Source organism: Lathyrus oleraceus, chromosome 5 (assembly GCF_024323335.1).
Source record: "Lathyrus oleraceus cultivar Zhongwan6 chromosome 5, CAAS_Psat_ZW6_1.0, whole genome shotgun sequence".
Taxonomy (NCBI): domain Eukaryota; kingdom Viridiplantae; phylum Streptophyta; class Magnoliopsida; order Fabales; family Fabaceae; genus Lathyrus; species Lathyrus oleraceus.
The window spans coordinates 3227137-3371315 of NC_066583.1; the positions used below are offsets into that span (position 1 = coordinate 3227137).

Here is a 144179-nt window from a genome sequence, read left to right on the forward strand (position 1 = left end):
TCTACCACACTTTTTTCATCTACCACACTCAAGCTTTGCAAAATCAAATCATGTATTTGTTGACTATGGGCGATGAACACAGAAGCACACTCGAGAATATCTCGGCATTTGTATGTTATCTCTCTCTTTTTACTTTTTATGTTTTTAGTCTTATACCTTTGTTATCTCTCTCTTTTTACTTTCTATGTTTTTCTTATTTCTTATAGATGTGTGTTTGTTGAGTATGTATTTCTTCTTCTAATTGTATTTTCTTACTTTTTTGTTATTAGGATCCGAAGCGGTTTAGATGCCGTGTACATGAATATGTATCCCACGATCCTTTAATAGAACCATATATTAGAGGATGTGGATTTGGAAATCTACTAAACATTATTTCATACTCGGTGGATTACAAGTTCATTCTGGCTTTGTTGGAGAGGTGGAGACCCAAGACCCACACATTTCACCTTCCGATTGGTGAGTGTACTGTCACACTTGAGGACGTGTACATGTTGTTGGGTCTCCGTATAGACGGAAAGGTAGTGAATGATCGAGTTAACCAAGACAACAATATCTGCAATGAATTATTGGGTGCCCCTTTGTTAGACGACGAAACTGAGGGAGACACATCCGGTCAAGCAAGGGGGCAAGGTATAAATTTAAAATACCTAAAACAATATTATATCAGTATAGTATTGTCCGACGATTCAACCGAGTATGAGAAAATAATAAAAGTTCGGTGTTATATTATGATTTTATTTGGTAATTTTTTGTTTCTAGAAAGTACAGGTAATTCTGTAAATATAATGTATTTACCTTTATTACGCAACATTAATAAGGTAAACACTTATAGTTGGGGTCCAGCTGTGTTGGCGCATCTATATAGTGCAATGTGTCGAACTGCAAAAAAGAATACCTGTACTTTTTTTCATGTGCGTATTTGCTTCAAGCTTGGGGTTGGTCAAGAATGTCGTTGCTCGCCCAGGTAAATGAGCGCTCATTCGTGTTCCCGTTTGCAACCAAGCAAGTCTAACACTTTACCATTCACCATTTAGTTAATTATATTTTATATTATAATTAACAGTAAATATTATTTTTCACTTCTTTTTTATCTTAGGTGGTTAGTAAGGGGAATGAACTATAACAGGTGTCTGAAACATGCTATTGTAGTCTATCAAAATCTATTGGATAACATTGGACATGACGATGTAATGATCCTACCCAACTATATTTTAATTTAAAAATACTTCTCAAATTATTTTACATCTAATCGTTTCGTATTGTTTTACAGTTTGTCTGGAGGCCATATTTGGGTCTGGATCATGATGTGAACCATGACGATGCTGCAGTTTGGACAACGAAAACACCGATTATCCGATTCACTACGGTGGAAATGCACCAGAGTGGCCGGATCAAACTGCAGTTCGGAATGCTACAACAGATTCCAGAATCTCCCACGTGTTTGGGAAATTGGCATCAAAAAAGGGTTGATACAGTGGGATTATTATGACTGGAGAGACTTTGCAAAAGACATGTGTCATCAATGGAGGAATCGACGATAATACATCTTGAACGAACCAGTCATCCATGGTGCAAGACCGACTCAACAATATATGGCATGGTTTAGGTTGGTAACAACTCAGCAATTTGTATCTGAGTCGCGATATTTGATGGATCTACGCCAACATGCTTTGTCATCGTACACCCCACAAATTCACCACCCAACACCAATGTGAACCCACCCAAACCCAACAACCAACCACACAACATCAACCAACCACATACACACAACAACCAAACACCCAACATCGCAACCCGTTCATGCCAACCACCCAATAACCAACCATCCAACGTCGCAATCCATTCATACCATCCACCCAAACACAAAACCAAGAATCAAACCCCGCAACCACAACCGTTTATAGCCCAGATGATTCATATGGGTCACTTCACCGTAGCCCCCCACCAATGAACACCCAACCATTGTTTAACTATAGTACGCCCCAGGAACCATTGCTCCGTTTCCAAAACGACTCAATGGCCCAATTTGGGCAACTATATCGTCCTCAATTCACCCAATCCCAACGTCCTAACTACGATGACATGGGCCCCGAACTCCATTACGGAAGCGCCGCTGGCCAGAGCCCCTCTGGATATTGGGAGCAAATGATGACACATTTGTCAAATACCGCTGGAACTTTCGCGGACCTTCCAACCAGCCATCGCTAGATCAGGTCAGCACCCAAAAACCACAAACACCTCAAGAAAATCGTGGGAGACCTCGGAGACAAACTAACGCACTGGGTTGTGGAACCGGGGGACGTTATAATCGGGTCGGTCATTAGTTTATTATCAGTCCAATGTAACCAATTATTACATATTCAATTAATTAATTTTTTTTCATTACTATTTCTTATTTATTAAATAATAAAACTTAAATATTAAAAATTAAAAAAATTAAATAAAAAAAATAGGAGGGGGTGTATGCGCCAGATGAATTGGCGCATACACCAACCAAATGAACCTAGGCGCCACTAGCATTGGCGCCTCCTCATGAGGCCCAATGTAGGCGCCACTAGCATTGGCGCCTCCTCATGAGGAGCCCAATGCATGCGTCAATGCTATTAGCGCCTCCACTTTAAGCTTAGGGGATGCGCCAATTCATCTGACGCATCCTCTACCAAACTTGGTTATTTTGGTTTTTTTTTTCTTCTGAATAATTGGTTATTTTTGAATTTTTTTTAAAAATGGTTATTTTGTAAAAAAAATCAAAATGTGAAGTGTAACATCTATTTTAAGTAATTAACTAGACTCATCTAGTTATTTAGTTATTTATTTTATTTAAATGGTTAATTATAATATCCTATTTAATTAATTAAATAATTAGAACCATATATTTTTTTAAGTGATTGATTTAGTGGTTTATTGCACTCTCTGTTTTAACTAAATTTTCCATTAATGAAATCAAATATTTTAATCACTTAAGGTAGTTAATTTAGCAAGGATTGTAATCCTCTATTCTATTTAAATAAGTAAAATCTTATGTTTTATCCATTTATTTAAATTATCCAATTTAGTGTGACTATAATAAACGAATAAATAATTTATTAGTTTAAGAAAAAATAAACAATCTAAAATTTAAAAATATATGTGTTATTGTTAGTAGCATTTCATGAATTAAGTTTGAATTAATATACTCAATAGGTCTAAAATAAAAGAATATGTATCTTATTATTTTCTAATTTAAGTTTTAAGGAATTAAGTAGTGCATATGCTATTATATGAATTATGATCATTATGAGTGGGGAAAATAAAAGGATACATAACATGTGTATAGAAAAGTAATGTGAACTATCATTTGAGTGAGAATGATCAATTCTAGATAAGTGTGTTATGGGCACTAGGAATTGAATAGTTAGAATAAAGTAATATTTAATTAATTTAATAAAATGATACTATACACATTCCACTATCCTAAAACTTATAATTAATTGATTAGTTTTCTCTAATGCTTCTTTTATTAGGAGCCACTCATATTCCTTTTATTTCCCAAATTCCACTCCTATAAATACTCACAAACTCATCTCATCTCACATGTGAAAAGAAAAAAATATACAAACAAAAGCATCACTCTCTTTTTACTACCACTTATCTTGGGCATTTCTACGAAAATTCTTAATAAAAGGGAGCACTAAGCACTTGATCGTTCAAAGTTAGAAAGCGCACAAGGTAAGGGTTTTTTCCTCATACACTCATGTTACATAGGACAATGTTGTAAAATGATAATGAAATATTTATCTAATAAAAAAAATCAAAATAAACAAAAAGAGGTATTATTATCTAACTATATATATTCATTTGATTCATGTATTAGTTGTATGTTGTTGATCTTGTTTTAAATTTAATTGATTATATTTTCAATATATTTTTATGTTGCATTTGATTAGCTATGTAACTTATTTATGAGATACCATATGTTAATGGCTATATGTATATTTTCATATACTGATAAACAATTAAAATTTAGTATGCATATAAAATTTTCCAGTATGGTAATGTAAGAGCTATTCATTTTTCTCATGATCTAGTTAGATTTCTTCATTTGTTTTTAATAAAAATGGAACTCATTCTAAGACATCATATCTTAATCCATGATAATATTAACCTTCTCAAAATGAAATAGACAGGGAGAAATGATTGAGCATAGAGGTACCGTAGATGTAGTAAAACAATTTGTACCAAAAACAAATGTGTGAGAAAATATGGCTTAATTATTACTATTAATTTGGTTATAGAAATTTTACAGTTTCTACTAAAACGAACCAATAAAAAAATCATATTATATGTCCTGTGATGATAGTTTTATTAATTATTTATCTATAATAATGAAGTATATTATTTAAGTGCGAAGTTTCATTTCGATCTTGGTAGTATTGGTTTGGATTGCTGCATGTTTATTTATTCTTTATTTTGTCCACCACATATTTTGAAAAAAAAATGATATGTAGTATATTATTAAGTTGATACCTATATAATAATGTTATCACAAAATTTATAGATATTATAAATATAACTATACTGTCACAAAATATATAGATATTATGCATATAATTATATTGTCCTACAACTTGTGAAGATTATATCTCTCTATGGATGACTAGTTTATAAAAATCAAAGGAAAATAAAAATAGATAATGATAAGGACTAGTTTTTGGTAGTCTCTGGTCACCTATATTTTTGGAGAATGGTTTCTTATATTATTGAGACATGCATCATATAGGATGTATAGAGGTATCATTGTGTTAAGCCTTTGTGACAAGTTGACGTTTTCAGCCTTTGTGGCAGTAGCCTTTGTGGCAAGATTGACGCTCTCGGCCTTTGTGGCAGATTGACGCCTTCGGCCTTTGTGGCAAGTTTGACGCTTTTCGGCCTTTGTGGCAGGAGCATGTGTGGCAGTTTCCCATTTGAATGTGTTTTATTTATCCAGATCGTTTGTGTGTGTCATGTAGTCACCAAGGTCATATTGCATTTTATATGATATATAAAAAAAAATCTTTTAGATGAAAGGACTAATAATTATATTTTGAATTGGTGAAGTTTTGTTATTATTTTGTGATATTTGCTTATGGTGAGTATGAATCAATATGGATAAGGAAATTGACCCTTTACATTTTGATTTTAGGTACTGAAGGAAAAAGGAACTATTGAATACATTTCTTGAAGCGTGCACGGGGGCAAACAGGGTTTTTCGAAATATTAGTATTTTATGTAATAAATTAAATGTGACGGTACACTATTTCTATTTCAATAAGTCTTGGCACTTTTAAACTCGTTTAGAAATGCGGACATGGATCTTTCCGCTAGGAATATTCGAACGACTACTTAATTTTAATTAGGTTCATTTTCTCTAGTTATTTTATAAATATTCAAAGAAAATATATATATCCGTAAAATTTTAAATAATCTGAATATTACTAATATCTCGGATAAAATTTTGGGATGTTACAATTGGTATCAGAGCAATAATCCATGGACAAACGTTTTGGGTGGGACGATCTTGTATGTCGCATGATTATGATGCATGAATTACTTATTTTAATTTTAATATGTTAAATTAATGTTGTGAATCTTTATTTTTGGAAGACGTTGTAAAATAAACTTTTACACCTAGAAGGTTATTTAAGACACCCCGATATTTCTAACCCAAGCGTTGGAATGAGATCTTGAAAATCCTTCTAATGCAAGTGCAATTGTAGGAAGCTACGATGCCTCCACGAAGAGCTCCTACCAATCAACAAAATCCTCAGCCAATTGTTGACATGGAAAGCGCCATTCAGGCAATACACACGATGGTCACGGCTATGGCCCAACAGTCTGCAACTAGTGTTCAACAAGCAGCAACTTCTGCTTAACAAGCTGCAATTCGAGCTCAATGTGAGGCACTAAGGGATCAGAGAGAGGAAGTTGTTGCTGCTGCGAGAGGACTGACTGATTTTAATCGACAACATCCATCAAAATTCAATGGAGAACATGAACCAGATAAGGTTGATTTATGGATACAGGAAATGGAGAAGATTTTCGAAATACTCCATTCTGAGGATGCTAAGAAGGTGGAATATGCAACCTTTTTGCTTAGGGCAGAGGTTGGATCTTGATGGTGAGGTGTGAAACAGCTAATGGAGTGTAATAATGAAGTATTGAACTTGGATGCTTTCAAACAGAAATATTTGGACAAGTATTTCCCATCAAGTGCTAGATCGGAGAAAGGGGCCCAACTCCTTAAGCTTTACCAAGGCAGCATGACTATAGCCGAGTATGCTGACAAATTTGACTCCCTAGCCAAATTTTCGCTATTTCCGTGACAATGTGGATGAGAATTATAAGTGTGAGAGATTCGAACAGTGTAGGTGTTTAATTGGCTGCATTATATGGTAAAACACTAGATGGCTACTAATGTCCTGACTAATGTCATGACATGTATGTGTGACCACATTGTAGTTACTGCAGGACTAGCTAACACAGGATTTATTGAATGTCAAACTGGATGTTGTGACATTCATACCTGTCAACAGGTACTAAGGAATAGAACAGCAGGTGTTCTGTCAGAACTTAGTATTTATTTCCAGTCTGGTTATCAAGGAAAAACCAGACCTGGCATAAGGCCTACTGACTGAATGTCAGACTAGATGTTATGACATTCATCATTGACAGCAGCTGCTGAAGATTAGACAGAGTGGTGTTCTGCTATACTTCAGCATGTAACTTAGTTTGTTCTTCAAGAGAATAACAGAACTAACTTAAGGCCAATTATGTAAATGTTAAGTTGGACACTTTGACATTTATTAATGTAAGCTGTCACTGTAGTATGGTCATTTTGATCATGTACAGGTCAGCAAAATTGTACAGTCTGTTTTCTGGAAAAACAGACTCAGCATATGGACCTTGATGTCAAGCTGAATGTCGTGACATTCATGCCTGACAGCATATGCTATATTGTAGGTTGTTCAGTTTTCTGTTTCAGCTTTTTCTCAGGCTATTCTTCAGGAAGTCAACAGCTTAGAGAAAAACCAGGAAATCAACAACCAAGCTACATTCAATGAACCTAACAAATAGCCTATTTGTTAGTAACCTAAATGTTGAATTTATGGGAACTCGCGTGACCTTAAATTCAGGAGAATACAGGTGCAAAAGCCCAGGGTACTGCAATATAAAAAGGAAGGCGTTCCTTCATTCAGTTTCAGGGATTTTGAGGCGTGAAGATTTTGTGTGTCCATCATACTTCACTGCTGTATTTTTGTGAGTCTTGTATTAGACGTATCTTGTAAGCCAAGTCATTATCAAGTAGATGATAGCTTTGGCATAGGGTGTTCATTGAGTTGTAAGTGTTGTGTCACTCAAAGCTTTTAAGCGTGAGTGCTGTGTATCTTGATTAAAGCTGTGAAACACAATCAAGAGTTGTTTGAAGTGTGACTTCAACTTGTCTTTAATATTGTTTAAAGATAGTAATCACTGAGGTGATTGAGGGGGAGTGAGTAGGAACTATGATCTTAGGTTAAGATTGAAATTGCATTGGGTAAGGATTAAGTGATAAGTTGTAAACGGGTGAGTTTAGCTTTGAATTGATACTATTAATAGTGGATTTCCTCCCTGGCTTGGTAGCCCCCAGATGTAGGTCATGTTGGACTGAACTGGGTGAACAATTACTTGTGTTATTTACTGCACTTACTGTTAAGTTCTGCATAATCCCTGTCTGTGCAGAATTGGATGTCATAACAACCAGTGTGACATCCAACGTCTGATAACTAGAATTTCAATTGGCATCAGAGCAGGCACCCTGCCTGTGAATTTCTGGGTGAGATCTAGGGAAGTTACTTTCTAGTACCATGGACAAGGATTTAGGACACTCAAACAGACCACCCATGTTGGATGGCTCTAATTATGATGACTGGAAGCCTCGTATGATAGCCTTCTTAAGGTCTCTAGACAGCAAAGTCTGGAGAGCTGTCAACAAAGGATGGGAACATCCAATGAGGACAGGTGAAGATGGAGTCAGTGTGCAGATTCCTGAAGAAGAGTGGGACAAGGAGCAAGAGGCATTAGCTCTTGGAAATTCCAAGGCCTTGAATGCATTGTTCAATGGAATCAGCAAGAACATCTTCAGGCTGGTACACCACTGTGAACTAGCTAAGGAAGTTTGGGATACCCTCAAGGTAACTCATGAAGGTACTTCCAAGGTGAAGATGTCCAAACTTCAGATGCTGACCACCAAGTTTGAAAATCTGAGGATGAAAGAGGATGGGACTATTCATGACTTTCACATGAATATTCTTGAAATTGCAAACACCTCAGGTGGACTAGGTGAGAAAATGGCTGAAGAGAAACTTGTAAGAAAGATTCTCAGGTCCTTGCCTAAGAGATTTGCTATGAAGGTCACAGCCATAGAGGAGGCGCAGGACATCTGCAACATGAAGGTGGATGAACTCATTGGTTCCCTCCAAACCTTTGAAATGGGCTTGGGTGAGTATGCTGAGAAGAAGAACAAAAGCATAGCTTTTGTATCTAATGTTGAAGAGGAGTCAGAAGCAGGATATACTGGAGGTGATGAAAGTATATCAGAAGCCTTAGCCATGCTTGGGAGACAGTTCAACAAGCTCATAAAGAAATTTGATCAACAGGGTAGACCTAATGTCAAGAACATCCCGTCTGACATAAATAAAAGATCAACTTCTGAAGAAAAGGTCAACCAAGGCAAGGGAATCCAGTGCCATGGATGTGAAGGATATGGTCATATTAAGGCTGACTGCCCTACCTTTCTCATGAGGCAAAGGAAAGGGCTATCTGTCACCTGGTCAGAAGAAGACACTGAGAGTGAATCTGAAGGAGAATCGGCCAAACATGTCACTGCTCTGACCAGTGTTTGTGCCTCTGAGGATAACTCAAGTGGAGATGAGCTCACCTTGGATGAGCTTGCTGTCTCATATAAAGAATTATGTGTTAAAAGTGCAGAAGTTTGCATCCAAGGAGAAAAGCATAAGAAACTCATCAAAGAGCTAGAAGCTGAGAAACTAGAGCAGCTGAAAGTCATAGAGGGTCTGAAGGGTGAGATTTCTTCACTGATCTCTAAGCTAGACCAAATGACCAAATCCATCAAAATGTTGAATAAGGGATCTGACACCTTGGAAGAGATCCTGAAGACAGGACAGAAGTCTGGAACCACATCTGGTTTAGGCTTTGGGAAAAGAGCCTCAGTTGAACGCAAACGCCCAAAGGCTAAAGTTCAGAAATCCAAAGGGAAGTCACATCCAAAGTCACAACATCGAGGAACCAGAATGAACAATCATCAGAAGAAGAAATTCAAGAGATGGAAATGTCATTACTGTGGTAGATTCGGTCACATAAAACCATTCTGCTATAGGCTGCATGGTTACCCAAACCAGACCCCTCAAGGTAGGCCTAAGAAAAAGGTGTGTACGCATAATGTCCCCATTAAGAAACAAACATGGGCGGCTAAGCAGACACCTCAGGTCAATCCTAAGCAGCTGGCATCTAAGATTCACTTCTCGCCTGAGAATCAACAGTGTGTTGCTAACCTTGCTCACACTTCTTCAAGGGGACATATCAGACAAGATTGGTACCTTGATAGTGGTTGCTCAAGGCATATGACTGGGATGAACAACCTAGTGGTGAATCTACATTCTGCTAACACCAAGTTTGTGACATTAGGTGATGGAACTAAAAGAGAAGTCATGGATGTTGGGAAGCTGGACTGTCCAGAAACTCCAAAATTGAGTGATGTATTGTTAGTAAAAGGACTAACTGTGAACCTCATAAGCATAAGCCAGCTGTGTGACCAAGGATACAAGGTGGAATTTACCAAGGGAGGATGTGTGGTGTTGAATGGGTGCAATCAAGAAGTGATGAGAGGAGATAGATCCAAAGATAATTGTTATTTATGGAAATCGAAAGACTCTCTCAACCTTCCCAAATGTCCTTTGGCCAAGGGAGATCAGGAAGGGAAGCTGGGACATGGAAGACTTGATCCCCTTCAAGTAAAAGGAGTGAAGAAGAGCAGTTCCAAGGGAGCTATGAGAAGAGTCTCATATCTATCGTTAGGTAAAAGGACAGACTGTGGAAAGTGTCTGATCAAAAGTAATGAGCCCTTGGTTCCCATTGGTCATCATGCAACTGATATGACAGCAAGGGACAGACAGAGGTGTGTATTATTGACGTCTGCAGAAACTCAGTACCTAGCTTGTGGTAGCAAGTGGTCATCTCTAGTATGGAGGAACCTGATGCAGACGGAGTACAATGTCACCCGGAATGTCATGACATTGTACATTACTGAGTGTGAAACTAGTAAGGGCAAAAAGGGAATGCGTGCGTCTGAAAAGTTATAGCAACTAATGAAGTTAGTTAGCTACTGTTTAATAAGTCAAATTATTAAACAACAAATAGTGAGCTCTGAGTGGTCAAAATATAATAGACCTTACTCTTGCATAAAGCGTTTCATATTCAGTCGCTTCATTCTCCACTCGTGCAAACCCTCGTCCAAAGAAACGGTTCATCTTCCCTCTAAGATTTTCAGCATGGCTCGTCAATCCGATACCTCCTCCTACACCACCATGTCTGACTCTCTCAGCACCGAGTCCTACCACCCTACCCGGGAGGATCCAGTTGTTGACGCAGCAACTTCGTCCCATGCAAGAAGACCTAAGGAAACGGTCACCGGGTTTTCATCAGAAATCGCTCTTGATGAACACACAAGGGAAGGGTCAAGGTATGTACATAACTCCATTGCTACTATCGTCACTCAGATACTATCTGGTAATCGAAATGTTCCTGGGGTTTCTGTTCCCTTGAACACAATCATTCCTGATATTACTGCATGTCAAGATAAAGCTGTAGTGTTGAGGAAAAATGTCACTGACAATGTTGAGCAACCAGATGCTCATGAGGGGTCAAAGATTGAAAAACCCTCAGGCAAAGTGAGAGGTGAGAAGGCCAATGTTACTCAAAGTGTTGAGGACAACCCTAGAGCTAAAACGATTAACGTGGAAGAGCTCTCGGACAATGAACTTCTGGCTTCAGTTGTCCCTAGGATAGCCAAGAGAGTTAGGTCTAGAAGGGAGAAAAAGACTGTGGAGCAGAAGTCCCCCTCCAAGGAAGTTGGTGAAACAAATCCTCACAAGCAACCAGAGTCAGAGAGTGCACACAAGAGGAAAGGTTATGGACCTACAAAAGCTTGGAGCAAAGAGGTGCCCAAGAAATTGAAGACCAAGGCTGTGGTGGTTGAGTCTGAATCTGATGTCCCATGTGATGTCACAACATCCATGTCCAGGAAGAAGCCTTCTTCCAGCAGGCTGGCAACCAGTGTCCCAGAAGTTCCCATTGACAATGTGTCCTTCCACTTTGCCTCCAGTGTTAACAGGTGGAAGTATGTATACCACAAGAGGCTGGCATTGGAGAGAGAACTGGCTCAAAATGCATTGGAGTGTAAGGAAATTGTGGATCTCATCAAAGAAGCAGGACTGATGAGAACTGTGAGTAAACTCCCTAAATGCTATGAGACCTTAGTGAAGGAGTTCATTGTTAATATGTCTGAGGAGTGTGCTGATGGGAAATCCAGAGAATTTAGAAAGGTCTATGTGCGTGGCAAGTGCGTGACCTTCTCCCCTTCATTGATAAATCTGTATTTGGGAAGACCAGATGAAGTGCAGCCAGAACTTGAAGTGACTGACAACACTATCTGTCAAGTCATCACAGCAAAGCAAGTCCAGAAATGGCCTCTCAAAGGGAAGCTGGTAGCCAGCCAACTAAGTGTTAAGTATGCAATACTTCACAAAGTTGGAGCAGCCAACTGGGTACCCACTAATCACAAGTCAACTGTGTCTGTGGCATTAGGGAAGTTCATCTATGCAGTGGGAACCAAGACAAAGGTGGACTATGGCACTTACATCTTTGATCAGACAATGAAGCATGCTGGGAGTTTTAGTGTGAAGGGACCCATTGCCTTTCCATCTCTCATATGTGGAATTGTGCTGAATCAATTTCCACATATCCTGACAGATAATGACTTTGTGAGGAGAAGAGAGAGTCCATTGGCTTTCAGCTACAAACTGTTCCTGGGCAAGCATGTCCCTGACATTGTCTTGACGTCAGGAGAAACATCCAAAGCTGGCAACCAACCAGACAAAGCTGATGTTATTGCAGTTCTCAAAGAGACCTGCAAAGAGCTGGAGGCTAGAAAGCATGCTCTGGAAAAGCTCATCTTGCAATTGGAAACTTCTGCTGAGGACACGGATGGAGCTGATAAGCAAAGTTCTGAGGAGGAGGAGGAGGAGGCCAGCTTTGAAGAGGAAGCTGATGATGAGGCTGAGGATTAAATACTTGTCTTTCTGTGTTTTCTGTCATTTGTATAACTCTAATTACTATTTGTGGATCTGTAATTTAAAGTGTTGCTTTGGCAACATTTTTGACAAAAAGGGGGAGTGACAAGTGATACCCCAAGACAACAGAAGTTTACTTTGTTAAACTTTGTTAAAACAGGTTCTCATTCTGACAGATTGAAGTTTTCACAGATTGAAGTTTTCCTCTACTGCAGCTTATGTGTGATGAAGTGTGTATTTAGCTTCTGTTTGTATGCTGCTATGTGTGTGAAGTTTTTATTTAACTTCCTCCCCTGTGTGTTGAAGTTTAGATTCAACTTCTGTATGTGTGTGCTGCTGTGTGAAGTTTTTATTTAACTTCCATATGTGTGAGTGTGTTGCCACTCTGAGTGTATTAGCTAGTATTATTTCCTGCTAGGTGAGTGTTTCCGCTGCTATGGACTCTGTTATGGGGATCAAAGTGTTTTAGCCAAAAATTTGCCAAAGGGGGAGTTTGTAGGGGTTTAATTGGCTGCATTATATGGTAAAACACTAGATGGCTACTAATGTCCTGACTAATGTCATGACATGTATGTGTGACCACATTGTAGTTACTGCAGGACTAGCTAACACAGGATTTATTGAATGTCAAACTGGATGTTGTGACATTCATACCTGTCAACAGATACTAAGGAATAGAACAGCAGGTGTTCTGTCAGAACTTAGTATTTATTTCCAGTCTGGTTATCAAGGAAAAACCAGACCTGGCATAAGGCCTACTGACTGAATGTCAGACTAGATGTTATGACATTCATCATTGACAGCAGCTGCTGAAGATTAGACAGAGTGGTGTTCTGCTATACTTCAGCATGTAACTTAGTTTGTTCTTCAAGAGAATAACAGAATTAACTTAAGGCCAATTGTGTAAATGTTAAGTTGGACACTTTGACATTTATTAATGTAAGCTGTCACTGTAGTATGGTCATTTTGATCATGTACAGGTCAGCAAAATTGTACAGTCTGTTTTCTGGAAAAACAGACTCAGCATATGGACCTTGATGTCAAGCTGAATGTCGTGACATTCATGCCTGACAGCGTATGCTATATTGTAGGTTGTTCAGTTTTCTGTTTCAGCTTTTTCTCAGGCTATTCTTCAGGAAGTCAACAGCTTAGAGAAAAACCAGGAAATCAACAACCAAGCTACATTCAATGAACCTAACAAATAGCCTATTTGTTAGTAACCTAAATGTTGAATTTATGGGAACTCGCGTGACCTTAAATTCAGGAGAATACAGGTGCAAAAGCCCAGGGTACTGCAATATAAAAAGGAAGGCGTTCCTTCATTCAGTTTCAGGGATTTTGAGGCGTGAAGATTTTGTGTGTCCATCATACTTCACTGTTGTATTTTTGTGAGTCTTGTATTAGACGTATCTTGTAAGCCAAGTCATTATCAAGTAGATGATAGCTTTGGCATAGGGTGTTCATTGAGTTGTAAGTGTTGTGTCACTCAAAGCTTTTAAGCGTGAGTGCTGTGTATCTTGATTAAAGCTGTGAAGCACAATCAAGAGTTGTTTGAAGTGTGACTTCAACTTGTCTTTAATATTGTTTAAAGATAGTAATCACTAAGGTGATTGAGGGGGAGTGAGTAGGAACTCTGATCTTAGGTTAAGATTGAAATTGCATTGGGTAGGGATTAAGTGATAAGTTGTAAACGGGTGAGTTTAGCTTTGAATTGATACTACTAATAGTGGATTTCCTCCCTGGCTTGGTAGCCCCCAGATGTAGGTCATGTTGGACTGAACTGGGTGAACAATTACTTGTGTTATTTACTGCACTTACTGTTAAGTTCTGCATAATCCCTGTCTGTGCAGAATTGGATGTCATAACAACCAGTGTGACATCCAACGTCTGATAACTAGAATTTCAAACAGGGACTCAGATATGAAATTAAGGAGTCTGTGGAGCCCTTGGAGATTCGTCAGTTCCAAGCTCTAATGGAGAAATGTAAAAAGGTGGAACGAACGAAACAATGACGTCTACATAGAGGGGTTGTTAGAGGACCGTCAAGACCCCAGGTAGGAAAAAAAGGTTTTTCTATAAATTTGTTGAGAATTTTCTTTCACTAAGACTTTTTCAAACAGGGACATCAATACCTCAATAATAGAGGAAAGCAGCAACAACCATACACCCGACCCCAAAGGAATGGTAGGGACCAACCTCGAGGACATTTCAAGGGAGGTAAGAAGCTGCAAAATTCAGGTACTATTCGGTGCTAACATTGCAATAAGGAGGGACATGTGAGTACTCAGTGCCCAGAAAGAGCAAGATTTTGTTATCTCTGTCAGCAACCAGGACACTTTGCTAAGGATTGTAGAGCACCAAGAAGAGATCACATACCATCCACCAATAACAATAATGATATCCCCCTCCTTACTGCTAAGGGGCGTGTCTATCACATCGGAGGAGAAGAAGCATCAAATGCCTTAGGATTAATCCAAGGTGAGTGTGAAATCGCAAATAAACAATTTATTATGTTATTTGATTCTGGAGCTACACATTCTTTCATCTCTGTGGATTATGTGAATTCTATAAAATTACATGTTAATATACTACCTTTTGATTTGGTAGTCACCATAGCGTTTGATGAACCTGTAATCTTGAATGAAGCTTGTTTACAATGTCCCTTGAATATCTTAGTTATGAAATTTAAAGTCGACTTGATTTGCATTCCTCTCAAACATCTGGGAGTGATCCTTGGGATGGACTGGTTATCTAGTCATCACGTTCTTTTGGATTGTGCTCGAAAGTCTGTAATCTTTCTAGACCCTGATGTTTCCCGATTCCTCAATATCAACCGATTGAAAATTTCTTTAAAGGGAGGAATCCAGAAGTATGTATTCTTAAATTCTACCAGCATGAGACTAGAAGTAGAAATTTCTGAGGTCCCGGTGGTAGGAGATTTCCCATAAGTTTTCCCATCAGACGTGCTAGGGTTACCTCCAGTACGCGACGTTGAATTTTCTATTGATGTGGTTCCAGGAACCGGACCTATTCATATTGCCCCATACATAATGGCTCCATCTGAGATGTCAGAGCTGAAAAATTAATTAGAGGACCTATTGTCAAATAAGTTTATCCGACCAAGTGTCTCACCATGGGGAGCTCTTGTACTATTGGTGAAGAAGAAGGATGGAAAGTCAAGATTGTGTGTTGACTATCGACAGCTTAATAAAGTAACAATCAAAAATAGATACCATTTCCATGCATTGATGACTTAATGGACCAACTTATAGGTGTTGTAATATTCTCCAAAATTGATCTAAAGTCGGGATATTATCAAATTCGGGTGAAGGAAGAAGATATACCCAAGACAGCATTTAGAACGCGATATGGACATTATGAGTATTTGGTGATGCCCTTCGGTGTTACCAATGCACCAGCAATTTTCATGGATTATATGAATCGTATCTTTCATCCATTCTTAGACAAATTTGTCGTGGTTTTCATCGATGATATCCTTATATACTCCAAGAGCAAGCCAGAACATGAAAACCATTTGGGCCTAGTGTTGCAAGTATTGAAAGAGAAACAATTGTACGCCAATTTGGAAAAGTGTGAGTTCTGGTTGGAGGAGGTGAAGTTCTTAGGCCATGTAATCTCCAAAGAAGGTATTGTAGTCGACCCATCCAAGGTTGAAGTTGTAGTTTCTTGGGAACGACCAAAAACAGCCACTGAAATTAGAAGCTTTGTTGGACTGGCAGGATACTACCGAAGATTCATCGAAGGATTCGCAAAGATTGTAGCACCGCTGACACAACTCACTCGAAAGAACCATATTTTTGCATGGACGGAGCAATGTGAGAAGAGTTTCCAACTAATGAAGGAGAAACTGACCGCATCACCAGTCTTAGTACTTCCATAATCAGGAGAACCTTGTGAAGTTTATTGTGATGCTTCCTACCAAGGATTGGGTTGTGTGCTCATGCAACATAAACAATTTGTGGATTATGCTTCAAGACAGCTGAAAACTCATGAGAAGAATTATCCCACACATGATTTGGAGCTTGCGGACATAGTATTTGCACTAAAGATCTGGATACATTACCTATACAGTTGTAGCTTTAAAGTATTCAGTGATCATAAGAGTTTGAAATATTTGTTTGACCAGAAGGAGCTTAACATCAGACAGAGAAGGTGGATGGAATTCATCAAGGATAATGAGTTCACTTTGCAATATCAACCAGGAAAGGCAAATGTAGTGGTTGATGCTTTGAGCAGAAAGCGAGTTCATCTCTCGAGTATCGCAATGAAAGGATTTAAATTGTTAGAGAAGTTTTGAGATTTAGATTTGAACTTGAATTCCCCAACCAATAAAGTGCATTGCGGAATGATCACTTTTGATAATAAATTGATGAATGAGACCGTGGCCTTCCAAGGAGCTGATGAAGAAATCCAGGAGAAGAGAAAGTTGATTGAGACTGGAAAGGCACCAGAGTTCAAAGTAGGATCGGACAATGTCTTGCATGCAAAGAGCGTGTATGTGTTCCTAATAATACAGAGTTGAGAAAGATTATTTTGGATGAAGTCCAAAAGAGTAGTCTATGCATTCATCCCGGCGTGACCAAAATGTATCAAGACTTGAAACAGAGATTTTGTGGCCAGGAATGAAGAAACATGTGGTTGAGTATGTGGCTTCGTGTTTGACATGCCAGAAAGCTAAAGTAGAACACCAAAAACCAGTTGGACCATTACAATCTCTAGATGTGCCACAATGGAAGTGGGACAAAATTTCTATGGACTTTGTTGGGGCGTTACTAGGGACTCAAAGAATGTTTGACTCTATATGGGTAATTGTTGACAGATTGACAATATCAGCTCATTTTATACCAGTGCGAGCCAATTATAATGTTGCTAAACTCGTTGAGATATATATTGTAGAGATTGTCAAACTACACGGAGTACCTTCTAGTATTGTGTCTGATAGAGATCCGAAATTTACTTCCCACTTTTGGAGAGAATTACAAGAGGCTTTGGGTACAAAACTAAGACTGAGTTTTGCTTATCATCCTCAGACAGATGGACAGACTGAGCGAACTATTCAGACCTTAGAAGACATGTTTAGGGCATGTGTCTTAGATGATCGGGGAAGTTGGGACAGTTTGTTACCACTTATTGAATTCACTTACAATAACAGTTATCATACAAGCATTTGAATGGCACCATATGAGGCGTTATATGGACACAAATGTCAGACTCCATTATATTGGTATAAGGATGGTGAAAACATTTTAGTAGGCCCTGAATTAGTCCAACAAACGACTGAGAAAGTCAGGTTAATTCAAGAAAGAATGAAGACATCCCATAGCAGACATAAGAGTTATGCCGACCAGCGGAGGAGACCTTTGGAATTTCAGGAAGGCGATTATGTGTTCTTAAGGGTAACGCCTACGACTGGTGTAGATAGGGCACTAAAGTCAAAGAAACTTAGCCCTAAGTTTATTGGACCTTTCCAGATCCTTAAGCGTGTAGGCCATGTAGCATACGAGACTGCTTTACCTCCAAATTTGGCCAACCTTCACAGTGTATTTCATGTGTCCCAATTGAGAAAGTATATGGCGGATTCTTCACACGTTATCACACCAGATGACATTTAGTTGAAGGATAATTTATCGTTTGAGGTCCCGCCAGTAAGTATTGGTGACCGTTCAACTAGATTGTTGAGAGGCAAGGAAATTCCATTGGTCAAGATTATTTGGAACCAGAAGACTGGTGAAGCTACATGGGAGCGAGAGGATCAAATGAATAGGTTATATCTAGATCTTTTTGCAACTGTTTAGTTTCGAGGACGAAACTATTTTAAGGGGGTAAGTATTGTAACACCCTCTATTTTAAGTAATTAACTAGACTCGTCTAGTTATTTAGTTATTTATTTTATTTAAATGGTTAATCATAATATCCTATTTAATTAATTAAATAATTAAAACCATATATTTTTTTAAGTGATTGATTTAGTGGTTTATTGCACTCTCTATTTTAACTAAATTATCAGTTAATGAAATCAAATATTTTAATCACTTAAGATAGTTAATTTAGCAAGGATTGTAATCCTCTATTCTATTTAAATAAGTAAAATCTTATGTTTTATCCATTTATTTAAATTATCCAATTTAGTATGACTATAATAAACGAATAAATAATTTATTAGTTTAAGAAAAAATAAACAATCTAAAATTTAAAAATATATGTGTTATTGTTAGTAGCATTTCATAAATTAAGTTTGAATTAATATATTCAATAGGTCTAAAATAAAAGAATATGTGTTTTATTATTTTCTAATTTAAGTTTTAAGGAATTAAGTAGTACATATGCTATTATATGAATTATGATAATTATGAGTGCGGAAAAAAAAAGGATACATAACATGTGTATAGAAAAGTAATGTGAAATATTATTTGAGTGAGAATGATTAATTCTAGATAAGTGTGTTATGAGCACTAGGAGTTGAATAGTTAGAATAAAGTAATATTTAATTAATTTAATATAATGATACTATACACATTCCACTATCCTAAAACTTATAATTAAATGATTAGTTTTATCTAGTGTTTCATTTATTAGGAGCCACTCATATTCCTCTTATTTCCCAACTTCCTCTCCTATAAATACTCACAAATTTATCTCATCTCACATGTGAAAAGAAAAAAATACACAAACAAAATCATCACTCTCTTTTTACTACCACTTATCTTGTGTATTTCTACGGAAATTCTTAATAAAATGGAGCACTAAGCACTTGATCGTTCAAAGTTAGAAAACGCACAAGGTAAGGACTTTTTCCTCATACATTCATGCTACATAGGACAATGTTGTAAAATAATATTATTAAAATAATATTATTAAAAGCTATTAAAATTATAATCAAAATGTTTATTAAATACAAAATATTATTAAAATAAAATTGTAAACTAAATGTAATATATCTATATTCAAGTGTGACAAAATTATTAACCAAGTAACTTGTCTTAGTGGTGGGGCTCTATACACTATTGTTGGAATCTGAGTTGGAGGATGATGGTTTGAATCTTCCCTCTTGCAATTCTGGTCATTATTTTGATATTTTTGGACTACTAATGATTAACACAATTTAAAAAGAAAATTAAAAATCCACGTGGCAATAGAAAAAAGCATCACTAAAAAAATTTAATTCATCATGCCACATCATATAAAAAATTAATAAATAAAGCCAACAATGCATCCATGTACATCATTATTTTGGTGACTGAAGTTCTTGAGGGTTTCAAAATAGGGAAATCTTCGTAAAGCAGGAAGGGAATCTAAACCTTTTTTTATAGAGAGATTTGTCAAAAATCATCCATATGACAGGGGACAAAATAGGTATAACCCCAAAAAACAACTTCAAAAAATTTTGTTAAACATCTTCCAAAAGTCCAAAAAAATATTCTAGCATCTTTCAAAAATCCATAAAATATTATAGCATCTTCATTTGACTCTTTATAAGCATTAGTTATATGATTATGATCACACAGTATCTCTGAATAATTGATACATGTCATGAACCATTGTGAATGTTTGAGATAGCTGCTCACGGTGATCGACATAGTTGTTGAAATGCATATCACCTGCAACCAAGCGGTCAAGATACACTTTGAGCGGCTCTATTGTCTGCTTACCTCTGAGCAGGGCAAATGATGAAGCAAGTGGCATATCCTCGTTGTAATTCGGTACATCCGTCCAGCCGGAGATGCGCGGGAAGTGCTTAAGGATCCAAGTCTGAAAAGTGTTGGAACACACGAATCATCAGGAATGGAATTGCAAAGATGAAATGAAAATGTCACAGAAATATTAAAAGATCAATAAATATTACTGTCAGTAGTGTGATGTTGCATGTGACCTGGTTCGTCTTCCACCTACAACTCTCTTATAACTTCGAGTACAAGTAGACCAAACAAGCGGCCCCCTAGTTATACTAATGGATCCGCTCAAAATCCTTGAAATACCCTAGGTAGACGATAGTTGTATAAGTGGCACTCTTGTCCACAAAAATTACAGTGTCAACAAAATATAACAGGTATGCTCTCATAGCATACGCTTTATGAAGTCTCGCATGCTCGTCATCACCTCTAACATCCTCTACTCTCATGAGCTCTCCTGTATATACCTTTTTTCAGGAATTCAAACTTAGCATGAGCCCCTCGGATTCTCTCCATCTCCGTCAACGCAACTTCTGGTTCAACTCCCAGATAGTCTACCATCAACTCCAGTGTCTCGTCTTTGCTAATCCTCCCATGATTTAGAAGTTTCCCCCTGATCGAAAGATGCAGCAAACATGACACATCGTCAAGTGTGATAGAAATCTCACCCAGCGTGAGATGAAATGACGAGGTCTTGGTGTCATCTCTCCATGAATGCATTAAGCATCTCGTGGTTGATCGTAATATAATCGATCATGCACAAGCCATTCATCCAAGATATGGACAAAATTGTCTGACACCAATCCTCGTCCGACTGAGACAAGTCAGTAATCTTTTGCCCGTGATTGATAACCTTCAGTCGATCACGGTCCTACAGAAAAATAAATAAATGTCAGAAACTTATAATATAATAATAAACGTAAATTTTAAAAAAAAAATCAGCTAATGTTACCTCATCGTCCCATATATGTTTGGCAGCATGGTCTAGGTACAAAGGTAGTAGTGATAACTCTATAGGGCCTCCTCCAAATGCCTGAGGTGGCTCTGGCTCATCATCCGCAGTAGTCTCGCCATCCGGAGGTGGCACTGTCTCGGCAGCATCAATAGTCGGAGGTGGCACTGGCTCAGAAGCATCATACATCGGAGGTGACACTGGTGTCTTCGGTACCACCACTAATTCGGGTACCTCTAGCGCCTGAATAAATGAAACCTGACACTTGCCAGAGGATGGAGGGAGTAATGTGTCGGTAGGTGAAACATGTCTCCTATGGAAAAATGAAGAAGCATGAGGAGAAATATGAATCCCAAAAGTAGATGTCTCTGCATGGTCAAAGTGAACAACAATCTCTGAAACCTGACTCATCTCTTGTTATATTGTTGCATGATGTACAATCCTCTCGTCTATCGTATCTATCAACCATAATATTTTTAAATAAACCGAACAATTAGTGCAAGCAAACAACACTGCAAGCAAGAAAAACAAAAAATAAAACAAACTCTTAATTTTCGAAGATGCATCTTCGATTACTAGGATACTTAAACGGTGAAAAATGTTGGAGATACATCTTGGAAATTTTCTACAACTCTTCAGGTTCGTCAATGATGGCAATGCAGATATACAACCCCCAAAAATAATGGTTTGGTCATCATTTTCAACCAACAAACATGTTTTACAATATGTCTAAACTATCATTCATGAAATTTCTACTCATACCTTAATCGTCATTTTCTACTCATTTATACAAAAATTTAAACTTTTCAAAACATAAAAAACTTACAAATTTAAAGTTTACTTCGCACTTAGATGATGTCTTTGATACACTTGATGTCGATCGAAGAACCTCTAAATTTGATTGTTTGATTTTGGAGTTGGGTGATGAAAAACACTCAAATTTTCAATTTTTTTAAAATGAGGAAGAAGGGTTCAAACACAATTTAAGTTACAATACCTTTCGGATATGCATTTCTGAAATAAATTTGAAGACCCGTCTCCAAAATACTTAACGTTAAGTCAGAATTGAATGCGTTTGAAATGCATTTGCTGTAGACATTTTATTAATATTTTCACGTGATGCATAAATAATATATATATATATATATATATATATATATATATATATATATATATATATATATATATATATATATATATATATATATATGATGCATTAAGAAATTCTCTATTTTTATTATTTTTATTATTAGCTTTGTTAATTTTATCTCTATAACCAAATAGTTTATAGATTTGATTGTAATCACACACTCATAATAACAAGGCTAAGAGTAATTTATCTAGAATCATCTCATTCAACTAGAATTCAACTGGAACGTGTCTCGTATTTGTGTTAAAAAGTCGTGTGAGACCCTCATGTCAGAACTAAGAGGAATATAATAACGAGACCAAGAATAAAATTTGAAATTATTTATCTTCCCTTTGTCATTCTTTCTTACATCATTTCTTACATAGTGATTACAAATTATTTGACTTACGAACAGAATAATAAAGCATTTAAAACAAAAATCAAATTCCTATTTATTTACACGTTCTATCAGTTAACATTGAAAAAATAGCATCTTAAATTCCCTTGCCCCTTGAAAATATGGCAACCCGATTCCCCTGCCTCTGCATTGAAGAAAGAGCCTCCAAATTATCTTGAAGAAAAGACATGAACTGTTCACAAACTGCGACAGAGTCATATTTACATAAATCGGAACCTATGTAACACCGACACCTCTGAAAACAATATATAAATCGGAATCTATGTAGCACCGACACCTCTGAAAACAGTATATAAATCGGAATCTATGTAACACCGACACCTCTGAAAACATGTGTGTCTGTGTCAGATACTTGCACCGACACTTGTGATTACGTTTAATTCATTCATTTTTTCAAATTATTACCGATGTCGTCGTGCCAGTGTCGGGGTCTTGTTCAGAGTGTCCATACTTCATAGATCAGAACAGATAGAGATCATCCATTCCTACTAACATAAGAGATCAACTCAACCAGTAGTCCTACTGACATAAGAGATCAACTCACCTGAACTACGCCACAACTTTGCATTGGGGATGGCGATAAGGAGTCCCATTATTTTAGAAGCGAGGGCAGGACATGCAAAACATAGATAACAGAGCCCCAAGCGCAAACTGTGATTCCTCTATTAACATCCACAGTTAGGTTGGTTAGTTCTAGAAACTCACGATAAATCAAAGGATCCCTGGCCTTCACTGATTGCATAGAGTAGCTTTTTGTACATAATTTCCTGTTTTATATTGGACATCAAAGATTAGTACTAGAGGTCACAATAGCAGAGAAAACGCTTGCAAATGAATCATAATTTAATCAACAATGGTGAGCTGAAACTATGTTATTTGGACTCTGTTTTTTACAAGTTCCTTTCCGAAATTTGTGTCACGCCAAACAAGGAGTAAGGAAATGCGTGAAGATATATTGGCAAAAATCATTTCTTTTCAGGACAATTACAATACCTTGGTAGAATAAGGAGGAAGCTTCAAGTAATTAGCACATGTCATAACACTGGGCAAGTCATCATCTGCTGATTCTGAATGCACAATCCCATTATATGAAGTATTTACTGCAGTCGACGACAGCTGCACCCAGTGTAAAAAAATATCATGAATATAGGTGACAACAAATATTAACGTGGATAATGATATGCAAAAAAAAAAATTGAGAAAATAATTATATAAAGTACAAAATTAAGTCATGCATAAGCTGTAACATAGATATCAGAGTTGTCAGAAACATGTCTATATACCTTCCTCACAATTGTTAGTTTTGGATTTAGAACTGCCAGCCCACCAGGTGGGAGCCTGGGCGCACCAGTAACAAACTGACAGAAGGCCCTCTGTTGTTCCGGAGTGAACTCTCCCATAATTGTAAGTAACTGAAAATAGCACCCAATATGATGTGCATCAAATACAACTGGCAAACATTCCCACTAACATAGAGAAGTCCTTACAATTAGGAAAATAATCATACATTAACAATGGCAGGGCTCTTAGCAGTGTATCCATGGTCGAACTTTATATGATCAGTAAGTGTCTCTGCCTGCAGAAAATTTTCAACAGAAAACTTACAAGCTTGATGGGAAGTTCTAGGATTCTAATTATTGTTAAAAGCCATAATGAAACTTGGAAAAGACTCACCTCCCACAACTCTCGGCGACCGCAAAGCAAATTATCCAGTTCTTGGGGATTAAAAATTTGTAAAGACGAAATGTCAAAAACCTGCATTGAACAGCACACATGTGCAAGTGGAAGACCTTTAGTAATAAACCAAATGTCTCATCCTCAGAGGAAAATTTTAGAACCATAATATTTCACTCATTTCACAAACAATATCTTCAAAATGTCAATATTAGATATCCAATAACTGAAAACTGCAGTTTCATTTTTTGTGGCAGAAAAATAGGGTCCGTATCTTGGTGGTAGGGAGCAAACATAAGTAAGAAAACCCCAATCTTTATTTAATAATCTCCCTATTGAAATATTCAAGTATGAGATATTGGTCAAATAAGTACTCGCCACTTTAAGATATCACCAAAATACCAAATGATCTCTAATGATACAAATTAGTAAAAACACCGCATCCTAAAAATCATAATGACATTATATCAGCTAATCCATGATCCATAAAACTCAGCAGCTATAATTCAAAAGCTTAGCAACTAAAGCAGAAGGATGTGTGCTCCATGTTACCAAATTTAAATTGTTAGGAAAGGAAAAAGGTCAATGGTAGCATATATAAACTATGGCGATGCAAATACGAGATATTTTCCACTAGAAAAGGGAAGAGGGCCTTATTTAAGAAAAACAACACATTCCATGTGCATGCTGTTTAAGCTAAACGTGTGATTGGACCTAACTCAACTCTACAAAACCGGTTAGTAGAGTGAGGAATGCCCCCACTTATAAACACATATTCAGGTCATATATTATCCAATGTGGGACTCTTAACACACACTCTCATGCTCAGGATTAGACAACTGGAGCGTGAAAATAAATGGTGGATGGCCCGATAGCAGAAATCATAGTAGATGGTCCACCGGATCTTAAACGAGGCTCTGATACCATGTTAAGCATGTGTGATTGGGCCTAACTCAACTCTACAAAATCGATTAGTAGAGTGAGGATTACACTTATAAACACATATTCAGGCCATATATTATCTGATGTGAAACTCTTAACAAAGAAAAACAACACATTCCATGTGCATGCTGTTTAAGCTAAACTGATACTAGCATACAACCTGGTTAAACCCTGCTCTGAATGCATCCATTTGTCGTGTGATTCCATTATTGACAGTTGCGTCAACCACCAGGGATACGTACTCCTCCAAATTGTTGATATCAACCTGAGAAATTAACAAGTTAAAAGAGATTTAAATAGCATAAACCAAAATTTATAGACTTTCTGAGGATTTGACTGCATACTATGTCATCTCCTGGTTTCAATATGTATTCTGGATAACCAGGAAGTGTAAAGTCCAAACAGAGATCTTCAATTTGGGTGCCACGAAATACAAAGTCAGTGTTAGCATCAGTAGAGTTAACACAAATAACTTTTATATGTTGCTTGCGCCGAACAATGGCATTCAACTCTTGCAAAGTCTTCCCAAGCTCCGCATCAATGAAAACAATGTCATGCAAATCAAGATCCTAAAACAGAATGAAGGTTAGATATTTACATAGAATAAAAGTCCTTAAAATTTACAATGCCTATGAAATTGGTCAAGACAAAATATTCAACAATAACATACTTGACCAAGAATAAGCTTATAAAATGCCACTGACAATGGAAGATCCAATAGGCGTCCATCTTGAAGAGCTTTAGCCATCACACGACCTAGCATCCGAAAATATTCAACCACTTTTGTAAACTGGCTATCCTCTGATGCATCAGCATTTGTAGGCCATGGCCGAGGAAACAACCCTGTAGGAGCTTGCACTAGTTCACCATCTCCAGGGACATTAAGACCATAGCCTTCGCAGCTTTTCATTTTCTTTTTATCTCCATCAACCTCCATTTGATGTTTCTCTGAAGAATAAGACCTCCACATTTGCAGTCTAACTTTTTGTAATTCGTGACTTAGAATGGTATAAAACTCAAGGGTGGGGCCCAGGCCAGTGCCAACTTCACCAAAATATTCCACTTCAAGCACAGCTTTTTGGCTAGAATACATCTCCATAACTTTTGCAGCAGAGTCCAAAATCCGATTTCGAGATACACGGACCTTTTGGCGTTGCAATCTCCCTACCCTCATCGCTCTTTCAGTTGTTGATCCTAGACCCTCAGCACCTTGTTGCTGCTGAAGTCGATTGAGTGCACGAGATAACCCGAGGGAAGTTGAATAAAAGTACTGTCGTCGAGTCTCAAAAGGAAACAAGAAAGGGCATGCTTTAGTCAACTGGTTACACCACGAGGGAAGACTGCCACTGCACAGTACAAGTGCATCCTGTATTTGCCGAGCCAATTTTGGAGTAATCTTGCTACTTACAAATTCCTCTGGAGACACCCTAGCACCAGCGGTAACACCTAGCTCGTCAAAATCAAAGATTTTTCCCTCAGCAAATCGGTCATTAACCATTTGGGCCCTTAGACGAGGCGCAAGCTGGTTCAAACCTTCCAACACGCGCAGTAGTGCCAGAATGTTGTAGGTTGGATTAGATTTCTCTAGATCACAAGGCAATTCTCCCTGCAATATACTGTCTAGAACTGACGTCTGATGCAACTTACCTTCTGAACTGAAATTAGAGGAAGACCCAGATTTGGCAGCCTTCAAAGTATTTGAACTTGATACTCCAGTAGGATCTCTGTTAGTCTGATTTTCAGCCCTCTGATAAGTGATGGTGCAAGTTTCACCCCACGGTCCACTTCCATCACTGGAAACCAAATCACTTCTAGCAAACCTATCATCGTCGTCTTCATCTATCACAAGCTGTCTTTGAACTGCCTGATATACAGTCAGATTTCTATTGAGCTGTTTCCCACCAGCAGTAAAAATCAATTTCGGAGGCTCATTGGAACTTCCAAACAACAGCCGTCCATGTCTATCTCTGCCACCCCTGAAACCTCTTGTATTAGCATATCCAAGTCCTGACATGGCAGCAGCGGCAAACGACGTTGCACCCCTTGAGCTAGATGAATGGCCACTCTTAAAATCAGCAGAGTCAGACTCCCTGGCTGTACCAGCTTTGCTGCTAGAACCTAAAGCTACATTAGTCAGGCTATCATTTGTTACAGCGGCCAAGGTACTCTCCTCCGCTGGGTCTCCTAATTTCACATCATGTACTTTGTCAGGAGAGCAAACAGGAAGAGAATCATCCCTCAGAACCTGCATTAAAAAAATTAAAAAGCTAAGGTCACTTAATGTGGTGGTTATTGAAATATAAAATAAGAAACAATAGCGGCATTTGTGTTTGATGATTTCCGATTGCTAACATAAATGCAGCTTAACTAAATCATAGTACCCAATTATTAACTATATGGTAATTATTTTCTGTGAAAAGTATAAACAAGAAATAGTAACAGCAATTGAATTTGATAAAAATTAAAAATGGGGAGACTGCAATGACCTTAATGAGATTTCTGAATATTGGTACAAGTATTAATGGTCACGATAACAATGACTATTAAAATCCACATTAGTAGCATTTATGTTGGATAAAGTTTATAAAAAAAATATGAAAAAAATACTCCCTCAGTTCCCAAACTATTGATGATTCAATTTTTGTTTTGTTAGAAGACATCAGAATTCCGTGTATCATATATTATCTTGATATTATCTTAGAGTATCTGAGATAATCCACATGATTAGTTTCCTATCTTAAAATCGTAGAAAATTAGTTTCCATATTATGTCGGTTATTAACTACTATCAAGATTTTATTCCACATTTCATTAATAATTGGAGTTTTGAAATAGTACACAATAGGTCTTTTTGTATCATAACCATCATCAACAATAATCATATTTTGAAGTCCGAATGTCATCTTCTCAGTGCGTCGGCCTCCCTCCTCTGTCATGTTCAAATTCTTTATGTTAAGCATGAATATCTCTTACAGTTTCCTATTCAGCTACTGTATACTTCGGCAGCGATTGTCCTGCATTTTCTGGTACCGGCCGCAGATGGAAAAAATTTCTAACAAGTTTTCTGCAATAACCCGTCGTTTAAAATTCCTAACCCAATCTACTACTTATTGAAAATTTCAGGACAAGCCAATACCAAACACACGCTCACATGTCGGTTGGAGTACCAATTTTTTGGCTCCTTCCTCAAGTGTCGCCTCTTTCTCCTCTACTTGAATATGCTCTCATTTGACTCCATTGTGACTCCGAGATACATCTTCCTCTTTATAAGCAAAAAAACAATCATTTTTCTTTGTTACAAATTTTAAGAAAAAAAAACATCAACTTTTTTTCATTTAAGCATTTTATTCTTAAAAATGCATCTTTTCCAAGGTAAAATTAAATGCAATGGGGTTATCTCGAGACCTGTACATATGATCTCAAATCCTCTGATGAAGGCCCAACTGTTTGGATAAAGTTGGGAAGGGGCGACGTTGATGGTTTGCAGGACCTCAGATTCTAACGTGTTAACGGGGATTCCCACCCCCATGTCATTAATAACACTGATATACATATAGAAAAACTCTCCTCTGGCCCCTGTTGCATAGTCAGATTGACCCTCTTATCCGTGCTGCAAGACACCAACATGACGTTGCATTCGTCTCTAGTGGTATATAATGGCTTCCGACACCATCATTGCTCTAGCCATAGATATTCCAGGTCCTACCATTCAATTGTATGTTTGATATTTTTCTCTTTCTTGAAAAATATATTTACAGCAAACTTAAGGCCTAGTAACCTTTAATTTTGAGGGGAGTAAGAAGATATGTTAGTATCTTAGAATGTCTTAGAATCTCTTAGATTCTCTCATATATGTAGTTTTCTACATTAGAGTTCCTTCAAATATTAGTTTTACATATTCTGAAATTTTTGGGTCTAACAAAAACCTCACAAAACTAGTATGGTGAGGATTGAGTGAACTGTGTATGCACTATTTAAGCCACAAGTTTTTAACCAAGAAGGGGACTTAGGTTTTCCAATATACCCCTACTACATGCCTAAGGATATTGGTTTGGTGCATTAATAATATGAGTAGCCCAATAATAAACCTGGATAGACTCCATCAGATTTAACGTGGCTTTTAATATGTTGAAACCCTTTTTAATGTGGCAAATTATGAATATAAACAGATTGTGAATCAAAAGCCACAGTAAATCCGACAAAAGAAATAGACAAGTCGGAAAAGCATAGATAATGTTAACATAAATCTAATAGTTTAAATGAGATACTATTATAACAAAAACCATGACAGTACGCTAAGATCTTAGCAGATGAAGAAAAAGAAACTTACATCTTCATGGTCATCCTCATCATCCTCTGAAATATCATCATCTGAAATATCATCATCTTCAATCTCAACAGGAGATATATCCAATTCTTCATCCTAGCTCACAAAAGCATCCAAAAATAATGTCAAGGATAGAAAGGACTCAAAACAGTCCAAGCCACTACTAATAATAAGATATAACAGGCGACCCATCAATTCAAAGCATCACTTCAATACATGCATGTAAAAGCTATCAACAATTAAACGCATCAACTAAACTTGAGCACAAATTTTTCAACATAAACAGAATTAAGTAAATTATCAAAATGCAACTTAGCAAAAATTCTCAAAATGTAGTGATTATAATTTATAAGTAAATTATCAGATAAGGGATGCATAAGTTAGGTAATTATAAGTCATCTTGCCGGATCAAACAACAATTTCAGGAAAAAACATAATATTTATGGAAACTCTACTGCAGAAATTCTACTTTATGTGGTCATGCAAGATGAAATATAGCATCTTTATTTTGAAAGTTAAAACAAATAGTTTAGTAACTATTCATTAATAGTGCAAAATTTTCACAACACATCCAATTCTATTTCAGCACGGTGCCAGGTCGAAATATTACTTCCTAAAATATATGCACAAATATATACACAATGAGCTACAAGTAAACGGATGCACAAGATTTATTTATGTCGGTGCATAGTCAATAAATTCAAAAAAACAACTTGTTAATATCTCCAACAAAGATCTTCCATCCAACATAAACAAAAACTAGCTCTCTGAAAAGCTGGCGAATGTTTTTTAAATCTAATGTGCCATCTGACCCAAGAATACTATGGGCTAAAAAAGTAGGTTTTGAACAGGTCTACCGAAACATGTATTGAAATTCAACTTTCATAACATAAAAGGGGGTGACAAGGATCAAACAAATGGCCAGTAGGCTATAGAGGCTCCAAATCCATATCAAGAACAAAAGCTTAAAATAATAGGCGAAGAAGGCTCGTGAATGCTTTCTACATTGAACAAGAGGAGAAAAGGAGCATGAGCTGAGCATAAGCATAGCATAATTCAACAAGAATTAAATAAACTTATTGCCACAAATCAATGCAGACTGGAACTATTTAATTATCATAAATCATTTCAAATATTAGCAGCACACCTCAGACGTTGAGTCACCATTTGTTGGTTTCATGAAAGCGTCTTTGTTGAGATCTGCTCTTCTCCGTGCAGCATTCCTTGTTTGGGGTCCTCTTGCTTCCTCCTGTGCAGGCTTAAATACAGCTTTGCCCTTGACCTTAGATGAGCTCATGCTTTTATTTCGAGATAGTTCTTTTCTAGAAGTATCTCCTATACTAACAGAAGTTCTAGATCTAGTAGAATGACGATGGGCAATGGAGGGAGTACGAGCGGAAGGAGATGAAGCACCTGCTCCTGTAGGAGTTGTTCCAGATGCCAAATTCCCAACAGGTACAGTAGACTTTTGAGCAGATTCACCACGCTGGACACGGGGCCACAGAAACTCCTCGATTGCTGCTAAACTCGCTAAGGGATCAATCAATACAATGGTTGATGAATAATCTTTAAGTGACTTTTCACCCTGGGCTCGACAGAGACGCAACTTGTAGGGCTGAGATGAAGCACTTTGTCCAGAAGAAAGAACAGAAAAATGCTCCAAGGAAGACAAAGCATTTTGAAGCTTCTGAACCAAGATAGTCATAGGAGCAGCAACCCTATTATCAGTGTTAGTAGGTAGTGCAACAGCAACAAATGACTTAAACCTCATAAGTGCTAGTTGCCGAAGCTTGAGAATATTGGTTTTTGAGATTCGATGTTTTGAATAATACCCACAAGAAAAGTAATTAAGCAAAGCTTCAACAACACCACTTCCAATAAATTCAAAAGTAGACACACCATCTCCTTTGCCAAGCTCTTTTAGCATGTCAGAAATCACCCCAATCAAATAATCTTCTAAATTAGCAGACTTTTTGTCCTGACCAAATCCAGAAGCTTTAACTTTCCCCTTTGCCTTAGTTCTTTGGTCATCAACGCCAGTATTCAACTTGATGCAAAGATTTTTCAGGTGCAAAAGATCATCACTAACACCCACTTCAACAGTCCCCGGAACAGAAGGAAAGTACCTGTCTTTAAAAGTTTTAGCAGCTGAGCTAACAGATGAGCGAATGCTTGAGTTAACTGTTGGAGTTTCCACAGAACATGGTGGCCCGCTCGCATTTACTGGAACTGGACTCTTCAAATCGTCCAGGAGACTTTCGTCGGGATTTAAGTTACCACTGCGTAGGTGATAGTGCTTACGGTGAAATGATGCTCCAGATATGGAATCATTATCCTTCTCCCTGGAAGAGGTTTGTGTAGTAGTGATACTGATCGACTCTCCAGCAACAATAAGTTGGTCAACTGCATGGACCACACCTTCTCTGACAAACATCTTAGAGAATGTATCAGGAAGCTTTTCCATAAGAATTTCTGCAATTTGCAAGGCATGAACCAAAATATGTGGATCTTTCCATGCTAGAACACCAGCTAAGAAACTGTATCATCAAAGCGACAGTGCATAAGTTGTCTACAGAGAATACAGAGTGATTGCAACCCAATTAACATTCTAATACCTTGATATATTAGTCACACTTAACAAAGACTGGATCATCTCAGCTGTGCTGAAATACATTAATTTTACAATGACAGAGAGACATTTGTTGCGAACAGAACCATTGACGCTGGAACCATATATCTATTTGAAAATAAAGTCAACATTACTGATGAGTCACCAACAAGAAGAAATGTTAAAGCAAAAGAGAAATATAAAAGATGCACATTTTTCTTGTTTTAAATGACCAATAACCTACAGAGGGAAAGTTGGATATTTTAACAATAAACCAAATTCAAACATTGAACCTGCATCAAAACTGGGAGGAGATCCATCTCAAATTGCTGAAGTAGCTCAGGCTGGTCATTTAGTATTTTCTCTCGAGCTGATATCTCATGAACAATTTCAGTTGGGTCTTCTTGTGTCCCAGAACTGCTAGCAGGAGACCTTTTCACATCAGGCCCTTTCAAAACCACGTTTGATATGACTGGAAGAGACATGGTTCCTTGAGGCAACGGAGGCAAAAGTTCATTTGCCAGGTTCACAATCTCAAATATCTATTTAATAGAGAGACGATTAGAATAACATCATCTCTTTGAAGAAGAGAACTAATCTTTTTCAAGATTGAATAGTGCGTTTAATTTCAGGATCAATCTAATGAGACATAAAGGGGAAAAAAAGTAAATCTAATCGACCAAAAGGAACACCAAAGTACTCTATACCTGATCTGCTGGCCTATTTAATGCAGGTGAAACAGAGGCGTCGGAGGAAACTCCAGAACCAGATAGTATATCTTTAAGAATGCCACTAATTCCAAGGAGAAACAATGTTTTAGCTCCAAGAGAGGACCCACTTGCACATGTGGAAAGAAGTCGGATCAAGCCCTGCACATGCCAATGAAATCAAGGGTACAACCCACCACATGTAAAAACATTGTATTTAATACTTCTTAGCAAATACTGCACTTACAGTATATGTTGACATGCCGAGAGAAGCCTGTCCACCTCCAGAACTACTAGTAGAAATTAGGGAGGCAGCTTGTGCCACCAGTCCATGATTGCACAATTCATCTAATTTGTCTGGGGATGATGCAAATGCCTCAGCTATTCGAGTCAGACATATGGAGGCATGCTCAAGAACCTACAAAATTTAAAATTAAATTCTGAGAACTAATGGAGTGTAGAACTTAGCGCGGTAGAGTAGAATTAGACTATCCAGATTATCCATAACAGACTAGTGGAATCTATAATCCCTAACTTCGCCTCTATATATATGAGGTGTGGTTCTTAATATTGATAGAATATGAGAAATCAGTTAGAATTTTGTTAGAATTTCATATATTGCATTCTGTTCAAATGAGATACAATGACTCTACTTATATAGAAAGAATGTTGTAGCTAACTATTGCAGCTGTAATTAACTATTACAGCTCAGCATGTTGTAACTAACTATTACAGCTCAGCACTGTAATAATACAGAATGCTAACTAATACATTACTCTATCATTCCCCCTTAGAAGTGGAGGTGTGTCAATCAAGCTTTGCTTGTTGAATACCCTGAGCTTTTCACGAAGAGGAAGAAATTTCACTGCAGATAATGGTTTAGTTAAAGCATCTGCCCATTGGTCCTGGTCAGGAACATGAGCCACAACAAGACTCTTGTTGAGCACCTTTTCTCTCACAAAGAAGATATCAAACTCCATATGTTTAGTCTTATTATGCAGAATAGGATTATGAGCAAGTGTGACTGTACTAAGATTGTCACACAGAATCTTTGGAGTTTGAAACTCACAGTGTAGTTCTTTGAGAAGGGGCTGCACCCAAAGTATTTCTGCAACAAGTTGAACCATACTTTTGTATTCTGCCTCTGCACTTGACCTAGCAACCAACTGTTGCTTTTTAGACCACCAAGACACAATATTAGGACCAAGGAACACACAAGCCCCCGAAGTAGACCTTTTGTCATCAGGATCTGATGCCCAATCAGCATCACAGAATCCAAGCAAAGACAGAGGTTACTGAACTGATGCAGGTTGAATGATAAGACCGTGATGAAGAGTGCCACTTAGATACCTCAATATCCTCTTTACAGCCTTCCAGTGATCCTCCAATGGATTTGACAGAAACTGACACACTTTATTCACAAAAAATGAGATTTCGGGCCTTGTCAATGTAGCATATTGCAAAGCACCAACAACAGATCTAAACAGAGTAGGATCAGACACTACATCAGACCCAACTTTGGAGAGTTTGCTACTAGAAACCATTGGAGTAGGCATTCCATTGGCATTAGACATATTTACTTTGGCTAACAAATTACTTACATATTTGGTTTGAGAGAGAAGCAGGGAACCATTTGGTAAGTGAGTGACCTCAATTCCTAAGAAATAGTCTAACTTGCCCAATTGTTTAAGAGAGAAGGCAGCATTAAGTTTCTTGATCAATGAAGTAATGAAAGTTGCAGAATTCCCAGTGATGATTATATCATCAACATAGACCAAGACCATAATATTGAGACTCCTAGTGTGAAGTAGAAACAGACCGGGGTCACATCTGCTGGCCTGAAACCCATGTTGTAGTAAGGCACTTTTAAGTTTATCAAACCAGGCTCTGGGTGTCTGTTTAACCCATAGATAGCCTTGTTTAATTTGCACACAAGTGTCTTATCAAGTGTCTTATCAGAAGCCTCAAACCCAGGAGGTTGCTGCATATAAACTTCCTCCTCAAGAGTACCATTGAGGAAAGCATTGTTCACATCAATCTGTTGAATTCTCCACTTATGTGTAACTGCAAGAGTCAAAACAATTCTGACCTTAACAGGCTTCATAACTGGTGAGAAAGTTTCAGTAAAGTCACTGTCAGCTTGCTAATGAAACCCTTTGGCCACAAGTCTAGCCTTATATTTATTGATGGATCCATCAGGATTTTCCTTCACCCGAAAAACCCATTTACAGCCAATGGGTTTTCTAGAACCAGATGGTTACACCAAAGTCCAGGTCTAATTATTCAAAAGGGCCTGATACTCCTCTTTCATAGCCTTAAACCAATGGGGAGCAGCCAAGGCCTGACCAACTGAAATAGGCTCCACGTGAGTGAGCAAAAGTGTAGGATTAAGTCTAGGTTGAGTGATACCACTCTTGGCTCTTGTTTGCATGGCATGTACATTGAGGGGATTAATTAAAGATTGAGATGGGTTAGGAGGAACTGAAATAGGCCTAGCAGTAGATGTGGTGTTAAGGGAGGATGTAAGTGATATAGTATTGGCTTTAGCTAAATCTGAAAGAATAAGACCAGGGAAAATATTTGAAGTGAAGGAGGGTGTTGTAGAGGAGCTAGATAAGTCAGGAGTCACAAGAGGATTTGGTGGACTGTGAGAAGAACTAGAGTCAGCAGTAGAATTGGCAGGAGGTGTAGAAGGAAGAGACGGAGAAGGAGTAGGGTTGATATGATGAAGAGGAAGAGGAGATGATGAAACTGCTGGCATAAACCAGAAGGGTATGTGGACACATAAACCTATGAATGATTCCTAACTCAGTGAGATATTTCGTGAAAGATCTGAACTTACCCCCTCCATCACTCTGAACACCTTTAATTTTACAATTAAACTGAAGTTCAACCATGGTTTTGAACTGAATAAACTGGGTGAGAGTGTCAGATTTTAGTCTAAGGGGAAAGACTCAAACAAACCTAGAATAGGCATCAACACAGGTCAGAAAATAGGTGTAGCCACCTGAAGATTGAACAGGAGTTGGACCCCATAAGTCACAGACAACCGGTTCAAAAGGATGGTTATACACAGTGGTGGATAATGAGGTAGGAAGCCTGTGAGACTTTCCTAAACGACAGGCAGCGCACAGTTCAGTTGGTGGTTTTGAAGGAATAGGTATGTGACAGAGTTTTAGCACTTCAGCAAGAGCATGATGGTGAGGGTGTCCTAAACGTGTATGCCATAAAACATACTTATTATGGAATATGGAAGCAGGGGTATTAACATGCTGAGATGATTTAGAAATATTATGAGTGGCAACATTAACATTAGGAATATTATGACAGGCTGAACCAATTTCATTCATATAGGAATCATTAGTACAGAGAGAAATACAAGTGCACTTAGCATTAGAATGCAGGACATGATTACAAGAGTTGTTGAGATTACAAGCTTCAGAAGATGAAGATACACATGTACTAAAACTAGGAAAAGACTTGGACGGTTATGAAGAAGGGTTGGGAAATTTGTATAAACCATCAGCTCCAACAACGCCGCGAAGAAGAATTTCAGACGAAGCATGTGATTTAACAAGACAAAATTGAGGGTGAAACTCAAAGAAAACATGATTGTCATGAGCAAATTTACTAACACTAATAAGGTTTTTTGGTGATGAGGCACAAGTAGTAAATTGTGCAGGGTGAGAGATATGTGAGGATAGTTTGGTAATAGAAATTGCATAAAGCCTACAGAGTTGATAGACAAACCTTGACTATTTCCCATAAACACTTGCTTGGATCCAGTCAGACAGATTTGAAGCATCAAGTGTAACATGGTGAGACGCACCTGAATCCGGATACCACCATTGATTGTTGAAATTAGGATCTGAACCAGTGATAAAAGCTTGAGGTAGAGGAGATTGAGGAGGAGTTGGCCTAGAAACAGCATAACCAAATGAAGGTTGATACAAAGGTCGTGCAGTCATCATGAAAGGATTGAAGGAAGCTCTCTGAGGCGAGAACGAAGGAGCATTGGAATTCAAATATCTGCGATAACAGATAGAGGCATCATGTTCAGATTTGTCACAAATGACATTGAGTTTTGCCAAAACGACCTCCTCCACAGCCAAATCTGCCACCGCCACCGCCAAAACGACCACCTCTTAAGTGATAACCATGATTCTCAGCGTTTGCAGTGACATGACTAGTTCCAAGAGGAAACGACTCCATACCAGCACCAGACTGATGAGTTGTGACCTGCGATGATGACGATGACGCCTGCGTCATGTTCACCGACACTAGCTCAGTGAGAACAGCTTTCCGATGCTTCTCAAGTTTGGATTCATGCGCAAGGAGACACGATTCAAGCTCATCAAGAGAACCTAGATCCTCTTTACTGTTCACAACTGCAACAATTGGATTGTACTCCTCAGGAAGCGCATCAAGCACGATTTCGATTAGGTTTCGAAGAGGAACAGGATCTCCAACCGAAATTAGTGAGTCACTGATTTCACGAACACGAACCATAAATTCCTCTATCATAAGCGATCCTTTTGTGAGGCAACGCAATTCGGATCGGAGTTGACGCGCCTTGGTGGTGAGTAAGGTGTTGAAGTAACGATGAACTTCAGTCCATATCTGCCATGAATGCCTGCAATCAACGAGCTTCAGAAGTAGGGAGTCGGAAATGGTTGATAGAAGCCAAGTACAGATAAGCGCATCTTGTTGTTCCCAATCAAGATACGCAGAGTTAGCACCATTTAGAACCGAATCCGAACTGGCCGGAAACTGCTGAGGAATCGTCGGCACGGTGACAAACCGCTGAAGCTTGTGACCGCGAATGACGCCATCAATTTGTTGCTTCCACTACTTGAAGTTCTTATCATCAATCTTAACAGAGACGAGATGTGAAAGCTTAACATGTGAAGATGGAAACACACTGTCACTCTGAAACGGAGAAGCCATGGTAGAGTTCTACTGGATCAAAAAAGAAGAAACTCTGATACCATGATAGAATCTGAGAAATCAGTTAGAATTCTGTTAGAATTTCATATATTGCATTCTGTTCAAATGAGATACAATGACTATACTTATATAGAAAGAATAATGTAACTAACTATTACAGTTGTCACTATTACAGCTGTCACTAACTATTACAGCTCAGCATGTTGTAACTAACTATTACAGTTGTCACTAACTATTACAGCCCAGTACTGTAATAATACAGAATGCTAACTAATACATTACTCTATCAAATATGAATTGGATCATTCCCGATATGAATTGAGATCCCAAATTGGCTAAAGATATGACCAAAGTAGTCATGGCTTGGATAATCCTCACCTTTTGAACTAGCTTCTACGGTTGAGTTAGTGTCATGTCGGGCTTTCCGCCTTAATTGCGGTCTGCCCCTAGTCGCCTTAATTGCGGCACTTTGTCTTGCCTCATTGCAGCCTCTAACACCTTCAGCCCCTAACACCTTCATTGTGCTAGCTTTGAATGGGTGGATTTAGTCTCACATTGCTTAGAGATATGTCATGTGTTGTGTTTATAAATGGGGGCAATCCTCGTCTTACAAGCCGGGAACTCGGCAAAATGACCCCGTAACTTCGGGAGAAGGGGTGCTCTCCTATCTTTTGATTAGGGAAGCGGCACATACCAGGGGGTAGCGACTGTTTATTAAAAACACAGGACTCTGCTAAGTGGTAACACGATGTATAGAGTCTGACACCTGCCCGGTGCTGGAAGGTCGGAAGGAGAAGTGTTATAAGCTTTGAATGGAAGCCCCGGTAAACGGCGGCAGTAACTCTAACTGTCCTAAGGTAGCGATTGTTTATTACAAGCCGGTTTTGTAGGGATAAGTTACGTTCAACCCAAATTCTGAGATGGAATCAGAGTCTATCCTAGATCTAATGTTGGGCTTCCCGCATCGTTCACACTTTGGGTTCATTGAGGCCCAAGCGTGAGGAGGTGTGTCGGACTTTCCGCCTTAATTGCAGTCTGCCCCTAGTCGCCTTAATTGCGGCACTTTGGCTTGCCTCATTGTAACCCCAAACACCTTCATTGGACTAGTTTTGAAGAGGTGAATTTAGTCCCACATTGCTTAGAGATATGGCATGTGTTTGTGTTTATAAATGGGGACAATCCTCACCTTATAAGCCGGTTTTGTAGGGATGAGTTAGGCCAACGCAAATTTTGAGACCAATCAAATCAGAGATAGCATCAAAGCATCTCATAGCTTTGTTATCGGGCCATTCAACTCTTTCTATGCTCAACATGTCCACTACATTGTAGTTAAAATCCGGATTTGAATTGTAAAATCTCCCCCAATTTAATGATTATGCCTTCCCTCAGCAATTAAGAGTATACACATAGCCATGTCTTGATGAAATCAGGTGGAATCTCCCCCAATAATCATTGAATCATATAATCTAAGATCATTGAAACATTTTCGCGATTATACTTATTGTCAAAGATAACTTTCAAATTTATTGAAAGAGAGGAGTCAGTGTTCTTAAATAAAATACAATGTAATTAGAAAAGGAAATTCCTAATAAATACTCGTCATTGCCCACAGTCAAATCTATAAACAATGGTCAATAATTCCTATAAATACGCCCACAGTCAAATCTATAAACAATGGTCAATAATTCCTATAAATACACTTTATTCAACTAATCAAGTCTCCAATTTATGGAATTTTAATCTTATTTAAATACAAAATATACAACTAATTAATATGTACCGTTCTGACACTCTCACTTAAGTTGGAGAGTGGATGTTACCTATTCTTAATCCTTTTGTAAGAACATATGCCAACTAATTTCCCGTGGATACAAATGGTATACATATCGTCTCACTATCCAATTTTTTCTAGATGAAATGTTTGTCTACCTCAACGTGTTTTGTTCTATCATGTTGCTCCGAATTACGTGCAATGTATGGCCGACTTGTAACAGTTTAGGTCCATTCCATTCAATCTTTATGCCAAGTAGAATTACTTTCAGCCATAGAAGTTCACAAATTCCTAAGGCCATAGCCCAAATTCCGCTTCTGCGCTTGACCTCACAACAACATTTTTGTATTTTTCTCCGGGTGGATCTTGTGTCATATAGATCCAGCATAGTCAACAGATTCAAAATAATTCTTTGACCCGTTATAAATAGAAATTCTCTTTTAGGAGTGCCCGGTAAGTATTGTAGAATTCGGTAAACAGTTCTAACTTCTAAGATGATTTTCTTTAGGGTTATGCATGAAATAAATAGATTAACTTTCCAATCAACTTTTTATAGGATTCTCTGTCCACGGTTTCATCTTCAACAAATTCACTAATTATGTGATTTTGTTAAGTTGGAGTTTGTACGGATTTGCATCCCAATTTACTAGTTGCAAATAATAAATTCAGCACATATTTCTATTGAGATGAAAATATCATGACGAGAGTTTACCACATCAAGGCCCAAAAAATATTAGGCTTAAATGCATTTTTGTCTCTCTATTTAGGTGTTTTTAAATTTTTGATCCCCTATTTTAAAACTCAGTTTTTTGGTCCTCAAGTTTACTTTACTTGAGATTTTTTCGGTCTCCCTCCACTTTTGCACATGTGACATCTTCGTTTAATACGTGGCACTGCTACTTTGATGCCAAATAAGCATTTGTGTCTTTTTATTTTAAATAAATTGATTTTTTTTTAAAACTCTTATGATACATTTAAAATACAAAGTTATTAATATTTTAAGATTAAATATGACGATTAATGTCATCTTCATCTTCACAAGCCCAGAAAAATAAAGCATTCTCATTCCGACCAAACCTTATCCCCGCCAATAACACCCATAAGAATAATGTCCCGACTAAACACCCTTCCTAGCAAAATAGCCACACTCATCAAGGTGATATCCATGTTAATTCAAGCAGCAAAGGTAATAAAGGCTTTGAAGGAGAAAACAAAAACAATTGCCTAAGAAATGTTTCAAAACTCTACATCTTTCATATATGTAGGTAGACATTACCAAAAATAAACGATTCTCAACAAATTATGGCACTAGCAATGAGTGCCTAAGAATACACCATGGTAGCGGACAAAATGTACAGCAAATACCAAAAAGGTCACGTGGGCATTCGCTAAAGAACAAACACAGGAACGTCTCCCTAGATTAATTATTTTTAAAATCTAATTGCGACAACAGAGTTCACCACATAATCATCCATCCACCTTGGAGTTCTTCTAATACGCTGGCCTTCTACTGCCGAACTTTCAGTTTTAGCTACTGCATTTTCATCCTCAGTAGCAATCTCAATTCCAGCTGCATTCTCAACCTCCTCATTCTCATCTGTTGAGTGACCTATATCTCCACTGTACTCAATGGTTTCTTCATGCTTTGACTGATCTTGTGGTGTCACTGTATCACTCTCTTGGTCAGCAATAGTAATATCCATATCTCCCCATTCAAGCTGATCATTGCGAAACTCTGAGTGACTTGTGTTCCAATCCCATTTCTTATTTTCTTTAATGGAAATATCATTGTTAGCAGGGATGTCGTGTTCGAAGAAAATAAGAAATGGGATTGGAACACAAGTCACTCAGAGTTTCGCAATGATCAGCTTGAATGGGGAGATATGGATATTACTATTGCTGACCAAGAGAGTGATACAGTGACACCACAAGATCAGTCAAAGCATGAAGAAACCATTGAGTACAGTGGAGATATAGGTCACTCAACAGATGAGAATGAGGAGGTTGAGAATGCAGCTGGAATTGAGATTGCTACTGAGGATGAAAATGCAGTAGCTACAACTGAAAGTTCGGCAGTAGAAGGCCAGCGTATTAGAAGAACTCCAAGGTGGATGGATGATTATGTGGTGAACTCTGTTGTCGCAAACTCTGACGTTGCAGCAAGTTTTGACCCCCAATCCTTTGACGAAGCTGTGCTAAATAACAATTGGAAGAAAGCCATGGATGCTGAAATTCAGTCCATCGAAAAGAATGGAACCTGGACTCTAGTTGAATTACCAAAGGGAGCGGTAAGCATAGGGGTCAAATGGGTGTATAAAACAAAATTGAATCAACATGGTGAGATTGACAAGTATAAGGCTCGCTTAGTAGCGAAGGGATATGCGCAACAACATGGAATTGATTATGAAGAAGTATACGCGTCGGTGGCAAGGCTAGACACCGTACGTATGATCTTGGCTCTTGCTGCGCAAAGAAGTTGGGTTGTGTATCAGCTGGACGTGAAGTTTGCATTCTTACAAGGTGAACTTACAGAGGAGGTGTACGTTGATCAGCCAAAAGGCTATGAAGTGCAGCATGAGAAGACTAAGGTATACAAGCTACAGAAAGCTTTATACGGCCTTAAACAAGCACCGAGAGCTTGGTTTAGCAGGATTGAAGCACACTTCAGAAATATGGGTTTCGATAAAGAAGCAAGCGAACAAACCTTGTTCACCAAGATCAATCAACAAGGGAAGCATTTGATAGTTAGCCTATATGTTGATGATTTGATTTATGCTGGAAACGATGAAGCCATGTTGAAAGAATTCAAACAATCAATGATGGAGGAATTTGAAATGTCTGATTTGGGAAGAATGCACTACTTCCTTGGCTTAGAGGTTATGCAGCTCGACAGTGGAATCTTCATCTCTCAAAAGAGATATGCCGAGGAGGTCTTGAAGAAGTTTAGGATGGAGGAAAGCAACTTGGCCCTAAATCCTACTGTTCCTGGAGTTAAAATTGATAAAGATGATACAGATGTGACAGTAAACAGCTCCATGTTCAAACAACTTGTTGGTAGCTTGTTATATTTGACAACTACCAGGCCGGATCTGATGTATGCAGTTAGTGTAGTCAGTAGATATATGGCAAAACCAACTAAGATGCACCTTTTGGCAGCAAAGAGAATACTTAGGTATCTAAACGGAACTGTGTGTTTTGGGATTTTCTATCAAAAATCAGGAAATCAGGAGCTTGTGGGATACACAGACAGCGACTATGCCGAATGTATCGATGATAGGAAAAGTACCTCAGGCTATGCCTTCATACTTAGCAATGCAGCTGTAGCATGGTCATCAAGGAAGCAACCTATAGTCACACTCAGCACCACAGAAGCGGAATTTGTAGTTGCGTCAGCCTGTGCCTGCCAACTGATTTGGATGAAGAGGGTTCTGTCCAAGTTAGAGTACAATGGAAGCAAAAGTCCGGTGATTTTTTGTGACAACAGTTCTACCATCAAACTCTCAAAGAACCCGGTTATGCATGGCAAGAGCAAACATATTGATGTGCGCTTTCACTTCCTCCGTGATTTAGTAAATGAAGGAAAGGTTCAATTGAAGTATTGCGGCACCAAACAACAGATAGCTGATATCTTTACTAAGCCGCTTAAGCTTGAAGTCTTTCAAGAGCTGAGGAAGAAGCTTGGCGTATGTGACATCTCAGAGATAAACTAGACAGTCTAGTTTAGGGGGAAAATTGTTAGTTATTATTAATTGTTAGGTTATTATTAATATTATTTGTTATTTGACTTAGTCTGCACTGATTGTGAGAGAATCGTGCTTGCAGTTTGTTACCTTTGATTATGTCTAAATTGTAGGGAGTTAGTATTGCTTAGTGGCCCTGCTTTTCAGCCACCACTTAGGAAGTATTCAGTTTCTTTTGTAAGCTATTTATATAGCAGTATTCTTTCTAATAAAACAACTGTTATCAGATTTGTTAACACTTTTAATATGGGCTCCATCTCCAATATTCAACTTTCTTCAAACTCTTCATCTTGTTATGCATCCAATTCTCTGTCTTCCTTAGATTTAGCTTCTATAACTACTCCTTATCTTAATGATGTTTCTCTTGCAATCGCCACCAAATTTGAACCTCTGATACTCGACTCCAGATCTGGACCTACGAAGCAGCAAATCCAGATCTGACTCTTCTTGTTTTGGATTGTGTTTTTTGGGCTTTCTGAGTTTGTGAAGATGATGAAATTATTTATGGGTTAGTGATGATGATAGATTTTATTTTATTTTCTTTAACTATTTTAGGTAGTTTATATCATTGAGACGAAGGCTAAGTTGAAAATTTTGAGGTAGTTTATATCATTGAGACGAAGGCTAAGTCGAAAATTTTGAAGCTCAACAGTACCAGTATTTGGGTCAGGGGTATTAACCGGTTCACACATTCTGAGTATTGTTGGGTGCGAAGCTTTTTAGGGAGGGAACGGCAATATCGTAAAAAAATCGGCAATGCAGGCCGCACAGTGATAAAAATGGCAATGCAGGCCACAATTTTAACAGACTCCTATGGATTTTGGAGCACTGATATCATGGCAAAGATGATTTTTTGATTTATTGATAGAGAAGTTGGTGCTCTTAAATAGAATGCAATGTGATTAGAAAAGGAAACTCCTAATAAATATCCATCATTGCCCACAGTCAATGCTATAATTAAAGGTCGATGATTCCTATAAATACAAAATATTCAGCTAATCAAGTCTCATATTTGTGGAATTTTAATTCTATTTGAATACAAAATATACAGCTAATTAATATGTCCAATTGGTTTTGACACTTAGAATGGATTTAAATTTATATAAGTATTTGTAGTGAGAAATTGAAATCTCAGTTACTAAAGATATGACCAAAGTAGTCTTTATAAGGCTTGAGTAATCCTCACCTCTTGTGCGGCCTTCTACAGTTGAGCTAGTGCCAAATCAATTCAGAGGTAGTATCAAGGCATATCATAGTTATGTTACCAGCCCATTTGATTTTTTTCAATGCTCAAGATATCCAATGCATGGTAGTTAAAATCACAATTTGAATCGTAAAATCCCACGATTTAATGTTTATACTTGCCCTCCGCAACTAAGAGTATAAGCATACTCCTATTTTGATGTAATCAGGTGGAATTTCCCCTATTAACCACTGAATCGTATAATCTACGATCTTTGAAACATTTCCGAAATTATACTTGAGTATTTCAAATGTGATTTAAAGTTTTGATTATCTTCCTTGTGAGTTATACTTACAAATTAAAATTTTCAAGTGATTTAAGGTTTCCTTTCCCTTGCATAATCTTACAATTAGTGAAACGATTCCACAATTTACGATTATACTTCCTCTTTCCAATTTTGCATAAAATATAAATTTTAACTACCTTGGTCCAGTGATGTGCCCGAGGGGGTGTTGAGAAAATGAGATCCTACATCAACTAGAGATATGGTTAAAGAAGTGTCTTTGTAAGCCTTGAGCAATCAAAGACTCTTGAGCTAGTATTTGGATTGAGTTGGATCTATTCCAAATTCTACGAAAAACATTCATCAACTTACACCTTTAGAAGGTCATAGCTAAATCATCCTAGAAAACAAATTCATAGGAAACGGCTAGAGTGAGTCTATTCATTCCTTGATTTCGATGTGTTTTTGTTCTACACTTATCTTCACTTGCCCCTCTTCTTCCACATGGGAATTTGATTGGATGTTAGTGGACCTTTGGAGTTAAGAAAAACACTAGTGGCATAATTAGTAAATACAAAGCTTACCTAGTAGCCAAGGGATTCCACAAGTAATGAGAGGTTTATATAACTCGGCCTCCTAAATCTAAAGACATTGATAATTCACCAGTCTGCAAGCGTAATAAGGACAACAGTTACTGTCTAAATCAGACACTATGGGATTGGTTTGAGCATCTTGGCTCAACTCAACTTTGTTACCATAAGATTTTTGTTAAGAGTCCTACATCGGATAATATATGGTTTAATCATGTGTTTATAAGTGGTGGCAGTCCTCACTCTACCAAATCGCTTTTGTAGGGTTGAGTTAGGCCCAACCACATTTCTTAACATGGTATCAAGAGTCTCGTTTAAGATCCGGTAGGCCACCTACTATGGTTTCCGCTATCGGGTCACCCATCATTTATTTTCACGCTTCAGTTGTCTAATCCTGAACGTGAGGGGGGTGTTAAGAGTCACACATCAGATAATATATGATTTGAACATGTATTTATAAGTGGGGGTAGTCCTCACTCTACCAACCAGTTTTATAGGGTTGAGTTAGGCTCAATCACATTTCTTAACAGTTTTCATAAGCAAATGTGTTCTCTTTCGTTTTACTCAAGCTACTGTTGTTGCCCCTGTCCTAGTTTATGTTGTTCTTATTGTTATCACCAGGATAATCAAAACAGGGTCGAACACTGAACCAGTATAGAAAGGGTATAAGGTTTAAAGGTGTGACCGGGGTCAGACCGTTATTGTATAGATTATATGATTTAGCACTAGTTCTTTATCACACAGATAAGTGGTTTTTATTGCCTCCAATTTCTTTCCGAGAATCAGTTTGAGGAAGAGTTAAAGAATGTTAAAATCTTGTGGTTGATGTAAAAATATATATTAATTAATATGGGGCTTGTTTCAGGCAAAAAAATATATAGATTAGAAGGAAATACCTTTTTGTTTTAGTGTTGTTAACTTTGTGAAAAAAAATGTCTTTTACCGGTTTTATCGGTTTCCATCCAATTTTCCGATTTTTTCCCCGGTTCCTTGGCAGGCCGGTTATAAGTGTTTATTAGACCAGACATAGGCTCGGTTCCCAGTCTAACCCCTTGAGCCAACCGGTTTGGTCCGGTTTTCATAACCTTGATTATCACATGAAATTGAGCTCCTCTCATTCAAAAGCTAAGCACTCCAATTAATTCAATTTTTGATTGGGAAACTCGAGATTCTTGACTACTTTCTAGGATTGAGCTCATGTCTCTCGGGTGGATCACAATCATTTCTAGTCACTCAAAGTAAATACATATGTGCTGTGCTATCTTCGAACTATAACAAATATTATAGGGGAAATGTCCTACATCAACTATCCTTTTCTGTTATAGATTTTCCCTCTACCATCTCATCTTAATATGAACACAAGATTAGATGATTGACAACATCATTTAAATCAATCACGGTTTCACAAACTAAATTTCCTTAGAATCGAAGAAGTATCAAGGATATTTAGTGTCCATTTATGACAAGCATGTTAACAAAATTGACCTTACCTTGGCATCATGATACTGAAGAAGGTTTGTCAAAAGAGGAACAGCTTCCATCACAAAGTCAGCTGCATCAGAAGGAAGCTTCTTGCACATATTAGCAGCAGTCGACAATGCCACCCTCTGAAGCATATAATTATGTCAATATAGGTTTTTAGAATAAGGTTAGTAAGTTCAAAATGGATTGTGGCAGTTGAAAATTATAACCATCCTCTAGATATAGGGATTTCATTGATGAGCTACCTGAACTCCAGTAGAGAAGAAGTCCAAATAAGAAAGAACGGCCATCAGAGCACCAGCTCGAAGACATGCAGTCGGGTGCTCCTGAGAAATCTTCTTTAACGCTTGAAGAGACTGTTAATATCAATAATCACATGGATTAGAGTACAAGACCAAGCAAGCAGAGAAACCGTAAGATCTACCAAGTAATTAACTTTCAAGGAAGATTAATCATCATCAAACTTTTTTACTAGCAAAACAAATGCATACTCTTTGACAATAGAAACCATCGCAAACAACGGTACGTTTATGGAAAATTCCCAATAAAATAAAAAACAATTTAAGAACAAAAGTTGATTGATTGGGAAACAAACAACCTGCTCGGCCAAGTCCATATACTCTATGGTAAGCAATCTGGCACAGAAGATTGGCACTGCACCATAATGCAGAACAGCAGTACAAGATGACGGAAGCACATCGCAGAGATGAGTTAACGCCCTGGCAGCTAGAAGCATGACATCAGGATTGCTCTCGTGGTTAAGCAACCCAACGAGCACAGGAACAAAGGAATCAACAGAGAATGAACTGAGTGAATCTTCAGAAGCAATAGAAAGCATTTCACATAGCTGCGTCAATGCCTCAACTTGAGGACCTTCTTCCCCATCAGCACGCAAAGCAGACAAAATCTTCTTGAACCTTCCATCCTGATACGACGAAGATCCAGAACCACTCATCGGAATCAGATCATCAAATCCAATACCGAGTTTCCTAAGAAGCCCCTGAAGTGCGCTACTAGCAGAGTTCAAATTCTCATGCATGATTCCATCCTCACCATCACCATCACCATCACTCTCATCATCGTCATCATCAGCACCACCTCCGCTAACAATGTTTAAACCGACCAATCTCCGGTCCCGATCCCTAACCCTAACATCATGTTCTTTCTCTTTACCTTTATCAGAATTATCCCTATCGGAATTATTCCTACCGCGGCGATCACGGCGCGAACCGGAGGAGGATTCGTTAACAGGAAGAGGTTCCATTGAAGAACCAGAAGCAGAATTATTGATGGATGAACGAGAGCGAGTGTTAACGGAAAGAGAAGTAGCGTTGGAGATCGAAGAGAGACGAGTGCGTTTGGTTGAAGCTGAACGAGTGATGCGAGCAGTGGTTGTCGATGATGATGATGAAGGGGCAGCTGAGGAACCCTCCGCCCTCTTCCGGCTACGAGTTTCCATACAAAACCCAACACCACCTCAATTTCTCTCACCCTTTTTCATTTTCTGTTATTTCATTCAATTTTATTTTTTTATTTTATTAACTTAGATATATTATTCTTTCAATAAGGTGAGAGTGCGTGAATTGAGAATCTCTATAAGAATGAAATGTATGAACCCTAATGTTTGAGAATCAAATGCACATCACAGAAATGCTACGCGTTACTGTTACTATTACTGCAACGTGACACCATTTTATTTTATTTTATTTATTTATGCGTTACTTTCTTTGCCATATTAGTGAATAAACTCGCTAGCTGGCGCACGCTTTGTTCCGGTTATTCGATGTGGTTTTCAAATGAATGAATGCTATGCCGATTTATTATTTTTTGGTACACTTAAACCCAATCCCTCAACAATTTTGTCAAAGTAATACTCCATAAATAATCAATCATATAATCGATAAATTCAATCAAAAACTTAAAGAGTGTGTTTGGACAAAATGGTTAGAAATTTTAAAAAAAAAATTAAGTAATTTAAATAATTTAATTAAAAAATATATTTTTTTAATTTTTTTCTTTGGATAGAGTATTAAAATAATTCATTATTATATTTTGAGGTTATTTTCATAAATTTTTAAAAAAAGATGACAAATTTAGAATATGAAAAATAGGGATTAATTTAAAAAATTTAAAAATTTGAAAATAATTAAGGATTTATTTATAATTTTTTGAAAATTTTTGGAATAAATTTGAAATTTTAATTAAGTATAACAATCATCTTGCAAAAATTGAAAAATTAATATTAAACAATTTAATATTTGCATTATATTGAACGAGAGAGCAATTTAAAACTCTTTATTTATTGATGTTATTTGAAATTCATTAATTTTAACTTGAATAAAATACTTCATAAGTTTACATCATTTTAATAATTCTCCATATTTTTTATCCAAACAATGAATTTGGTCAAGTCATTTTAAATTTCCTCAAAAGATTATTTTCGCTCATTAAAATGTTTCATCCAAACACATTCTAAATTTTTAAGAGTATGATTGAATGAGGTAATTGAGAATTTTTAAGAAATTCAAAATTCTAAGCAATTTAAATGATTCAATTGAAATATATTCATTTTTAAATTCTTTTGTTTGGATAGAGTATTAAAATAATTGATTGTTAAATTTTTGGAATCATTTTCATAAATTTTAAAAAATTTGGGTCAAATTTAAAATATAAAAAATATGGACCAATTTATAATTTTAAAAAAATTGAAGGGACTAATTTGTAAAATTTGAAAATTATTAAAAACTTATTTGCAATTTTTAAAAAAATTTAGAGATGAATTTGAAAAATTCATAAAACATGATGAGAACTTTTTTTAAATAATCATGTTTTTAAAAAATAATACCAAAATAACACACTTTTAAAAAAATATCAATATAACCACTTTTCAAACAAACAAAAATTATCTCTCTAAAGCATACGTCAGTTGGTATGGTGTATGCATGTAGTACTTTCACCAAGGCATCAATGCATATGGTGTTAGCATGCAGATCAAGTCAATGCAATTGGCGCATGCATTATGACATTAAAAGCATGTGTCATTGCATGTGGCATATGCTTTGATTATATTTTTTATGTTTTATGTTATAATTATATAAAATTGAATAAAAAATTAAATTAATAATAGTATGATATAAAGCTAAAATACACAACAATTGACAAGAAAATCAATGACCCGCACAATCAAAACGCCCTCCTTGTTCCATATTCTAGTGTGTTAGTCTGCCTTCAAGGTCTCCCACAATTTCTCTGAGGTGTTTGGGGTATTTGAGTGTTAACGTGATGCAATGGTGGCTGGTGTGAAAGTCCTACGGAAGGTCCAACGGTATTTGACAAATTTGTCATCATTTTTTCTCAATAGCTAGGGGATTATCGCCAACGGCGCTGCCGTAATTGAGTTCGGTGTCCATGTTATCGCCGTTGTGGTTGGGTTGTTTGTGGACGGTATGGTTGCCCGAATTTGGACATTGAATTGTTTTGGAAATGAAATAATGGTTCATGTGGTGTAAGAAAGTCAAACAATGATTGGGTGCTATGGCGGTAAGATGTTTGGATATTCATTGGTGGGGGCTATGGTGGGATGAGGTGAAATCATATGAATCATCGGGGGCTATAGACAGATGTGATGGTTGTGTATGGTTGTTCGTGGTAAGGGTTTGGTTCCTGGTTTTGAGTTTGAGTGTGTGGCATAAATTGGTTGAAAGGTTGAGTGTTTGGTGGTTGAGTGTATATGGTATGGTGGTGGTGTGAGGTTGGTCGTTGGGTTTGGGTAGGTTGACATTGTTCTTGGGTTTGGTATTGGTGTGGGGTTGGTTATTGTGCGGAGATTTGTTGTTGGACGTATGATAACAAAGCTCATTGGCATGGATCAATCAAATACATTGGCTCAGACACAAACTGTGGCGTTGTAACCGATATAAACCAAGCCATATAATGTTAAGTTGGTCTAGCACCATGTATGAATGGTTCGTTTAAGATGTGTTGATGTTGATTCCTCCAATGACACATCTCTTTAGTGAAGTCTCTCCAATCGGAATAATCTCATTGGTCATCGACTCTTTGTTGATGCCAATCTCCCGAACACGTCGGAGGTTCTGGAATTTGTTGTTGCATGCCGAACTACAGTTTCACGCGGTCACTCTGGTGCATCTCCACAGTAGTGAATCAGGTGATTGGTGTTTTTGTTGTCCAAACTGCAAAGTCATCGTTGTTAACCTGACGATCAAGACTTAGATACGGCCTCCAGATAAACTGTATAAGAAATTGAGATGATTAGAGGATATTTAATTTGATGATTTTTTAAATCAAAAGTAGAGTTGTTTAGTATTAATACATTGTCTGGTCCAATGTGGTCTAAAAGATTGTGATAGACTACTATAATGTGTTTGGGACACCTGTTGTAGTTCGTCCCCAGAACTGACCACCTAGATCGAAAAGATTGAAAATATATTAGTTACTGTCAGTTGTAGTATAAAGTCTAACAAAGTAGAAGATTTAAGATAAACTTACTTTGTTGCGTATGGGAATGTGAATGGCTTCTCGTTGACCGGGGCGGGTGACGACATTCTCGACCAACCACATGCTTGTAGCAAATAGGCTTAAGAATAAAACGAACAAGTATCTTTTTGCATTTTTACACAACGAACTATATAGATGGGACAAAACGGTTGAACCCCAAGTATATGTCCCTACTTTATTTATGTTTCGTGACAACGGCAAATACATAATATTTATCGTATTACTGATAACACTGAAACATATAGTTTATTTTGACTTGATTTGCACATATTTTAGCATCATTTTATCTCATTTTGTAGTGTTATACTGGTATTTTATGCATGTTTCAGGTACTTTACAAGTAGGAATTGATACAGGAAGAAACCGGACGAAAATGGTAAAAAAAACAGAGAAAATGGCAAAAATACACTGATGGGCACCTACATGGCACCTGCCATGACTAGGAAGTCGTGGAGCCCACCAGAGAGGAAAAAGGAATGTAGAAAACATAGTCAAAGAGTCGTGGCGACCGCCACACATGTCATTGTGTCCGTCATGCAGTACAAAACGGCCATAATCCAAACTTTGCACTTGTGGCGACCGCCACAAGCATCATGGCGTCCGCCATGCAGTTTGGCCCCTAAAAAACTGCAACAGAAAGAACCCAGTTGTCACACCTTAATTTTTATCCCTAAGATCTCATCTCATTTTCATCAATTTCATAACATCAAACATCTCATGTGTATATCTTTTATGCATTACCAACCTTATGAAAATACAAAAATATGTTTTATCTTGTTTGATTATTTCACAAGGTAGGTGTGTTGGTTTAAGGAACTCAAGTGATTGACTGGTCAAGATTATGGGCACTCCTCATTAATCCAAGCTTCTCATCCATTCATAATAGTCAAGTGATCTCCACTCATCATAATCAAGTTCAAGATTGCATTCATTCAATATCAACAAGTTCCAAATTCATTTGATGCCTAAATTAGGATTTTGACCAAGATTGCTCTGATGTTGAATTTTTTACCAAGACATGATCTAATGGTTTGAAATATGATTCAAGGTCCTTAATTGATTCATTATGATCCATTCATGTGCTTCAATTGTCTAAAGAAGTTTGATTCATTGATCATTGAAGATTTGGAATTCATCTGATGAAAAGTAAAGTACTCAAGGTCAAAGTTTGACTTTTGAGATTTTTTGGTCAACCATGGGCTTCTCAAGTCAAGAATCATGAAAATATGGTTGATGAATGCATTTGATCAATAAAATCAAGAGAATCAAGAAAAAGTTCAAGAATGTTAAATTTAGGGTTTTCAAAATTTCTCTAAGTTATGAAATTGCATGTTCATGAAACCCACTTTACAAGTTTGTAACTTCTTCCTCAAGCCATCATTTTTCATGCTTAAAGGATGTACTTGTAGATTATTTTCCATACTTAAACTTTTTAGAAATAATGAACCAAAGATCTCATAAGGCTTGAAAGATATGAAGTGATGAAGATGAGATCTCAAAGTTGTAAAATTGTTCAACACTTGGAAAAAATTGCAGGTGTGTTTAATAGTTAAGATTGTAAAAGTTGATGAGCAATTGTCTCCATGGTCCAAGCTTAATTTATTCAAATGTTCAACATTAAAGTTGTAGAGGATGGGAAGATATTCCCAAAGAGCCCGTTTACATGAATTTATCACACTTGAGCTAGGAGTCTCGAAGAAGGAAAGCCACCATGTTAGGCCAAATTGAAAGTCCATTTTCATGTCAAGTTTCATGTTCAAACTAAAACCAAACCTTAAGATCTTGCTTTGCAGTCTATGATGCTTCTAAATATCAGTATAATGAGTGTTTTACACAAACCATTGATTCATTACACAAGGGTTTGAACCGTTATCCAAACAACTTACCATTCATGGATCATTTTGCCACAAAGCTTCATTGTCATTTCCATAAAGATCACTTTTCTCAATCACTTTTGCTTGGAGCTTTATAAATAGATCTTACTCTGATCTTACTCTATCTAAACACCAAAAGCAAAAGCACTTTTGTACTTTTCAACATTTTTTTGGATTTGATTCAAAGTCCATCAAACAATACCAATAATCACTGCACCAAATCTGAATTCATTCACTATAAAAGAAGGCTTCATTGTAATGCTCCAACACACACAAAAATCCATCATCAAGCAAGAAAGAACATTGAATCATTCTTGCACTCTTTCCACATTTTCTCTCAAGGAAATTAGAGGGATCATTATTTCTCATCTAGAAGTGCTTTTCAAGGTGCAACGCACACACACCGTTAGGTAAAAAAAATCATTTTGAACTCCCTCAGAAAAGCATCATTTTCACTAATTATTGTTACCATTGTGTTTGTTTTGAACATGAACTCCCTCATAAAAAGCTCATTTATTTATTTTTTTAGTTTTTAATTTTTATATTAAAAAATCCAAAAAAAAACTTTATTATTTATTCCTTTTTATTTCTCAGTTAAGTATGCTTTGATTCAATTTTCCCATTATTAATTTGATCCCATTTTGATCCATATGTGTTAAATACCTTGATTATACTTGGAATTAGACTTGATGATAACTTGTTTATTTAATTTGTGCTTAAAGTACATGGATGTTTATGGTTGATGACTTGCTATGAAACCCTAATGTATGAACCTTAGAGGCATGAACCCTAATGACTTGAACTCTTGTATGAGGTGAACTTTTGTCATAAAATGATACTTTGATGTGCTTTGAACTTGCTCCTAAACATTGCTTTAGTCTTGATGCATGACATAGTTGTTTAAGGCATGACATGTTTGTATGCTCCTTATATGTCCAGTTTTAAAACACCTCAACCATTGCTTTACATGTCTTGTGATTGATATCATGATATATCTTGTTTGATGTTTTGACTTTATGAACTTTGCAAAATTATTCTCGAGGCATTTTTGTGTGCATGCTTGTATGATCCATGTGTTATGAACTATTCTCTATGACATGCCTTTTGCTTTATTCTTTATTGATGACCTTGATTGATGTCTTAATATGTTTAAGCTTGATACATGGTAGTGATTTTGTTCATATGCTCGCTTAGTGCATATCGTTAACCCATGATATTTCTTGCATGATACTTGTGCTTATGTTTCAATCTAAGGGAAATGGAGTATAGTTGACTTATTGTCATGTGCATATTCATTATGTGTGTTTGTAGCCTCCTTTACCCACCTTGTGCCCTTTAGGCCCTTATAAACTCTAGTCTAATCTTAGGATATTTCAAACTTGAACTTCTTTCATAAAAAAACCTTGACTTTAGGTCATTGAATTTTCAAACTTTCTTTCTTCATAAATGCTTCAAAAACACTTTAAGCATATCAAACTCTTTCTATAAGACTAACACAGATCTCATTCAAAACTTTTGTCGCTTGGCTTTTTTATTTTTAAACCCTTTCTCAAAAGAGACTAGACATGAATCATCATTATAGTTGAGGCATAAATATCCTACCCCATAGTAATGATTGAAATTGATGTTGATTCTTTTCCATATGAAGGAGTTGGTGGCATACTTGTAGATTCTATGTCCAAGTTGGAGCCTTTCCTTCATAATGATGCAAAGATCCATCTTCTCATATTTGTGGTGGTTTAGATGAGTATTATCCTTAATATGATAACTTGTCTCTTATTCTAAAATCAACTAAACAAACCCTTTTGTTATTTGTACCCCAAACTATAGGATTTTGATCCTTCATTAGTATGTAGGCACAAGACTTTATGTCTTTTCAAATCAAAAAGTAATAAAATACACTTTTGTTCTCATCCCCTCAATCTTTAGCAAACAACAATAACCAAACACAAATATCTCAATAGGTTCCTATAGGATACTATAGAAGATTAGGGTGTTAGTACCTTCCATTTTCATAACAAACCCCCAAACCTCCAATCTCTTTATTGCACTGTTTTGCATTGCATATTTATGGGTTATTTGATCTTTTCCCCTTCCCTTGGATAAATTAAAGTCTGGCGGTGACATTTTGTTTTGCGAGTCAAGTTAATCTAATAATATGGTCTCTAATTCTTACCGCGACGAAAATAGTGACTTTACTAGGGACATCCCCAAGAGGGTAAAACCTATCTTATATTTTTTTTTGTTATTATATTATTTTCTATATTGTTTGGGCTTCTTTTGGTGATTCATATATGGTGAGATATGTCTTAACCCGAACTTTAGTACATGAATAAGATAGGTGGGTGGTATAGTCGAGAAAGCTTGGATGGAGTAATCCCGAACAAGCTGACTTAAGAAACCCCCACTCAGTAGAAGCCCCTTTAAGGGTAGTCTTTGTTAAACGAGTAATCATGAAATAATTGCTACTTTCGACCTAGGAACCTGAGAAATTGAGGAATTAGTATCCCTTTACCTCTGCGATTGGTATGAAGGTGTAAACCTAAAATAGTTAATACACAATGCTACACTCAGACGAGGTTCTCTTGAGAATATTATTGATTCCTGAGTAATTTGTGTGCTAGTAATATCCAAAATATGGATCAATGACTTTGGGAACCTTCTTATAACCTTGTTCTACAAGTACAAAAAACCTTAGTACATACCTTTTGGGATGGTGGAACCCATTACTCCATGCTCGTGACGTCGAACCTTTGAACCCCATATGTTTGTGTTCTTGTTTGTGCATCCATACATTGATGCATTCATTCATCATTTTTAACCAAGTTTTCAAAGAACTTAGAAACACTTGTTGCAAACATCACATGAACTTTTTTACCCTGGATTTTCAAAGAAGAAGAACTCAAAAGTACACTTTCAAGAGTCTAAAGTTAGAAGATCTAAGAGAACTAGGGGATTTGGTTGCTAATCCAATAGGTTTCAAGGATAGATATGTGAGACTTATGTCACTATTTAAGACCAACATGACAAATGGAATTCTTGCTACACTAGTCCAGTTCTATGATCTATTGTATCATTGCTTCACTTTTCCAGATTACCAGCTTATGCCAATACTAAAGGAGTATTCCTATTTGCTTGGATCACCTATTTCTGATCAAATCCCATTTTCTGGATTTGAGGAGATTCCTAAGGATAATGTTATTTCTGAAGCTACTCATTTGAAGATGTCTGAGATTAAAGCTCATATGACCACCAAGGGAGGTATTCTTGGGTTTCCAACTAAGTTTCTGATGGATAAAGCTTGTTACTTTGCTAGTATGAAGAGTATGGATGCTTTCAAGGCTATTCTTACCTTGCTCATTTATGGATTGTTCCTCTTTCCTAATGTTGACAACTTTGTTGACATTAATGTTATTAAGATATTCTTGATTGTAAATCCAATTCCCACTCTACTTGCAGATACCTACCATTCCATTCATCTCAAAAACTCTTACAGTGGATGGATGATTATATGTTGTGTGCCTTTACTTTACAAGTGGCTTATTTCTCACTTGTCTCGGTCTACTTCTTTTTGGGATCTTAAGGATGGTATTTTATGGTCACAGAAGATTATGTCTCTTACACATTCTGATATTGAATGGTATAGTCATGCTTACTATGAGGTGAAAATCATTGATAGATGTGGAGAGTTTTCTAATGTGCCTCTTCTTGGTACAAAAGGAGGTATCAGCTACAACCCAATTTTGAATCGTCATTAGCTTGGATATCCTATGAAAGATAAACCAACCAGTATCCTTTTTGAAGGTCTCTTCAATAAAGAAGGTGAAGATAACAAAGCACTTAAGGAGAAGATTGTGGATGAATGACGTCATGTCCATAAAAAGGGAAGAGAAGTTATAGGGAAGCCAAATTGTGTTTCTTTGGAGCCTTATCTTCAATGGGTACAAGGTAGAGCTATCAAGTTGAAGATGCCTTATCCTCGCTATAAGCCTTTGCCTATAGCCGTTATAGAACCTACTCTAATTTTCATGACTGATGCGGAGAAACTTCGGATTGCTTTGACCAATGTGCAACGAGAAAAGGACACTTGGAAGAACAAATACCAGTTTGTCAACAATGAGAATGAAGGACTCCAAAAGCATTTGAAGAAGAAGAATGAAGAAGAGCTTGTCAGCAAGAAGAGAAAGGTGCAAGAGGATTTATTTTCCTCTAGATTCAGCCAGATACTCCTCCCGCCTCAGTTGCTTGGAAGTTGATTGTTGACAAGCTCGTGATTGAAAAGATTCAGATGGAAGACCAGATCAAAGAGCTCAACAGGAAACTACAAGGAGGGATTAGATCTTCTTCTGGGATACCCTAGGACTCTTAGATTCTAGCTTTTATTATTTTATGTTTTGTTTAAAACTTTTGAAAGTTAAAACTTTTGATTTGTATTATTTCTACTTATTAATGAAATGAGGTTCTTTTGCCTATTTCAAAAATGTTATCCTTTATAATGTTTGTAATAATTATTAAAAGTTCCTTGAAAAAATTCATTTGAATTAGCACATCATGCAAGCATTTTTCATTCTATGAAACTCATTCGTGTCTTTTGTCTCTGTTAGTCAAACTATATCATTTGTACAACACTCAAGTGGGTCGACAAATAAGGATGGATCAACTCGAGCAAGAAAACCAGGAGCTCTAGGAAGAAGTAAACACTCTGAAAGAAACCTTCGAAAGACTCTCCAACATGATGGAAGCGTTGGTGGCTGCTCAGAATCAGCCATCACCTAATTCTCAAGAGACTATTCAAAGAACCACGATCTTCGAGATCGTGTCTACACCTATTTTTGTGGCACGCCTCAATGCTCCTCAGTACCATATGCCCTCCAGTTTCCTTGGGGCATGCCTCCTAATTATATGCTAGAAGGGTATCGTCCACAGGCTACCGTAACTCCAGTTGTTACTGTCATGATGTTTGTGCCATATCTTGTGACACACACTACTCCTTACAATGAAGAACCTATCTTCCACACCGCTCCAAATGAAGGTGTTGGAATGGATGAGAGAATGGACTAGTTTCAAGATCAATTCTCGGAAATGCAAAAGGAAATCATATCCCTCAAAGGAAAAGACTTGTTTGGCAAGAATGTTTCTAATATTTGCTTAGTTCCCAATGTTAAGATTCTGCACAAGTTCAAGGTGTCGAAATTTGATAAGTATAAAGGCAACTCTTGCCCTCAAAGTCATCTGGTAATGTATGCTCACAAGATGTCAACCCAAATAGATAATGATCAACTGTTAATCTATTACTTTCAAGATAACTTAACTAGTGCATGAGTTTGGACAGTGCATAAATTCGTACTTTCAATGACCTTGGAGAATATTTTAACAAACAATATAAATATAATGTAGACATGACACCAGACAGGGACCAACTCTGAGCCATATCTTAGAAGGACAATGAGAGTTTTAAGGAGTATGCTCAAAATGGCGTGAGGTAGCTGCCCATATATATCCTCCGCTTGAGGAAAAAGAGATGTCAAGACTTTGAGTTCATCTTACTATGACCGTATGATTGCAAGCGCACCAAATGACTTCACTGAAATGGTGAACATGGGGATGCGGCTTGAAGAGGCAGTCTGTGAGGGAAGTTTAACTAAAGAAGTGGGTTCTTCCAATAACGTTAAGAAGTTTGGAAGTGGGCTCATTAAGAAAAAGGAACATGAAGTTAGTTCCATTTTGCATGGCAAAGAAGGTATCAACCGCAACATGTCGCAACCGTTTCTCCAATCATCAATCCACCAGTGGTAGCTCCAGCCTATCAACCACAATTTCGTCAACAACCTACTCAACAATCTACTCAACAACATCAACAACAGGCTTGCCCACAATTCAACAACAACAATTGTGTCTAAAGAACACCCCATTTTGATCCTATTCCAATGTCATATGCATAGTTGTTCTGACTTTGTTAGCCAAAAGTCACATTCAAACTCGACCTCCACCTTCTGTCCCAAAAGAAATCCCATATTGGTACAAAGCCGGTCAATTTTATGTGTACCACCAAGGAGTGCCTGGTCACAGTATAGAGAATTGATATGGCGTAAAATCTGATGTTCAAAGGCTATTTAAAGGTGGCATTTTATCCTTCAAAGATGTTAATCTGAATGTGCAGGTTAATCCCTTACTTCAGCATGGGGGAGCTTCACTAAACATGGTGCATGGTTGTCCAGAAAAATTTGCAATCTTCGAGGTTAGGTTTATCATAGAATCCTTAGTTAGAATGCATGCTAGTTTGACATTGTTGATCATGAACGCAATTGCACTGCTTGTAGAATTTGCTCCGTGAATCTACATGCATGTCCTCTTGTACGCCAAGATATTCAGAAGTTGTTGGATAAAAGAACTATCATGATCACCTATGATAAGAAACATAATGATGATGAAGTTAATGTTATAATACCTTAGTTCAATGTTCCCAATCCCGTGGAGATCATTTACGACAACCGAAAGACTTCTGCCTCTCCTTTGATTATCAGTTTGCCCGATCAAGTTCTTTATAAATCTGACAAGGTTATACCATACAAGTATAATGCCACCATGATTGAAGATGGATTAGAGGTTCCTTTGCCTTCCGTTGTTAATGTTGCTTATGTGAGCAGAGTCACAAGAAGTGGGCGTGTGGTTGCCTCTACACCTCCCAGAAGAATTGAAGATGTCATTGTAGGGAAAACTCAGGTTGAGACTCCAGTTGAGCAGGGTGGTCAGCCTAGTGGTACAAATCAGAAGGTGGATAATGATGAAGTGTTGAAATTGATAAAGAAAAACGAGTATAACATGGTGGATCAATTATTGCACACACCACCAAAGATATTGTGATATCCTTGTTAATAAGCTCTGAGGTGTTAAACAAGATTTTGATTCTGCAATATATCTCTAAGTTTTGATGATAACAAAGAATGAAACGTATTATCTTTATAAAATGGTAGTTTTGAGCAGTTTTTGGCATCCAAGTTTGTATGCAGATATTTTAATTCTTAGTTTTAAGCAGATATTACATTGAAGTAATGATAGAGCTCTCACATCGGGGGACTATCATACCATAGTTTTTAGGATTTATTATTGTAATCTTGGATCAAAGTTTTCAGCATTTGAAGTTATTTTTCATTTAATTCGGTTTACTGAAAGTACTTCGGCGTTTAATTCCAGTTACAAATGAAGTTCAGTGTTACGATCTGGGCATTTGTTCAATGATGCTTCAATGATATTCATTAAAGAGGAAGCTGTCAAAGCTAACACATATGTGGTCACAATGTATGATTGTACTAAAGGTTGGTACAGTGTTGATGAGTCAATGGATCACAATGAAGGCATGCCGAGGGAACACTATCAAGTGGAACTAGATAGAGGTTGGTGCGACTGCAGAAAGTTCCAAGTCTTTCATATGCCCTGTTCCCATGTCATAGCGACATGTTCAAAGGTTCAACAAGATCCTTCCAACTTACTATTCATCGTTTATAAAGTCATAAACTTATGCAATGTTTACAAAATTAGCTTTTCAGTGGTAGCAAAAGAGGATTATTGGCCTACATATCAAGGGGACATACTCTGACATAATGAAATAATGCGAAGAAAGAAAAAGGGCCGCCCAAACAACACCCGCATTTGAAACGAAATGGATACAACGAACACAATGCTGAAGTTATGTAGTTCATGTCGCCAACACGATCATAATCGTACAAAGTGTCCTAGTATTGGATATGCATGGCAACATAACCCATACTTGCGGGTATCCACCCGAACCCGCCCCGAAGTTGATGGGGAAACCCCGCTTTGACTGAGTTTGGGTTTGGGTTTGGGTTTTCCTCGATTATAAAATATAGGGATGGGTCGGGTAACGGGGACACTAGTACCCACCCCAAACCCGCCCCCGAACCCGCTCTGTTTATTTCAGTATGTACATTATTATTTTTTTTTGATAATTTAGAATATTAAATATGTGGTTAATGTTTTAATATTTTAACTTGAATTTATTATTTAAAATATTTGAAATGTATGTATGAAATTTTTTTAGATTGTTTTATTTTATTATTCGTAATGTAATTTTATTTTGGGAAAAATAAATATTTCTATTAAAAAAATTGATTTCACTAAATGAATGGTGGCGGGGCGGGGATACTCGAACCCAACTCGGACCCGTTTGGGATGAGTCTGGGTTTTGATTCTTCATCCTCATTTGGGTTTGGGGCGGGGAACATGGATTATTTGGGGATTCGGGTTTGGGTTTGGGGAGGTAAAAATCGTCCATGACCCGCCCCGTTGTCATGCCTAGTGTTGGACCAAGCACAACAACATAATTTTAATTATAACACTTTTGTGTTATATTAAAAACAACATTCATTTCATAAATATAATAAGATTCGGTTAGAATAACTTAAAACAACAATTAAACAATAATTTAAACAACAATTAAACAATAATTAAACAACAACGCAAACAACTACAACAATTAAATAACATCACAAACAAGTACAATAAATAAACAATATAACTATGCGATTACAACCATAAAAAAATAGTGAGAACTATACATTATCATGTGAACATCTCTGTCAGTTTTAACATTCATTCAGAAAAGAACTTCTCCATTTTGGTTGAACGTGGTATCAAGCCTTTGAATTCTTCTGATCTTTTCACCATATATAATGTCTTCATTTAACCAACGGTTCAAGGTCTTGTTAAGAAGTTCGAACGTATCTACATTCCAAAGTCGGATCTTCATCAGAGGCTGCATTGTCAAAATATTTAAATAGACATTTCTCTTGTGAATATAATGACACATATATGAAGACATTTTTAAAAAAAGGAAGGAGAATGAAGAAAAATGGAAGGAGATAGTAAGAAGATGTGTGCAAAATTATGGGAGGGTGACACTGTATTTATAGACGTCCTAAGGGAGCAGTAGCCACATGCATTGGCGCATCCACTGAATGGATTATGCATGCGACATTGCATGTGGAAAATTAGACATGCATGCGTCACTCCTAGTGGCGAAATAGACATGCATGCACCACTACAAGTGACGCCTTTCTTCAATTGAGTCATTGCATGCATCAATACAAATAGCGCATTGATTCATTTTGTTTTTAGAAAAATGATTATATTAGTAAATACTTTGAAATAGTGGTTATTTTGGTACTATTTTTTTAAAATATGGTTATCTTAAAAAAAATTCATATGATGACTATCGAAAGAGTAATTTCAATTTTTTTACTTTTTAATGTCATTTAAAATTCCTTAAATTTAACTTGAATAAAATACTTCATAAGTTTACATCATTATAACAATTCTCTATTTTTATCCAAACAATGGATTTTGGACAAGTCATTTTAAATTTCCTCAAAAAATTACTTCCCCTCATTAAAATACTTCATCAAATCACACTCTAAGTGTTTGGTTCATGTAGATGGAGGGGAGGGGAGAAGAAGAGAAATTTCTAATTAACTTTGTTTGGTTCAAATTGTTTTCTTGTGTTATTGCTTCTTTTTTGTGTGATTTTTCTCGATTACTTCCATCAACTTATTATAACTGTTATACACTTTCAATTTATTTTCGAATTTTTTTACTTAATATAAATCATAATTATTGCGCTTTTTTTCTATAAAAAAATTATCTTCATTGATATTTGTTTTTTATTCTTCTAATTTTGTTATGTATCCTATAATACTTTCTTTTATATCAAATTTAAACTATTTTTTTTGTTTGTTCATTTTATTAAATATTTTGAACGATTAATATTTAATAATAGGGTATTTTATATATTTATTTTGTTAGATGATTCATCACGATTTAAATGTTGTTAGCAGCATTTAGTTTAATTTGTATTGGAGATCGTTATAATCTGAATCAAGTGTACTCAATTTTTTAACGTTATGCAGTAAATTTATATTTTTTAGTCACTAAATATTCAAAATTTTAATTATAAAAAAAAATTAGCATGAATTTTTCATATTTGAATATCATATCACTTATATAAAATCATAAGGATAAAAATGTAAATTATTAATAAAATACCTCTCTTTCCTTCCTTCCTAAGCTAAACATATTTTAAATTAAAATCTCCCACTTTTCTTCCTCTTCCCTCTTTTAAACCAAGCACTTATCTGATTAAAAAAAATCTCCCACCTTCCATCCCCTTCCCTTCCTTCCATTAAAATTCCTACCCTATTCTCCTTTTCATTTAAATCAAACATACCTTTAAAATTTAAGAATGATTTACGCTCAAATCGCATGAACTATATGATAGAAATATTTTTTTTTAAAATAGTTTATTTAATAATATAATATAAAGGAATCGTATTACTTAAATAGTGATAAAATATTTTATGAAAATAGTAATAATAAAAATAAAAAGTAAAAAATTTTTTGTTTGAAATAAAATTTAATATCTACGCAAGGAATACAAATATATATATATATATATATATATATATATATATATATATATATATATATATATATATATATATATATATATATATATATATATATATATATATATATATATATATATATATATATATATATATATATTCATTAAGAGAAAGACTTACAACTTCAGAACCTGATAACTTTCCTCTTCTTTTGACCCAACCAAAAAGAAAATATAAATTTGTCTATGAAATTGGTAGACCCTTCTCCTTGCATACAAATAAGGCCTCACGCCCCCAAATTCTCCAAATTGAGATACCTTCTTACTTCTCCTCCCTCATCCCTCTCAAGCACCGTAACTATTTTTTTTTTGTCAATGCAGGATCATGTTCCCCATAATTTTCTCTCTCTCTCTCTCTGACAGATTTTCAAGTGGGTCAGCATTCTGTTGTGAATCCACCTCAGGCTTAGACGTAATTCAAGGAAATCAGTATTTTCTATCTATGGAAGAGGAAGAAGTAGTAACTAAATTTTGGAAGAACGCAACAAATTTAAGCATAATAGGTGATAGCAATGGATATGCCTATACTGCAAAGATAAAGCATTTGGAGAAGCAAGATAAAGATAACACCAAATTGAAGGAATCTAAATCCAATGATGTAAAATGATGGTTCTTTCATACAATATTCGAAGGGGTTGTAATTCAACCAATACAAAATTAATATTGAAGTTAATTTTGTCGGGGACAGCTGAGTTTTGCTTATTACAAGAGATGAAGGTTCAATTGATGGAGGATTCATTAGCTCATTCCCTTTGGGGCTCCAAAGAGGTGGGATTGTCTGTGGAAAATAGTATAGGAAGATCTAGAGGTCTGATTACATTGTGGAACCCTACTATTTTTGTTGTTCAATTTACTTTTTCAGGTGAAGGATATCTTGAGATTCAAGTGGTTTGGAAGGATCAGATAATATATGTTGTAAACATCTACTCCTCTTGCACCATCAGAAACAAGAGAAGGATGTGTTTGACTTAATCATAGTAAAATATAATCTCCCTGCTGGTTTTTGGTGCCTCGGTGGTGAATTTAATGTTATTGTCATACCCTAAATTTACCCTAAGTTTTTCACCTGTAAAAGCATCGCATAATCATTTGATATATATCATGCATTCTTTCAGTTAAAAACATTCATCAGGGTTCAGATAAAAGGTCAAGAGTTATGGAAGTTTTATCTCATCTTGATGACATTCATTCAGTCATTTGTTGATTAATAAGTCAAAAGATTTGATTTCTCAATCTCAATGCATCGTTCATTCCATTGCATCGTGCTTTTAGAGGTTCAGAGGGAAACAATCAAGAGTATTATCGTTATCTGAATCTTTGTAGGGTTTTAATTGTAATTGAGAATCAGAAGTAAATGGCATAAGCGTGATTCATATGTATATGATTGCCTATTCACAATTTCTCAGCCAATGAATCAATGCATTTACAAGATATCTATATTTACTATTCATCACAACATGCATTTCATTCCGCATAATGCTTAAAATATCAACCAAAATAATTTTTTGGATCTACAAACAGACTGGCCGGATCGTTTCTCAACTATACGACGAATTAGCGCGCAAAAAATTTCAAGATTGAGCTTGCAGACATCCGTTTTCTTAATCTACGATTCACATAGTTTAACCTGACGTGCTCGTTTTACTTTTTTGACTACTTTTTCGGTCTCATTTTAAACAGCCTGGGCCTTTTAACCATCATTTTTTATTTCAAAATTAGATCGAAAACTGTATATTTCCGAGAAGTTTATTTCGTGTTGATCATTTTAATCCATTCGGTTTATTTTTTTGGGCATTTTTGCGCCCGACGATCCTAATCTCATACACTTCTAACGAACCAACCAAATCTTCCAGTTTTAGGGTTTCAAGATTGTTCGACTCTTGAATAGCTACAATAACGTGATCATAGTGAGAGGTCAACGTACATATTACCTTCTCGATTATCATCTTATCAGTTAGGGTTTCACCACAACTCTTCATGAGATGAACGAGTTTCTGCACCTTTAACACATAATATGCAATCTTTTCGCCTTCTTCCATCGATAAAAATTTATATTATTGTCGCAAGGTTTACAACTTGACAACCTTGACTTTCTCCCCTCCTTCATAGTACTTGACAAGAATATCCCATGCCTCATTCGCCGATTCAGCATGAGCGATTCTATTGAAATTAGCAGCATCAATCGCCAATTGGATATAAATGCCTCCTTGTAACCCTTCTTCTTGACATCCTCGTGAGTGATTCTCTGAGCGTCGGTTGCATCTTCATCAACCGCCATAACATCATTATTAACCACTTCTAAGGTTTCATGAAATTCAAATAGAGATTACATATGTTTTCTCCATCGAAGCCAATTTTTGTCGTCAAGAGTTGGAAGGGATTTTGGTAAATTTCCGTTACCATTCATCTTTGCAGCGATTGATCAACAATAATCCATGATCCCGGAAACACGGTCTCTGACGTGTGATTCTTGAAAACACAATCAAGAATATACCCAGAGCTCTAAATACCAATTTGTTAGTGCTTGAGACACTTTTAGTGAGGAGGGAAAGAGAGAATAAGGAATACGGGCTGTATTATTGAATTGAATGAATGATAAAACTGAATTATAAATTGTCTATTTATATATATCTAAGTGACTTGACTACTAAGTAAAATAATAAACTAAGTAACACATCCTAAACACTAATTAGCATAGGGCTTGGGCCACACAACTCAATTTGAATTATATCTAATATCTCAATATTTTCTTATATAATAAAGTGAGGAAGAAAATATATCTCACCTAAATAATATAAGACTAATAAGTTTTTTCAACTGACACACAATATGTGACTTGACTTAAGAATTTTTTTCAAATTTATCTTCCTATATTTAAATATTAACATTATATTCCAACCTAGTATAAATAGGAAGAACTTCTAACATACTAATATCACCCTCCCTACAAATAGTTATATTAGCAATTGAATTCATTCAATAAATTTTGATTAGATACATATTTTTTTTTAAAATACATGGTTTGAAAATTAATATCCCTTAGATCATATCAACATATTAAGACATTAATCTACAACTATTTCTATATGAAAAAAAATACAAGATTAAGGTTAGTGTTTATAATTGTACACCGATAGTATTGATGAAATTATTATAGGTTATAAACTATAGATTAATATCAAAATTTATATATAATATCTATATGAGAGTAATTTTTATTTACTTTTGAAAATAATTATATCAATGTTAATGAATGAGTTTATGTATATATATAATAAAAATAATAAAAATAATGGATGTTTTTGGTTTAATAGTAGTCAATTTATTTTTGTTTTATTTGAGATAAACAAATATAAAAAATAAATTGCATTACACATTTTGTTTTAATAGGGGAATGGTGATCCGAGGAGAGCTCAAACACATTGGAAGTTACACTTTTGTAACTTTTCCTTTTCATACATTGAAGGATAGTGAAAGAGAGATCATAATCATAATAAAAAAAAATCTTATTGGAAAACATATTTGATCATTGTTAATCAAGATGGGTTTCTTTAGTACTATATTCGGATTTTTTGGATTTGGAATTGGGATTTTTATTGGTCTTGTTGCTGGTTATTTTCTCTTCATCTATGATCAACCCAATGATGTTAAGGTATGTAATTCTTAAGACATTGTCTTGTTCTTTATTGTTCTATTCATCATTAGTTCTAATTTTTTTCATATGCTTTCATGTTTATGTTGATCAAATCATAATCCTCCAAATTGTTTTTTCTTCTTTTTGTTTTGGTTAATATGTATCCAAAAAATATTTTTCATTTGTTTTGTTAATTAGATCTCATATTAATAGGACCCTGAAATTAGGCCATTGGCGGAGGAAGATACAGAAGCTCTGCAACGAATAATTCATGAGATTCCCCTTTGGATAAAAAATCCAGACTCTGATCGAGTAAGTATTAGTTTCACACCACTTTGCATTATTAAAAAATACTTTTTAATCATCAAAATTTTGATCACTAAAATATAAAATTTCGATCCTTATTCTATTTAAGGATTGAATTAGAGATTAGATAAAATATCATCCATTTATTTTGTTTTTTTAGAGTTGTATTCAATATTATTTGTTTGTCCTCTTCTAAAGGTTGATTGGTTAAACAAACTTATAGAGTATATGTGGCCATATCTTGATAAGGTATTTTTATTTTATTTTTAATTTTTTAAATTAATTTATAAAATTTTAATTCTCCTTCTATGTTTCTTTGAGTAAATATTTTGCTTTTTTTATTTAGGCAATATGCAATACTGCGAAAAACATTGCAAAACCCATAATTGCTGAGCAGATTCCAAAATATAAAATTGATTCTGTTGAGTTTGAAGTGCTCACATTGGGGTCTCTTCCACCAACTTTTCAAGGTTAATTGCTCTAAACATGATGCATTCCTGGATAACAAACTTTAATACTACAAGTTTTAATATTTGATCTTAAATAAAAAAATAATGTTTCATCTTTTCTAAAAAAAAGTAAGTTTATTTTCTGTTATATTGTTCCTATGGAAATTTTAATGGAAATATTTTTTTATTAATAGGAATGAAAGTTTACTTAACCGATGAGAAAGAACTAATTATGGAGCCTTCCATAAAATGGGCTGGAAATCCTAACATTCTTATTGCAGTTAAGGCATTCGGGTTAAAAGCAACTATTCAGGTATTTCATTTATTAACTTTTAACATGCATGCGCGCGTACGTATCTGTATCTGAGTGAATAAACGAAAAATATGTGCGGTGTTATAAGTTTTTTTTGATGTTGAGAGTTTAAAACATTTTGCAGGTGGTAGATTTGCAAGTATTTCTCGCACCTCGTATTACTTTGAAGCCTTTGGTTCCATGTTTTCCTTGCTTTGGAAATATTTATGTGTCTATCATGGAAAAGGTTTGTACTTGTTAAAATGTATATTCTTTAATCTTTTATTCAATATTCATCTTCACATTTGTTATCATGTAGCCACATGTTGATTTTGGACTAAAGCTTATAGGAGCTGATCTCATGTCTATTCCTGGATTGTACAGGTTTGTTCAGGTATATGAAAATGTTTGTTTTGAATTTAGTTTCTTAAGAGACACGATATTACTATGCATGAACTTTTGCGTTCTCTGTAAAACAAAATTCATTGTTTATGGTATTTTTTCAGGAGTTTATTAAAGAGCAAGTTGCAAATATGTACTTATGGCCCAAAACTCTGGAAGTTCCAATTTTAGATCCAACAAAGTATGCATGTTGATTTTCACAAATGAATTTGGTTACATATATATACTTTTTATTAGTTTTTAACTTTTTCCTTTGGATTCACTTTATGGAAATTTAGAGCCTTCAAAAGGCCTGTAGGAATTTTAAATATAAAGGTTATAAAAGCAATGAAGTTGAAGAAGAAAGATCTTCTTGGCGCATCTGATCCTTATGTGAAACTAAAGCTCACCGGAGACAATCTCCCATCGAAAAAGACCACCGTGAAGCACAAAAATTTGAATCCGGAATGGAACGAGGAATTTAGTTTGACAGTTAAAGACCCTGAATCTCAAGCTTTACATATTCATGTTTATGATTGGGAACAGGTATTTCTCTCTTTTATTGATAGCAAGTTGTTAGAATTATATTCACACTATTATCAAAAGTGTAAGTTTTGTATCAGGTTGGAAAGCATGACAAGATGGGTATTAATGAAATTCAATTAAAAGAACTGGTTGTGGAAGAGACTAAAGTTTTCACTCTTGAGCTTTTGAAAAATATGGATCCTAGTGATACCCAAAATGATAAGTCTCGTGGACAGATTGTTATTGAAGTAACATATAAACCTTTCAAAGAGGAAGACTTAGATAAAAGTTTTAATAGAATGGAATCACTTCAAAAAGCACCTGAAGGAACCCCTATAGGTGGAGGTCTTCTTGTAGTTATAGTTCATGAAGGTCAAGACATTGAAGGAAAATACCATACAAATCCACATGTAAGACTTATTTTCAAAGGAGAAGAGAGAAAGACTAAGGTACTTTATCCCAAATAAAATAATTGTATATTTATCATGTATAATCTTTATTTATAATTTTTTTTACACTGTACTGTATTACAGAGCATGAAAAAAAGTAGAGATCCAAGATGGGAAGACGAGTTTCAATTTATGGTCGAGGAACCTCCCACTAATGACAAATTACACGTTGAAGTTGTCAGCACTTCATCACGAAATTTGTTGCGTCCAAAGGTACATGATTTATATAATAACTTTTTAATTTCTAAAACTAATAACCTCCATTCTATCAAGATTGGAGGTTATGTTTTAAAATTTGAATCCACTATAATCACTAAATTCATGTATTCATGCATTCTGATTATTAATGATTGTTTGATCAAGATTGACCTGGTTAAATATGTATTTTACTAAATCATCAAATTTTGACAAAACATTTAACAATAACTCAAATGCATGAATGCGTGAGTTTAATAATTATGATGGACTATAGGGCATAACTTCAAAACTATGTTGATTTTTTTGTTGTTTAATAATTATGATGGACTATAGGGCATAACTTCAAAACTATGTTGATTTTTTTGTTGTTTACCTTTGATGATACTTTGACATGACTAAATTTTATCTTGGTATTCTGTCAACACTAGGAGTCATTGGGTTACATTGACATCTCTCTTGCCGATGTTGTTTCTAACAAGAGAATCAATGAGAAGTATCATCTTATAGACTCTAAGAATGGCCGCATTCAAATAGAGATACAATGGCTAGCCTCAAAAGCTACTTGATAAAATTTTCCATAGTTTCCTTTATATATTTTAGATTTTAAATTAAATCTTGCGTGTAATATATAAAGGGATAATAATGAGATTTATTGACTTATTGTTCATGTAGATTAATTAATCTAATTTACAATTATTTTTTTGAGAAATGAGAAATTATCATGATTAAAGTGACAATAATCACTATTTAGAAGTGTTCTATTTTAATTTAAAATATATTATATGTGTGCGGTAAATTAGTAGTAGTGAAAGTGAACACACTATTATTTTTGGTCAATGTTGAATTTTATTGGATTAAAATTTTTAATCTGATTTAGTCTGTATCAATCCATTGATAATTGAAAAATATGACTTGGAAACCCGCATTACTATCAGTTAAAGCGGGTTTCAAATGATTCTTGTTTTTCCTGTCCATCCCTATTGAATATCGTATCAAAGCTAGTTTGAAATTCTAACTGAAACACCATTGAATTTTAGTATATCTTGGATTATGGACCTAATTGATCAAAGTGTTAAAGTGAAAATCCAATCATTCAAGTGATGTAACTGATTATATGTGATCCGTTACAATTGTGTTAAAATGTCAAAGCTAAAAATAGGATGTTTACTCAAGGGTGTAATCGGTTACGTTTCCTTACTAACCAGTTACTATTGTTATGTTTTAGTTTTGTTGAAACAATTGTAACCGGTTATAAATTTTGTGTAATCGATTATCGACAGTTAGTTTTCAGATTTTCTGTTATGTTAGGTTGTTATTTGTGTCTCAATTTATTTATAATTGTATATATATATATATATATATATATATATATATATATATATATATATATATATATATATATATATATATATATATATATATATATATATATATATATATATACCTTGGAGGTATTTAATAAAAATTCCAATTCTCACCCTCAATTATACTCTCTCTAATTCTATCTCACTCTCTCTCCTTCTCTACATTCAATTGCTCCATATTTCACCAATCGGGCGATTCCAAGTTCTAATATTTGGCATCAAGAGTCTGGTTCGATCCACCAAATACCTAGTGTTAGGGGTGGCAAAATGGATGGATTGGATGGATATGGATTGGATCGTTAATGGATGGATCAAAACAATCCATTATCCATTAACAATCCACTAAAAGTTTTTTAAAAATATTCAATCCAATCCATCCATTAAGAATAAAAATCCATCCAATCCATCCATTATCATATTTTTAGTGGATGGATATCCATCCATCCATTTCTTTTTCCTTTAAAATTTTTCTTTTTTGAAAAAAATCACTTATTTTTTTGAATTTTTTTTTAATAAAACAATATCAGCTTTTTTTGAGAAAAATCATTTTTTTTCAAAAAAAATATAATTTTTGTATTTTCGAAAAAAATAATTTAAAAATTGTTTTTTTTTCGAAAAAAAATATTTTTTTATATTCGTAAAAAAATAAATTTTTCGAAAATTAAATCAAAATTTGGTATTTTTCAAAATTATTTTTAAATTTTTGGAAAAAAACGATTTTTTGTATTTTCAAAAAAAAATATTTTTTTTCGAAAAAAAAAATTTATTTTTATTTTTCAAAAAAAAATATTTTTTTTCGAAAAAAAAAATATTTTTTACTTTTCAAAAAAAAATAAATTTAATATTTGAAAAAAATTATTTTTTTAAAATTAGATAAAAAAATCCATTGGATCATTAAAATGTGTTGGATGGATTGGATCAATCCATGCTTATAAATGGATGGATTAGATCAATCCGTTAACTTCATTTTTTATGTAGTGGATGGATTGGATGAATTTTTTGATGGATGGATTGGATGGATTTTCTCTAAATGGATCCAATTGCCACCCCTACCTAGTGTGCAACATGAATTATGTCTCAAATGAAAAAAATCTCTGCAAACTTACTCATCCTGGATGCGCAGAACTACGGCAGATGGTGAAAAAAAATGAAGGTGTTGTTTGGCTACCAAGATGTTCTTGAAGTTATAAAGAATTGTGTGAATACTCTTGTCAAAGGTGCAACAGATACAAATAAATGAAGATGTTGTTTGGCTACCAAGATGAGAAACGCATAAAGAAGAAAAGAAGAAATATTTCAAGGCGCTGTTTTTGATCCATCAATATGTGGATGGTGACAATTTTGATATAGTCGATGATTGCAAATCATCGAAGCAAGCATGGGAAATATTAGAAAAGGCATACACAGGGGATGATAAGGAGAAAGTGGCGAGGTTACAATCAACTTGAATTGACTCAAATGGAGGAGAAGGAAACCATCAACGATTTCACAACAAGAATTACCCGGTTTATAAAGCATGTAAAAGCATGTGGAGAAAAAATCACGAAGCAGTATGTCGTCGCGAAAATCTTGTGTTCTTTAACGCCAAGATATGATAATGTGGCCGTAGCGAATGAGGAATCAAAAGATCTTGCGACGATGAGTGTCGCAACCTAAAAAAGAAGAATGCGAAAAAATAACAGGCGAAAAAGAAATGACAGAAGAGTCGCCACCGTGCGTTATTTATCCCAGAGGAGGGAAAGGAAACGCTCGAAGAAAACCTGAAGAAAAAGGAAAGGAAAAGACAAGGTCTTGCAACCAAATCTTGGGTTCGGGAGTCGATTATGCGAAGGGAAGGTATTAGCACCCCTACGCATCCGTAGTACTCTACGGGATCCACTATTGTTGTTCTTGTCTAAAGGGTGTGTGTTTATTTAAGGTACTATTTACTAAAAGAAAGGGTCAAAAGAAAATGACTCACACGGATGTCGCATCCACTGCATACGTATCTCATCTGATCATGAGAATCACAGTCTTCGTAGCTCGGCTACCTATGGGTTAAAGAGAAGTGTGCTCGCTAAGACATCGTGTCTTATGCCTACGTATCTCATCTGGAATGAGAATCAGAGCAAAACGCAGTTCAGCCAACTACGGGAACAAGGGTCTCGATTGCAACTAGGGCAAGAGAAAAGGGAAGGTCTCGATCGTAACGAGGGCGAGAGAGAAGAATCACAGCAAGGGCGAAAACAAGCAAGGATTAGTTGTTAGTCGTCAGTCAAAACTCGGCAAGACATCGCATCTCGTGCCTACGCATCTCATCTGAACATGAGAATCAGAGTTATCGTAGGTCGCCTAACTAGGGGTTAAGGATTGCCATCTGAACATGGTCTTACAAAGGAGGACACTGGTTGTGTCAAAGGAGAGTGGGCAATGTGTTCACGTCCTAGCAATATGTGCCGCAGCTCGCTGAATCGAGTCTTAGGCAGTTACCTCTTTGCAATAGAACGGAGTGACATGCCACAGGATCGGAGACGCACGAAAGGTCTAAAAAATGGGGAAGCTCTACCCTAGAGTTATCATGCAATATGGACCTATGTGTTAGGATTTACAAAGGGAAACATCTACCTAATGTTAGCATTCAAAAGAATGAGGGAATTCTACATATGTTATCATACAAAGAGAGAGGGAATTCTACCTATGTTATCACACAAAAAATGAGAGAATCCTACCTATGTTATCATACAAAGGGTTCTACCTAATGGGTGCTACCTAAACGGAACAAGAGTCGACGGATGGAGCAAAGAGAGGAACCATGGATAAGGGTAGATGGCGATGCATGAAGCAATCAACTTACAAGAGAAATGGTGATGCATGAAGTAATCGACTTACAAAAGGATGGATGAATACGTGCTGGTTCTGTTAAGTTTTGAAAATGATTACTCGACGTTGGATTGAGGTTTTGATCTTGTTTTGAAATGGTTATCGGATGTTCGTTTTAATTCTTATATTAATAGATGAATAAAGAGTGAAAGAATAAACATTATACACTTCATGGGAGAGGGGTACATTTGTTATGAATGGGGATGGTTCATGGTAATCAAACAATATAAATATATGCCTCATACATCATACAAGTAGGCAATAGTCATCAAACAAATCAGATAAATAAACAAGTATATAATCAAATCAAATAATCAAAGAATAAAATGAAGGAGCATTATACAATGCATGAGAAGTATAAACATGTGAAGCAATCAAACAATAGAAGCATGGATGAAAGAAACAAGTATGAAAAATATCAGATGAATCAGACAGATAAAACTATACACACAAAGGATCACTGAATAATTTAATCGGGAAATGATGCAGGGATGAAATAAAATCAAGATGAAAGGCCTCTAATACATGGCATATGAGATGAACAAGGGAGGATCAAAAGATCTCTTCAATTGCCCTAAGCAATCCCTAAGTCAAACATCTGTCATAGAAAAGTCAACTGAAAAGTCGAGTCAACTTAAAAAATATGGAATAAATAGTAAATTGATCAAGAAAATTATGAAAAATTAAACTAAGTAAGGTGGGCTCAGGACGTCATCATCCCCCAAAAATATTTCAAAAATAATGAGAATTAGTGTATAAATTAATTGAAATAAAATAGAAGTCGAATGAAAAGTCAACCAAACAAACTAGGTCAAAAATAAATCCAAAATAAATTGAAAATGAGAAATAAAATCCCAAGAAAAGGTCAGGTTGACCATGAGACATTGGTCAACCCTCATCCCAAAAATCAGAACCTAAAAATAATTCTAAGTCATGAAAATAAAATCAAGAAATAAATGTGTATTAAAATGATCCACTTGAGATAAATAATTGAAATAAAATATTAACATTAAATAAATATGAAAATAAAAATTAAATAAAATTAAATAAAACATTAAGAAATGTGAAAAGTATTTTTTGGTATTTTTATGAATAAATAAAATATTTTTATTAATTAAAAAACAAAACAGAAAAAATAAAAATAAGAATTAAGAAAAGAAAATAAAATGAACTAATGGGCCAGGCATGTGGGAGGTGCAGATAGCGCGTAGGAAGCCCAGTCCAACATGAATATTCAGGCGTGACTCAAAAAAATAAATGTACATTTTATTAAATCATGTAACACACCATCGATCGGTCAAGTGGAGTTTAAGTCATAAAAGACAAAATAGGCGAATGGGCGGACGAGATTAGAAACGCAGGAGCGATCCAGCGGTCACTAAAAGGACACGTCTCATCTCTTCCACTAACATAATAAAACCCTAGCTTGTGCATGAAGGAGCCCGTGAAAACCAGTAAATCTCTTCCATCTTCCATACAACAATGCTCACGCCACGGTTCACGAAATGGCACGAAGTAAAAAGCAAAGTTTAAGTATGCAATGAGTAGAACATCATGGTGTTTTGTTTCAGTGAAAATAATGGCCTTAGCATGAAGAAAAGTGAGCAACAAGACAAGCACACGCACACGGATATGAATAGAAAACAACATCACAAACTCAAAGTTAAAAGCAATGCCTCATGTTGAGGGCTTTATAAGCATGCATAGCATATTGTTAACATAGGAAACAACATAAAGCAAGCATGTAAACATGATGAACAAGCATGGAATGTGCATGGTAACATGATAAGCATGGTGAACACAAGTAATGAACAAGTATGAATGAGCATGAAATGAGCAAGGCCATGGAAGAGAGTAGTAAGCTTACCTAGTGGAAAACAGTCCACTGCCTCTTGGTATTGGAGGAATGGAGGAAGAAGGAAAATGCTTTGATGCTTGTGCAATGGAAGAGGAATGAAATGGATATTTTGCTCCTTGCCTTGCTTGCTCTTGCTTAGCTCGAAAATAGTAGCATCCACCCTCTTCATATTAGGGTTTAGATGTTTAAATAGGTTGGACCAATCATTCTTAATGGGCTGAAATGTTTGTTTTGGTTCATGAGCAAAATGCAATGCAAAAGGTGAGGTGTATTAGAAGATCTCTTGTTTTGGAAAAGGTTAAGTGAGTGAAACAAAAGTACATGGCCAAATGAGGTAAAGAAAGAGGGTTGGTCGATTTTGCAGCTTTATTGGTTGTCTTGGTCTGGCAAGAAAACAATCCAACAGGGTGACTTTGAGACCTTGTAACTTGATGAGTATATGACCAAATGGCAAGGCAATGCAAACAGTAGGAAGAGTGCATGGAGCTTAACATTTTTCATGTTGAACACAAATTTAAATGATGAGTGGAAAGAGGTGAAAAATGGTCATAAAGTGCAGGTTTCATCATGCCAACAGGTTGGGCCAGTTTGGCCTAAATGCTGCCTAGAAATTCAGTTCATGATGCCAACTTTAGATGAGTGCATCTCTCAAACCAATGATCCAAATGGGATGATTCCAAAAGGACGTGAAAGAGGACATGGCAAGGTACAATTGTCATGAAGAAAGTATTTTCAAAAGATGCCTTGAAATGCAAGAAATCTGGCCAAGAAGTCTTGACAAATTTTGCAGATTTTGGACTTAGAAAATTTTCTAAGTGTCCTAAAATAATGTCTCACTTTGACCAAGCATAACTTTCTCAATTTTGATCCAAATGGAACAAACTTTATATCTCTAGAAAGCTTGGAACAAGAGGAACAACTTACATGTTGGAGAAATTTTCAAATGGAGCTTGAATCTTGATGGAAAATGGGCTTAAAGTGGGTGCAACAATCATGAAAACTTGCCCTAAATGGAAAGTCAACTATTTCCAAATTTAGTAACTTTTCCAATTCCTGATTAAATGATGAATCCATGATCCGAACTTGATCAAATTTCACATGTAGGCTCCCTTAGGCATGAATTTTGAGATTCCACTTTCAAAATGTCAGGAGTTGACTTTTATGGCCCCACAGTTGACTTTTCCCAAACTGTCTGATTCCCGATTCCATTGACCAATTGAAGCACCTCTGGCTCAAATGAAGAGCTGATTTTTTGTATGTAGACCCTTGTGGACATATAGAGGGCAATGGAAAATAGTTTCACCCAAGGAATCAGAAATAAACCGATTTTATACCAAACCCTAGTTTTGGGGCAAAAATGATCAGGAACTAATTGCACTGATTGCCAATGGATCTTTCTGAGATAATTGTGAATCTTCCTAGGCCAAGATGCCTCTCTAATCATGACATGAATGATCCCCTCTACTTCCCACAAAACATTACCTGTTGCAGGTAGCCACGAAACCCTAAGTTCCTGATTAAATCCAGATGGATACTCTAAGAGCTTTGAATCCTCCACTGATGAACTGAGGACCACAATAAGATACTTGGACCACCTTGAGACCCTTGAGACTTGTATACTTGGATAATGAAGTCCAATTCTCAATCTTGCTTTGTGTGGACTCCTTCTGTTAAGGAGTGATCAATCAAACCCTGATTTCCATGTCACTAATGCAGTATGCAATGAGTATGACCTAGTATGATGTCAATGAAATGTGAAACATAATCCCATGCTTCCAGAAAAATGAAGGGTAAATTTTGGGGTATTACAGTGAGCAAAGTGGAGGTGAAAAGCTCTCATGAGGCGTATAAGCAAAGAAAACAGGAGAGAAATTATGATAAAGCAAAGGCGGTTTGCAAGATCGTTTCAACGAGAATGACAAGAGATCGAAAGGAAAATAGCCCATGAAGAGTAGAAGGAATTTTCAGAATTTTAGTGGAAGAGAATCCCTAAGTTTCAAGAATTCGACTTGTCAAAAGGGTGAGAGAAGCTGCAACAAAAATGATGGTCAAAATAACTTTAGACGTGAAAGGAGAAGGATAGACCAGAGAAAGATGCAATGCTTTATTTGTCAAAATTTTGATCATTTTGCAAGAAAGTGCAATGCGAACAAGACGGAACCTCAAGTGGATGAAGCCAAAGTTGCAAGACAAAGTTTAATGAGGAAAACACATTCTTGGTCATGATCACAGAGGGGGGATGAAGTAGCAACAGGTTGTAGGACATCAACAATAGAAATTTTGGAAATGTTGCAAAAACATGTTGTAACCGACTACGTAAAAACGGTAACTAATTACATATAGAAGAAAACATAATGGCAACTAAGGAAGAAGTTGTGCAATTCATCAATCAATGGTATTTGTACTCCTAATTATTTACTCATATAACAGGGAGGAAATATTAGTTTGTTACAATCAATCGTGCCATAAAGAATAAAGTAAAGTTTATGGATGACATAACATTAGCGGTTGATGGGATCGTTGATGTTTTGATCATGAGAAGGGATGGTGGGAATTCCTTGATCAAATATGTGTGGTACATTTTCTGGAATCAAGTGTAACCTTAAGTATTGGCCAATTTCTTGAGAAGGTGATCGCGACGGGCGTATCTGTCGGATGATGACTGCAAGTGCACAGCCTATCGTGTAGTTTTAAAAGATTATTGAACCCACAGAGACTAATGGTCAAGTTAACGTTATCTATTGTTGCAATGCAAACCTAAGGCTAAAGGTTATAAGGTTATGAACGAAAACGAAAATACTAATTTCTAACGGTTTAAAAGTTATGATAACAAATGAGTCCGGAATATGGATTCCGCGTTCCTAAGGGCTTAGGTAGAATTTGGGCACTAAATATGATTCTATTGTGTTATGTAGAAAATATAGACCTAAAGGTCCCGTCTCACACTCTCGCGCTATTGACAAAGATCACACCTCCTAACCACAGGATTTTGCTCTCGCTTGTTTGTCCTAATTAGAAAGCGTATTTTGAAAGTAAATGAGATCCTAAATGATACCTAAAGCGCTCTCGGTATTTTTAGGATCAATGTCTAGTTTCCACTATCCAATTCCTTCCTCACACTCTCGCACTATCGGACTGAACCTTGATTTGTCTCACACTCTCGGGCCAAAACAGTAAAACATACATTTGAAAACTAAAGCCATAACATAGTTAAATCATACATTCGCACCTAATATTTCTACTGAGTCTCGTCGGTAACGACGATCCTCATACGTCAGACTCAGAATAATTTAGCAAGGCATGATATTACTTGAATACAACATAATCAAAGTATTCGAAACTAAGAGCAGCATAACATGCAAGTAGTAAAAATAATAAAACATACAAATATCAAAAGCGGTAAAAATAACCTGAAATTGCGTAAAGTAAAACTTGAATTAACTTGAAAATAACGGCAGGCTTGTTCTTGATCCAAGAGTACAATGAAAAATAAAATAAAACAAGTGTGACAATCCCTCGATGTGAGGTATTGTCACTTTTACAGGTGAATTTATGCTTAATATTAAAACGCGATTCAGCAGAGCTTCCGCACAACTTGGATACTTCCAAAAACCTCCCACGGTCCTATTTATAGAGGTTTTGTGTCCTCATAACTTCCTTTGATCGTGCAAGGAGAGTAGAAGGAAAATAGGTGAGAAAAAACGGTCTAGAACTGCCCACTAGCACAATTGTGTTACTGCATTATAATGGCGAACGCCATTAGGGAAATGGCGAACGAAATTCCTTCAATATTTAAATGATGTGGAGGGTAATGGAGATGGCGAATTCCATCTACCAGGTGGCGAACACCATCTGCACAGAATGGTCAAAAATGACTCTTTTGCTCCTTTTTAGCTCCTATTTCGCTCCTTTTCCACGAGGCTTCCAAATCTCCAAAGAAATTGGTTAGCAACTGCAAAACAAATTAAATGGAAGTAAAAGGTGATAAAATACATAAAAACATAGACGGATAACATGTGAAATGAGCCTAAAAACATGATACGATTTCTCGTTATCAAAAGGGTTATAAGATTTACATGGAGAACAAAGTGCTACGCGCTTATGGATTCAAACAAGGTTTTCATCTTGAAAGCTCATACGACTTACAATATGACTTTCAAGGTTGATTTTAAGGTTATGGAGCATAGGTGTCTTGCTATAACTACTAGTCGAGAAGAGTGAATAAGGCACTATAGGCTTGGACATCTTAACTTTAGAGATCTTAATGTTTTGAAAAAGAACAAAATAGTAACGAGGCTGCCATTGATCAATATATCGGCTGTAATTTGTGAAAAAGGTGTGCAAGCCAAGCAACATAAGAGTAAATTCAACAAGTATACATGTTGTAGAAACAAGCATTACCTTGATGTGGTGTATTCTGATGTGTGTGGACCGCTACAAGTTGATTCGATAGGGGAATGACGAACACTATTCCTTCAATATTTAAATGACGTGGAGGGAAATGGGGATGGAGAACGCCATCTGCACATAAATGACTCTTTTGCTCCTTTTTAGCTCCTTTTTAGCTCCTATTTCGCTCCTTTTCCGCGAGGCTTCCAAATCTCCAATGAAATCAGTTAGCAACTGCAAAACAAATAAAATGGAAGTAAAAGGCGATAAAATGAATAAAAACATAGACGGATAACATGTGAAATGAGCCTAAAAACATTGTACAGTTTCTCGTTATCAAATTCCCCCACACTTACACCGTTGCTTGTCCTCAAGCAATCACCCAACACACATGATAAATGATTAAACACAATGTCTGAAACATAGGCACGATGACACTCTAAGTAGTACGATACTACTAGGCTAATTCTAGATAAATAAGTACTAGATACCAATAACAATGATATCGTAGTGACACACATCTGTATTTCACGGATAAAAACTCCCCCCTATGCAAAACCAATTCGAATCATGCCATTATAACTCGACCTACATTCTTTGTTCTTTTTCAACCTCTTTTTCATTCTAGCGCAATCACATTAAGCCCGTTATCCGTACACATTCAAGGTAGGTGAACCTGTTAGTGACTATGATCTCATTTTCAATTTTATCGCACTTACTTAGAAAATTTTGCTTAAGTATCAATTGAATTTGTAAGAGTTCGTATCGTTGGGTTAAATGATCGGGCGAGGATCACCTAACTTAGAAGGGACAAATCTTATCACAGGTTTTATTCATTATATGTATATTTTTTATTTATTTTTGCTTGAGATCATACACTTATTTGCATCGGCTTTCTTACTCATGTGTTTTTTAGGATGGTGCTGACTACTAGTATAAACTACTCAAGGGGCTACTTAAAAAACTTAGAATTAAGGTCTTAGTATAATGGTTATTCAAATCAATGTCGCATACTTAGGGAATTTACGGTGTTAGGACGGTACCAATATTATCCACACTTTTCCAAGTCTATCTAACAAAGCCTAAAAATGAGAAACAGACTATACTAAAGGTGTGTCATGCCATTGAATCAGAACAAAAAATTTCATCATTAGGGTCGAATATAAGGGAAATTTTCTAAGGGAATTTTTCAAACATAAGGAAAATATCACACAATAGGACTCGACATCACATGTATGACTCGACCAAAAGCTAAAAATAACTAAGAATGAGAATAAAATAATAAATAATAGAAAAGCGGTAAAGCTCATCCCCCACACTTGAACCAAACATTACCCTCAATGTTTCAGTGCAAGACGGAGAAAGGAGTAGTGAAACCTGGTAGAGGGCTCAATGATGTCAGTCGCGACCTCCTCTGTGTCGCGTAAAACCTCCTCTACCGAATGCAGGATTGGGCACATGCTGCATGTACTCCCTCATACCTGCCACTTCTATATGCATTGCATTCATATTCTCGATGAGGTCAGCAATGTTGAGCTCGGTCCGCTCGACAAAGTCAAGCTGAGTCTGTCTGATCTGATCAATGGAGACCTTTATCTCCTCCTGCTGCCTCTGAATGTTCCTAAGTAGGACATCACAGTCCAATTCAACATCATTTCGATGTCTAAGCTCACTTAGGATGTCATCAAGAGTTGTCCTCATGACGGTTATTTTTGTTGTTTACCTTTGATGATACTTTGACATGATCAAATTTTATCTTGGTATTCTGTCTGGCACTAGGAGTCATTAGGTTACATTGACATCTCTCTTACTGATGTTGTTTCTAACAAGAGAATCAATGAGAAGTATCATCTTATAGACTCTAAAGAATGGCCGCATTCAAAAAGAGATATAATGGATATCCTCAAAAGCTACTTGATAAAATAATTCATAATTTTCTTTCTTTATTTCATATTTTAAAATTAAATCTTGCGTGTAATATAAATATATAAAGGGATAATAATGAGATTTGTTGATTTATTGTGATAAGGCACTCACTTGTAGAAAGTTTGTATTAAAAAAACCAATTATAAAATTAAGTTTATATCTTTATTAAAATCAATGCACAATTTCCAACACAAAATTACTTTCTTTAGTTCTTATCTTGTGTCCCTAGAACACACGTTAGCATTACCCTTTATTAAAATATGTGAGTCACTATGGTGTAAAATGATAAATTTGAGAAATAGGCAAGGCATTATAAATTCTTCCATTTATTCTATAATTAAGTAGAGTTATTAACCAAGGAAGTTGCTAGAAAGTGAGAAATGGTAGCTCTATAAATGTTTGGGTGGATCACTGAATATTAGGGACGGCAAAAAGCAAATATGTTCGGGTTTGGATGCGAAAACCTCAATTCGAACAAAATCAACCTTTCTATTGCAACTTATTTATAATATAGATGTAACATTATTTCTTCTCCATTTTTCTTCTTCTTAGAAAAGAGAACAACAAATGAAAAGTAATTGTTGCATTTCTTTCTCTTTGTTAAAGCAAAGATTTGACAAATAGTTTTTTGAGGTTGCTAAATTGAGTCAGGCGTTTTAGATATAATTCAGATTCAAAAGTTGTATTCTGACTCAGAAGCAAAAGTTTATGAGGTTGCTGTTTCAGAAGCGGTGATTAACTTCTGAATATTAGCATTAGTTTGTTACACATGTGTGTCAATTTGATTTGTGTATTTAAATAAACGTGTAGTTAATTTTTTTTTATAATGAAAAATAGAGATTCTCTCTCCTTCAAAGTTTGTTATAACCATTTTCTCTCTCTTTTCTTTCTCTCTCTTCTTCATCTTCATCTTCAACCTTGTGCATAAATAATTTGTATCTAGAGCTTTAGTTTAATCCACAGGGAAACACTAGCGTACGGCGAGGCGTGTGTGATTGATTTCGTTTTCTTGAATTTGCATTGAATTCACGATCAAAATCGTAACAAAATTGCATTTCTTGATTTTGCGGAATCGGGAAACACGAGTGTTTTGGTGAGATCTGGGATCTGTTTGATTTCTTGACTTTGCACAAGAACGGAGATGAACGGTGGAAATAGTTTGAATACTAAGCTTTTGGTGTTTGATGGAAAGAATTGGAATCGGTGGATGATTCAAATGCGTGTGTTGTTCGGTGCTCAAGACATTCTTGATCTTGTTGTTGATGGTTATGTTCTGATTACAATAGATGCGATGGAGGAACAGAGAAACGTGCAAAGAGATACAAGGAAGAAAGATCAGAAAGCGTTGTTCTACATCCATTAGTGTGTGGATGCAAATTTTGTTTGAGAAAATCGTCGATTCAACGATGGCAAAGGCTGCGTGGGATATACTGACACGCGGTGCTACGATGATGATGTATCAGTGAAGAAGGTGAAGCTTCAGTTTCTATGTAAGCAGTATGAAAATACCAACATGAAGAACAATGAGAAGATACCATATTACATCTTCAAAGTGATTGTGATCACCAATGAGATGAAATCTTACGGAGAAACTTTGTCAGAACAAGTGATCATTGAGAATGTATTGAGATATCTTACTCCTCAATTTGATTACATTATTGTATAAATTGAACATTCTAAAGACTTGAGCACCATGAAAATTGAAGAGTTATCAAGTAGTCTAGAGGCCCAAGAGTTGTGTTTGACTGAGAGAACCTCTGAAAGAGACGTAGAGCAGGCTCTGAAGGCGTCTTATGGGAAGAAGAGTTAGAAGAAGTCTTAGTCAGAAGTCAAAAAGATATATGGTGGTGGTTTTTAGAAGTTATAAGCCTCCAATTCTTATAAGAAGAAACATCACAAGGGAAAAGAGATGTTTGACAAGAAGAAAGTTTAATGCTACTGTTGTAAGAAGTTTGGCCACTTTGATGCGGACTGTTGGTCAAACAAGGAAAATAAATAAGAAGAAGCAAACATAGCCAGAGGAGATTCTGATGATGAACATGTGTTATTGATGGATTCTGAGTCTGATGGTGGATATTTAACAGCCTGGTGATATATGGACACTAGTTGCTCAAATCACCTAACTAAAAACAAACAATAGATAATAGATTTTGACTCTAGAAGGAGGACAAAGATCAGATGTGTTAATGATAAATACCTTAATGCTTAAGGTATGGGAAATGTCAAAGTTAAGGTGAAGAATGGAAAAACTGTTCAGATCAAGGATGTTTAGTATGTTTCTAGCATAAAGAGTAATTTGATGAGTGTATGTCTGATCAGGTTTCTTAGTTACTATGAAGAACAGTTTCTTGAAGTTATATGATTCTAATCAAAAACTGATTGTGCAATCTGAGCATGGAAGCAACAGAATAATCAAGGTGAATATGGAGACAACTGAGCGTAGAAGGTGTTAAACGTGATAGTGAGTTATGGCACAAGAGATTGGGTCATCTTAACTTCAGAAGCTTAGGGCATCTGAATTCTAAAAATCTAGTATATGGAATTTCGAAGATTGTGAAGTCTAAGAAGTCATATGAGATATGCATGCAAGGTAAGCGGTCTAGATTTCCATTTTCATCAAAAGCAACCCCAAGAGCAAAGCATGCTTTGGGAGTAATACGTTCTGATGTTTGTAGACCATTTAAAGTACCTTCACTTGAAGGAAACATGTATTTTGTGTCTTTTGTGGATGAGTTCACAAGAATGACATGGGTAACACTCATCGAGTTTAAGAATGAGGTCTTTACTGAGTTTCATAAATTCAAGGTGAAGGCTGAAAGACTGAGTGGTCAGAAGCTAAATATTCTCAGAACTGGTGGTGGAGGTGAGTACAAGTCTACATATTTCAGAAGGTTCTATGAGGAGAATGGAACTGAGCATGAGGTTACAACTTCATACACTCATCATCATAATGGTCTTGCTGATAGAAGAAATAGAACTTTGCTTGATATGACAAGGAGCATGCTGAAAAAGAAGAAGCTACATCACACCTTGTGGGGAGAATTCGTTGCCACGTCAATATATGTGCTCAATAGGTGTCCAACCAAGAAGCTGAAGGAAATGGTTCATATTCAGAAGTGGACTAGAGACAAGCAAAGTGTGAGTCATCTGAAGGCGTTTGGTTCTGTTTATTCTAAACATGTTCCAGACGCTAAAAGAAGGAAGTTAGATGACAGAAGTGTAGTCATGTTGTTGAATGGGGACCACAATATATATGCTTATAAGCTTTATTGTCCTGTCACTAACAAAGTTGAAGTCCACAGAGACGTTGTTATGAAGGAATCAGAAGCGTGATATTGGAGTGAGTCTTAATCTAACTTTGGCATAGTGCTAACATCTGAGTTAACTTCTGAAGATAATTCAGAATCTGAAGGATCTAAAGACGAGTCAAAATCAGAAGATGATTCTAAAGGTGTCTCTGAAGATGAGTCTGAAAATGACTCGGAAGCTGAAGGAGAGACTAACTTTGATGATGAAGTTAATTCTTATCCAAATTCTGATGGTGACTCAGACTCTGGTGGTGATCCAGACTATGGGAATATTCCAGAGTCTGAAGGTGGTCATGTCTCTGAAGGTGGTACTTTTGGGGTTCCAGCATCCAAAGAAGATTATGAACAAGTTCATATGCTACAAAGAATCATACAAATACCAAGAAGATTTGCAGAGTTTGACATGTTGCAAGATATTGAAGTAGACTCTGAGGGGGAGGTTATTCAATGTACCATGATAGTAGAATTTGAACCAATTAGTGTTGAAGAAGCGCTCAAGAAGAAAGTGCGGTTGAAGGCCATGAAAGAAGAATTTGAGGCTATAGAAAGAAACAAGACTTGGGAGTTGACTGAGCTTCCAAGAGAGAAGAAATCCATATGTGTCAAATGGATTTTCAAGGTGAAATTGAAGCCAAATGGATCAATTGGAAAACATAAAACAAGGTTAGTAGCAAGAGGATTTCTCCATAAATCTGTGTTAGATTACTTTGAAGTGTTTGCGCCAGTAGCTAAACATGAAACAATCAGATTGGTGATTGCTATAGATGCAAATAGGAAGTGGTCTCTGATACATCTGGATGTGAAATCTACCTTTCTGAACAGTCCATTGCAAGAAAAGGTATATGTGTCACAACCTCTTGGATTTGTGAAGAAGAAGAAAGAGTGAATGGTATACATGTTACATAAAGCGTTGTATGGACTGAAATAAGCTCCTAGAGCTTGGAACCTGAAGATTGGTTCATTTTTCAAGCTGAAAGGATTCAAAAAGTGTAAGATGGAGTATGACATTTATGTCCAACATACTTCCGAAAGCAATATGATTATGGTGTGTCTCTATGTTGATGACATGTTGCTAACATGAAGTTGTTCGGAAGAGATAACTAAGTTCAAGAAGGCGCTTACGAATGAGTTTGAGATGTCTGATCTGGGAAATATGGTGTATTTTCTAAGGATGGAGATTTTGTACTCTGATAAGGGTATCATTTTGCATCATCTGAAGTATGAACTTGAGCTTTTGAAGCGATGTGAGCTGATAAATTGCAAGTCTACAATCACACATACTGAAGTGAATCACAAGTTGGATTATGATGTAGATGCTACAAATTTTAAACAGTTAGTTGGCTCATTGAGATATCTCTGCAACACCATACCTGACATCTGTTATGCAGTTGGAATAATCATTAGGTTTATGAACAAACCAAAGTGGTCACATATCAAGCTGATGTAAGGATTCTAAGGTATATTCAGGGGACTATGAGGTATGAAGTGTTATTCCATTTTGGTGTTAAGTCTGAATCAAAATTGATGTGTTATTCGGATTTTGATTTGTGTGGAGACAAAGTTGACAGAAAAAATACTTCTAGATATTTCTTCAAGTATCTGGGAGGTCCTATTTCTTGGTGTTCCAAAAAGCAACTAGTTGTTGCTTTGTCAACCTGTGAAGCTGAGTATATTGCAGGTGCTTTGTCTGTATGTCAAGCTATTTGACTTATGAATTTGTTGCAGGAACTGAAGATCAAAGTGAACAAGCCTGTGAAGATGATAATTGACAATAAATCATCCATAAGCCTTGCCAAGAATCCAATGTTGCATGGAAGAAGCAAGCATATTGACACGAAGTTTAATTCTCTGAGGAATCGGGTTCATAATAGAGAGCTAGAAGTTGTACATTGTAGCATCCAGAAGCAACTTATAGATGTTCTGACTAAATCTGTGAAGACTGAACACTTATCCATATGAGGGATGAAATTGGTGTTGTAGAGTTTAGTTAGCTGAATATGAATTAAGGGATGGTGTTATATATAATTCAGATTTAGAAGTGGTGTTCTAACTCCGAAGCAAAAGCTTCTGAGGTTGCTGTTCCAGAAGTGGTGTTTAGCTTGTGAATTTTAGCATTAGTTTGTTATGCCTATGTGGTAGTTTGACTTGTGTATTTCAACAAACGTGTAACTAGTTTTTTTTATAATGAAAAATAGAATTTCTCTCTTCTTCAAAGTTTGTTATAACCATTTTTCTCTCTCTTCTCTTTCTCTCTCTTTTTCATCTTCATCTTCAACCTTGTGCACCAACAAGACAGAGGTTCTAGAATATTGTTAATAATTTTATTTATTTTAATGTGAGAGAGAGAGATGGGAGAAAATGATAGATGATAGATTAAATGAGATATATTTTTTGGATAAGTGTTTCTAGTAAACAAATAAATAGTATAATATTAATTTACTGTAATGTAGGGTTAAATATATGACACCCCTTTCAATGTTAGCGAAATTCGGTTTATCCTCTATAAAAAAAATTGCTTGATCACCCCTTGAAATGCTAAAGTTTTATGTCTTTTTCCCCCTAAGCGCAAAAGTTACCCCCTGTAATATTATTATTTTTGTTTACTCCCCCAGATTCAGTGTTCAAATTATACGTTTAGGGGGGAGGGAAACAAAAAAAAATATTACAGGGGGTAAAGCAAAATTCACCTACATTGTAGAGAGTGTCGTATATTTAACCATAATATATATAATAGTAAAAGTATAGTGTTAGTACAAAAGAAAAAGAAAGATGTCACTTGTGAATAGGAAGTATAATAAATTGTAATGATAATAGAGTAAAATTGCAAAAAAAAAAAAAAATTTATGGAAAGAGTTGTATATTCTATGTGTGTGCAGTAAATTAGTGGTACTGCAAATGAACATGTTATTATTTTCGGTCGGGGTTGGAATTTATAGGGTTAAAATTTTCAATTTGATTTCGTCTGTATCAATGAAAAATATGACTTGGAAACCCGCATTACCCATTTCAAACCGATCGGTTATTTTATTTTCTACTAGTTAAAGCGCGTTTCAGACGATTCTTTATTTTCCTGTACACCTCGTATCAAAGATGAACGATTGCTAGAGTTTATGTTTTTTAATAAACAAATTTAAATAAGAAAACATTTTATTTTATAAATATATATTTTTTGTTAGAATTTTTGTTGAATCTAATTCGACATTCCAGTTAGTTTAGTTTTGAGTTTCATTATCATATAAGTTTACATTTGCATTTGAATTTGAGTTCGCATTTAATTTGTAACAGAATTATAACAGAATTTTCTGCATTTTGAGAAAGTTGAAAATTAGTTACCATTTCATTTTCTCTTTCTATCTGAAACTATTCATTCATCTTCTTAATTTTTGTGCATTGTTAATGGAAGTTTATTGTTGAACTCCAACAACTGATATCTAGAGATCTGATTCGATTCATAGGGAAACATGAGTGTAGTGAGGTGTGTGATTGATTTTGTTTCTGAAATTTATGTTAAATTGAAGTTCGAAATTGAAGAGAATCACAAATCATGATTCTCAGGGTTTGGGAAACACGAGTGTTGGTGAGAACTGAGTGATTTGAACAAGAACAAAGTTGAACGATGGAAATGGTAGCTTGAACACAAAGCTTCCACTATTCAACAAAAAGAATTGGAATCAGTGGTCAATTCAAATGCATGTGTTATTTGGAGATCAAAATGTTCTTGATCTCGTCAATGAAGGTTACACGCCGATTGTAGAAAATGCAACAGAAGAGCAAAGAAACGTGCAATGTGAAACGAGGAAGAAGGATCATAAGGCGTTGTTCTATATCCATAAGTATGTGGATGAGAAGGTGTTTGAGAAAATTGATGATTCGACAACGGAGAAGGCAACGTGGGATACACTAGTGCAGTGCTATGGTGGTGACACATTAGTGAAGAAGGTCAAGTTATAGTCCCTACACAATCAATATGAGAATCTCAACATGAAGATCAATGAGAAGGTGCCTAATTACATCTTTAGAGTGATTATGTTCACGAATGAGATGAAGTCTTGTGGAGAAACACTCTCTGAACAAGTAATCATTGAAAAGTTAATGCAATCATTTACTCCTTAGTTTGATTATATAGTTGTAGCCATATAACACTCTAAAGACACCATCACCACGAGAGTTGAAGAGCTTCAGAGTAGTTTAGAGGCACAAAATTTTTATATGACTGAAAGAAACTCTGAAAATGAGATAGAACAGGCTCTGAAAGCTCAGACACTGAAAGCTTGTTTTGGTAAGAAGAACCAGAAGCAAGCATAGCTAGAGAACAAGAAAAAGTATGATGGTGGTTTTCAGAAGTCAGAACTCTTAAATTTTGATAAGAAATATCATAATGTTCAGAAGGGAAAGGAGAAGTTTGACAAAAGGAAGGTTCAATGCTATAGTTGCAACAAGTTTGGCCATTTTGTTGCTGATTATTGGTCAAACAAGGTTAATAAAGTTGAAGAAGCCAACACAACCATAAGAGATTCTGATGATGCACACATGCTACTAGTGGCATATGAGATTGTAGGTGGATCAATGGTAGACTAGTGGTATATGGACACTGGCGACTCAAATCACTTAACTGGAAACAAGCAATGGCTGGTTGATTTTGACTATGGTAATCAAATGTGATGATGATGAGTATTTGAATTCTAAAGGAATCGGAAATGTCAGAGTGAAATTGAATCATGGAAAAAATGTACAGATCAAGGATGCATGGTATGTTCATGGCATGAATAACAATTTGATGAGTGTAGGTCAGCTGATTGAAAAAGGTTTTTCAGTTACCATGAAGGAAAATCTCTTGAAGTTGTATAACTGTAATCAAAAGCTGGTTATGAAGTATGAACTGGGAAGAAATGGGACATTTAATGTGAATGTTGCAATAACAGACACGCAATGCCTTTATGCTAGAAGTGCTTAAGGGGAAAGTGGGTTGTGAAACAAAAGAGTGGGACATCTAAACTACATAAGCTTATAACATATGAGTTCTAATAATATGGTACATGGAATTCCTAAAATTATGACACCAGAGAAATCATGTGCTATATGCATGAGAGAAAATCAACCAAGATTGTCATTCTCATCAAAATGCATCCAATAGAAACTCATGCTTTGGGTGTGGTGCATTCTGATGTATGTGGTCCATTTAAGGTACCTTCACTTGGAGGGAATAAGTAATTTGTGTTATTTGCGGATGAGTTCACAATAATGACATGGGTAAAACTCATTAAGTTCAAACATTACGTGTTTTCTGAGTTCTAGAAGTTCAAAGTGAAGGCTGAAACTCAAAGTGGACAAATGTTGAAGATCCTCATAACCGATGGTGGAGGTGAGTTCAACTCAACAGATTTCAAGATGTTTTGTGAGGAACATGGTATTGAGCATGAGGTGACTGCTCCATACACTCCACAACATAATGGTCTTGTTGAAAGGAGAAATAGAACTCTGCTTCACATGACAAGGAACATGCTAAAGAAAAAGAATCTACCTAAGAAATTATGGGGTGAAGCAATTGCCACATCAGCATATGTGCTCAACAATTTCCAACAAATAAGTTAACATAAGTATTTTCTACTGAGAAGTGGACTGGAAGAAAGCAAAGTGTCAGCCATTTCAAGGTGTTTGGTTATGTATGTTACAAACATATACCAAATGCTACTAGGAGGAAATTAGGTGATAGAAGCAAAGTTATGTTGCTTATAGGTTACCACAGTACACGTGCTTATAAGCTTTATTGCCTAATCACCAACAAAGATGAAGTCAACATAGATGTCATAGTGAAAGAATCGTAAACATGGGATTGAAGTAAGTTTTAATTCAACTCTAGTGTGATGTCAACATTAGAGTCTGATTATGCCTTTGAAGGAGATTCTGCCTCTGAAGGAGATTCTTCCTCTAAAGGAGAGGCTAAATCTGAAGATGACTCTGACTCTGAAAGAGACTTTAACTCTGAAGGTGAGTATGACTCTAATGATGGATTAGCCTTTGAAGGTGATCCAGTCTCTGAAGGTGGTTAAACCTATGAAGGTGTTTTGAAGGCATAACTTCTGAAGGTGGTCCTGTTTCTGAAGGTTAACTTGCACAGTTCCAGAGACCACAGAGAATTATACATATACCAAGGAGACTTGTAGACTTTTAGTTGTTACAAGATACTGAGATTGACTCTGAAGGGGAGGTTATATAGAGTGTCATGATGGTGGACTTTGAACCTATCAACGTTAATGAGGCTCTCTAGAAGAAGGTGTGGGTAAACGCCATGAAGGAAGAGTTGAGGCTATTGAAATAAACAAGATATGGGAATTGACTATTCTATCTCAGAACAAGAAAGCCATCAGTGTGAAATGAATTTTCAAGATAAAGCTCAAGTCAGATGGTTCAACTGCTAAGCATAAAGCAAGGTTAATAGCTAGATGATTCCTACAAAAGTCGTGTTTATACTACTTTGAAGTGTTTTCACCTGTAGCTAGACATGAATCCATAAGGTTGATTATTGTTATAGCTGCAAATAGGAATTGACCTCTGATATATTTAGATGTAAAGCAAGCGTTTCTGAATGGTCCATTACAAGAAGAAATTGTGTGTGTTACAGCCTCTTGGATTTGTGAAAGATAACAAAGTATAGATGGTGTATGAGCTACATAAAGCTTTGTACGGGCTAAAACAACTCCAAGGATTTGGAATGTGAAATGGGATTCGTGTTGTTGATTTTTAAAATTCAATGTGAATTAAGAGATGTTGTTGAATGTAATTCAACATTCAAGTTAGTTTAGTATTGAATTCAATTTGTATTTAAGTTTACATTTGCATTTGAATTTGAGTTCGCATTTAATGTACATTTGAGTTTGGTGAATCTATATAAATCCAAAATAAAATGACTTTGTGAATTTTTTGCATTTTTAGAAAGTTAAAAATTAATTACGATTTCATTCACTCTTTCTCTTTGCAACTGTTCATTCATCTTTTTTTTATTCTTGTGCATTGTTACTCCAACTTTTTTTATACTAAGTTATTAAAAAATATAAAAAAAAAAGTCCATTTTTAATAAATAAATAATATAACAGAACATTTTATTTTAAAAATATATGTTTTATTTAAAAGAGAATAAACTCTTGTTTAAAAAAGTAAAAAATTTGATTGGTTTCTATATTCACACATATATTATGTTTATATTTAGAGATTTGAATGCAGTGTTAGTATATTTAGCAAAAAAAAAAATAACTGTTGAAGAAATATGATATCTAGACCAATTTCCAAATCATCTATACTCATTGTTTTATTGGCCATTACTATGTATATCCATTACTATTTGATAAATTGTTGTGTTAACAGAAGCAGTCATGAAACTTGATAAAGCTGTGTATTACAGCAGCTTTGCTTATGCTTGAAGTTGAAACTTTCCGAGAAGGGTATTGAAATATATCGATGGGGTAGATGCCATCACCATTACCACCACCACCTTCATAGTAATCAATCAATGGACTTCGATGGACCATTGAATTGAATTGAATACGATCATCATTAGCTAAACCATGTCACTGGCACGCGCTCTACTTTTTTGGACCAATGCTCGATCCTTCTATGAGATTCAATAACCACTCTAGACTAGTCTATAGATAACACCAAAAGGGAGTCACAGAAACCTACACAAGCAATTTTTTTAAAAAGATTAGTTAATATTTGCTTTTATTTTTTATCTTTTTATATATATATATATATATATATATATATATATATATATATATAGATAGAGAGGAGAAGAGAGAGAGAGAGAGAGAGGAGAGAGAGAGAGAGAGAGAGAGGAGAGAGAGAAGGAGAGAGAGAGAGAGAGAGAGAGAGAGGAGAGAGAGAGAGAGATAGAGAGAGAGAGAGAGCGAGAGAGAGAGAGAGAGAGAGAGAGAGAGAGAGAGAGAGAGAGAGAGAGAGAGAGAGAGAGAGAAGAGAGAGAGAGAGAGGATAGAGAGGAGAGAGAGAGAGAGAGAGAGAGCGAGAGAGAGAGAGAGAGAGAGAGAGAGAGAGAGAGAGAGAGAGAGATAGGAGAGAGAGAGCGAGAAGAAGAGAGAGAGAGAGAGACTCCTAATCTTATCCCAAAGAAGAGGCTAGAGCCTCCTAAAAAAGGATAAATTGAACCTATCACGGCCAAGACTCCTATTCCCATCACACAAAGCAATATTTTGTTCAATTACAGAAAGAAGAAAAGGGGCATTAAAACTAACACAGTCCTCCTTTGAGATAGATGGAAAAAAACCCATCCAAACTAGGCAGATCAAGAAGATGCTCTCTAAAATGATTCGAAAAGGAATTAACCACCTCCTGACGAATCTCATATGCCCCCTCCACCCAAGCATCACCAACCTTAAAGGCTAAAATTGCATTCCTTTTAGACCTACTCTTAGTGCAAGCATGAAAGAAACTAATGTTAACATCACCCTTATTTATCCATTTGACTATAGATATCCGAAGAAGTTGAGAATCTCTAATCCAAAGCAGGGACCAAATATCTGAAGTAGCCTTCTTCCTAAAGTCAATCTCCTCCACGGAAAGACTGCCATGCTCAATTCTCAAATCTAGAGAGCTTAACTTCTCCTTTAAGGAAGAAATCTGAGTTTCTAGGGTACCAAAGACTTGATGATTCTAGGATTTCAAAACACCCTTGAGAGCTTTGATATTCTCTTTTAATAATAAAAGATTTCCAGCTAGAGAGCTAAAAATAGACAAAATTCTACATACCAACTCAGAGAAGAGGGTATGAGAGAGCCAATGCTTAATGAAACAAGAAGACTTTGGACCCTACAATTAATTGGATTATCTCAGAATAATAGAACAATGATCTGACACATCTATAGGCATAACCCATTGAGATGTGGTCCCCCACAACTCCCACCAGCCATCTGATATAAGGATCATTAAAAAATCAATCACATCCTTAAAACTAAGCACAAACGTACAACCTTATTGTTTGCCAACTTTGAACACCTCGGTCGCTTTGTTACGATCTAGAAATTCCAAAGTTTGAATGATATATGAACAGGTCGAAGGTGACATGAAACACGTGAAAGAACCACAATACAAGCTAAAGGACAAGTTAAGTCATCGTGAACTCAATCCTTCCTTTGGAATATGCTGGGACTAACAATACCTGAATTCAACACTTGGGCGGAGAGTCTAGAAGATTGGTGAATAAGAACTAGTCGAGGATGAGAGTCTGGCACCAGATCAACATCATGAGCATCTGCAATAACCACTTATGAACCAAAGATGAATGAGGGGAAACATTTGTAGCTAGTGAAAAAATAAGCTTCTAGTTGACCTAAAAACTAATCTCCATGAAACCAAGTGGAGACAAACAATATAGACGTAATTTTCTTAATATATCATATTATAGTTTTTGCATTCACGATGAGGCGTGTACTGCCTACCTTGTCATTTTAGTTAAAATAACAATGACTAAAGCACATCAGATTTAAATACTCTATAAATAGAGATTTATCTCTGTATATGAGTCCCCACTTAAACATATATTTACATCATGCCTTACTTCAATATCATATCATAGTGTTTTGCATGTACAATGCCCTTTCATTTTGGAGAAGAGGGTGTGTTAGAATGAAGTTAGTTTTAAAAAAATATCTCTAATTTTAATTTGATGATAATAAATTATATAAGAGAATGATTTATTCTTTAAGGTGTATTTTAATGTGTAGAAGTTATTTTTAATAAAGTATGCAAGAGTCTATTAGATACAAATGAATCACAAAGAAGAGTATATTCTTGAACATATTTTGCTGGAAAAGATAATTTCTCTCTGCCAAAGGAGTGAAGCCTTACTTCATATGATGGAAGAAGAAAAACATCACTTTATTTGATGAAATATCACTATGGAAAAACCATTTTCTTTGGATCGAAGAAATGAGATGTTAATTTGTTCAATAGTTAATGGTTTACGAGACGTCTGATGGTCATTATGTCTATCTTCAACTTGTAATATTCTAGATGGCATCATCTAAAGATAAGATTCGTTTTTAAATTATTATAATTTCCTTACTCTAGTACAATAGTACAAGTTATAGAGTACAATAGTACAAGTTATACGCAACAATTTTTGTAAAATAATATAAGTTGTGTGTGACATTCCTCTTTATATAGCACATTCCTCCAATAATCACAATTCCTAAGGGAATCAGCTACAACAATATGATTGTGAGAGTCTATAAATACAACACAAGCTTGCAAGGAAAGGTTAAACATGTATAGTCCAACAAGTGCAACATTCGAAAAGATGATAAATTTAAATAAGCGATTTTCTTAAACACGTTCACATCCACACATTGATGGAAGTGCAACCAGAACATAATTGACATTTACAAGATTAAGAACATCTTGAGCGACAAACAACACACGCATCTGAATCATCCATCAATTCCAGTTCTTGCCATAAATCACTGAAAGCTTAGTACTCAGATTATCGTTTTCGTTCATCTTCAATCTTGTGCAATACACTCAGATCTCACCAAACACTAGTGTTTCTCAATCCTGCAGAATTAAGAAATGTGATTCTGTTACGATTTCGATCAAAAAAATTCAATACGAATTCAAGAAACGAAATGAATCACACAACGCTTCACTGTTCACTCGTGTTTCCATGTGGATCAGAACGAAATTCTAGATATCAATTGTCGGTACATAAGGTGTAGAAGATAAAAATAAAGGAAGAGAGAGAAAAGAGAGAGAATAACAAATTGTAACAAACTTCCACTACAATTCCATTAACAGTAATAGAGAGAATTTACACCATTAGTGTTGCGTACAACGTATTACATTATTTAATGACGAAACATATTATTATTTATATACACAAACAATAATGTCACGTAGACGAAATACTAAAATATAGAATTATCCTTCAACACTCCAAACATATTAAGCGATGCTTGCAATGAGGTTTTTCAGGATCTAGCAAGCAACTTTGAACAATTTCCTTTTCATTTTTCTTGTATCTCCTTTGCGTAAGCAAACGAAAGAAAATGCGTGACGTTTCTATTAGAAATATTGGAGTTTTACGTTGCCAAATATTGTGGGAGTATAACTTTACGCGGTTGGACACACTCATGTTTTAAATTAGTTTTCATTTAAGTGTAAGATTTATATTCGTTGAACATTTTTAACATCAATTTTTTTGCATTGATATTTTGTTGGTAAAATAATTAATCAGGTTAATAAATGATTTTAGATCATTAAAGAACTGTGTTAAATCGGAAATGTAATTTTTTATTTATTTTATTCAAATAAAAAATAAAGCATCAATTTAGTCCATAAACTACACAAAAAATTAAATTAAAAAATTGTACAAAATTCATTAATTTAGTATCCATACTATTAAAATATTACAGAATAAATAAATAAAAAATTATATACTTTAAAGATTAAATTAATTTTTTATATATATTAATAACTTTTATATTTATGTAGTTGAATGACTAAATTAAAAAAAAAAAAAATTTATTCTTTAAATTAAAAATATAGTATATCAGTCTATTATATCCACCCCTTCTCAGAAGAAAACAAATTATGGCCATCTGCAAGAAAACCATGGTGTTATTAACTTATTATTAATACAGTCACAATCACATCCACACTGTCACGTGATTTTGCATATTATATGAGAGTTTTTATAATTTAGTGATTTTATATCATATTTGATGATGTTTTTTTATTTACAATTTTATGGAGAAAAAAAAACAAAGCAAAGCGTGTAGTGATTTATAAAGTGGGACCGTAAAATTTTTGATGATATATATAGTAGCATAGCATGTGAAGGATGGAGAGCACGGGCAATGGAATGACTTCCACCTCTCTCACCTCTCCACTCCCATGAAACCCATTTCAACCTACATTTTTTTTTGTTTTATACCACTACTACCTTTCACACTCTAAAAATGTTGCAACTTGTTTCACTTTTCTTCCTTCTGATACCATTAGGGGTTTCTTCTATCTATGGTTCTTAACTCTTGTTCCTATTTTAAGCTGCACATTCAAATTCCATTCATTAATTATTAGTATTTGTTTTTGCAGATGGACCCCTATATGACTCAACTGCTTACACCCAGGTAACAAAAATCTCACTCACTCTTTATTTCTTTTCTACCTACTTTTTTCTATCACAATGTCAATGTGTTTGTTGACAGTGCAAAAGGTATCCTGAGAAGCCACTTTATGGAGGAGGAATTTTCAAACATAATATTGCACAAATTAATACCAACATCTCTTCTTCACTTGTTGTCATATATAATCTTACACAAAACACTATCTATTCTTTTTCTGGTAAGCTTTTATCCATTGCACCACTCTTTCGGTTAATAAATAAAAAATGATTCCGTTGCCGGGACTTGAACCCGGGTCTCTCAGGTGAGAGCCGAGTATCCTGACCAACTAGACTACAACGGATTGATGAAAATTTTGAGACTTAATATTATTTAATTTATAATTATTATGATTTATGATGACGTGGCAGCATGGGTGAGGGTTGAAGGTTTAGATTCAGTTATGATAAGGGCAAGGTTGGAAGCAGAGAATGATATATACAACTGTATTGGGACAGTTTCTGCCAAGAGAGGATGTTGGTCTTTTCTTAAGGGTGGTTTTGTTCTTAATTCACCTTCAAATTCATATGCCATAATCTTTCAGGTCCTTTGCTTGAAATCTTCTGTATTTTATTTTATTCTATTCATTAGTAAAAAATATTTTCACACATTTGTAATTTTTTTGAAGATATTTGGTTTTGGTAATGCAGAGTGCAGATGGCAAAGATGTTGGTATGAATATAGCAAGTCTATCACTACAGCCATTTACTAAACAGGAATGGAGATTCAATCAAGAATATATAATCAACAATGTGAGTGAGTCCAACTAAAATAACGAAATTAGTTTCATATTACATAAATGTTTGGTGTCTGAGATATGTCACTATAGTGTTTGATTTCAGTGTAATGTTTTATGTCTGGTGTCTGATATGTGTCAGGATAGTCTCTGAAGTTAGCGTAATGTCTGATGTCAGATGTGTTGGTGTATCTCGACATCAACATTGACATATGTAGCTACATTGTTACGAGTTTTATTATTAGTGTTGTGTTGGTGTTTTGTGTTTGTGCGTTTAAGTATTGTTGTTTTCTCTGCTGCATTTACCAGAAAAGAAAACGCGCGGTCACGATACATGTATCAGATACAAATGGAATGAAATTGCAAGGAGCTTCTGTGCGTTTAGAGCAAATATCAAAAGACTTCCCTATAGGTTCTGCAATAGCAAAGACCATTCTTGGCAACACACCATATCAGAACTGGTTTGTTAAACGTTTCAATGCTGCAGTCTTCGAAAACGAACTCAAATGGTACGCCACAGAGCCTCATCAAGGCAGAATCAATTATACAATTTCAGATCAAATGTTGCAATTTGTTAGATCCAACAAAATCCTAGCTAGAGGACACAATATATTCTGGGAAGATCCAAAATACACACCTGCATGGGTTCTTAACCTTACAGGCACAGAACTAGAATCAGCAGTGAATTCCAGAATAAAAAGTCTCATGAACCAATACAAAACCGAGTTCATACACTGGGATGTTAGCAACGAAATGCTTCATTTCGATTTCTACGAAGAAAGGCTTGGACCAAACGCTACATTTCAGTTCTTCGAGGCAGCACATGAATCAGATCCTCTAGCAACATTGTTTATGAATGACTTCAATGTTGTAGAAACATGCAATGATGTAAATTCCAGTGTTGACGCGTATATCTTCAAGATAAAAGAACTAAAACAACATGGTGTTTTTATGGATGGTATTGGATTGGAGGGTCATTTCACAATACCGAATCCACCACTTATTAGAGCTATTTTAGATAAACTTGCAACACTAGATCTTCCTATTTGGCTTACTGAGATTGATATAAGCAAGACCCTTGATCAAGAAACGCAGGCAATTTATTTGGAACAAGTGTTGAGGGAAGGATTCTCGCACCCTTCGGTGAACGGGATAATGCTATGGACAGCACTTCATCCATATGGATGCTATCAAATGTGTCTTACTGACAATGATATGAAGAACTTACCATCAGGTGATATGGTGGACAAACTTCTTCAAGAGTGGCAGACTGGTCATGTAGAGGGAGTGACAGAAGAGCATGGTTCATATAGCTTTTATGGATTTTTAGGAGAATATAGAGTTAGTGTTGAGTATGGTAAGAGGACCATAAATTCAACTTTCTCTTTAGGTAGTGGTGATGAAACTAGACATGTCACTGTCACATTGTGATTTAAGTTTGGAATTGGAATAATATAACTGTCATAGATGGTTAGATACTTCTCATAATGTCAAAAATGAAAAATATCCTTTCAAAATAGTAGAGTGCTTAACACAAGATATTATCTTCACAACATCTACATATAACAAGTACTTTACTCTTTTAAATCACAAATAATATTTTATATAGTAAAAAACAAAAATTTTATATAGTCGTTTTTTTTCTTTCAAATATATCATTTTCGATTTTCATCTATGTCCTTTTCGATTTTCATTTTAAAGATTAACCTCTCTTTCTTACAAACGGCAATTGTATGATGGTTAATTATTATCTTTCATATCATTATTTGTTACTATTTTATAAATAATTTAAAATTAAATAAAAATAAGAACACGATTTATATTTTACACATGTGGGGGATAAAATATAGGACAGACATGAGTGTTCGTTTGAACACTAGTATAAATAAAAGCGGTGAAAATACAACAAAAATACTGAAGTACAACAACGGGAAGTTAATCACTAGGCGTGGCAAAATACAAAAAAACAAAAAAGAACAACGAACAACAAAACCAATCTTGACTAGAAACCAGATAAGTGAAACTCCGTAGAAAAAACTCAAACTACTAAAATTCACCTCGCTGGCTGATGATAGATCTCAAACCACTAGATATATTATCAACAGATCAAATAAAAGCATCAAGAAAAACCACATACGAGAACCTACCTCGAAGTCAAGTCAAACACTTGATCCACAATAGGTGTAAGAAAATGATAAGATTTTGAAGTCATTTAGTGAGGTGCAAGAATTCACTCGTGATTTACCTAGAAGTCATTTCCAAACCAAAAAAATATTCCACATCTTCACCTCATTCATAGCTTTTGTGACTTCGTTAAAGATAACATAATTACATGCTTTTTAGATGGACCAGACAACAACATGCCAAATCAAAATATACTTATCCCTAATCTTAATCCTACCACGTAAAGAAAGAAAAGACTCAAAATCACAATAGGTATCGCATCTCGAAAAATACGATTCCTCGCGATGGTCGCGGAAAAATTACGTTCGAATAGAGTCGCCACCCAACTTTATTTATCCCAATGAAGGAATAGGAAAATATTGATAAAACCTTTAGGAAATGGAATAATGGTCGTCGCAACCATATCCAGGTTCGGGAGTGGATTACGTAAGGGGAAGGTATTAGCACCCCTTACATCCGTTGTACTCAACGGGAACCTTTTAGTTCTAATGTGCGTTTCGAGTGTTAATTTATGTTTGTTTGTTATCTTTGGGTTACAAAATGTTGAAAATAAAAATGGATGAGAACCTCAGAAAGGAGAAAGGGGAGGTTTTTTATTAGTGTGCTCGCGAAGATACAGCAATCTCCTGCCTACGTATCCTTATGGCATAATAAGGAAATCAGAGCATTCGTAGTTCGGGGAACTACGGTTGGTTGGTGTCTTTTAATGAACGACTGTTTAGATCGCATCCTAAAGGCTAAACGTTGGCTTGTCTACTCTCGGCGGAGGCTTAAGCATTAGTTTGTTGTGCGCATTAGAAAGGATTAACAGTGTTCTTTCTGAAAAGAGTTTCAGTCACACGGGGGTGACAAGTTGGATTAATATGTCAGATGTTTTGATTGGTTGAGATGTTTTTGGTTGGATGACGATTACTTGGATAGTCGAGTAAGACAACTCGTATCCTAACAGTCGGGAAAGGGAGTAGAAGACTCTAGACCACTTTCTTTTTCATCCTTAATTATAGAAAGGATTTGATAATAATTAAAGTGTTTTGAACGGATGACGAATACTCGGATAATCGAGTAAGACAACTCGCATCCTAATAATCGGGAAAAGGAATAGAAGACTCTAGACCACTTTCTCTTTCATCTGGGTGGTTATGAAAATAAGTTTACGTATGGTTGATGTATTTTTAGAATAGACGACAAGTACTTGAAGGGCTGAGCAAGACAACTCATATCCAAGCATTTGAGGAGAGGAATCGAAGGCTCAAGACCATCTCCCTTTTCGTACAGTTTGTTATGAAAATGATTTGATTAAGTTGTATGTTTGTAAAAAATGACAATTGTTCGACTGACCGAGTAAGAGAACTCGTATTCAAACAATTGAGGAGAGAAGTTGAAGACTCAAAGTCATCTCCTTTTTCATTTAGCTTATTATGAAAATAATTTGATTTAATCGGGTTTAGAAGTTTGTAGCGGAACGACAATTATTTGAATAACCAAGTAAGAGAACTTGTATTCAAATAGTCGTGGAGAAAAAATTGAACACTTAAAGTTATCTCCCTTTTAGTTTCTTATTATAAAAGGATTTGATTTGTTTGTGCTTAAATGGATTAGAAATGACGTCTATTTGACTAACCGAGTAAGAAAACTCGTATTCAAATAATCGAGGAGAGGAATTGAAAACTCAAAACCATCCCCCTTTCTATTTTCAAATGAAGTGTTGTTTAGATGTGATTAAGTATTTTAATTTGACTTTCGATGTCGGATCGAGATTTTAAAATTTGCATTCTTGTGAATGAATTGAATTTATTTGGTGAATAATCCATTTAATCGATTAATTAAAATCGAATAGGTCTCATTGTAAGAAGGCCCAAGAGTAAGCCATGTGAGGTTGATGGCGAGGCTTTTTCAAACGATCGACTTACAAAGGCATTTAAAATGGGCTCGACTTTGAATCGAGAAGTTCTATTTGTTTTTTAAAAATTGGTTTGAATTGATGACATGGGAATTATAATCCTTTTGTATTTTTTAAGTCTTTATCATTTTTAGGTTCATTTTAAGATGAGATGAAGAATGTACAATGATATAGCATAAAGCGAAGTAAAGTAAATATATAAAAAAATGTTAGAAGCGGAATTTAAAAGAGTCAGATGTTAATTGCGAAAATTAAAAATTAGAGTTAATCGTTAAATGTTAGGTGTTAATTGAAATCAACATGAAATAACAAGAGAAAAGAAATCTAATTAAATTCTAAAATATTAACAAAGATTAATTCTAAAATCATTCTAAATTAAATTAAAATTCTAAAACAATTCTAAATCATCTTATAATTCTAATTAATCTACAATTATTTCTAAAAAAAAGAAATCTAATTAAATTCTAAGATATTAGCAAAGATTAAATTCTAAAATCATTCTAAATTAAATTAAAATTCTAAAACAATTCTAAATCACCTTATAATTCTAATTAATCTACAATTATTTCTAAAAAAAGAAATCTAATTAAATTCTAAAATCATTCTAAATGAAATTAAAATTCTAAAACAATTCTAAATCACCTTATAATTCTAATTAATCTACCATTATTTCTATAAAAAAATCTAATTAAATTCTAAAATATTAACAAAGCTTAATTCTAAAATCATTCTAAATTAAATTAAAATTCTAAAACAATTCTAAATCATCTTATAATTCTAATTAATCTACAATTATTTCTAAAAAAAGAAATCTAATTAAATTCTAAAATATTAACAAAGATTAAATTCTAAAATCATTCTAAATTAAATTAAAATTCTAAAACAATTCTAAATCATCTTATAATTCTAATTAATCTACAATTATTCCTAAAAAAAGAAATCTAATTAAATTCTAAAATATTTTCCAATTAACATTCTAAAAAAAATCAGTATGGGCCTAACAAGAACCAACCAATCGTATGGGGGTGCTGATAGGGATTAATGGGCCAAATCTGGAAGGCCCGAAACAGACCCACCTAGGTTAACTTAAAACGAGAAAAAAAAAGAAAAAAAAGCGTTATTTTCGGTAGCCTTTCTCTCTCTTCAATTTCCCATCCGCTCACAACACTCTGTAAACCCTAAAGCTCTTCTCTCTTCTTCGTTCAGTTCACCCTCTCTAAATCTCAAACATCATCTCCCATTACTCAACATACACAATATACCCTTGTTAGAAAATGCAACATATATAAGAAATGAGAGAAAACGAAGGCCCCGGACCGACGACACCCAAAAGCAAGACTTCAGATCTAAATCAACAGGAAGTGTATGAGAGAAATTTTGAGGAGGGAGCAGGCCAACTATACCTTGACGGAAAACGTATTTTTCGGTGAGCTTGAAGATGAGGAGGAGAGCGAGAAACGAGAAGAGATCGAGAGCGATTCATTGTCGGAGTCGGTTGAGGAGGTGTTTGAACGATTTGTTGGAAGGAGAAGAAGATGAAGTTGTCGGCGATGATGCCTTCTCTCTCCCGTCTCCAGATAAGCTTTCTCCTTCTGTTTTCGTTTTTTAGGTTTTTTTGAGAAATATTATGGTTGTTGTGTTCTGGGTTTGCAAAAAAAAAATCACTCGGTTGTTCTTGATGTTGTGCTTTGCTATTAACCTTTTTTAAGAGCTTTTTGAAAGTAACTTGCTGTGTGTTTGGATTTAAAGAATCGAATTGCTCTGTATGTTTTTGCTGTTGGTTCTTTAGGTTTTTTTTTTCTGAAAAATTACCGTGTGGTTCTTGTTTAGGTTTCTTGAGAAAAATATTTTGCTCTCTTGTTCTTGATGTTAACACTCTGTTATCTTCTCTATGTTTATGAAGAATTTTCAGTCTTAGAAAAACTTCCCCTTTTTCGATATTCTCATCCCAGATTATGTGGGATTTTGATCTGTTCTTGTTTTAAGCTAATGTCAAAAGTGCTTTTTGGATGTTTAGGTTAACCTTATGGATAATGTTTTAATCTGAGTAATTTTTTAGTTGTTTTTCAGTTCTCTAAGTGCTTTTGAAAAGTGCTTTTAAAATAAGCTATTTTTGTTCTCTGCAGATTACAGGTTTGAAGAGACTTTGATGGAATGGAAAAGTGGCTGTAAGAAAAGCAAACTTGGAGGCGCGCTGGTCTTGGTCATTAGCAGCACTTTTTTTCATTTAATTAGAAATGTAATTATTTAAGTTTTTTTTAAAGAGAAATGTGTATATTTGGATTTATCTGTAACTTATTGAATTAAAGCTAATAGTCATTGTAACTTGTTGGATTTGAAAAGAATTGAATTATTAAAGTGTATTTGGGCTATTTGCAATTTGTTGAATTTGAAGTCTCATGGCCATAAAAAACTATGTATTCAACCTTTTAAGCTTTCAAAACTTAACTCAATATTTATTCATGCTGATCAATTTCAACTTTTAAAAACAACACAATTCTATTTTAAATACAAAAATCTAAATATGGAACTTTTAATTTAAAAACAACACATATTCTAATTTAAACACAAAAATCTAAATATGAGACTTTTAATTTAAAAAAACAACACAATTCTATTTTAAATACAAAAATCTAAATATGGAACTTTTAATTTAAAAAACAACACATATTCTAATTTAAACACAAAAATCTAAATATGAGACTTTTAATTTAAAAAACAACACATATTCTAATTTAAACACAAAAATCTAAATATGGGACTTTTAATTTAAAAAACAACACAATTCTATTTTAAATACAAAAATCTAAATATGGAACTTTTAATTTAAAGACAACACATATTCTAATTTAAACACAAAAATCTAAATATGGGACTTTTAATTTAAAAAACAACACAATTTTATTTTAAATACAAAAATCTAAATATGAGACTTTTAATTTAAAAAACAACACAATTCTATTTTAAATACAAAAATCTAAATATGGAACTTTTAATTTAAAAACGACACATACATGTTTCTAAAAAAATACAAATTTAATTTGGGAAACCATGAAGAACTTAGAACTTGGTATAAATATTTGGGATGTGTAAATGGACTAGTAAATAGTGATCATAGAAATAATAGCATGGCTCTTAATACTTACTAATAAAAAAAGGTTTTGGATTAGCAATGTAAAAAGATTCAAACCACATTTTAGATTATGAACACACTTATGTAAATGGGCCTTTGAAACAAAGAGATCTCATGGGTAAACCACAAATGGCCGGACAAAATTGGGGTATGACAGCTGCCCCTATTTAATTACCTCAAACCGGTAAGTGATAATGACAGTAGTCTTTACGCATTCACGGTGGGAGATAATTAAATACAAGAAGACCCAAATTTTGTCCTAGGCAATGAAAGAAAGAAAATACAGGAAGAAAATACGGTGAGAAATGGCAAAAGACATCATCCCACAGTAAAATGGAACAGTCAAGACTTTCTAGGAGTCGTCAGAACAGTATCTTGGACGTCACAGTGGAGATATGTTAGCAATGGAATGACATCCCTAGCTAAAACTCAAGATTTTTCAAGATGCTAAAGCAGTATAAAGAAAATCTGGCATGAGACTCTTCATATCGATGAAGCAGCATCTCAACAGTAAAAGTGAGATTCTCTGTATCAAGTCGAAACAACATCTTATATGATAGAATTAAAATATTCCAGCAAGGGAAAAATACTTTAATTGAATCTAAGACTCTCCGAGGATATTAGAGAAGTATCTCTAAAAAAATCTGAAATGAGACTCTTCATATTGATGAAGTAGCGTCTCAAACAGTAAACATGAGATTCTCTATATCGAGTCGAAACAACATCTTATATGATAGAATTAAAATATTCCAGCAAGGGAAAAATACTTTAATTGAATCTAAGACTCTCCGAGGATATTAGAGCAGTATCTCTAAAAAAAATCTGAAATGAGACTCTTCATATTGATGAAGCAGCGTCTTAAACAGTAAACATGAGATTCTCTGTATCGAGTCGAAACAACATCTTATATGATATAATTAAAATATTCCAGCAAGGGAAAAATACTTTAATTGAATCTAAGACTTTCCGAGGATACTTAGAGCAGTATCTCTAAAAGATATCTGAAATGAGACTCTTCATATTGATGAAGCAGCATCTCAAACAGTAAAAGTGAGATTCTCTGTATCTAGTCGAAACAACATCTTATATGATAGAATTAAGATATTCCAGTAAGGAAAAATACCTTAATTGAATCTAAGACTCTCCGAGGACACTTAGAGCAGTATCTCTAAAAAATATCTGAAATGAGACTCTTCATATTAATGAAGCAGCATCTCAAACAGTAAAGAGTGAGATTCTCTGTATCGGGTCGAAACAGCATCTTATATGATAGAATTAAAATATTCAACAAGGAAAAATACTTTAATTGAATCTAAGACTTTCCGAGGATACTTAGAGCAGTATCTCAAACAGAGAAATGAGATTCTTCAGATAAATGAAGCAGTATCTCGAATATTCGTCTGTTGGGATCTTTTTTTTGAAAAGACTCATTTTGAGGGAGATTTACTAGAAATGCTCTGCAGGGGAAAAAGCTCATAAGAGACTTTTTAGGGTAACCTCTGCTTGGGGAGCAATGACTGTAAAGAAAAATGCTGGGAATATCATTATTAAAAAGTTGAAAAACGATTTTGTGAGATATAATCCCACGAACACATGCAGGGTAATAACTTCAATTTGGAATGAGGAATGTCCAAGACATATATGAATGACCTTAGATCCTGTTATTTTATATTTGATTTTGTATAATGTCCCACTTTAGGTGGGAATTCCATGCATGGGATGATGCATGGGATGTACGTAAGTATGCAATTTTACTGGGGATATTTGACTGTGCATGTAGGAATGCGAATGATTTTTATTTTGTTGAAATTTCCATTTTGTGGGAGTGTTATGCATGAGTATGTTGATGATTGATACGACTGTGTTTTTTTTAATTTTCTTGTTTGGCAGGAAATTATGCATGAAATGATGCCTGTGATGCATGCAACTGGGTAATTGGATATGCCCCGGTTAAGATATTTCGCTTTGAGGTATGATGCCAACAGTATGGATTTTTTTATCATTGGGGCGATCAATGGAGATCAAATTTTAATGCCCCTGATTGGTGGTTTTGGGAATATATTTGGGTTGTTCTGAGTCATTGAAAGGTTCAGAATTTTCAACACGCAATACTCCATCCATGATTTATCAATGTTTTTGTTGGAAATGTGATGGAGCCTTGCCCCAGTCTGGCTATACCACGAGTACATTTATGAGAGGTATGAATCAGTAGTTGAAAGGAACATAACCGTCTGCAATCAGTCCCACACCTTTATGAAAAACAAGAGTGAATCTTGGGGACTAAAGGATTCGTCCGCTTACTGTTTCAAAAGCAATTTTACCACTTATTCAAACATGCATTTTATTTTTTCCAATAGTTTTTAAAAGTGATGTTTATCAAAAATAAAAGGTTATTTGCAAACAAACAGATAAAATAAAAAATGATTTAGGCACACTTTGTTGAGAAAAATTCTCTTTTATTGATTTGACCCTTAAATGGGTGATTGTACATAAAGACGTGATTCCTTAATGAGATAATTGATGTGCATAGAAACAAAATGGCAATGAGAATTGAGTTCTTATTGAGTTTCCACACCGCTATGATCCTTATGTCTTTGATAGCCCGAGCATTTTGCTTTTGAAAAGTGAGGTAGATCGATTCTTTGTCTTCGAGGGTAATGTCAGATGTCTGTAAGTACAACTCTTTGCCTTGGAATTAATCCCTAACTTTTGCCTGGACCGCCCTTTCGGGTTTTCGATCCACCGGGATACCCATTTTTGCCTGGATCGCCCTTTCGGGTTTTCGATCCACCAGGATAGCCATTTTTGCCTAAATCTCCCTTTCAGGTTTTCGATTTAGCGGCTTTTATTATTCCACTTTTTTAGGCGAAGTACTTTTTAACAGCATCAGTATTGGTGGGAAGCGACAACTCATCACCGTCCATAGTTGCTAGAATTAGAGCGCCTCCGGAAAAGGCTCTAACCACCATAAATGGACCTTCATAATTTGGCGTCCATTTCCCTCTAGAGTCTTTGTGAATGGGCAAGATTTTCTTCAGCACTAAATCTCCCTCTTGAAACACCCTGGGATGAACTTTCTTGTCGAATGCCTTTTTAAGACACCTCTGATAGAGTTGACCATGACCTAACGCTTTCAAGCGTTTCTCCTCAATGAGGTTGAGCTCGTCGTACCTTGATTGAACTCATTCTGCCTCGTCTAACTTAGCCTCCATCAATACTCTCATCGAGGGGATCTCCACTTCTATAGGGAGAACTGCTTCCATACCATAAACCAAAGAATAAGGGGTTGCCCCTGTTGAAGTTCGTACCGACGTGCGATAACCATGTAATGCGAAAGGTAACATCTCGTGCCAATCCTTGTACATAATAACCATCTTTTGGATGATTTTCTTGATATTTTTATTTGCAGCCTCAACAGCCTCATTCATCTTAGGTCGATAGGGTGATGAGTTGTGGTGCTCGATCTTGAATGTTGCGCATAACTCGTCCATGGTCTTGTTATTAAGATTGGACCCATTATCGGTGATGATTTTGTTGGGAATCCCATATCGACATATGATGTTATTTTTGAAGAAACAGGCGACTACGTGCTTTGTGACATTCGCATAAGACGCGGCTTCCACCCATTTGGTAAAATAATCTATGGCCACCAAGATAAATCTGTGTCCATTTGACGCTTTGGGTTCTATCATTCCAATCATGTCAATGCCCCACATAGAGAAAGACCAAGGTGATGCTATGACATTTAGTGGAGTAGGTGGTACATGTATTTTGTCAGCATAGATTTGGCATTTGTGGCATGTTCTGGTGTAATGATAACAGTCGGTTTCCATCGTCAACCAGTAGTATCCTACCCTTAGAATTTTCTTGGCCACGGCATTCCCATTGGCGTGCGTACCGAAAGAACCTTCGTGTATGTCCCTCATAAGTTGATCTGCTTCATGCTTGTCCACACACCTCAACAAAACCATGTCATAGTTTTGTTTGTACAATACCTCCCCATTCAAGAGGAATTTTGATGCCAATCTCCGGAGGGTCCTTTTGTCAAGGCTGGAAGCCTCTGCCGGATACTCCCTCTTCTCCAGATGTTGTTTGATATCAAAGAACCAGGGTTTACCATCTGGTTCTTCTGCTGTTGTCAGGCAATGAGCAGGTTCGTCAAAACGCCTAATCTCAATATGAGGCTGATGGTTGGGCCATATCAATTTGTACATGGAGGCCAGAGTTTCTAAGGCATCTGCCATCTGATTCTCTTCTCGAGGAATATGGGAGAAAGTGATTTCATCAAACTTTGGGAGTAGCTTCAACACATAATCCCGGTATGGAATTAAGTTAGCATGTCTTGTTTCCCAATCGCCTCTGATCTGATGTATGACTAAAGCGGAGTCCCCGAATACTTCTAGTATCTTGACCTTCAACTCAATGGCTTCTTCCAACCCTAGTATGCAAGCTTCATACTCGGCCATGTTATTTGTGCATGTAAAACAGAGCTTTGCGGTGAATGGCATATGGAAATTTTTGGGAGACATCAGCGCTTCCCCAATTCCATGGCCTATTGCATTTGAGGCACCATTAAACATGAGCGTCCAGCCTGCTCTTGGCTCGAGGCTTTCCTCTAGTTTGGAGTCTTCAACATCCCTAACAGCCATGATGTCCTCGTCTGGAAATCAAATTTCAAAGATTGGTAATCCTCCAGTGGTTGGTGAGCAAGATGGTCTGCTAGTATGCTTCCCTTGATCGCTTTTTGTGTAACATATTGGATATCATATTCTGACAACAACATCTGCCATCGAGAAATCCTACCAGTGAGAGTTGGTTTCTCGAATATGTATTTGATGGGATCCATTTTAGATACCAGCCAAGTTGTGTGAGTTAGCATATACTGCCTAAGACGCTTAACAGCCCATGTGAGTGCACAACAAGTCTTCTCGAGTAATGAATATCTGGTCTCACAATCATTAAATTTCTTGCTCAGATAATAGATGGCATGCTCTTTTCTACCAGTCTCTGTCGCATCCGCGAAAAAACAACCGGCGGGCTAAAACAAAACACAAACAGAGCCGCCACTGTGCGTTATTTATCCCAAAATAGGGAAAGGAAACGCTCAGAGAAACCTGGAAAAAGCATGGTCTCGCGACCAAAGAGAAAGGGTAAGGGAGTCGGTTACGCAAGGGGAAGGTATTAGCACCCCTCACGTCCGTCGTACTCGACGGGATCCACGTTCTAAAAGAATAAAAAAAGGTTGCTAAAACATCACACACACACACAAGGAACGCAGGTGGGGTTAAGAGGAAGGGAGCTCGCTAGGACATCGCATCCTATGCCTACATATCTCGTCTGGAACGAGAATCAGAGCTACTGTAGTTCGGCTCACGCACGCCGAACAACACACGCATCCAAACACAGGCAAACATGGAGCCCGAACGCCAATCGCTGGACTTACATCGGCTTCCGAACCAAACAAACACAATCAGGATACGGACAGCCAATCGCTGGTCTTACATCCATATCCTGACACACAAAAGGGTTAACAAGCAAACACACACAAAAAGAAAAAAAGTGCCCGGAGAGACCTCGCACGGCCTCCTGCCTACATACCTCGTCTGGAACAAGGATCAGGGCGATGTAGTTCCCCTTAACAGGGGAGAAACTCTAGCCAGAGACAAAGGGGAGACACACTACCAGGGAGCTGTACTCGAGCCTAGTGTTATCATGCATCATTGCCCTATGTTCAAGTTTCTACCTACTTGCTCAACTGCAAGCTAATCCTATCCAGGAAAGAAGCAAGCATACAAGCATCAAACAATTCAAGCATCTCAAGCAAACATGTCAAACAAATATTCACAAAGCACACACTATAACCAGTCAAGTGAGGCTCAAACAATGGGTTTGACTGCCGAAGCAAGTCATCTGTACATGGGTAGTATTCGCTCTTAACCTTGCCATTGAGGGGCTAAGGTGAAGCAGATGAAAGATGAGTGAAGATTAGACTTCACAGCTCTTATCCCTGACCAGGGAGAGCTTCAGACAAAGGAGCGTGGGTTCAGAAAGATGGAACCCTTCTACACTCAAGGACTCTGACACAACTGTACAAAGTACAAGATCTTGGGTTTGTGCCCCAATGCATCAACACACAGCTGTGTGAGCAGAGGGACGACTCAACAGAATAGTGGGGGATAGATTGCATATCCCTTGGCTTCCACCAATTGCCTTAATCAAGGTCTTTACCTGCTTGGCACAAAGTTAAACAATCACAAACATCGCCTCTTAAGGAGGACTTCAGACATTTGCCCGGCCAAGTAACAGGCCGGGTCTCCCAGACTACATGGAGAATAGAAGTCCTACCTCAACTGGTTTAAAAACCAAGCAGCAGCAAGCAAGTTCTTAAAGAACTATAAGCAACTTAATGTACCTGAAATCAATCAAGTATCATCAGTACTCAGACAGACAAATAATAAACATCAAATGTTAATCAGTTAATCCGTACAAACAACACAGGTTAATGCACACAAGGGCAAGCTATAAGCTCAAGCTCAAGCATCAATCCCTACAACACAAAGTCAAGTTAGTTCATAAACATCAAACAATCTCAATTTAAATGACTTGAAGCAATCTCCTTAAGCATTGTGCATTTTTAACCTGAAAATCCACACCAAATGTGAGAAACTAAACCACTAGGCCAAGCCTAGGGTCCAAAAGGGATAAAAAAATCTCAACAGCAAGTGAAACCAATCCAAAATCAAATTCAAACCAATCAAAAGCAAATGCAATTGGTCCCATGCTTATACCATTCTCCATTATCATTTCATGACCAAAACATGTCAAATTAGGTCAAATGCAACACCAAAAGTCCAAACAGAATGACTTTAATCAAAAGCATACCAAAACAATTCCAAAAATCCTCAAATAAATCACACCTAAACAGGACATATTCAATGTACAGCATGTCAATTTTCAGCTCAATTGGACAAAAGGAACTAGGTCAATGAAAATCAAGAAATCCAGACACAATTATTCAAGCCAATTCAAGGCATCAACACATGCATCAACTTCCATAATTCATAAAACAGTGACAACATTTTAGAAATGAATGGGATCAAAAGCATGATGTCCTATAATTTGTCTACTATTCTCATGTCAGATTTCATCTTCATCCAATACCATATGAGAATTTCACAAAAGAAATACAAACATGTGTCCTACAAGGTTATCAAATGAGCCAACAGGGAAGAAAATTATCAATCAATTAGAAAACTCCATCAAAAATTCCAGAAAAATTCACATACAATCTTGACATATCAATGATCATTCATGCAAAAAATTGAAGCAATTAAACATTTCTAGGCCATGCAAATAAAATCAGAAAGATGACCTAGCTTGGTGTGACACAAATTGTCACACCTCTAATCAAAAACTCATATCTCCATCATCAAGTATCCAAAAATTACAAACTACACATGGAAATCACCATCAATGAGTCCAGAATAAGCACAAAAATTTTCATCCATTTCTTTACAAGTATGAGCATTTCATGATGGATATGGTGAAACATGTAAAAAATGACACATGAACAAAATCAATAGGCCAATTAAATTTCCACACGTGCACAAAAATAATAAAAATCACCATAAAAAACTACACATCACAAGGAGAATAATGCAAAAAGTCTCATCAAATTTGGACAAGAAATGAAGGACTTATGATTTTTTGAAGTTTGGAAAACAATGCATATGAAACTTGGAGGGAAAGTTTAAATGGATTTAAGTTTGAAAATATGCTGCAGGTGATACGCGTATGGTGCACAGTGATACGCGTATGGCCAGTGGTGGCTCAGTGATACGCGTATGGCGCATAGTGATACGCGTATGGCGCACAGTGATACGCGTATGGCCAGCGGTGGTTTCCACCATCTTCTTCGCGAAGACGGCGAAGCTACAGTGCATGCGTTCAGAAAATTTCCAGAATTTTGCCAAAAAATTATATCAACAGAAAGCTCTTCCAATGGAGATTACAGATCAATTAACATCTAATCCTAATTCATCACCAATCATGAGAATCGATCAAAAACATTTATGAACATCAAACTTTAATCAAGCATAACTCATTCATTTCTCATCCGTTTCGCACGAATTTTATATCAGATTGATCAGCATGAAAAACTCTACCTAAACATGGCAATGGATTGAAGAATTAAGAGATTCGAATTTTTACCTCTTGAAGAGCAGAACAACAAAACCAGCGATTCAAGCTCTTATAGTGTCCAGATCCACTCCTATATTGATGTCTTGAAGCTTTATGACGAAATTGGAGCTTGTAATGGCCTAGATCTTGATTAATTTTCCACTTCCATCTTCATGAATTTGCTTGGAGTGTGCTTGATTTTTGCTCGAATTCAATGATCCAATGCTTGATTCTTCATCCACTACACTCAATAAACCAGAATATGGAAGAAAAATGCTATGCTATGTGGAGAATTTTCAAGTTTGGATTGAGAGAAAATTTTGGAGGGAAAAAGTTTCAAGATCCAAAAATGGTGAAAAAGTGATTAACCTCTCAAATTCTGTTATGATTAGAGTATATATGCTCTACTAATCACTCTCTAATCATGTTTAATCAAATGTTAATGAAATGAATGAATTAGGGAGTGTTTTGGCAAATTGAGTTTTCACCCTATGCATGAAAATGCATGGTGAATAGTGCATGAATTTCCCTTCAAATTCACTCAAAAATCTGTTTTGGAGCAAGTTTTAAAACATGTTTGTGAGCTGATGCAAGTGGAATCATGTGTATGCCCTGCTTATTTTGCAAAATCACTTTTTCCCTCCACTTTTTAAAATTAATTCACTTGAAAAATGGACTTTTTATGTGATGAATTTTGATGAAATGTGATGATGCATTATGAAAGTACATGTCAAATGTGGTTTGCTCAAAAAAGAACCACATGAATTGGCCTTGTGAATCAAGAGTTATGCCACTTTGAAATTCAACTTTCCTTGACAAAGATCAATCCATAACTTGCCAACCACAAATGAGAAATTCATGTTCTTGGACTTTTTGGAAAGGTGAGAGCAAGATCTACAACTTTCATGTTGAACAAAATTTCATTTGAAGCACTTTTGGACACGTAATTTTGAGGAGAAAAACTTTCCCTTTTTGGCAGTTTTCAATTACAAGTTACTTTCTATTTTTGGAAAGTTTTCATCTGACTTTATTTTCTTCATTCTTGATGTTTGAAATGTCAAATGAAACTTGTTTCAACATGAATGAAGTGTATCCAACTCTCTCCCACCTCCAAATCCATCAAATCTGGCACAGTTGACCACAATTGACTTTTCTGACTGATAGATGAATTTCAGCTTGACTGATGAACTTGGGCCTCAAACTCCTGATGAAACGGCTCAATGATGAAACCCTAGCTTCCATAAGCTCAATATAATCATGAAATGATCCCCATATCCATTGTAGACCCCCATCTCCTTCACAAGCCCTGATTGGCCCAATGCAGATGATTAGGGTTGACCAGTGGTCAAAACCCTAATCTCAAGGAATATGCTTCAACACTTGATGATGACAAACCATGATGATGATGATGTATCATTCCCACCAAGATGAAGATCAATCTCCTTTGAGAATCACAAAACCCTAATTTGAACTTCCATCCTCAGATGGCTAATGATCAGTCAATTCAGTCAATGAAACCATCAGCTTGCATATAACCTCCTATCTTCTGATCAAGACTTGGGAAGATGACTTGCACAATGTAACCACATGATATGCAATATGCAATGCCTAATGACCTAAAAATAATATGTAGTATGTTATGCTAGTCCCAAGAGAGGAGGGCAAATTTTGAGGTGTTACAGCTGCCCCTATTCAATCCACTGTGAACATGTCGATATGAATAGCCTCGGCTTTCAGATGATCAGGATGAAGAGTGATTGAATACCAAGAACAGACGAACAATTTGCACTCTGATGGGATAATAATTAACAACGCCTGTCAGAATTGGCGAAGAAACAACCTTGAAAGAAACACCCGTCTGGTACGGAGAAAGTCGGCCTGATCACCGAAACAGAAACGTCGACCTGGATACCAAAATAAATGGTAACACAGGGATAACCATGGCCTGAATACCACATCCGCTGGGGATTATCATCTTTTTTTTTTTTGCTTTTCTTGAACCCCGAAATTTTTCTTTTTCACAAATGATCCCCGATCACTGCATTTGAACCCCGTCATCCTGCTTCTTGTGATAATTCCGCTGGCAACGTCGGAAATAACACCAAACACCACTCTGAGGGCGACATATCTGCGGGTACACCTTCAACCAGACATTAACCAATGACCGGGAGGAAACTCGACGTTTTACTGGACATCGAATCAATGATGTTGACAGACACCAAAGAAAACTCGACCAGACACTTACTGATGACTGGGAGAAAACTCGACGTTTACTGGACATCGAACGATGATGTTTACAGGACATCGAACAATGATGTTTACAGGCATCCAACAATGATGTTTACAGGCATCAAACAATGATGTTGACAGGACATCGAACAATGATGTTTACAGGCATCAAACAATGATGTTGACAGGACATCGAACAATGATGTTGACAGGACATCGAACAATGATGTTTACAGGCATCAAACAATGATGTTTACAGGCATCAAACAATGATGTTTACAGGCATCAAACAATGATGTTTACAGGCATCAAACAATGATGTTTACAGGACATCGAACAATGATCGACCAGACACTAACTGATGACTGGGAAGAAACTCGACGTTTACTGGACATCGAACGATGATGTTTACTGACACCAAAGAAAACTCGACCAGACACTTACTGATGACTGGGAGATAACTGTTGCTCCAAACTCACAATGCTGAACTCCTCGGAGTATCGTCTTCACTGTCCGGCAAAACCAAATCTCAAGCGGTAACCACGGCTCGAGTCGCGCTGATCGCGTAACATTTCTATCTCTGTCCGACGGAAAAGTTTCCTCCAGCATCGCACTACTGGGGAATATTGCTGATCTGACGTCATGATGCTAAACCCATCAGAGTAACATCTTCCAACTTCTGTCGAAACCACCTCTCAAACAATAACCACAGCTTGAGACTAGCCGATGCTTGCAATGATGCATAACTTTTTCTGCGTAATGCTCCATAATTATGGAAATGCTACGCGATTTATTTTTCTATGCAATATGCTATGCTTACTCTACATGATGAATGCATAAAAGGCATCCCCCTCAAGGGATTCTTCTGAGGAGCACGAGACACTCTGCTGAGGAACTCGTCAACACTCCGATCTCCACCCTGCTGGGGCATAGCACTGCTGCTGGGAAAAGGCAACCCTTGCTGGGGAAGAACCTCCTTTGTACCCAATCCGCTCGGGAAACTGCTGGGGATAATAACCACCAACACCCTGTGGGGATACACCAGTCTTTGATTTGCTGGGGATAACCATCCTGACCCTGCTTGGAGAACCCCCACAGATACCTGACGACTTCACTGGGGAAATGCTTACAGATAGCTCTGCTGGGAAACAGCCACCTTCAGGCCTGGCGACTGGGGAAGCATTGATCTGACACCTGCTGGGGATAACCATCCTGACCCTGCTAGGGAAACGAATGCCACTCCGCTGGGGACAACCCATGCAATCCATAGGCAGAATCAACTCAGCTGAGGATGCAGATATCAGTCTGCTACGGAAACCCATCCCATCCACTGGTAGGATGAACACTGCTGGAGATATATTTCATTGAAACCCGCTCCACTCGAGGAATAGCAACCTCCAGGCCTGGCTGCTGAGGAAACACCGTTTTAAACCTGCCGAGGATAACCATCCTGACTCAGCTAAGGGATCCACAGACCTTGGATCTGCTGAGATTTAGTCCTCACAACTGCTTGGGGATCTCGCTGGGGAAATGAGAAAAGTTGGTACAGAATACCCGTCGACTTGTCGAACCCTGGTATCCACCTCCCAATCTCGCATCAGTTTTCCACTTTTGAGAGCTCCCAGACTCATCTGGACCTTTTCTGCTCCATCATCTTGTATTCCAAGGTCGCGCCGCGCTCGACGAAGAGCGAACTCCTGGGGACTATACAAACTTTTCAATCTTCGACTTTGAAGAGTCTTCTTGATTAACTCCAAAGGCCCTCAGACGTCCCTCGTCGCCTCTCTACCCATTCATTTGTCCCTGATCGGACCCTGCGGGGAATTTCTACAGACTTTCCAATCTTCCGATTTTGAAGAGTCTTCTTGATTAGAATCAAGGATCATCGTACGTCTCAACGTCTCTTCGTCATCCCTTCACATACATTCGTCCCTAACCGGACTCCATGGGGATTTGTTCTTGTCAAAAAACTTCCATATCACAACCTACAAGTGAGTGAAAAGATCTAACAGTTCCTGCAAAACAGATCATTAGATAAAACCGTGCCCCAGGCGTGTCAAGATTGCAACACTTAGGTCACTCAACCTTCCAAATAATATTTCAAGTTTTCAATCTTATAAGCATGCATCGGAAGGGACCTGTACGTCTTAAAATGCAAGATTCTTTATAAAAAATAATCGGATGTTTTTGAAATCAAAGCGGTAATGAAAACAAAAACAAAATTATTTGACTGAATATGCATTTTATTGATTGAAAAGTGTGTGGCTCAAATTGAGCAATACAAAGGAAGCAATTCCTGAAAAGAGGTAATTGCGCACAAAAGGAAAATCTATCCTAATGGCAATGTGAAACCCGTGATCTCATCGAGTTCCAACTCGGTTACACCCCACATGTCCTCAGACTCTCCGTGCTTTCTGCCTTCTGAACAAGACGATTCTGATTGATCCCCACCGGGTATTATCCATGATGCTTTAACCAAAGCGCAAACGATCATGCGAGACGCAGTTGTTCGTTTCAATCCCTCTTTTGCCTGGACCGCCCTTTCGGGTTTTCAGTCCACCGGGATACCCTTTTTTACCCAAGTCGCCTTTTCAGGTTTTCGACTTGCCGGGTGTACAGTTTTCTTTTTATCCCTAATTTTTGCCCGAACCTTTTTCATTCTGTTTTTGGTTCGCCGGGATGCCCATTTTTGCCTGGACTATTTTGTTCTTTTCGTCCAGCGGGTCAATTTACACAAAGTATTTTTTAACTGCGTCCGCATTCATAGGGGACGGAAAATCCTCACCATCCATGGTTGTTAGCAACAAGGCTCCACCAGAGAAAACCTTCTTGACCACGAATGGACCTTCATAATTCGGTGTCCATTTGCCTCTTCGATCGTTTTGAGGAGGAAGGATCCTTTTCAGCACCATATCACCTATGTGATATACCCGAGGTCGCACTTTCTTGTCAAAGGCACGCTTCATCCTTTGCTGGTATAATTGCCCATGACAGATGGCTGCTAGCCTCTTCTCTTCTATCAGGCTCAACTCTTCCTACCGGGTCCTTACCCATTCCGCCTCTTGTAATTTTACGTCCATCAGGACTCTCAAAGAGGGAATCTGAACCTCAACAGGTAATACAGCCTCCATTCCATATACCAATGAGAAAGGCGTTGCCCCAGTAGATGCACGCACCGACGTCCGATACCCAGGATACAAACTTCGTACTCAGCCACCCTTGCTGGTGCATTCAAATGTTATCCGGGCAACAAAAGGAACGTGGAATCCTTGTGGCGTAACCAAAGTAACACTAACTCCTTCACATTAACCCCATCAGACATCAGAATCCGTTCGGATTCAGGGTCAGGCCCCTCCTCCGGGATCGGTTACTCTCAATCTTTCGATTAGAGCACCTCGAGATATCCTCATCAGGGAACTCAAACTTCATCGGTTGATAATCCTCACTGGGTTGCGGAGTGACGTAATCAGACAATACACCCCTTGATTGCTTTCTAAGAGGTATATCGAATATCGCATTCAATCAAAATCATTGGCCCTTTCGCAACCCGCCCGGTCATTGCTGGCTCTTTCAGAAATCTACCTGATCAGATCCATCTCGAAATCCACAAAGTGGTATGAACCAGCATACACTGTCTCAGTCGGCGAGCAGCCTATGCCAAAGTACATCAAGTTTTCCCGAACAGTGAATGTATCGTTTCACAGTCGGTAAACTTTTTGCTAAGGTAAATTGCATGCTCTTTTCGACAAGACTCGTCATGCTGACCCAATACCCCTCGTAGACCCCTCGAAGGCTCTCAAGTACAGATTAACAGTCTATCTCCATAGGGAAGCAACAGAATCGGAGGCTCCTGCAACTTATTCTTTTATTTTTTCAATGCCCCTTTGCAATCATTGTTCCACCTGACCGTTTGATCTTTTCTTTTCATCATCTTGAATATGGGTTCACACGTAGCTGTTAGATGAGATGTGAACCATGACATGTGGTTCAATCTACCTAAGAAACCACGAACCTCTTTTTCTATTCTCGGTTCAAGCATTTCTTTTATTTTTTTTTTTTTTTTTTTTTGCAGGATCAACCTCGATTCCTCTCTGACAATGAATCCCAACATCTTACCGGATCGCACTCTGATAGTGCACTTATTCGAATTCAACCTCAGTTTGAATTATCTCCACCGATCAAACGACTTGCCCCGGCCTGCCAAATGCCCCACTTCTGGTTAGGACTTTGCTATCATGTCATCATCATAGCATTTGATTTCATGATGAATCATACCATGAAACAAAGTCACCATGGCTCTCTGATATAGGCATTGGCGTTCTGCTTCTCCAAAGGACTGTCTTCTCTCCATGGTAGCTTGTGCACAACGACACCGGTATCCGACCCTGGCATACCCTGACATGACCAGGTGAAGGTATCCATATGCTCCCTTAACAGGGCTACCATTTTGCTCTTGACTCTCCTCTGAAGCGGCCCCAATTTCACTTCCTTTCCTACCTTGGCAGTATACTGGAATAACAATCTCAACTCGCTTCACGTGCAGCTGAATCACCTTCTCCTCTTGTTTCGACAACCTGGCTAATCCCAGCAGACCACAATCTTCTTCGCCTTCTTCTTTGGCATGATAGATCGGTTTGTCGAAGTCATATGAGGTGTAACCAAATTGTTATCAACGAGATCCGGAGACTTATTTTTTGCATTCGGAACGAGACAAATCAAAAAAAAGGGAAAATGAAAATAAACATTGCCATTTTTATTTGTTTTTTAAACTGCAAAAATAAATGAAAAACAGGGAACACCGCTTTTATTTGAAAAACATCCTTTTATTCATGATGCAGAATTTGCAAATTTTAAACATGATGTGGCCCTTACAATGGACCATTACGTTTCGGGCAAAACGTATGGCTTTCATGCAGATAAAACTGAAAACAAGAAATTATTACTCTTCCGGACGAGTGACAGTGTTGATCTTTTCAGGCCTTCCAGCTTCCTGGTACGCACGATTTTATCCAACCATCAAACTCGCGGTCACTGTCAATCTCTTCACCCACTGCAAAGGCGTGATCCGAATCTTCAGCAATTGCACTCACCATCGCCTGACCATGTGCCGGCATGGGATTGGCATTAACATTTGGAGATGGCGCAAAATTGATGGCCTTGGAGTCTACCAGGTCCTGGACAACATTCTTGAATGCTCTACAACCCTCAATGTTATGCCCCGGTGTACCCGAATGAAATTCACACTGGGCGTTCTCATCATAGTTAGGAGGCCTCTGATCTGATCTCATCGGAACCATCGCCCTCGGCTGAACCAACCCAAGATCCATCAATTTTTTGAACAGAACAGCATACGTCACAGGTGGCCTGTCGAAATGGCGATCAACCCCCTTTCCTTTCACCTGGTACCCGGCTCTCTGTTGAGGTGGCTGACGTGGCTGTCGTACTGACTGATTACCAGCAGGGATGGTTACTGCAGCAGTGTGCTGGTAGTAACGATCCCTACTGTATCCCCTCTAGGCATACACAGCACTCGATTCACCCTCATTCTTCCTTTGGCCATTTCCGAAGGGCTTCTTCGATCCTGATGACGAAGCATTACCACCCTGAATCTTCCCCATTTTCAGCCAACTTTCAATTCTCTCCACAGCCACCACAATGTCTGCAAAGTTGGTGACGGGACAACCCACCATTCTTTCAGCAAAACCCCCTGCAGGGTACCCATGAAGAGATCAGACATCTCTCTGTCCACCAGTGGGGGTTGCACTCTGGCAGCCAACTCCCTCCACCTCTGAGCATATTCTTTAAACCCCTCGTTATTCTTCTGAGACATACCCTGCAGCTGGGTACGACTCGGAGCCATATCAGCGTTGAACTGATACTGTTTAAAGAAGGCATCGCCAAGATCTTGCCAGCTCTTGATATCAGAAGATTTCAGCTTGGTATACCATTCCAAGGATCCTCCAGACAAACTGTCTTGGAAAAAGTACATCCAAAGCTTTTGATCTGTAGTGTATGCAGAGATCTTGCGAACAAACGCTTGCAGATGGGTTTCAGGGCAGGAACTCCCATTGTACTTATCAAATGCGGGCGCCTTGAACTTCTGCGGGATCACAATCCCTTCGACTAGCCCCATATTCGACATGTTTATGACCCCGGGAATGGCATGGCTTTCCAGAGCCCTGATCTTGTCAGCCAGCAGCTGAATCTCCTTATTCTGTGGTTGGGCACCATACTGACCAGATGGTTCATTGTGCATCGAGAACTGATCAGCTTCTCGGTCCTCCTCTCTATCGTCATCAACCCCAAAGAATGGAGGGAACAAACTGTCCTTCAGGTTATGCCCCTGACCAGGTTCACCACCAGTAGCAACACCAAATCCACCAACATTGTTGTTCACCATACCTACGGTTGCTCTTTTTTCACCGTCTCTGGATCCACCGAGCCCCTGTTTGGAGACACCATCCAGGTTAACCCCACTGTTAGCAGCTGCAGAAGCCCGCTCGAGCTTCTCAACTTTATCAGCCAACGCCTTCTGACCAACCGCAAAGCCTTGCATGATGTTGATCAGTTCGCTCATCTTATCCTTCAGCTCGAGAATATCTGTATTTGGGAGATCCATCAACCTGGGAGTATTGCGTCTGGTGAAGTATCTGTGAGGACGGGTTGAGTGCAAAGGTACAGCTCTGCGAGCACGAGCAATGATTCCTGCAAAACAGCAAACAGGTTAATATGCATGAATGCAACGTCTATCCATATGAGGAAGCTTCTGCCCTTTGATTCTGGTTTCATCAAGACAGATAAAAATTCATCAATAATATTCTGACATCCGGATGTCTCTCAACCAGATTCTCAATCCATAATACCCCCCACATGGGTAGACGTAGGTTTGGTGCAGATGAATGCAAAATGAGAATGATGCAGATGCGTGAATGCAATGCATTGCCATCCTCCAAGTCCTCTGATCATCTGTTGCTCTGAATCACAGCCCTGACTTCTAAACTGACCACAACCATCTGAAGGAATAGGTAACCACAAATCCACCTCAAGGGTTCCGAAATAAACGGAAGACTGATACATCATCATCATCATCATATAATCTCTGAGCAGATACCCATAATCATCTGACTCGGCCCGGGGAATCCTGAAATAAACGGATCCCCACTGATAAATAACTCGGACAGCACTCCGGCGTCACAGAAACAAACGACCATAAATCCGACTTATAAATATGACTCTGATCCACGGAACAAAAAGTCACCATCTGAGTCACCATCTGAACATGCATCTGAAAGAATCACCCTCCCCTCACAGGTAAATTCTAATCATGTCATCCTAAGGCGGATAATGGTCTTGACAATCGGGCGGAGATACTCAATGGGTTTGCCCTTTCGGGTGTGCCATTGTAGCTCCCTTAAGACCGTCTAAACCAAAGATCCGGGAAATGATCGGTCACCAGAGTCAATAATTCAAAAGAGATAACCCAACCAAAGTGGAAAACCCCACTGGAAGAGCACTTCTCAGATGAACCTCGTCCGACTTGTGGTATGTCACGTCGCAACAATGTGCCCAACCGGCATGTGAGCGACGTGAGACCACGCTAATCCTAGGTGTATACTCGGGCCTGGGTTTTAGCCCCACTCAGAACACCCACCCCAAACAGAGGAACCACCTGCACAGAGGACGGCAACATGATAGTATGATGCATGCAAATATTTATGCAAATATATACACAGTCAGAATAATAAATGCAATAAATAAAGCAAAACAAGCAACCTAAACTATCCTAGAACGCTAGGAGAGACTCGCTTAGGGAAGATGGACCAGCACAGGTCAACAGCCAGAATCCCCAACAGAGTCGCCAGCTGTCGCATCCGCGAAAAAACAACCGGCGGGCTAAAACAAAAACAACACAGAGCCGCCACTGTGCGTTATTTATCCCAAAATAGGGAAAGGAAACGCTCAGAGAAACCTGGAAAAAGCATGGTCTCGCGACCAAAGAGAAAGGGTAAGGGAGTCGGTTACGCAAGGGGAAGGTATTAGCACCCCTCACGTCCGTCGTACTCGACGGGATCCACGTTCTAAAAGAATAAAAAAAGGTTGCTAAAACATCACACACACACACAAGGAACGCAGGTGGGGTTAAGAGGAAGGGAGCTCGCTAGGACATCGCATCCTATGCCTACATATCTCGTCTGGAACGAGAATCAGAGCTACTGTAGTTCGGCTCACGCACGCCGAACAACACACGCATCCAAACACAGGCAAACATGGAGCCCGAACGCCAATCGCTGGACTTACATCGGCTTCCGAACCAAACAAACACAATCAGGATACGGACAGCCAATCGCTGGTCTTACATCCATATCCTGACACACAAAAGGGTTAACAAGCAAACACACACAAAAGAAAAAAAGTGCCCGGAGAGACCTCGCACGGCCTCCTGCCTACATACCTCGTCTGGAACAAGGATCAGGGCGATGTAGTTCCCCTTAACAGGGGAGAAACTCTAGCCAGAGACAAAGGGGAGACACACTACCAGGGAGCTGTACTCGAGCCTAGTGTTATCATGCATCATTGCCCTATGTTCAAGTTTCTACCTACTTGCTCAACTGCAAGCTAATCCTATCCAGGAAAGAAGCAAGCATACAAGCATCAAACAATTCAAGCATCTCAAGCAAACATGTCAAACAAATATTCACAAAGCACACACTATAACCAGTCAAGTGAGGCTCAAACAATGGGTTTGACTGCCGAAGCAAGTCATCTGTACATGGGTAGTATTCGCTCTTAACCTTGCCATTGAGGGGCTAAGGTGAAGCAGATGAAAGATGAGTGAAGATTAGACTTCACAGCTCTTATCCCTGACCAGGGAGAGCTTCAGACAAAGGAGCGTGGGTTCAGAAAGATGGAACCCTTCTACACTCAAGGACTCTGACACAACTGTACAAAGTACAAGATCTTGGGTTTGTGCCCCAATGCATCAACACACAGCTGTGTGAGCAGAGGGACGACTCAACAGAATAGTGGGGGATAGATTGCATATCCCTTGGCTTCCACCAATTGCCTTAATCAAGGTCTTTACCTGCTTGGCACAAAGTTAAACAATCACAAACATCGCCTCTTAAGGAGGACTTCAGACATTTGCCCGGCCAAGTAACAGGCCGGGTCTCCCAGACTACATGGAGAATAGAAGTCCTACCTCAACTGGTTTAAAAACCAAGCAGCAGCAAGCAAGTTCTTAAAGAACTATAAGCAACTTAATGTACCTGAAATCAATCAAGTATCATCAGTACTCAGACAGACAAACAATAAACATCAAATGTTAATCAGTTAATCCGTACAAACAACACAGGTTAATGCACACAAGGGCAAGCTATAAGCTCAAGCTCAAGCATCAATCCCTACAACACAAAGTCAAGTTAGTTCATAAACATCAAACAATCTCAATTTAAATGACTTGAAGCAATCTCCTTAAGCATTGTGCATTTTTAACCTGAAAATCCACACCAAATGTGAGAAACTAAACCACTAGGCCAAGCCTAGGGTCCAAAAGGGATAAAAAAATCTCAACAGCAAGTGAAACCAATCCAAAATCAAATTCAAACCAATCAAAAGCAAATGCAATTGGTCCCATGCTTATACCATTCTCCATTATCATTTCATGACCAAAACATGTCAAATTAGGTCAAATGCAACACCAAAAGTCCAAACAGAATGACTTCAATCAAAAGCATACCAAAACAATTCCAAAAATCCTCAAATAAATCACACCTAAACAGGACATATTCAATGTACAGCATGTCAAATTTCAGCTCAATTGGACAAAAGGAACTAGGTCAATGAAAATCAAGAAATCCAGACACAATTATTCAAGCCAATTCAAGGCATCAACACATGCATCAACTTCCATAATTCATAAAACAGTGACAACATTTTAGAAATGAATGGGATCAAAAGCATGATGTCCTATAATTTGTCTACTATTCTCATGTCAGATTTCATCTTCATCCAATACCATATGAGAATTTCACAAAAGAAATACAAACATGTGTCCTACAAGGTTATCAAATGAGCCAACAGGGAAGAAAATTATCAATCAATTAGAAAACTCCATCAAAAATTCCAGAAAAATTCACATACAATCTTGACATATCAATGATCATTCATGCAAAAAATTGAAGCAATTAAACATTTCTAGGCCATGCAAATAAAATCAGAAAGATGACCTAGCTTGGTGTGACACAAATTGTCACACCTCTAATCAAAAACTCATATCTCCATCATCAAGTATCCAAAAATTACAAACTACACATGGAAATCACCATCAATGAGTCCAGAATAAGCACAAAAATTTTCATCCATTTCTTTACAAGTATGAGCATTTCATGATGGATATGGTGAAACATGTAAAAAATGACACATGAACAAAATCAATAGGCCAATTAAATTTCCACACGTGCACAAAAATAATAAAAATCACCATAAAAAACTACACATCACAAGGAGAATAATGCAAAAAGTCTCATCAAATTTGGACAAGAAATGAAGGACTTATGATTTTTTGAAGTTTGGAAAACAATGCATATGAAACTTGGAGGGAAAGTTTAAATGGATTTAAGTTTGAAAATATGCTGCAGGTGATACGCGTATGGTGCACAGTGATACGCGTATGGCCAGTGGTGGCTCAGTGATACGCGTATGGCGCATAGTGATACGCGTATGGCGCACAGTGATACGCGTATGGCCAGCGGTGGTTTCCACCATCTTCTTCGCGAAGACGGCGAAGCTACAGTGCATGCGTTCAGAAAATTTCCAGAATTTTGCCAAAAAATTATATCAACAGAAAGCTCTTCCAATGGAGATTACAGATCAATTAACATCTAATCCTAATTCATCACCAATCATGAGAATCGATCAAAAACATTTATGAACATCAAACTTTAATCAAGCATAACTCATTCATTTCTCATCCGTTTCGCACGAATTTTATATCAGATTGATCAGCATGAAAAACTCTACCTAAACATGGCAATGGATTGAAGAATTAAGAGATTCGAATTTTTACCTCTTGAAGAGCAGAACAACAAAACCAGCGATTCAAGCTCTTATAGTGTCCAGATCCACTCCTATATTGATGTCTTGAAGCTTTATGACGAAATTGGAGCTTGTAATGGCCTAGATCTTGATTAATTTTCCACTTCCATCTTCATGAATTTGCTTGGAGTGTGCTTGATTTTTGCTCGAATTCAATGATCCAATGCTTGATTCTTCATCCACTACACTCAATAAACCAGAATATGGAAGAAAAATGCTATGCTATGTGGAGAATTTTCAAGTTTGGATTGAGAGAAAATTTTGGAGGGAAAAAGTTTCAAGATCCAAAAATGGTGAAAAAGTGATTAACCTCTCAAATTCTGTTATGATTAGAGTATATATATGCTCTACTAATCACTCTCTAATCATGTTTAATCAAATGTTAATGAAATGAATGAATTAGGGAGTGTTTTGGCAAATTGAGTTTTCACCCTATGCATGAAAATGCATGGTGAATAGTGCATGAATTTCCCTTCAAATTCACTCAAAAATCTGTTTTGGAGCAAGTTTTAAAACATGTTTGTGAGCTGATGCAAGTGGAATCATGTGTATGCCCTGCTTATTTTGCAAAATCACTTTTTCCCTCCACTTTTTAAAATTAATTCACTTGAAAAATGGACTTTTTATGTGATGAATTTTGATGAAATGTGATGATGCATTATGAAAGTACATGTCAAATGTGGTTTGCTCAAAAAAGAACCACATGAATTGGCCTTGTGAATCAAGAGTTATGCCACTTTGAAATTCAACTTTCCTTGACAAAGATCAATCCATAACTTGCCAACCACAAATGAGAAATTCATGTTCTTGGACTTTTTGGAAAGGTGAGAGCAAGATCTACAACTTTCATGTTGAACAAAATTTCATTTGAAGCACTTTTGGACACGTAATTTTGAGGAGAAAAACTTTCCCTTTTTGGCAGTTTTCAATTACAAGTTACTTTCTATTTTTGGAAAGTTTTCATCTGACTTTATTTTCTTCATTCTTGATGTTTGAAATGTCAAATGAAACTTGTTTCAACATGAATGAAGTGTATCCAACTCTCTCCCACCTCCAAATCCATCAAATCTGGCACAGTTGACCACAATTGACTTTTCTGACTGATAGATGAATTTCAGCTTGACTGATGAACTTGGGCCTCAAACTCCTGATGAAACGGCTCAATGATGAAACCCTAGCTTCCATAAGCTCAATATAATCATGAAATGATCCCCATATCCATTGTAGACCCCCATCTCCTTCACAAGCCCTGATTGGCCCAATGCAGATGATTAGGGTTGACCAGTGGTCAAAACCCTAATCTCAAGGAATATGCTTCAACACTTGATGATGACAAACCATGATGATGATGATGTATCATTCCCACCAAGATGAAGATCAATCTCCTTTGAGAATCACAAAACCCTAATTTGAACTTCCATCCTCAGATGGCTAATGATCAGTCAATTCAGTCAATGAAACCATCAGCTTGCATATAACCTCCTATCTTCTGATCAAGACTTGGGAAGATGACTTGCACAATGTAACCACATGATATGCAATATGCAATGCCTAATGACCTAAAAATAATATGTAGTATGTTATGCTAGTCCCAAGAGAGGAGGGCAAATTTTGAGGTGTTACAGCTGCCCCTATTCAATCCACTGTGAACATGTCGATATGAATAGCCTCGACTTTCAGATGATTAGGATGAAGAGTGATTGAATACTAAGAACAGACGAACAATTTGCACTCTGATGGGATAATAATTAACAACGTCTGTCAGAATTGGCGAAGAAACAACCTTGAAAGAAACACCCGTCTGGTACGGAGAAAGTCGGCCTGATCACCGAAACAGAAACGTCGACCTGGATACCAAAATAAATGGTAACACAGGGATAACCATGGCCTGAATACCACATCCGCTGGGGATTATCATCTCTTTTTTTTTTGCTTTTCTTGAACCCCGAAATTTTTCTTTTTCACAAATGATCCCCGATCACTGCATTTGAACCCCGTCATCCTACTTCTTGTGATAATTCCGCTGGCAACGTCGGAAATAACACCAAACACCACTCTGAGGGCGACATATCTGCGGGTACACCTTCAACCAGACATTAACCAATGACCGGGAGGAAACTCGACGTTTTACTGGACATCGAATCAATGATGTTGACAGACACCAAAGAAAACTCGACCAGACACTTACTGATGACTGGGAGAAAACTCGACGTTTACTGGACATCGAACGATGATGTTTACAGGACATCGAACAATGATGTTTACAGGCATCCAACAATGATGTTTACAGGCATCAAACAATGATGTTGACAGGACATCGAACAATGATGTTTACAGGCATCAAACAATGATGTTGACAGGACATCGAACAATGATGTTGACAGGACATCGAACAATGATGTTTACAGGCATCAAACAATGATGTTTACAGGCATCAAACAATGATGTTTACAGGCATCAAACAATGATGTTTACAGGCATCAAACAATGATGTTTACAGGACATCGAACAATGATCGACCAGACACTAACTGATGACTGGGAAGAAACTCGACGTTTACTGGACATCGAACGATGATGTTTACTGACACCAAAGAAAACTCGACCAGACACTTACTGATGACTGGGAGATAACTGTTGCTCCAAACTCACAATGCTGAACTCCTCGGAGTATCGTCTTCACTGTCCGGCAAAACCAAATCTCAAGCGGTAACCACGGCTCGAGTCGCGCTGATCGCGTAACATTTCTATCTTTGTTCGACGGAAAAGTTTCCTCCAGCATCGCACTACTGGGGAATATTGCTGATCTGACGTCATGATGCTAAACCCATCAGAGTAACATCTTCCAACTTCTGTCGAAACCACCTCTCAAACAATAACCACAGCTTGAGACTAGCCGATGCTTGCAATGATGCATGACTTTTTCTGCGTAATGCTCCATAATTATGGAAATGCTACGCGATTTATTTTTCTATGCAATATGCTATGCTTACTCTACATGATGAATGCATAAAAGGCATCCCCCTCAAGGGATTCTTCTGAGGAGCACGAGACACTCTGCTGAGGAACTCGTCAACACTCCGATCTCCACCCTGCTGGGGCATAGCACTGCTGCTGGGAAAAGGCAACCCTTGCTGGGGAAGAACCTCCTTTGTACCCAATCCGCTTGGGAAACTGCTGGGGATAATAACCACCAACACCCTGTGGGGATACACCAGTCTTTGATTTGCTGGGGATAACCATCCTGACCCTGCTTGGAGAACCCCCACAGATACCTGACGACTTCACTGGGGAAATGCTTACAGATAGCTCTGCTGGGAAACAACCACCTTCAGGCCTGGCGACTGGGGAAACATTGATCTGACACCTGCTGGGGATAACCATCCTGACCCTGCTAGGGAAACGAATGCCACTCCGCTGGGGACAACCCATGCAATCCATAGGCAGAATCAACTCAGTTGAGGATGCAGATATCAGTCTGCTACGGAAACCCATCCCATCCACTGGTAGGATGAACACTGCTGGAGATATATTTCATTGAAACCCGCTCCACTCGGGGAATAGCAACCTCCAGGCCTGGCTGCTGAGGAAACACCGTTTTAAACCTGCCGAGGATAACCATCCTGACTCAGCTAAGGGATCCACAGACCTTGGATCTGCTGAGATTTAGTCCTCACAACTGCTTGGGGATCTCGCTGGGGAAATGAGAAAAGTTGGTACAGAATACCCGTCGACTTGTCGAACCCTGGTATCCACCTCCCAATCTCGCATCAGTTTTCCACTTTTGAGAGCTCCCAGACTCATCTGGACCTTTTCTGCTCCATCATCTTGTATTCCAAGGTCGCGCCGCGCTCGACGAAGAGCGAACTCCTGGGGACTATACAAACTTTTCAATCTTCGACTTTGAAGAGTCTTCTTGATTAACTCCAAAGGCCCTCGGACGTCCCTCGTCGCCTCTCTACCCATTCATTTGTCCATGATCGGACCCTGCGGGGAATTTCTACAGACTTTCCAATCTTCCGATTTTGAAGAGTCTTCTTGATTAGAATCAAGGATCATCGTACGTCTCAACGTCTCTTCGTCATCCCTTCACATACATTCGTCCCTGACCGGACTCCATGGGGATTTGTTCTTGTCAAAAAACTTCCATATCACAACCTGCAAGTGAGTGAAAAGATCTAACAGTTCCTGCAAAACAGATCATTAGATAAAACCGTGCCCCAGGCGTGTCAAGATTGCAACACTTAGGTCACTCAACCTTCCAAATAAGATTTCAAGTTTTCAATCTTATAAGCATGCATCGGAAGGGACCTGTACGTCTTAAAATGCAAGATTCTTTATAAAAAATAATCGGATGTTTTTGAAATCAAAGCGGTAATGAAAACAAAAACAAAATTATTTGACTGAATATGCATTTTATTGATTGAAAAGTGTGTGGCTCAAATTGAGCAATACAAAGGAAGCAATTCTTGAAAAGAGGTAATTGCGCACAAAAGGAAAATCTATCCTAATGGCAATGTGAAACCCGTGATCTCATCGAGTTCCAACTCGGTTACACCCCACATGTCCTCAGACTCTCCGTGCTTTCTGCCTTCTGAACAAGACGATTCTGATTGATCCCCACCGGGTATTATCCATGATGCTTTAACCAAAGCGCAAACGATCATGCGAGACGCAGTTGTTCGTTTCAATCCCTCTTTTGCCTGGACCGCCCTTTCGGGTTTTCAGTCCACCGGGATACCCTTTTTTACCCAAGTCGCCTTTTCAGGTTTTCGACTTGCCGGGTGTACAGTTTTCTTTTTATCCCTAATTTTTGCCCGAACCTTTTTCATTCTGTTTTTGGTTCGCCGGGATGCCCATTTTTGCCTGGACTATTTTGTTCTTTTCGTCCAGCGGGTCAATTTACACGAAGTATTTTTTAACTGCGTCCGCATTCACAGGGGACGGAAAATCCTCACCATCCATGGTTGTTAGCAACAAGGCTCCACCAGAGAAAACCTTCTTGACCACGAATGGACCTTCATAATTCGGTGTCCATTTGCCTCTTCGATCGTTTTGAGGAGGAAGGATCCTTTTCAGCACCATATCACCTATGTGATATACCCGAGGTCGCACTTTCTTGTCAAAGGCACGCTTCATCCTTTGCTGGTATAACTGCCCATGACAGATGGCTGCTAGCCTCTTCTCTTCTATCAGGCTCAACTCTTCCTACCGGGTCCTTACCCATTCCGCCTCTTGTAATTTTACGTCCATCAGGACTCTCAAAGAGGGAATCTGAACCTCAACAGGTAATACAGCCTCCATTCCATATACCAATGAGAAAGGCGTTGCCCCAGTAGATGCACGCACCGACGTCCGATACCCAGGATACAAACTTCGTACTCAGCCACCCTTGATGGTGCATTCAAATGTTATCCGGGCAACAAAAGGAACGTGGAATCCTTGTGGCGTAACCAAAGTAACACTAACTCCTTCACATTAACCCCACCAGACATCAGAATCCGTTCGGATTCAGGGTCAGGCCCCTCCTCCGGGATCGGTTACTCTCAATCTTTCGATTAGAGCACCTCGAGATGTCCTCATCAGGGAACTCAAACTTCATCGGTTGATAATCCTCACTGGGTTGCGGAGTGACGTAATCAGACAATACACCCCTTGATTGCTTTCTAAGAGGTATATCGAATATCGCATTCAATCAAAATCATTGGCCCTTTCGCAACCCGCCCGATCATTGCTGGCTCTTTCAGAAATCTACCTGATCAGATCCATCTCGAAATCCACAAAGTGGTATGAACCAGCATACACTGTCTCAGTCGGCGAGCAGCCTATGCCAAAGTACATCAAGTTTTCCCGAACAGTGAATGTATCGTTTTCCCGAAAATTTTGGAGGGAAAAAGTTTCAAGATCCAAAAATGGTGAAAAAGTGATTAACCTCTCAAATTCTGTTATGATTAGAGTATACATATGCTCTACTAATCACTCTCTAATCATGTTTAATCAAATGTTAATGAAATGAATGAATTAGGGAGTGTTTTGGCAAATTGAGTTTTCACTCTATGCATGAAAATGCATGGTGAATAGTGCATGAATTTCCCTTCAAATTCACTCAAAAATCTGTTTTGGAGCAAGTTTTAAAACATGTTTGTGAGCTGATGCAAGTGGAATCATGTGTATGCCCTGCTTATTTTGCAAAATCACTTTTTCCCTCCACTTTTTAAAATTAATTCACTTGAAAAATGGACTTTTTATGTGATGAATTTTGATGAAATGTGATGATGCATTATGAAAGTACATGTCAAATGTGGTTTGCTCGAAAAAGAACCACATGAATTGGCCTTGTGAATCAAGAGTTATGCCACTTTGAAATTCAACTTTCCTTGACAAAGATCAATCCATAACTTGCCAACCACAAATGAGAAATTCATGTTCTTGGACTTTTTGGAAAGGTGAGAGAAAGATCTACAACTTTCATGTTGAACAAAATTTCATTTGAAGCACTTTTGGACACGTAATTTTGAGGAGAAAAACTTTCCCTTTTTGGCAGTTTTCAATTACAAGTCACTTTCTATTTTTGGAAAGTTTTCATCTGACTTTATTTTCTTCATTCTTGATGTTTGAAATGTCAAATGAAACTTGTTTCAACATGAATGAAGTGTATCCAACTCTCTCCCACCTCCAAATCCATCAAATCTGGCACAGTTGACCACAATTGACTTTTCTGACTGATAGATGAATTTCAGCTTGACTGATGAACTTGGGCCTCAAACTCCTGATGAAACGGCTCAATGATGAAACCCTAGCTTCCATAAGCTCAATATAATCATGAAATGATCCCCGTATCCATTGTAGACCCCCATCTCCTTCACAAGCCCTGATTGGCCCAATGCAGATGATTAGGGTTGACCAGTGGTCAAAACCCTAATCTCAAGGAATATGCTTCAACACTTGATGATGACAAACCATGATGATGATGATGTATCATTCCCACCAAGATGAAGATCAATCTCCTTTGAGAATCACAAAACCCTAATTTGAACTTCCATCCTCAGATGGCTAATGATCAGTCAATTCAGTCAATGAAACCATCAGCTTGCATATAACCTCCTATCTTCTGATCAAGACTTGGGAAGATGACTTGCACAATGTAACCACATGATATGCAATATGCAATGCCTAATGACCTAAAAATAATATGTAGTATGTTATGCTAGTCCCAAGAGAGGAGGGCAAATTTTGAGGTGTTACTGTCTCATCTTGTTGTCCCAATACACAACCCATGGATTCATCGAGCACGGTTAGATACATGATGAGAGGTCTTCCTTCGGCAGGGGGCATTAGTATCGGTGGCTCTTGCAAATATTCCTTGATTTTATCAAAGACTATCTGACAGTCCTCATTCCACTCCACGCCTTGATTCTTCCTCAGAAGCTTGAATATTGGTTTGCATGCTGCGGTGAGGTGAGAAATAAACCTGGCGATGTAATTTAGTCTCCCTAAGAAACCACGAACCTCTTTCTCAGTCTTTGGTGCAGGCATGTTCTGAATGGCTCGAACCTTGTCAGGATCTACTTCAATTCCCTTTTGGCTTACAATAAAGCCTAAAAGCTTTCCAGATCGAACCCAAATGTGCATTTATTAGGATTAAGTCTCAACCTAAACTTCCTCAAACGTGTGAATAGTTTCTCCAGGTTGGTGATGTGCTCTTCTTCTGTCTGGGATTTGGCAATCATGTCATCGACATACATTTCAATTTCTTTATGAATCATGTCGTGAAAGAGAGTCACCATGGCACGTTGATATGTTGCCCCAGCGTTTTTTAAACCAAACGATATTACTTTGTAACAAAAGGTGCCCCAAGGAGTAATGAACGTGGTCTTCTCCATGTCTTCGGGATCCATCTTAATTTGGTTGTATCCTGAGAAACCATCCATGAAGGAAAACACAGATAACTGAGCTGTGTTATCCACTAGTACATCAATGTGAGGTAATGGGAATCGTCTTTGGGACTAGCTCTGTTTAAGTCTCGGTAATCTACGCACATGCGGACTTTTCCATCTTTCTTCGGCATCGGTACAATGTTGGCAACCCATTGTGGGTATTTAGCGACTTCCAAGAAACTAGCGTCAAACTGCTTTCTCACCTCTTCTCTGATCTTGAGAGCCATATCTGGTCGAATTCTTCTTAGCTTTTGTTTGACAGCAAGGCACTCTTCTTTAAGGGGAATCTTATGAGTCACAATATCAGTGTCTAATCCGGGCATGTCTTGGTATGACCAAGCAAACACGTCGTCATATTCGTGGAGGAGCTCTATCAGTCTTGTCTTCACTGTATCTTGAAGTGCTGCGCCTACCCTTACTTCTCTCTTATCTTCTTCTGTTCCCAGATTGATAACTTCAATGTCTTCCTGGTGTGGTTGAATAACCTTTTCTTCTTGTCTGAGTAATCTGGCCAACTCTTCATGGAGTTCGCAATCTTCCCCCACTTCGTCTTCAGCTTGGTAGATTGGACAATCAAAGTCATATTGGACCATAGCAGTGTCGTTATCAATGGTCTCGGTGGTGTTTCTGCATGTTATGATTTATGCAGTTTATTTAGAAAGTGCGTGCATAAAAATTGATTGCCATTTTCGTAAATAGATCAAAACGAAAGAAAAGGAACAAAAATTTGAATGCAAAACGTCATTTCATTAATGATTAAAACTCTTGAAAAAGATAAAGGAGGCCCTACAACATGTCGATGTGCCTTGGGCAGAGCACAAGGTTTTGTCTAAAAATGATAAAATTACTTTTGAAATATTTGGGGAACTTCCACAGCCTTCCAGTTGGTTAGTTCTTCATTAGGTGTGGCTTGACGCATCCAGCTGGACACCCCTTCCTTGCGGTCTTCTTCACTGATCATTGCCACCTGCTTGCCAAAGATGTGGCCAGCGCTGGTGAACGTTTTCTCTACAGAAGGAATCTTCTCTTTGTCATATTGGTTACCAACTTTGTGTGACGATGGGTCATACCCCAAGCCAAACTTGTCTTGTTTCTCTTTCAATTCCACCACTTTGCCCCAATCTTGTGCATCTTCACTTTCCATAACAACTTTAGCTCCTTGCGATGAGGCCATGGATGGTATGGATTTCGGGACCTCCAAAGTCTGTTGAATGTCCATCATGTTTACTACTTCCAAGGATTGGAAGGGTGTCTCAGTGATTTCACCATCCACCTCGATATATCGGAAAGATGTCAAGTGACTAACTAAGATATATTTTTCTCCTCCAACCACAATCATCTTGTCATTTGTAATGAATTTTAGTTTTTGATGCAGAGTGGAGGTAACAGCACCTGCGGAGTGAGTCCAGGGTCTCCCAAGTAAGCAACTGTAACCAGGATGTATATCCATGACCTGAAACGTGATATTGAAAATAGTTGGACCTATCTTGGTTGGTAAGTCAACCTCTCCTATCACTGCTCGCCTTGAGCCATCAAATGCTTTTACGATTAGGGTGCTGGGCTTCATACTTATCCCTTCTACTGGCAGCTTTATCAAAGTCGTCTTTGGCATGGCGTTCAAGGAGGAACTTGTGTCTACCAACACCCTTGACAGTATAGTATCCACGCACTTCAAGGAGATGTGGAGAGCCTTGTTATGGTTCTTTCCTTCAATCGGTAGTTCGTCATCATTAAAACCCAAGAAATTTCCAGTAGTCACACAAGCTATCACGTCATCAAACTGTTCTATTATTATGTCCTTGGTGATATGAGCGGCGCTCAATACCTTCAACAGCGAATTCCTGTGTACTTCTGAGTTAAGTAGGAGAGATAACATGGAAATTTTGGAAGGTGTTTGGTTTAGCTGATCCACCACCTTGTAATCGCTCTTCTTGATTATTCTCAAAAACTCCTCAGCCTCCTCACGAGTGACACCAACTTTAGGAGACAGGTGCATGTCTTGCATCCCCTGATTAGGGGTGGGGATCTGGACAACAGCCTCCTTCCCTTTAGCTCTCTCAGAAGTATCAACAGTTCTTGGTGCGAATACCCGGTCGTTGCGCGTCATTCCTACTGGGCCCACAATTGAGGTGACATTTGGTTCGTTAATCATTAAAGGTTTATCTTCCTGCCCCTGCTTAAAAGCTCTGGGCTGATATATCCATGGGACTGCCTTCTCATCTTTATATTCGAATGGTGCTGGGAACTCTATCACCAACGGATTTATAGGTATTTCTATTTTGACCTCATCATAGGGGATATCTACCACGGTTATCTCTTCCTGACGCTTGCTCTTGACACGGTAAGTTATCTGTAACTCGCCTCGATCCAGCATTTGTTGTATAAAACTCCTCAACTCTTCATTATTCTTTTCCTCAACCAGCTCTTCCAGGATCATACCACTCTTCAGCAATTGTGCTCCTATCATGGTGATAGGGGTTTGAATCTCTTCAACATTACGGATCAGTTTGCCTTCATCACTCTCCTCAATGGCACTGACGGAAGCATCCTTATGCGTTGGCATAGGGTTGGTATTCACGTTCGGGCGTCTTGGAGTGAAAGAAACGACCTTGGCTTCGATCAAGTCTTGTACTCGATTCTGAAATGCGAAACAGTTTTCCAAAGTATGACCAGGTGCTCCCATGTGAAATTCACAATGGGCATTAGCGTCATATCCAGGTGGATACGGAAAAACAGCTGGTTTCAACTCCCTCAATGTTAGGAGGCCCTCCTTCTGCAGATATAGGAATATCTGACTATAGGGTACTGGTAGAGGATCAAGTTGTCTCCTTGGAGGTCTTGGCTTGAACTGTCTTGGTGGTGCGGTATTTTGCTGATGATGATGTTGTTGATGTTGTGGTTGATACATTTGTTGTTGCTGCATTTGCTGTTGATAGGGTATAGGCACCACGACGGCGACTTGACCATATGAAGCTTGTTGCTTCCCTTTATAGTTTCTGGATATGGCGTTTGTTCCGCCTTCTCTTTTCTTCGGGAAACCTCCAAAATATTTCTTTGGTGCGCTAGATGTTGTCACTGCTCCAGGAATCTTTCCATCCCTCAACCCCTTCTCTATACGGTGTCTCCAATTGTAACTAGATGTGCGAAGTCAGATGCGGCGCTACTCACTAATCGATCAAAGAATGGGTCCTTCAAGGTGTCCACAAATATACCGTTCATTTCCTTCTCAGACAATGGTGGCTCTACCTGAGCAGCCAACTCTCTCCACCGCTGGGCGTATTCTTTGAATAACTCACTCTCTTTCATAGCCATCCCTTGCAACTGCATTCAGTCGGGTGCCATATCTAAGTTGTATTTGTACTAACGGAGAAATGCGTCAGCCAAATCCTCCCAACTTTGAATTCGCCCCTGTTCTAAACTCATATACCATCTCAGAGATGCTCCACTCAAACTGTCTTAGAAACAGTGTACAAGTAGTTTGTCATTTTCGGTATGAGCAGCCATTTTCCTGAAGTACATCATCAGGAGTTTTAAATTTAGCCGGGATGACTAAATTCGATACCAAATGCATGTTCGTGGAGGAAGCACCAAAGATGTTGTTTCCTTCTATGGCTTTGATTTTCTTTTCCAGGGCACGGAGCCTATCTGCGGCGGGATCTGAAAGTATCTTAGGCTTTGGTTGATCAGGAATATAGAATGCATCATACTGGTCATCTCCAATTTTGGATCCATGATGAGTAGACGTATCAGAAGGTTCTGCACGGTCTCCATCTCCTTTGCCTCCTACTGGTATCTGAACCAATCTCTTCTTGGTGGGGACGTAACTTTCGTCTTGGGGATTCGGACCTGGCGTGCCATCATTCCTTTTTGCCCTAGCTTCTTCCTCCTCGCTCCTCTCCCTCTGAGCGATCGCCAGCATTGTCTCCAACAGTTGATCCATCTTCTCCTGGATCGTATTGATGTTTGTCCTCATGGTAACCTGGTTGGCCTCGACTTGTTCTAATGTCATCTTGTATTTGCTTCGTGTCTCGTACCGGTGTTGATTAGAAGTGTGGCTGGATAAAGGGTAAAAAGGTTGGGTGAGTTTTTTGATTTTCATGAAGTGTGATGCATAATGAAGATGCGAATGTTATGCATATTTTATTTCTAGGGAGTCATTCGAGTTTCATTAGTTGTTAGTAATTCGAAGAAACAAAAAAATACTTAGAATAGCAATAATGGAGTAATTTTTAAACGTCATTCATTCCAATACATAACACAGAGGTCCAAAAAGGTCATAGTTCAAAAGTACATTTGTTAAAGGAACAAAATACAAGACATAAGCAAATTAAACAGCTGGCTTTCTGGCCTGAAGCTCTTCTAGTTCCTCATTGAATCTCTTCAACAACCCTTTGCAGAGCAGAACGAAATTGATTATGGCTGGAGGAGTGCTATCTTCTTTCAACTCTTTGACTGCGTCTCTCAACCTCCATGGCAATTCTTTAGCTGCCCAATTACAGAATCCTACTAGCCCATCGAGTTTTGCACGAAACTTATCCCTATCCCCTTGTAAGAAGTCTATGGTCTTCTTAAAGGATTCATAATCTTCAATCACATAGTCTCGCTCTTTCAGCCATATGGAGCTGTCTTGGCGTAATGACTCTAGCTGGTTCTTCCAATAGCTTACAGACTCCCTGGCATCTCTTACTTCTTGACACTTCTCCTCCCATACCATGGGTGACACCCTAGAAGCTTCAGTGGCTATTTTCTTGAGTCGGCGCTCTTGATCTACTTCAGCTTTTGCATGACGAACAAAATTGGTGAGTTCTTTTATCTGAGCCCCAAGTGTATCCCTTATTGTCTTGTTCTCCTTTGTGGCTAGATGCCACCAACGCTCATTGTCTTGACATTCTTTCTGAGCTTGTCGTAGTTGACCCTTAAGAGTATCCAAACAATGATCAGCCTATTCTAATCCCACTTTGATCTTCTTTCTCTTATGCTCCTTCTTGTCGAACTTTTCCACGTGGGCTTGAAGTTGTGCTTCTTTTCTCTCAAGCTCCCACTTCATATTATTTTTCTCATTGGTGGTTTGTTGGAGTTTTGTCTGCAGCTCTTCATTCTCTTTTTCTAGCTTTGCCATGGTGGTCTTGAGTTCCTCCATTTCTTCAATAGGGACATGGGTGAGCTTAGGTTCAGGAAGAGGTATAGGTGTCCGAATGACGAATGGCATTTTAATTATCTGCACCCTTTCCTTTACCCACTGAAAATATGGTTCTTTTGTAATCCCATTTTCTCTCCCTAACTCAGCTTTTCCTTTTCGATTGACATTTTTCCAAGCTTCTTTGATTCGCTGGAATAAGCTAGGATTCTCAGCCCCAAAGTCAAGTAACAAGAAAGCTTCCAAAGAATTTGCCTATGGAGGGCCTTCCATTGGGTAACTGAGTTGTCTGAGTGATAGAACTGGATTAGCATTCACACATCCTTGAGTTCCAATGAGCGGTAGATTTGGGAAATCTCCACAACTGAATATGATGTCTAAGTTGATATATTCTTTGGAGTACCAAGAGAGATCTTCAGATCGGAGTGATCCCAATCTCTGAGGTCAACTAACATCTGACTGTTCAACCCAAGCACCTGTCTTCGGAAGATGTTCTAGAAACCATTGATACAATAAAGGATCACAACAAGCAATCAATCCATTCTTCTTAGTATACTTATGACTTATGTGATAATAGACATCAGCTAACAAAGTGGGTACTGGGTTCCGAGTAAGGAAAACACAAATGGCAGTCATGTCTACAAAACCATCCATATTCGGGAACAGGACGATGCCATAGATAGCCAATGCAATAGCAGAGTAACAAGCATCCCAACTTTCTGCCTTCAACAGGGTATGAGCTCTTTCCAAAAGAAAACTTAGTGAAAACCCTTTGGTATTCCCTTTGGTCTCTAAGTTGTCTTTTGCTTCCTTTTCATCCATGTGAAGCGCACTAGCAATGACCTCAAGGGGCAAAGATTCATTTGTCCCTTCAAATAGTGACTTGTCCTTCATAGGGATCCTAACAAGACGCTCGAATTCTTCCAACGTTGGTGCTAGCTGGAAGTCTTGGAATGTGAAGCATCTTAAAGGTAAGTCATAAAATTGGGCTAAAGTGATCAAGGCTGTATGGTCCACTTGTTGATTGAGGATGCTGAGCAAATTGCCATAGTTCTTTCCAAAGTTGATTCTGTATACAGGGTGCATCTGAGAGACCAGGCTACGTAAGCTCCTTAGATCGGGGTCTTTGAACTTGAATGAGTAAATGTTCCTTTTGCTTGATTCCATGTTTCTTGAATTCCTGTAACTCATGATACTCAGATTCCTTGGAAATAAAATAATATGAATGCTATGCTATGAATGATATTATGCGTGCCACATGTAGGTTAATATACAGGTCGTGAGAGCGGGTATTCTTGGTTTACTAAACAAAACCCTTTTGGTAGAATGCTAAAGGAAAGTTCCCAAAGTCATCAATCAATGTTTAAGAAAGTTATTGTCATGATGAAAACTCATCCGCTAATAACATCCCTAAACAGAGTCTCGTTTGGGTGAGGCCTTCGTATGATCCCAAAGAGGAAAACTCCTAGTGGGCCCATACTACACAACTCTCGAGTCCAAGGTTCTAATAAGGCTCTCAGAGTCATAGATCGAGGTTGGGAATACCACTGTAAGATAGTAATACGTCCAAGGGATCTCATCTGATTGGGGCTTTCGTATTAACCCAATAAGTCTGGGACTTTTCAGGTAGATACTACATAACCACCGGATATAATGGGTTAAAAGGTCCCTAGAGTCATTGATCCAACTTGAGAATACTATCGTCGTGACGAAAACTCGTCGGGCAATAATATTTCAAGAGAATCTCCTCTAGGCGGGGTCTTCGTTTATTCCCAACAAGGAAGACTCCGTGTGGGCGCCCACTACGCAACCACCAACTTAATCTTATGGTTTTCCTCAGACTCGGGTGAAGAGCCTATCTCACAAAGTATCATTAACCAAAGCATCCCCAATAAGACACAGTCAATAAATAATTATGACAGAATAATAATAGCAAAATAAAAAATAACAGATAAATAAACAAGATTAACACACAATACATCAATTGAACTAAATTAGGCTTCACTCTCTTTTGCTTGGAGCTCGTCCCCAACAGAGTCGCCATCTGTCGCATCTTGAAAAATACGATTCCTTGCGATGGTCGCGAAAAAATTACGTTCGAACAGATTCGCCACCGAACTTTATTTATCCCAATGAAGGAATAGGAAAGTATCGATAAAACCTTTAGGAAATGGAATAATGGTCGTCGCAACCATATCCGGGTTCGGGAGTGGATTACGTAAGGGGAAGGTATTAGCACCCCTTACGTCCGTTGTACTCAACGGGAACCTTTTAGTTCTAATGTGCGTTTCGAGTGTTAATTTATGTTTGTTTGTTATCTTTGGGTTACAAAATGTTGAAAATAGAAATGGATGAGAACCTCAGAAAGGAGAAAGGGGGGTTTTTTATTAGTGTGCTCGCGAAGATACATCAATCTCCTGCCTACGTGTCCTTATGGCATAATAAGGAAATCAGAGCATTCGTAGTTCGGGGAACTACGGTTGGTTGGTGTCTTTTAATGAACGACTGTTTAGATCGCATCCTAAAGGCTAAACGTTGGCTTGTCTACTCTCGGCGGAGGCTTAAGCATTAGTTTGTTGTGCGCATTAGAAAGGATTAACAACGTTCTTTCTGAAAAGAGTTTCAGTCACACGAGGGTGACAAGTTGGATTAATATGTCGGATGTTTTGATTGGTTGAGATGTTTTTGGTTGGATGACGATTACTTGGATAGTCGAGTAAGACAACTCGTATCCTAACAGTCGGGAAAGGGAGTAGAAGACTCTAGACCACTTTCTTTTTCATCCTTAATTATAGAAAGGATTTGATAATAATTAAAGTGTTTTGAACGGATGAGGAATACTCGGATAATCGAGTAAGACAACTCGCATCCTAATAATCGGGAAAAGGAATAGAAGACTCTAGACCACTTTCTCTTTCATCTGGGTGGTTATGAAAATAAGTTTACGTATGGTTGATGTATTTTTAGAATAGACGACAAGTACTTGAAGGGTTGAGCAAGACAACTCATATCCAAGCATTTGAGGAGAGGAATCGAAGGCTCAAGACCATCTCCCTTTTCGTACAGTTTGTTATGAAAATGATTTGATTAAGTTGTATGTTTGTAAAAAATGACAATTGTTCGACTGACCGAGTAAGAGAACTCGTATTCAAACAATTGAGGAGAGAAGTTGAAGACTCAAAGTCATCTCCTTTTTCATTTAGCTTATTATGAAAATAATTTGATTTAATCGGGTTTAGAAGTTTGTAGAGGAACGACAATTATTTGAATAACCAAGTAAGAGAACTTGTATTCAAATAGTCGTGGAGAAAAAATTGAAGACTCAAAGTTATCTCCCTTTTAGTTTCTTATTATAAAAGGATTTGATTTGTTTGTGCTTAAATGGATTAGAAATGGCGTCTATTTGACTAACCGAGTAAGAAAACTCGTATTCAAATAATCGAGGAGAGGAATTAAAAACTCAAAACCATCCCCCTTTTCATTTTCAAATGAAGTGTTGTTTAGATGTGCTTAAGTATTTTAATTTGACTTTCGATGTCGGATCGAGATTTTAAAATTTGCATTCTTGTGAATGAATTGAATTTATTTGGTGAATAATCCATTTAATCGATTAATTAAAATCGAATAGGTCTCATTGTAAGAAGGCCCAAGAGTAAGCCATGTGAGGTTGATGGTGATGCTTTTTCAAGCGATCGACTTACAAAGGCATTTAAAATGGGCTCGACTTTGAATCGAGAAGTTCTATTTGTTTTTTAAAAATTGGTTTGAATTAATGGCATGGGAATTATAATCTTTTTGTATTTTTTAAGTCTTTATCATTTTTAGGTTCATTTTAAGATGAGATGAAGAATGTACAATGATATA

General features: G+C 37.1%; 4 protein-coding genes, 1 non-coding gene and 1 pseudogene across 7 annotated transcripts; 4 read left to right on the plus strand and 2 right to left on the minus strand.

Moving 5' to 3' along the window:
• Positions 1 to 15621: 15621 nt before the first annotated feature.
• LOC127087809 (uncharacterized mitochondrial protein AtMg00860-like) lies at positions 15622 to 16266 on the plus strand. The gene has a single exon (XM_051028732.1). The coding sequence runs from the start codon at positions 15622 to 15624 to the stop codon at positions 16264 to 16266; it is 645 nt and encodes a 214-aa protein (XP_050884689.1).
• A 6197-nt stretch (positions 16267 to 22463) lies between these two features.
• LOC127086093 (E3 ubiquitin-protein ligase UPL3) lies at positions 22464 to 48475 on the minus strand. Of its 3 annotated transcripts, none has more exons than XM_051026784.1 (18): positions 47407 to 48475; positions 47054 to 47164; positions 46817 to 46933; positions 33060 to 33230; positions 32813 to 32974; positions 32399 to 32647; positions 32113 to 32234; positions 30645 to 32034; positions 29501 to 29593; positions 25842 to 27416; positions 25516 to 25740; positions 25332 to 25436; positions 24230 to 24310; positions 24063 to 24131; positions 23839 to 23967; positions 23549 to 23671; positions 23100 to 23322; positions 22464 to 22679 (listed from the first exon to the last, which is right to left on the minus strand). In XM_051026784.1, exons 1-17 carry the CDS (start codon positions 48265 to 48267, stop codon positions 23257 to 23259), a joined length of 5649 nt encoding a protein of 1882 aa, XP_050882741.1. In that variant the 5' UTR covers positions 48268 to 48475; the 3' UTR covers positions 22464 to 22679; positions 23100 to 23256. The 3 variants fall into 3 exon arrangements, with proteins under 3 accessions (XP_050882741.1, XP_050882740.1, XP_050882739.1); XM_051026783.1 differs by having other exon boundaries at positions 22464 to 22727; XM_051026782.1 differs by having other exon boundaries at positions 22464 to 22738.
• A 7748-nt stretch (positions 48476 to 56223) lies between these two features.
• On the plus strand, positions 56224 to 56958 carry LOC127087816 (uncharacterized). The gene has a single exon (XM_051028735.1). The coding sequence runs from the start codon at positions 56224 to 56226 to the stop codon at positions 56956 to 56958; it is 735 nt and encodes a 244-aa protein (XP_050884692.1).
• A 10232-nt stretch (positions 56959 to 67190) lies between these two features.
• On the plus strand, positions 67191 to 70477 carry LOC127087823 (synaptotagmin-2-like; annotated as a pseudogene).
• Positions 70478 to 97458: 26981 nt separating this feature from the next.
• On the plus strand, positions 97459 to 99999 carry LOC127085218 (endo-1,4-beta-xylanase 5). Its single transcript, XM_051025761.1, has 6 exons — positions 97459 to 97642; positions 97718 to 97752; positions 97831 to 97966; positions 98157 to 98329; positions 98436 to 98537; positions 98831 to 99999. The coding sequence occupies exons 1-6, from the start codon at positions 97582 to 97584 to the stop codon at positions 99950 to 99952; spliced, it is 1629 nt and encodes a 542-aa protein (XP_050881718.1). The 5' UTR covers positions 97459 to 97581; the 3' UTR covers positions 99953 to 99999.
• TRNAE-CUC (transfer RNA glutamic acid (anticodon CUC)) lies at positions 98017 to 98089 on the minus strand. Its single transcript has one exon. It is a non-coding gene; the product is annotated as a tRNA-Glu (tRNA).
• Positions 100000 to 144179: the final 44180 nt, after the last annotated feature.

Excerpts from the sequence above, each read along its gene's own strand:
- LOC127087809 (XM_051028732.1), top strand. The coding sequence starts at position 15,622 with ATGGACCAACTTATAGGTGTTGTAATATTCTCCAAAATTGATCTAAAG.
- LOC127085218 (XM_051025761.1), top strand. The coding sequence starts at position 97,582 with ATGTTGCAACTTGTTTCACTTTTCTTCCTTCTGATACCATTAGGGGTT. Across the intron at positions 97,753-97,830 it reads ACTCAACTGCTTACACCCAG|TGCAAAAGGTATCCTGAGAA; the intron begins GTAACAAAAATC and ends GTTTGTTGACAG. Across the intron at positions 98,538-98,830 it reads AAGAATATATAATCAACAAT|AAAAGAAAACGCGCGGTCAC; the intron begins GTGAGTGAGTCC and ends TGCATTTACCAG.
- LOC127087816 (XM_051028735.1), top strand. The coding sequence starts at position 56,224 with ATGACAAATGGAATTCTTGCTACACTAGTCCAGTTCTATGATCTATTG.
- LOC127086093 (XM_051026784.1), bottom strand. The coding sequence starts at position 48,267 with ATGGAAACTCGTAGCCGGAAGAGGGCGGAGGGTTCCTCAGCTGCCCCT. Across the intron at positions 32,648-32,812 it reads TAAATAGGCCAGCAGATCAG|ATATTTGAGATTGTGAACCT; the intron begins GTATAGAGTACT and ends TCTATTAAATAG. Across the intron at positions 23,968-24,062 it reads AGAGCCCTGCCATTGTTAAT|TTACTTACAATTATGGGAGA; the intron begins GTATGATTATTT and ends TGCTATTTTCAG.